The sequence below is a fragment of the Schistocerca gregaria genome, chromosome 1 (assembly GCF_023897955.1).
Source record: "Schistocerca gregaria isolate iqSchGreg1 chromosome 1, iqSchGreg1.2, whole genome shotgun sequence".
NCBI lineage: Eukaryota > Metazoa > Arthropoda > Insecta > Orthoptera > Acrididae > Schistocerca > Schistocerca gregaria.
In genome coordinates this window covers 405,595,584-405,739,762 of record NC_064920.1, presented here as the reverse complement: position 1 = coordinate 405,739,762, position 144,179 = coordinate 405,595,584, and positions in this window count along the sequence as shown.

Below are 144,179 nucleotides of genomic sequence, written 5' to 3'. Positions count from 1 at the left end.
CCACTTGGAGCACTCCCTCTGGCCCACTACCATATGTCCATTTCCCCCAGCTTCCTCTCCATCAACAGTCACATGTACCGTTTACTCTTCCCTCCCCATGGTAACTTCTCCATCCCACATTTTCGTTTCCCTATCTTCCCCTCCTATCCTTTCCCATACCCACCACTGCCCCTGTGAGAACTGCATGGATTAGCTCCCACCATGGCGCTGTCGCTACACCAGCTGCCTCAACATCGTCCACCACCAGCTGTACTCCCTCAGTCCAATGCAAGGGCCTGCCCAGCGGCTTATTCCAGCCTCTCCAGTTCTTCAACCTCCACCACACCTCCATAGTCACCAAAAAAACCAGAAGCATCACAACACAGACACCACAGCCACAACCAAGAAACTTCAAACCAGCCCATACCCCACTGACCAAATGGATACTTCTCCTTCTCCCACACCATCTCCCCCAGCTGTCCACACCTTCATACTATCCTGCGCTACCTTCAATTCCTAAACTGTCGCCATTGAATTTCGAAAGTATCTCCTCCATCTCCTTATCACCTGACTCGTCACCTGCAAAGACTCTGTCCTCATCGAATCAACCAATCCCACATTCTAAATAGACCTTCTCCTAAAACTCCCCTACATCACTTTTAGTCCTCGTGCTTTCGTCACCCCCTTCTACATCAACTCCCCTTACAAACAACTCCAGCCCCCCACACTTTCAACCCATCTCACTGCTGTGATTACAAAACTTGTCACCAAAATCACGGCAGATGAGGGGGCCACCAAACTCAACTCTCTGAAAATCTGAACTGTCTGCAGTATCTTCAGTTACTCTGGATCTACTTTCCTCAAGTGGATATTTACAAGGCATGCTCCCATCATCGATCACCTTCTCACATAGGACACTCATCTACAACTGCTGTCACAAAGTCAAACCTCCAAATCCCCATCCCTCCCCAATCCTTCAGATACCAAAAATGCGTCCTCTCTAATGATTACCTTACTGTAGATTGTAAGAATCCTCCCACCTGCTCCCACTGTAAGCAGTCTCACTTTCTTAAGCAATATCCCAAACTATGTTCCCTACCCACCTGCATCACCTATAACGATGCATGCCCTACGTAGTCTGCCAAGTGCAAGGCTAAACCCCACCTTTCAAGTTTGTATTAAATGTGCCTGTCTGTCCTATTGACCATCCTATCTACATGAACAACTCCTTCTGCCCAACCCTCCCCCCCCCCGCCCCGCCTCTGCTGAGGACATCATCTATTTCCTTACTATTGTACTCCAAAATATTCACACCTTCTAATGCCCACAGCCTTCAGCAAATCTCTCTTGCCACCTGCTCAGTATTCCACTTCAACAACCAAGCCACTTTGTATTCACCTATCTCAACACCCTCATACAAACCTCTCCATCCCTAACCTATGCAACCAGCTACCTACCCTCCCATCATGGCATGACTGCACTGCAGCATCCTGGTTATCCACATCTGTTTGCTCCCCACCAACAAGCCCCTTTTTATGCATACCCTTTCCCAAGGCAACATTGATACTTTCATCCTCAATGAAACATTCCTACAACCACACTGCACTACCTATGCCTCTCCCTATCTCCTCCACAGCACTGATCATCCCCTCCCTCTGGCCTGAGGTGGAGTAGCAGTTGGTCATCACAGGAGTATCCCTGTTCAGCCACAACCTTTACTCAGTTCTCCCACTGAACATTTTATCCTCAGCCTCTTTTTCAAAACTGCAACCATTGTCTGGGCTGCTATCTACATCCAAACTATAAACCCATCCCCTGCAATTTCCTCACCCACATTGATATTATCTTTTACACCTGTATTATTTCCGATGACCTCATCGTTCACACTCAGTCCCCCATAAAGCTCCGTGGCTGGCATCAGTTTATGAATTGCCTTGAAGGTGATGCTGCCCTCTTCCACAGCACTTCCATCCTGAAAGGAACATCATCACCTATGTCATCCTAGCATCTCCCAACCTCCTTGGACATCTCACTGCAGAAGTAATTGACCCAGTTCGAAGTGACCACCTACCTGTCCTCCTCACTATCTTCTACACCCTATCCCACCACCACAGATCCCATTCCAATGTTCAAGACTAGTCTGTGGCTATTCCTGTGCCAACTAGAAAGCCTACCAGGAATCCATATATACCCAGATAGGAAGCCACCAACTAACCTTCCTGCAACTCAATGATGTCTCACACACACACAGCCTTTGTGCAGCAGACCTTGTTAGATGCTGTCTTCACCCATATCTCCAATAAGGTCATGTATCCTCACCACCCCTCTCTCCTACTACAGGTTGTACTGCTTCTCCATGTATAAATTATTTCTACACTCCTTCCTATGGACTCGAGACCAAGACACACAGAAAGAGCCACACATTAGAAATTCACTCAATGCCAAGAAACGCTGGGACTGGCAACAGACATGCACCATCCGAAATGCTATAGTACCTGTTAACTCCTCCAAGTACTATAAAATATTTCACTGACTTACAGACAGCCATCCCATCCCTCACTACCTGATCCTACACAACAATATTAGCTTACCTGATGACCTTAGCAAAGCCAATAACCTTTGCATCCTATCTTTCTGATATCTTCTCCATCCTTAAAAATTCTCACTTTGACTTCTCCCAATTCCCTACAGTTCATGTATGCACAAATAGCACCATTTCACCTCTGGCCCCAGGTTCCAGTTGTTGAAGAGCACATCAGATACAGATTTAAACACCTCAATCACAGCACAGGACATTAAACAAGTGCTTCACATCCCCATATTACCTCAAAGAACGCTCTTTCTCCTTCTTCATCGCCCTTTCCATCCTGTATACCGCTATTCTCTGCACCATCGACTATCCCAACCTGTTGAAAACCTCCTAATTCTTACTTTTCCTCAAACTAAACAAGCTCCCCAACAAATGCCTCACTTATACCTCCTTGTACTACCCCACATACCTCACCTCAGTGTTTAGTGATGTCTTTGAACTCATCCTCTCTCAACACATCCGCTACCATTTGCACCAACACCATCTGCTTCCTAATTCCCAATGTGGCTTCCATCCCCCTTTCTCTGCTGATGACCAACTCCTTCTACATTCGAGAAGTCTGAAAGATTCCTCCAAATCCTTCACAATCATTTTACCTCCTGGTGTAACCAATGGCTCCTCAAGATTAACCCCTCCAAAACCCAGGCAATAGTTACAGCATGCACCACCTTCCCCCTCCATCTCCATGACTTGTACCCCACCATTTAAAACCATCCTATCCAGCTCCCTAACACACTAAAACACCTTGAACTATCCTTCAGCTGGCAATCGTTGTGGAAATCTTACTTAATAACCATCTGACACAAAGCCCACAATAGACTAAAATTACTAAAACTACAAACAGTTCGAACATGGGGACTTCACTTTTCACTATCCTTCATTCACACAAATCTGTGATCCACTCCATACTTTGCTATGCCAGTGTTACCTGGATATCTGCTACACCAAACTTCTATAAGTCCTCCAGATCCCTGAACATGATGTTTTCTGCCTTGCCTTCTGCATCTGCTTACCTAAGCCCACAAGTATCCCTTACCAACTCATCACTTTCCTGCCTCTCCTCACTCACATAGAACACCTCTAGATAATCCACACCACCTGCAAAATCGAGTCCAACAATCCTATTGTGTCTCCTCTCCAATTCTAGGGTGCTGCCTTGCCTCTGCCTACACATCATATCAGTGCTCCCCTTGTGCACCCTACACATTCTGTCCCAAGGAAATTTTAACCATCTGCCTCTCCCAGATCATAAACTCCATCCCAAACTACACCTTCTTACCAACTCTGAATCGACCCCACCCTCTTCACCCACCCTGGGGCTTCCACCTCCTCCTTTCACCCCTGCAACACCTCCTACTGTTCCCTTTCCCAGTCTCTCCCCACTCCCGTTTCCTTTCAAATTCACAGATCACAGTACCAGCTACCCCTATCTCCCTGTTCCCCAACAGTCATCCATAGCTCCTTGTCCTTGCCACCTCCTACTAGTTCTCAGTTCACATCCCCATCACTCTCCTCTCTCACTCTGTAACTACTTTTCCTTTCGCCTACCGCACCAGGGCAGGTCCTTTTGAGTCTTAGTGCAAGTGTGCATTGCTCTATTTTAATGATCAGTATACCTTCTGTGTTGTTCCAGTGTTTTTTCTAGTATGTGTAGTGTTCTGCATGTGTTTTTTTTTTTAACTGTGCTGTCAGAACATATTGTTATAACTGCCTTTAAACTATTCAGTCAGGGGTAAGGGGTGCTGAAATCACAATAAAGAAAAAAATAGCCGCAGTGGGTCACTATTCTAATGCTATTATCCATCCTTATGTTCCTCCCAGTAGCTATTCACTTGTGGATCGGAAGGAGGGCTATTGGCTATTGGCTGGAATGGTTGAAGCAACTCTCTAGTGCTAGACAAATGGTGAAAACATCCTCTCCACATACAGTAGTATTGGAAACTAGCCAGAGCTACTGTCTAGTGCTCAGCCAATGGCAACTACCCCCACCCAGTTGTTTAAATAAAAAGTATTCTGCACTGTGCACAAAACAAAGATTTATGTCCATCCTATCCAGCAGCTCAGCACAGACTGAGGTTGCCTCACAAGTGCAGGAGGAGATGCGAAGTGGAGGAGAGAGGGAGAGTGGTAGAGGAGGAGAGGGGAGTGGGGAGGGTCAATGGCCAACAGTGCCTTCTGGTGGTGGTGTTGTTAACTAGATCTGTTGGCCCCAAACCTCAGGATGAACACACAAAATTTCATATTCTTGCCAATAAATTCGATTTTCCTGGAATTTATACGGATGGTGGGTGGGGGGCAGATAGGGAGGGGTAGCTGGAAGGGGCAGGTGAGGGTTTGGGATTTCCCAGAGGAGTGGTGCAGGTTCCTGGTGGGGAAAACCAATGATATCATCAGGGGCTTGGAGTAATTAATTTATCAATTAAATTAATTTACGTAATTAATTTGCTATCAAAAGTGTCTTTGTTCTCGCTTTATCCCACTACTCTGAAGTTGTGTGAATGGCAGGGTCATGTATTGTACACCTGCCCAATCAGAATCTTCAGAAGGTTAATCTGATGTACAGCAGCATTCGGAATGCATTATCTGAAGCTTCTTACGAGGGGTAGGTACAGGAACACCAGGACCATGTGATATCATAGTTTTTATGTTTTCATTGGCAACATAGCGTTTCTAATATTTTATACTTTAATACTAACATTTTAAAAAACTGTACGTGATCAGACAAAAACAATAGTGTTCTCGATTCAGGCGAACAAAGTCGATGCAAAACAAGTGTCATAATCGAGAAGAATCAATGTTGACCTGTGTAATCTGCCCTGCAAACCTGTGGCCACAAACAACTAACAAGCGATATGAAGCAGTTTTAACGGCTTTGACAAGAAACTGGTCAACTTCCGTGAGAGGTTTACTTTGGGTCCTCAGCATAGAACAAGACTTGAACTGGTAGTTTCTCATATCGGTAGGAACACCACTGGTAGTTTGTCTAGCTCACAACAAATCTCGAGAAAGGAAAAACAGTTATGACCTACGGTTACAAGGTGCTGAAAAAGTCTGGATAAAAAGTCAGTAGTAATAAAGCATAAGGACTTCTCTCCAGGGCTTAGCTCGAGTTTGTACTTGCTTAGTACTGCAAAAGCATTCTGCTGTAACAAGCGCGCTCAACCTTTTCTACTTAACCGCCGCAAGTCATGTGGCAACATCTCTATTACAATGAACGGCCGATAATAGTCGTACCCAATGTTCCGTTGGTACCAAACGTATTTTTCCATTAAGATTTTAATAAACGCACCACGTGACACACTTTCCGAGTGCGGGTTACAGACCGCCGCGTCGCTGTCTCGAGGCTCGTGGCGAAAGACGCTGCAGAACCACATTGGGCAACGAAATACCGACATCAATCCGTAATGGCTCGTGGAAAGAACTCTAGCGCAAAAAGCAGAGCCCTCGTTCTAAGCCGTCCTTGCCGAGCAAGCCTACTTTACTTTAAAAAGGTTCACGTTCATTGCCAGAATTATCTCTGAATCTCCATTAAACACGAATACTTTTTTCTCCCATCATCCCAGTATTGATGTAAAGTTTAGCCACAGACTCTACTTTTGACGATCAACAGCATGGCTTATTAAGACCAATAGCGATTTTAATTCTATACGACAATTGTTGTTGTAAGTCTCCCAAGAACAGCCATATTGCAAAATTTTGTAAATTTGGTCATAACAGGGGTTCACGTATGTATGTATTGTTATAAGCTGTGTTGCGGAAGCAACGAAAAATGGATGCCAGATTTAAATATCGCAAAATTCCAAGACTGGCAGTCTTATTCAACCTCTACAGACTTCAATGCGAGATACTTTTAAACAGTTTCCACAAAAAATTTCTGGTTCGATATCTATCAGGGAAGTCAAAGAGCTTCTGGTCGTACGTGAAGTACACCAGCAGCAAGACACAATCAGTGCCTTCACTGCACGCTAGTAATGGTAATGTTATCGATAATAGCGCCAGAAAAGCACGCGGTTTTGCAAAATTCCTTCATCCTAGAAGACGAACTAAATATTCCAGAATTCGAATCAAGAACAGCTTTCAACGTGAGATATTCTCGGTGTAGCGAAGAAAATTCATTCATTTAACAAAAGCAAGTCTTTCGGTCCAGGCTGTGTACCAATCAGATTTTTTCCAGAGTGAGTCGATGTATTAACTCCTTAATTAACAATCATACAGTCGCTCGCTCGACGAAATGTCTATACCTAAAGACTGGAAAGTTGCATAGGTTACACCAATATTCAAGAAAGGAAATAGGAGTAATTCGCTGAATTACCGACCTATATCAATGACGTCCATTTACAGCAGGTTTTTGAAACATTTATTGTATTCGAACATTACCTCGAAGGTAAAGGTCGATTGACACATAGTCTACCCGGATGCAGAAAATATCGTTCTGTGAAACTCAGCTAGCTGTTTATTCGCACGAAGTAATGAGTGTTATAGATAGGGAATCTCAAATTGATTCCATGTTCCTGATTCCCAGAAGCTTCTGACACCGTTCATCACAAGGGCCTCCCTAAGGAGTATTACCTCAGTTTTGCGACTGGATTCGTAATTCCCTATTAGTAAGGTCACTGTTCATTGTACCTGACGGAAAGCCATCGAGTAAAACAGAAGTGATATCTGGCGATCCCCAAAGGAAGTGTTACAGGCCCGCTGCAGCTCCTAAGCTTTATAAACGATTTAGAAGAACATCTGAGCAGCCATCTTTAATTGCAAATCATGCTGTCATTTACCGTCTAGTAAAGTAATAAGAAGACCAAAACCAGCTCCAAAATGATTTAGGCAAGATATCAACATGGTTCTAGAAAATAATGAAAAGTGTAAGGTCATCCACATCAGTATTACATATTAAATCACAAATCTAAAAGCTGTCAACTCAACTAGCTATCTAGGAATTACAATTACGAATAACTTAAATTGGAACGATCACATACAGGGTGACAATGATTGTACTATATGAAAAATAAACGTAAATTAGTTACAAACAACGGCGTGTACATACTTCATACAACATGTAAATGTCACTACCAATATTCGGATTTAGGTTATGACATGTTCGGTATGCCTACCATCATTGGTAATGATGTGGCACAGACGAATAGCGAAATTCTGCATAACCTGCTGAAGTGTCGGCACATCGATGCTGTCGATGCCCTTCCGAATGGCTGTTTCCAGCTCAGCAATGGTTTTTGTGTTATTGCTGTACAGCTTGTCTTCAATATAGACCCACAACAAGGAGTCACACGTGTTCAGAACCGGAAGCCCATGCCAGTGGCCTCTGGGTACCCCAGAGCCAGAATACAGTCCCCAAAGTGCTCCTCCAGGACATCAAACACTCTCCTGCTTCAATGGAGTCGAGCTCCGTCTTGCATGAACCACATCTTGTCCAAAGCAGTGTCATCTTCCAAAATGTTCACGTACCGTTCGGTAGTCATCATGCCATCAAGGAATATCGCATAGATTATTCCGTGAGTGGATACTGCACACCACACAGTCTTCCGTTGAGAGTGAAGAGACTTCTCGATCCCAAGAAGCGGATCCTCAGTCCCGCAAATACGCCAATTTCACTTATTGACGTACCCGTCCAAATGAAAGTGGCCTTTGTCGCTAAACCAAACCATGCGTGGGCATACTAATTCCCATCACGGCCCTCGGCCAGCCGTGCAGTATGAACTTCCTAAAGCAAACCGTTCACACGTTATGACGATTTTATTTCATACAGGTCAATAACTGTCAGCCTGCGAGTGATTTAGTGGGCAAGGCGTGTTGTTGGCAGAAAATTGACAAGATGCAACAGGCCTACGCTTGTCCGTCCTCTTCTGGAGTACTTCTGCGCGGTATTGGATCCTGACGAAAGACATTGACAAAGTTCAGAGAAGGGCAGCTTGTTTTCTATTATCGCAGAATAGGTGAAAGATTGTCACGGATATGACACGCGAATTGGGGTGGCAATCATTAAAACAAAGGCGTTTCTCGCTGCGGCGAAATATTTTCACGAAGTTTCAATCACCAACGTTTCACTCCAACTAGGAGAATACTTTTTGACGCTCACCTACATAAGTAAAAAATGATCATCGTAATAAAATAAGAGAAATTAGAGCTCGCACGGAAAGATTTAAGTATTCGTTTTTCCCATGCACTGTCAGAGAGTGGAACGATAGACAAATAGCCTGAAGGTGGTTCGATGAACCTCTGACAGACCACTAAGTATGAACTGTAGAGTGTTCACGTAGATATAGATGCGCCCCACTGTCGCAATGACGCCTCTGGTTTGATTACATTTTGCAGTTCTCCATCACGCACTGACGTAAGCTTTGCTCCTCCCATTTTGTTTAGTTAAATGAAGATTTTCGAGAGAGACTCAAGTCTTTAGAATAACAAAAATGGTGAAGAAAAATTAGTATTTCAAAAATTTAATAGAATGACTACGTTAAATAATATTAATAATTTAATGTGTAACATCTGCGGAACTGCAGCGATTGCTTTATATTTATCGTAAAAAATCACAGGCGCGCTCTTTTCTGTTGTGAGAACTTTCGATCACTGGTCGTCAGTAAACAGCTGTTAAAAATGAAAAAGGTCATAAGATACAAATAGCAGCAAAATACAAAAAAGTGAAGTGCTGAGCGTAGGTCTACTGAGGAATTAGCAGGAGTTTGGCAGTTAAATAAACGCTAAGCGGCGCCCCTTTGTCACACCTGGAATGTAATTTAATTTTGTAAGAGAAACATTATATGGGACAAACAGGTTGGAATTTTAATACAAAATTCAAAGGACGTACCTCAAGGACAGCATGTCTTAATTTCACTTTGGCTTTATCCTCCAACAATAACAAACGTTCTGTGGGGAGAAATTTAGTAAAATATACAAATTTTACTTGTGGCTACAAAATGTGTACTACTGAAAAGATTCGAAGAACATACCTAACGGACAGCATGTGCTAAATGTACTTCCTGCTTATACCTCGTAAGTGAACAATCCGTGAGAAATATTGGAGGAAATTTTGAGATTTTAAGTACAGCTCCAAAAAGTGTATTACTAAAAACGCTAGAAGAAATAGAAATCAACAGTCATGATAAGCTTAGTGACTCAATGTGCTAAATGACTAAATCCTCTTCAAGAGAATACGTTTTTATGGTTTATTTTTCTAATTTACTTTCAGGTGAACGTTTTCAGCTTTTGGTAGCTAGCACAATTTGGGCAAGACCTTTTGCTGCCCTTTCTCGACATAGAAAAGGCATTTGATAGCGTCTATAAATGAAAAGTCTGGGAAGCACTAGGAAGGAAAATAGGTTAAAAACCGACAACAAGAGGGGGGGGGGGGGGAAGGAAATGTACTGTGGAAGTCTGTGTACTGCGTACGTGAAAGAGGGGAATTTAAAGACACTTCAAGACTTGACAGTCATCAGTTGCTATTACTTCGGTGGCCATTCACTGCTGCCTCAAAAATTCAAAAATAAGATGTACTGACGATATTTTACACTTTCTATGTATTTTGCCAGTATTATGCCGTTATTTTACGGCTTATGAGTCTTTTTTTGTTATGTTTTACGTTAACTTATGTATTTTATGAAATTATACACTATAAACTGCAGTAAAAATAATTTTGAAAATAAACGATTAAGAATTTGAAGTTCAATGTTAAATTTAGAATCTTAGAATTTTAATGACTGTTAGAGGATATTTGGCTGTGGTATACGTAGACCAGCAGACACATATCCTCTAGCACACTTTAAAATCCTAAGCTAAACACTGAGCTCTGATTCCTAAATTTGCACCTCATTTGCTATACGTGATTATCAACAGCAAGTATTTCTCTGATCTAGTTTATTTCTTACTTTCAGACAAATCACTTCACAAAACATTTGACCTTTTGTTCAGAAAGCATGAGATTTTATATGTTCACTGCCCTGATTATTTTCAAGCACTTTTTTTTTACTTTATTTGCCAATTTCCCAACTTCATTTGACTTCGAAAATTCGGGCGAAAATAGACCTTTCGCTGGTCAGTTTGATACCCTATTTGTCCATTCCCCCCTCTCGGTTTAGGTATGAAAATTCCTACAAAATTATTTAATTTCTAGAGAATATTTTTTTCACTCTGTTCAAGCATTTTACCGAAAAAAACTTTAAACTGTAACTTAATGCATTGGTAATTGGAAATTACTTTTGGATCAGATATAGTATGGTGTTTCCAGGAAAACGAAGCACTATAAAGGTAATTTTAGCAAATATACTCACTAGTCTACGTGATAATACATTTCTATTGGAATCATATACTTTGCCCTGGTAAAATGGAGACAAGCTGTACGGACTCGAGAGTTTGTGCTGGTGCTGTTGGCCGTTAGTTACCTCATATAAACAGTACACACATAGCAGCATGCGCCACGTGATTACGGATGAACGAGAATTACAAAGGTAAGTTTTTGTTGATTTCATCACTACTATGGAGCTTTGCAAATCCTCCAGTGGTCTTTAATGCCAGGCTACATGACCTCGCGGCTCCTTGTTTATGTCGTTTTGGGCTCGGTGTGACAGGTCGCAACTGCATCTCGCCACTTTCGAGTGTTTAACTCACTCGCTGCAGCCTGACAGCTCCCTTAAAGACGGTACCTCCCCTGTCTAAGAATCCTTAATCTTACAAGATGACGATTTCATTTTTACGTTACACTGATTTAATTAAATCCCTTGGCAAGAAGTAGTCACAATACAACACTTAAACGTATTATTCTCAGAGACTGTTTAGCTTATCCATACAACAAATGCAAATACAAACAACATTTACCTTTATAATAATAACAGAAACTAATTTTCACATAAAGTAAGAAAGAAAAATAAAATCACAGGCACTCGTTTGTGTGTGTGTGTGTGTTTGTGTTTGTGTATTTGTAGCACTGTATTGTATGTATTACACACTGTCCACAGTCACATACATAAAAGCATGAAGCTTATGATACAACAATACATCTCGAGAAGTAAAGAAGGCCCGATGAATAAAATCAGAGAAAATTTCTCCAATTTAAGCCTCTAAAATCTTAAGTACCTTCCTAGTCAGCATTAGAGTACAAAAGTAACATTTTATTTACTCCTATTGCTAGAGTTAACCTTTTATCATGTAAAGTTACCTGCAATACTTACGTCAAAATCTTTCTTACCATCAGCCGCTGTCAGAGGGATTCAAGATACTTCAGTCCGGAACCGCTCTGCTGCTACGGTCACAGGTTCGAATCCTGCCTCGGGCTTGGACGTGTGTGATGTCCTTAGGTTAGTTATGTTTAAGTCGTTCTAAGTTTAGGGCACTGATGACCTCAGATGTTAAGTCCCGTAGTGATTAGAGCCATCTGAACCATTAATAAAAATCTCTCTTACCACAGCCACCAATGCTTCTGATCTTTTTGTAATATGTACGTAGGGTACTATGAAAGTCAATTCTTTCACTATTTGCACACGTAATTTCATACATACACCACTCATAAATGTAGCTACAGTTCTTTTTTGGGCTAGCATGACCGGAAACGCTGGGTGATTTCAATAACGTTTGGATTCTGTGGAAGCCTGAATTGCCAGCTGTACATGAAGGGAGGTTAGATATTAACAGCTGGCCATTCTTAGTGATGTGTGACGCACTCAGGAGTGCACAGTGTATTTGTAGAACACAATTTGTTCTCTACTGGAGACGACCATACAAGTTTGAGTGCGTCATTATGCTGGAGATGACAATACTCCCAGCTGTTTATAAAATCTACTTATAAACGGCTGTTTACTTTTCCTCGCAGGAACAGGTCCCTGCGTGCTTTTGTCGCGTGGAGAGAAAGCAAACACAGAGACGGTGCTCTCAGGCCCCGCAGGAAACAGTTACCTCAAGGATCCTCCTGGAGACGCCGCCCGTGACGGGATGCCCACACAGGAGCGGAAGCACAAGCGGCGGCTGGTCGAAACTGCACACATTCTAAGTGACACAGGGAACACAAACATCCTGTTAATATCTAAATGTCGGAATGGGTCATATGATGGCAGAAAACACCTACTGTCGGTTATTGTAAAACAAGGTCATTTACTCATTTAGCGCCTGCCGCTATGATCGAGCGATTCTAGGCTCTTCAGTCCGGAACCACGCAGTTGCTACGATCGCAGGTTCGAATCATGTCTCGGGCATGGATGTGTGTGATGTCCTTAGGCTAGTTAGGTTTAAGTAGTTCTAAGTCTAGGGGACTGATGACCTCAGATGTTAAGTCCCATAGTGCTTAGATCCATTTGAACCATTTTTTACACCTTTAGCCGTCTATATTTCTTATATCTATGCGTGGTGTCTGGTATTCCGCACTGCAGGAGCTCCCAGGTTCGAATCTCGATCCGGCACACATTTTCACTCGTCGCCAGTGAGTCTGCATAAAATCCCGATGTAGCTGACATCAGTAGTTCTTTCCCTTCGCTTTTCTTTCCATTCTCCGCTCTCCACCATCAATTTACATTATGTCTATATTTCTGGTTGTAAGTCACGCTATCCTCTGCCTCACCCCACATAAGGGTTACTTGTAATTTTTTTTTCTGATTGAAATGAATATTTTTATAGTGTACTGTGTATGTCTTCCAGTACCTCTATTTAGACTTACTCCATAATTTACAGTTCGCTATATCACCTAGTCAAACGCCTGCCTACCAGTAGACTTCCCACTTCTTTATAATGATGGTTATGGCTTCTTCCATATGATAAATTAACACATTCTACTTTGTGTGAATTCGTTACTGTGCGTTACAATAACTGCACAGTCTATTTCATTACAATGTTTTTGTTAACTAGATGGCACCATATCAATTTGTGATTGATAGATTGTGTTGTCTTGTTTTATTGGTTTATGTTAGTATGTGATGCATGGTGATACAGGTAGTAAATGTGCGATTGACCTCCAACAAATGTTTTTACATTTTCCTGTTGTATGACAATACATGAATACATATTTTACCTTCAAATTGTACTCATTTTCTCTCTATATAAAAGGCAATGTCCTGACTGACTGTCTGAACATAGCCCAGCCCAAACTGCTAAGGACAGAAACTTGAAATACGGTGAAGGTATGGATTTTATACTCTAGGCATCGTTTAAGAAGAGATTTTTCGTAATCTCAACCCTAATGGGGTGAAAAATGGGACGAAGGGTATTTTTTGGAAAAACGTCGCTCTTAAGGCTATTTTGAAGCTAGACCCAAGAAGAATGGTTTTCGATTTATCGGTCAGAAATTAAAAAATACATGTTTCAGCAGTTTTGGAAATTTAATCTACAGTATAAAATGTCCCATTTGAAAAATTAATTCATTACTGTGCTTAAACTGGCACACAATACTTTTAGCGAAACGCAATCTGACTTTCAAAAATCCGTACAAAAGAATGGCCCTGACTAACATTAACCTATACGTTTCACAAATCACTTACCTCACAAAAATCTTGGTTACTCGAACTACTGCAATACAGCGAGCGCAACTACTGCCAGCTAAATAAAAGATTCAAACTACTGAAGGCACTAACTACTGATAGGCATAGTTAGCAAATGAAAGTATTTAATAGAGAACAAACAATGTATTTACCTTAATAGTCATCAAAAGTGATAGTATATATAGCAGTTCATGACATCCAGTCTTACAAATTTCAAAACTCCGCCATTTCTTTCCCCACATCCAACACTGCTGGCGGCTCACCTCCAACTGCACAATGCTACGCACTGCTCACATCCAGGTGCCCAATACTACAATGGCGAGTATTACAACAATGCCAACCAGCCACAGACTGCACACAGCACAGCCAGTGATTTTCATACAGAGCACTACGTGGCGGCGGCATTACCAATATAAGAACCTAAACAGCCTATTTACAAAGCCCTCATGCTCCCCACAAAAAATTTTACAAATTGTTTTGGGTAGTGGCCAATACAGATTTGAAAAAAAAAATTCATAATTACAATAACAAAGAAACCAAATGCACACACTTATTGATACAATGTTGGTCAAAAACTTAAATTTTCTCACAGTCCATAAAGACAGTCCTGATCATTCATCACAGTAAAATTGCAGTTTTTTTTCCTCAAAGTCTGAGCAGTAAAAGAAAATGCACACAGAAGTAGTAGATTTCCATGCAGTCTTGAAGAAGTAGTGTTGTCCTTCCAATGGAAAGACAGTGCTGACTCTTGACATGCAGACAGGTAATGAGCCACAACAGAGCAAACCTACAGCAGAGTCAGTCGAAGTTTTGAAGAATATTAGTAGGTAGGTCATCACAGAGCAGACCACTATAGTCTTGTTAGAGATTATGGTATTGGTGGGCCACCAGAGGTGCAGACCCACTGCAGTCCTTGTAGAAATAATGGTGTTAGTGAGTCATCAAAGGTGCAGACCCACTGTAGTCCTTGTAGAGATGGCTATCAGCCATCTGTTGTGACAGCGCATGTGCACAATCATCATCAAAGAGTCATGTACTATATAGCAAGTCCATAAACCACCACTTGTGCACTCACAAAGTTTTTTTAACTGTCCTTTGAACCAGCAATGATGTTATCCAGTCCCATACTGAATTATTAACACACATGCAAACACTATCAGTCCCTACTTCTCACATATTGTCCATATACTATGACCAACAGAAATGTGTGCAGTGAAATGTAACTTACAAGCTGCTTAATTTGATGAACTGGTGTCAATTACAATGTGATAACACAAGAATACAGTAACAAAAGTACAAAATACATCATTAAAGAACATAACAATACAGATAACATTTGTAGTAGTACAAGCTTTACAAAAGAATAGAAATAAACAGATACAACAGTGTTATACTAATTATGACATAAGTAAATACATAAAATAATGAGAATAGTTTTCAAAACATTAATTTCACACATAAGCATCAAAACAAAACTAACATTAATAATGTCCAAACATCTTTACAAAGTGAATAACATATTATTAATGCAAATTATATTTGAGGATAACAGTATTCCTCATCATAGGGAATGTACCTTAGTACTAGAAAAATTCTACAACATAAATCATATTAGCTAAACACATAAATACAGGAAGAACACAAATATACAAGAGTACACAAACACATAGCAGAATAACAGAAAGGGAAAGGACAGGGTTTGTTTTACTGCAGTATCTTGCAAACAAAACTTTCTTTACTTCTTGGAGATCTCCCTTCATTCTTCATAATTTCAAAAAGTGCTATCTATACCTGCTTTCTGTACTTTTTTCATAAAACTTCTCAATGGATTTCTTCCAATTCATCGCAACCCATTCTCTTATATAGTCTACCCCTCTTAAGCTAACTTAAATCTACTGAGCTCAGATGCTAAACTAAGGGATGAAGCAATGCAGCAGCACAAAACAATTAATACAAACAATAATGAAAAAATGCAAATTGGCAAAGCAATCAGCATAAATTAGCAAATCAACTGCAATATTACAACTAATATAAGGCAATGCTCAGCAAACAATAAAAATAAATCATTAGTAAAACTGGCTTAACAGAATAATACAAAGTCAAATTCACTAACACTATGCCTGGCAAACAGCAGCAGCAAATGCAATAACTTGTACCTAAACATGACATAGCTCAAGCAGAAATAATATTACATAAAAATGGCCATGTTTAATACCTATGTCACATCTTAACACTAGAGCGATGCATCACTTTGACTTACTCTATCAGACAAGTTACCAAACCATAAAAAATCATTTATGCAATTCCTGTGAAGCTTTGTGTTCTCCTTCGTTTCCTTTAAGTAGATCTTAAAGTTATATTTACTGGGTCTGTAAGCATAAAATATCTATATTAGTACATCTATAAAATTTTATTTTAACCAATGTTGCAGTGCAGCTAGAAACTAGATATTAAACAAAATAAGCAAATATGTACAAAGGAAGGCATGAAACATCATTCATTAGCCATATAGCATTTCATAAGGTAGTAAAAAAATCTCTCAACTAGAAAGACAGTAGTCACAATCAGGTGCATAGACATAAAATATTCCTCATAACTTCATTAGGCATTTAAGTAAATATCATAAATTAAGAGGTCCACAGTGTAATCATATGTTTTCAAGTTTGAGCGTGTCGTATTTGTGATGCTTTCTACAAAGAAATGTCAATAGCGAGGATAATGGCCTCTTTTTTTCTCCACCTAATGGCGTTCTTTTGTCAGACAACTATCTCTCAGCTGGGCGCCCAAAACGCATTACGTCAAGGTCACTTACCTTTCTTACTGAAATATTTACGACAGCAGTTTCCGCTACAGTGACAGTCTCATATAAAATTTCACAGGTCAAGAGTTTGCGTTACACATCTGTAGAAACAAAATCCTATTGATATACCATTGTCCGAAAAATTTTCGTCGGCATTGTGATACATTCACGCATTTACACACATTCCATAACTCTATAGAGTACGATTCTTGGTTTCCATCATCCTTTTTCACAAGTCAGAGTCCCTAACCACTACTCATTATTCCTTACCTTATTACACATATACATATTCATCAACACGTCTTCAATAATTTATCATAATAAATACATAGCATAATTAGATTCCCCATATAGCATCATCTCATTGATCATAAACATACCTCAACAGCATAATACACATCGTCGTCGTAATAATAACATCATAACAGTTCAGTCACATCTCAGAATTGTCGCAGCTTCTTTCAGTAATTTCAAGACCTTCAATAAAGCCATCTGCCTCAAACGTACTTCAAAAATCATGATCCCATACCAAATACGTCATTCAAAGCTCTCATAGTATTACAATGGTTCCAAAAAATATGAACTGTTCACAAAGTACAGACGAAATACAATTTTATAAGTGTGAAGTTATCCAACTGTGTAATTGCGTAAGCATCTGTCACTGACGTAGTAAAAAAAAAATGTTTGTTTCTCTGTTAAATAATCAGGTAGCTGTGTAATTCTGTGTTGGAGAAATATGGTACCGATGTGTAAAGTTGTATAAGCAAATACCATATTAGCTAGGGCTCCTTGTGCTTGCCACACACATGGTACACATGGTACACAAAGTAAAAAATCCCCTGAGGATTAATCTAATAATACCCTCAGGTGTTACAGATTACAGCAATGGAATGAAATGTATCAAGGAAAACCTTTTTATCATTGTACTTCAAATATCCTTAAAAATAAATGTTTTAAGTACAAAATTAATCACTCAAATACGTGTACTGTAGCGCTAAATTGTGCGTCTTGTTGTAAGATATTCTCTGTGTAAGTGTCGTAGTTATCGTCCTCCGAAAGCTAAGTTCCGCAGAAGTCAATGTACTTACCTTATGATAAACAAAAGTGAAATGCTATGCGTATAGATATCGTACCTATTACGTACCTTATGGTGATCAAGAAAGTACTATAATGTAACGTATTGTTGTGCTACAGAAAAGGCTGTCTCATTGTAGCTATACCACAAAAGTTACTACTAAAACATGTTTTACTTTCCAGAATAATTCAGAAAAAGTGTGCAGATATAAAACAGAAACACCGCAAAAGCAACATTGTAAATTGTCACTCATTATTAGCGTCGTGATAAAATCGTGTAACTGTCACATAAACTAACCACTGTGTCATCTGGTATGTCACAGAAAGTACTTTAAATCCAGAAAGTATTTTCAAGTGAACCAAAATGTTGCATTAACATCTCATTAGCAGTACTGGCAAATGTTCTAAGTATGTGAGCCTTATAGTCGCTACGTAATCGTGCAACTAACAAGCAAGAATGTACACACACAATAACACTGTGTCGTCTGTTCACAATAACAATGCATTCGTAATTTCTGTTTAAATAAGTTCTCTTGGTTCTTGACTGGATAATTAACTTCAAACATTGTTGCATGTCAACAGATACTAGGTCTGACAAAGCATACTAGTAACGTAAAGTGAAAAATTATATACCAAAGATTAAGTTAAAAAAAAAAACAGATTGTCTCTCAACAAACGGTTTACCATGAGAAATGTGGTGCAATCATTTAGTCTTCCTAGTACGCAGAGTTTCAGTTTCATCGCAATTATTATGTGGTATAGGTCGGTAAGGAATACTGGAATTTTTCTCAAGGTTAGCTTATGTTATTTTTCTCAATCCCAGCCGCCGCACGTGGCTGCCTGCGGTGCGAGTCGTTGTCTGTCTCTTTGTTGGCGCATGTCGTTATTAGGATTAGGAGACCTAACTCCTACAAATTCACCTTGTCGAGAGGGCCCTGCACTGTTTGAATCCCGCCAGTTCTGATGAAATTCAGGTCTGTCGTTACGATTATATCGTCTGTCGTCATGTCGGTAGTTCCTGTAGTTTCATTCTTGTCTGTTAAGTGATGGAGAATTTCTCCCTGAATTATCACTGCACGGTGGACCGTTGCGTCTGACGTTATTCTGTCTCCCGTGATAATAATAGTTCTGGTTGCCATATTGTCTGTTTCTATGATTGTCTCTGTCATATTCATTACTACGGAAGTGCAATCTTTCTCTGTAACTCTTACTATTCTGCCTACGGTTGTAATATGGGTGGTGTCTGTTTTGGTCACGATTTCTGTTGTGAGAATAGCCTTGTCGTGTCCAGTTATTATTTCTTTCATCGCAGAATTGTAACGGATGTGACCTGTAATTGTTGTGTTCCTGTTTTCGCGTTCCGCAATTGTCAGTGTCACTCTCCAATTCTTGTAACAGTCCCTGAAAAGCTTCAATGTCGTCTTTTTAACGTCCTGCTAAAATAATATGTCGTAAATGTTCAGACAATTTGATTAAGCAAATTCAGATGAGTTCTGAGGGGCTGTATGGGTTTGACAGGTACTGATTCTTGTGCAACATGTCTTCCAAATATTTCATAAGACTGGATAATTCAGATTGTTCGAAATGTTTCATCATTATGATGCTATATTTTACTCGGTCATGTGTAGCTTGAGACCAATATGCTGACAGGAAGGCATGATAAAATTCTACTTCACTGTGACAATCATGAATGAACGACCGCACTCTTTCAGCTGGTTCGTTCTCTAAGTAGCCACACATGAATTCTAATCTGTGCTCTAATGACCAGTTGGGAGGAAAACAATGAGAGAATTGGTGGAGCCACGGTTGTGGATGAATGTCGTTGCCAGAATTCTTAAATGTTTTGAATTTACATGTAGTAATGAACAGCTAATAGTCCAAATTATCGTGTCGGTGAGTAGCATATCGGTCATTGTTACGTCGTGTCGGCGGTTCCAACTCAAAATTCGGTGCACCTTGCCAATTTCTTTCATAATTTCCGAAATGCCCTGTGTTATTATTTTGTGGCTTTTCCGTTTTTCTAAGTTCCTCTTCCCGTGTTGGAGCGCGAGTGTTCTCTGACATATGTTATTTTTGTATTACTTGTGCCAACTGATCATGTACTTCCCGGATTTCTCTTTGGTGTTGCGTATTAATTTGATTCTGATTTTGTTTGAATTTCTTAATTTGTTCATACTCTTCTGTGACAGTGATGCCCACAGGTCTTGTGTCATTCATATCATCATCTACCTTTGCAGATAAGTTAGTGAACTGATCCGAAAGTTCGGCTACTTCCTCCGATAGTGTACTTATTTCCTCAGTGTGTTTTTCTGAACCTAGTTTCAGAGTATCCATTTGTGTTGACATCGTATCTAATGTGTCCTTTAAGTTTTCCTAAGTTTTTGCAAGTCGCGTAACCGAATCGGTAGATGCAACTGAATCAATTTTAGCTTGCAAGGTCTCATGATTTTCATGAACAATAGTTTGCAGTTCTTTTATGATTGCTTCGTGATTCTGTAATGTATTTTCATGCCGCAAAAAAATAGGTTGTAAATGCTCACAAATTTCTGTTTTTACGTCATTACAGACTTTTTGACATTTCGATTCGATTTTATGTAACTCAGTAAAAATCTTCACGTGTTTGTTCAAGCGCGGTGTCTAATTTTTGAAGCTGTTGCTGTGACTGTTTTTGATTTTGTTCCATTGCGTCTAACTGTTGCTGTGTTTGTCTCTGGTGATGTTCCATTGTGCCTAACTTTCGAAGATTTTGTTCCTTTGTGTCTGACTTTAGAAGATTTTATTCCATTGTGTCTAACTTTTGAAGATTTTGTTCCAGTGTGTCTAACTTTTGTAGCTTTGTCCTATTTGTTGCATTAACTGTAATAACAATGCACTGGTGTCTGAAACATGTTCCTCAATGTTTTCGGCAGTGAAGTTGCACCAGCAACATTCACATTTTTACAAGCAGAAAATGTGTCTTGATTTATTTGAGAAAACGGTGAGGACCTAAAACCTGAATCTGCAGTATTTACAAAATTGTGTCCTGTCATTTCCGATTCCTGAGGCGGGCTGTTGCCAACCAATCGATCGATAATGCTTCCCTGTTCACTAATTGATTCTGCACCGTTGTTTGCCGCCCACTCCATTTCCCTATGCAGAATTACCAAATTACTATGTTGAATATTAGTTAATTCATTACACAGTGGCGCTAACACACTGCTTTCGTCTTCACTGTCATTCCTCAGTTTACTTTGGTGTCTAGTATTACGCCCCCATGGGCTCAGCATTCACTTGCTGAGTACGGGCTTGGCGACCCCGGGGTCCTGAGCTGGGGACTGGTCTGCGCCGCCAGTCTCCTGTCACCGTAACCCCCGGTCATGCTTCAGCGACCACCGTACGGCGCGGCGGTGAAATGTTGTGTGCTGCGGGGAATGGTAATCTTGGCTTCACCGCCTGGATTGCTAGGAAGGCCAACATCTATAAAAAAACCCTCAATCTTTCGGTGTGCTCCGCGCCTAGAAGATGCATGGCTGTTGGGGTGGAACAGTCGCAAGCGGGCAACCTCTGGGGCACCTGCCGCACCCCAGTTGTATAAGGCTTACTCAGGCACGCGGGGCTCTGTCTGAGCGGACTTTTAGTTCCCTAGCTGCTCGTGGGACCGCAATGGACCCTTCGACCTCTACATTTCCCCCTACCAGTGGCTTGGGTGGGCCGCTGGTAGGAAAACACATCCCATCGAAAAAGCGGCTACGAGCTGTGAGTCCTCCAGCGCCTGTGATTTAACAGAATGTAGTAACGGAGCACATACTGATAATCAGATTGTGTTTTTGATTATTAAAAGGAAGGAGGGTAGCTTTGAGAGGGTTTCTCCCTTTTACATCCACAAGGGTCTTGAGGGAATTGCAGGAACACTGAAATCTGTAAAGCGACTGCGCAATGGGACTCTGTTAGTTGAAACTTCTAGTTCCCGTCAAGTCGCTGCCCTTCGGAAAGCAAATTTTCTAGGAGAGTACGCTGTCGAGACCGAGCTCCACTCCACTTTGAATTATAGTAAGGGTGTTGTGACGTGTAGGGACTTGGTGTATATCCCCATAGACGTGCTAAAATCTGAGTGGGCTGACAAAGGAATTGTTGACGTGCAGCACATTATAAAACGAGTCAATGGGGACCTCGTCAAATCTGACTCGTTTATTCTCACATTCAGTTGCCCGAGACTCCCAGAGCATGTTAAAGCGGGGTTCTTAAGTTTGCCCGTACGGCCATATTTCCCCAACCCAATGCGCTGTTTTAAATGTCAGCGCTTTGGGCATACTAAGTTGGGGTGCAATGGGATAGCCACTTGTGGTAAATGTGGTCAGCCTGCCCATGACGGAGCCGATTGTTCATCGCCTGTGATGTGCGTGAATTGCTCTGCGAGTCACCCTGTCTGGAGCCGGATCTGCCCCATCTATCTCGAAGAACGGAAGGTACAGGAAATTAAAACATCTAAGCGCATCCCCTATGGTGAGGCCAAGAAGTTCTTTAAGGCCATGCAACCTCCTGTGATTTCAACATCTTTCGCTTCCGCTCTCAAAAAACCGGTACAACTGGCCACTGTTGCTACACAAACGGAGGTTGCTAGTGTTAGCACTAAAACCTGCGCTTGCCAGTGCACTTGTGCTGCTGCGGTTGTTTTGCAATCTGCGGCTCTCCCCGCTACATCGGACAAGGCCGTGGTTGCTGACATTGAGGTACTTCCAGCCTCCCCCCATATGGCGCCTTCTGCCCAGGCGAGTCAACCTCCAACTGTTGACAAGGCTCTGCATTCCAAGCCCCCCAAGACAAAGCCTCAGAAGATGAAGGTTCTGCCACCTGAGGAGACTAGTCAGCGTCGGTCCAATGACGAGGCCATCGTACTGTCTGACATCTCCCGTGGGTCGTCATCAGAGCTTATGGACATTGATGTCGACCGGGGGCGATCTTCTCGCCCCAGGAATAAATCTCCGGCCAGTACGGTCTCTCCTCCAAAGCACAGAGGCAGGGTGAAAGTTCACCCACCGTGATCACTGGCTCCCATATTACAGTGGAACCTGAATGGGTTCAGGACGCATGTGGCCGAATTACAACTCCTTATACGAGAGTGCCACTTGTGCTTATGTCTCCAAGAGACACATTTTCGGGCCACTGATTCTCCTTCTTTACGCGGCTATACCGTATATCGAAAAGATGATCTGACGGGGCAAAGGGCAAAGGGTGGTGTTGCGGTTTTTGTCCGTGACATGCACCCATCATCTGAGCTCCCTCTCGTCACCGACTTGCAAGCAGTTGCAGTTGACATTCTTGTGGGTCGGAGGCTCACAGTCTGTTCTGTTTATTTACCACCTCCGGATGCGATAGACTCTGAGGCTCTCACGGACCTTATTAGCCAACTCCCCCGCCCATTTCTTCTTCTGGGGGACTTCAACGCTCATAATGTCTTATGGGGCTCTCCGACTACTTGCCCCAGGGGTCGCATTCTGGAAAGCGTCATGATGTCTGAAGAACTGTGCCTCCTCAACTCTGGTGCTCCCACTCATTTCTGTACTGCTTCCGGATCGTCGTCGGCTATTGACCTTTCCTTTTGCTCTCCAGCACTCGCGGATTCTGCTCAGTGGGAGGCTGCAGCTGACCTCCATTCTAGTGACCACTTCCCCCTCTGGATTCGCCTCCTGGATGAGGCTGTGGCATTACCAGTGCCGCCCCGGTGGCACCTTTGCAGAGCTGACTGGACACTTTTCAGCCAACTGGCTGTTTTGGAACACCGTGCCAGCGTCCACGAATGGGTAGACCATGTTGCAGCCGTGATCTCACATGCTGCTGCATTGTCAATCCCACGGTCATCCGGTCATCCCAAGAGGCGTCCTGTCCCTTGGTGGACCACTGAGTGCCACTCAGCCATCCGCGCCCGCCGTGCAGCACTGCGCCGCTTCAAGTGCCGTCCCTCAGCTGACAATCTTGCGGCCTTTCGGGTGGCAAGGGCCAGAGCGCGGCGAGTGATTAAAGAGAGCAAACGACGGTCATGGCAATCGTTCTTGAATTCCATCTCTCGCTCCACTAGTTCTACGAAAGTATGGGAAGCCATCAGGAGGATTTCCGGGAAACTCAACCAGCTCCCTGTCACGGCATTGCTGCATCAGGGATGTCTCCTCACGGCGCCGAGAGACATTGCCCAGACACTGGCCATGCATTTTGCGGAATCTACCGCCACTATTAACTGTGATCCAGATTTCTGCCGCTACCGCACTGCCATCGAAAGGGGTCACTTGGACTTCCGGTCTCTAAATTCTGAACCCTATAACTGCCCCTTCACAATGTGGGAACTGGATTCTGCACTGTCTGTGGCTCATGATACTGCGCCTGGTCATGATCAAATCCGGTACAGCATGCTGCGGCACCTGTTGCTGCCATCCAAGGAAGTTCTCCTGAACTGTTTCAATATGATATGGTTATCCGGCACGTACCCTGACTCGTGGAGAGAGGCGATTTTGATTCCCCTCCTCAAACCAGGGAAGGACCCAACGCATCCCAGTAGTTATCGGAGTATTCCTTTGACGAGCTGTGTTGGGAAGACGTTGGAACGCATGGTCAACCGCCGCCTAGTTTGGCTGCTCGAGACCAGGCAGCTCCTTAGCCCCTCTCAGTGTGGCTTTCGGAGATGTCGTTCCACTATAGACAACTTGACCCTTCTTGAGGCCGCCATCCAGCAGACCTTTCTACGTAACCAGCATTGTCTAGGGGTCTTCTTTGACATTAATAAGGCGTATGACACTACTTGGCGCCGCCTTATCCTCAATCAACTCCATGAGTGAGGCTTTCGTGGCCGTCTCCCCATCTTCATTCGGTCCTTTCTTTTCACCGCCTCTTTCAGTATCGGGTTGGTAATGTGCTATCGGATTTGTACGTGCAGGAGAATGGTGTTCCTCAGGGCAGCGTTTTAAGTGTCACACTCTTTGCCTGCCCAATGCTCCTTGTTTGTGGACGATTTTGCTGTTTCTGTTCTTCCTCCAGTCTTGTCACTGCTGGTCGGCAGTTGCAGCTTACGATAAAGCGCTTAGAGGCATGGACTGCAAAGACGGGTTTTACCTTTTCTGCAGACAAATCTGTGTGTGTTCATTTTAATCGTTCTCGACGTCTTTTTACCTCCCCTGAATTGCGTCTGAGGGACACCGTTCTTCCTTTTAGAGACACTGTGAGGTTCCTGGACCTCACTTTTGATTCCAAGTTGTCGTGGTTCCCTCACCTTAAAGACCTCAATGTGCGGGCCCTGAAGGCACTGAATATTTTGAAGTGTCTGAGCCATCGGTCCTGGGGAGCAGATCGGGCGCGTCTGCTGCAGTTTTATAGGGCTTTCGTCCGATCGCGTCTTGACTATGCTTGCACCGTGTATGGGTCAGCAAGACCTTCGTATCTGAAGATCCTTGACGCAGTACACCATGAGGGTATCAGGCTGGCCACTGGTGCCTTCCGTACCAGTCCCATCCCCAGCCTGTGTGCTGAGGCAGGGGAACCGCCGCTCGCCATCCGGCGGAAACTCCTCATGGTGCGACGGGTGTGTCATTTCCTTGCCTGTCCTACCTCCCCTGCGTACCCTACCGTTGCCCGACCGCCTATGGAACGTCTCTTTTCCAGTCGTCCCAGGGCAACAAGACCATTTGGGATTCGTGCCAAGCATTTGCTTGAGTCCCTTGGTGTGGAGCGTGTGGCCCCCCAACGACAAGGTTTTACTCGCCTGCCTCCCTGGTTGCTCCAGAGGCCTAGCATCCTTCTAGACTTGTCGGAGAACCGGAGGAACTGCACTCCGGCGTTTGTTTTTACCTCCTTATTTTACGATATTTCAAACCAGCATCCGGACCATGTACCTGTATTCACAGATGGCTCTAAACAGGGGGGACTCTGTTGGTTGTGCTGTTGTTTTCCCTGATCGAGTCGTCAAGTTACGGCTTCCTGTGGCGTTTACCACCCTCGATGCCGAATTGTTTGCAATCTTGCGGGCATTGGAGCAGATGAGATGTGTTACCAGTCTTAAGTTCCTCATCTTTTCTGACTCCCTGAGTGCCCTTCAGACCATGCAACACTTGTACCCAGCGGATACGGTCGTCCAGAACATCCATGATGCCCTACTCCACCTGCAACGGCAGGGGAAGGAGGTTTCTTTCTGCTGGGTGCCGGGGCACGTGGGTATTAGGGGAAACGAACTGGCGGATGTGGCTGCCAAAGATGCATGTTCCCTCCCTCACGTTGTTGAATGTGCCGTCCCCCTCCATGCTGTAACCTCCCTTTTGCGTTTTCGTGTTATGCATCAATGGGAAGAGGAGTGGTTGGCAGTTTCTGACAATAAGCTGCGTCTGGTAAAGGCCACTATGCGACCATGGCGTACGTCCTACCAGTCATACAGGCGGGATGAGGTTCTCCTCACTCGCCTCCGCATTGGACACAGTCCCTTCACGCTTGGTTTTTTACTCCGGCGGGAGGACTCCCCAATCTGCAGTGCTTGTGGCGTCCAGATTACTGTCCGCCACATTTTACTTGACTGTCTTTTATTCTCTGACCAGAGGGCGGTGGTTTCTTTGCCACCGGATTTGCCCTCTATTTTGCAAGACGACGCAGCGACTGTGGTTAAGGTCTTACGGTTTTGTGTCCTGTCCAATCTGTTGCCTCGGATTTTAGGGAGAAGGTTTTAATGTGCTGCTGGGTGACTGGCTCACCCAGGTTTTAGGTAAGAGGTCCGCCAGTCACGATTACCTCCTTGTTTCCCTTCGGTATCTCTTCTCTTTTCCTTGTGTTTCCTTTCCTTTTTTAGTGTGTTTCTTCTCCTCTTGTTTTGCCTCTGTATGTGCGCATTTGGAACTGCGTCAGGCCTGTGTCTTTTAGCCGTTCTCCTTGTTCGGCGTCCGTCTTCGTCCCTTCACCGCTTGTGTTCCTGTTTGTATGCGTTTGGGCGCTGATGACCACGCTGTTTAGCGCCCGTAAACCTCAAACACACACACACACACCGTCTAGTATTACATTTTTCACACGCCATTATTGTCACAATATTTCACAAGACCACACAGAAAAGCACAATTTGAAGAGAAAAATAAGAAAACACATTAACATAGCATTGAAAATAATATCTCGTTAATTGCAAGTGCAGCTGCGAAATACTTGGTGCAAATCTACATGCATGCCACAACTGTTTTACTGTACAAGAATGAAACCTACAACTACAAAGGAAATTCTCTAAATGATTACGCACTATCAATAAACAATAGCTACACTAATTACACAAACTACAAGAACAAAATCAGAAGCAGTGAGGTATACTGGCAGGGTCGCCATATGAAACGTCCCCTTTGAAAAATTAATTAATTACTGTGCTTAAACTGACACACAATATTTTTAGCGCAATGCAAGCTGACTTTCAAAAATCCGTACAAAAGAATGGCCCTGACTAACATTAATCTATACGTTTCACAAATCACTTACCTCACAAAAATCTTGGTTACTCGAACTACTGCAATACAGAGAGCACCACTACTGCCAGCTAAATAAAAGATTCAAACTACAGGAGACACTAACTACTGATAGGCATAGTTAGCAAATGAAAGATCTTAATAGAGAACAAACAATGTATTTACCTTAATAGTCATCAAAAGTCATAGTATACATAGCAGTTCATGACATCCAGTCTTACAAGTTTCAAAACTACGCCATTTCTCTCCCCACATCCACCACTGCTGGCGGCTCACCTCCAACTGCGCAAAACTACACGTTGTTAACAGCCAACTGCCCAACACTACAATGGCGAGTATTACAACTATGCCAACCAGCCACAGAGTACACAGAGTGCATCCAGTGATTTTCATACAGAGTACTACGTGAAGGCGGCGTTACCAATATAAGAACCTAAACAGCCTACTTACAAACCCTATGGAGGTGAAATAATGGGTGAAATCCTGCTTTTTTAAAATTATGCAACATCATTAGCAAATAACTACTAGAGTATTTTTGAAGCTATAACTATGAACATTTGACTACTACGTTATAAATTTAAAAAGTACGTGTTACAGTGTTTCTGGATATTGAACCACTAATGGGATGAAATAGGGAATGAGTTTATGAAAATATTTTGTTATGAAAATATTTTTAATGAAAATCTATGAAAATTTAAATTTGGCTTCGAAGCTACAAATAAAGAAATATGTGTTTCACTGTTTTTGGAAATTCGGCCCCTAAGGGGGTGAAATAGGTTCCAATTGACTTACTGACTCGTCACCGTCGATTCCAAACCGCTAAAGATAAAAACTTGAAGTTAGTAGAGGGTGTGTATATTATACTGTTCGCATCGTTTGAGAAGGGGTTGCCGAAATTCCACTCCTAACAAGGTGAAAATGGGATGAAAGGCTTTTTGAAAGTATGTCGCTGTGAAGAGAACTTTTAAGCTAGAACTACAAAAACTGGTATTGGAATTCTCGGTCAGAAAATTATAAATACGTATTTCAGCCTTTTTGGAAATTCAACCACTAACAGGATCATATAATGGGTGAAATTTGTTTCAAAATTATTACTAAAGAACTTCCAGCTAGGAAACTCGCTGTCACGTCAAAAGTATATTCGGAAAAACATTGTTTATACGCCCTTAATTAACTTGTAAAGCTTAGCAGGTGTTACAATTTGTGAACAACATAAAAATTCTATTAAATAAAAACAAAAAAAAGTCTATGGCCATATACTCTATGCGAACGAAGCAGTGGGAGCAAAGCTTGTCAGCATTTAACTGTGATAGTTTTGCTTCAGCATTACATCAAAATATATGACAAGGTAGTCATCTATATAACATGTAATTTTGACCTTCGGTTAGTAAGTTCACTTAACTGTTATATGGCATATATATATTTTTATTCCTTAATTTTCATTTACTCTTATCTCACACCCTGTACAGTTCAGTTTTTGTTAAATGAATGCTACATACTACCACTGTATGTAATTAATTTCATAGTTTATATTCCTACAGTGTGCAACTATTCTCTCATTTCATTTCTCAACTTACCTTGGATTTCGATGTCACATTCTATGCAGTTTGGTACTGTCGAAAGGTTACTACATATTACACTTGTATATACAGAGCGCTCCATTGAGCGTGTCTGGACCAAATATCTCGCTAAATAAGCGTCAAAACTACAAAGAACAAAACTTGTCTAGTTTGAAGGGATAAACCAGATGGCGCTATGGTTGGCCCGCTAGATGGCGCGGCCATAGGTCAAACGGATATCAACTGCGTTTTTTTAAAAAACGTTATTCGCCTCTCCCACTGCTCAGCGCTAAAGCCCGTTTTACACGAGAGACTTCCTGGTCAAAATCGACTACTTGAAGTGCGTGCGCCTTTCGTGCCTGCTTGTAAATCAACAACTAACCACGTCGTTGTTTGTCTGTGGCAATTATCTGTAGACTGAGCCGAGTACGGAATTCTAAATTTCTGAGTACACTGTACACTGCGTATGCGCAGAGACAAGGGACTATGGCGGCATCTGCTATCGCTGGGTGTTATAACCTATTCTCACTGAGCTCACTCCTGTTATAGAAATTGATTTTGTGCTTTCGTGTCTTCTTAATCTTTATTATGTTGTATGCTTTCTTTTCGTAGCAACTGAAAAGTTACGCAAGGTCCTGGTATTTTCTTCTAGTCTACAAGAGAGACGAAATATCTGAAAGCAAAAAGCACGTTATACAGAGAAGAAACTTAGGCTGTACATAAATATGTAAACCTGTGTAATGAAAATTATTTCAACGGTTAAAAAATAAAAATTATTAGTCGAGAAGAATAATTTTTGTTGTTATCTGGCAGTTAGCAAGAGAACAAGATCAAAGGATAAGGCAAAAAGGAGGTGTTTACTGCGCTCTACATATTATGTGATGTGTTTGCAAGTACCTATTTTTATAGCATATATATTCTGAAATTTTTCTGAAATGTTTGGATGACACCTTGCCTATTCTTTCAGTTATCGGGAGTGTGAAAAATTTATCACACTACGTTTGACAAGTACCTCCACTATCGATTCTGCTTCGGCCATTAATAAACTCTATAGTCATTGCTTGTTTCTACATTTTGCTACTATACTTAGATTTTTCCGCCGGCCGTGGTGGTCTAGCGTTTCTAGGCGCTCAGTCCGGAACCGCGAGACCGCTGCGGTCGCAGGTTCGAGTTCTGCCTCGGGCATGGATGTGTGTGATGTCCTTAGGTTAGTTAGGTTTAAGTAGTTCTAAGTTCTAGGGGAGTGCTCAGAGCCATTTGAACCATTTAGATTTTTCCGAAAAAAGGATAGCCCCCTCTAACCTCACTTTCACCATTCAGATGCCAAATTTCATAGCAAACAGCTCTCACAACTCACAACACCGCAAATTTTGTCACTGACGTGTAAACGAAAATGACCACACCAAACAGACGAGAGCCAGTACGACAATGGAACGCCAGGAGCGCTTGCAGTAAACGCATTTGTCTCCAATAGTCAGTTGAGACAAGAAAAGTCTATCGTAGGAAGCAAGAAAGACTGAGATTAACGTCCCGTCAACATCGAGGTCATTAGAGACGGAGCACAAGCTCTGATTGTGTAACGGATGGGGAAGGAAATCAGCCATGCCCTTTCAGAGGAACCCTCCTGGCATTTGCCTGCGTGATTTAGGGAAATCATGGAAAACCTAAATCTGAATGGCCGGACGCTGATTTGAACCGTTGTCCTCTCGAATGCGAGTCCAGTGTGCTAACCATTGCGCCACTTGGCTCGGTGAAAGACGATCGTGTAAAAGGGACTTTAGGGTTCGTAGACTCTACCCAAGTTTGTGAGTGCGTCTTCCCCAAAAGCAACAAAAATTCGGCGGTTCGGACGGTAGGAATCTTTTAAACCGATGTTATTTTCACGACATAAATAAATGTATATCAATGTGGTATAGCGCGTGTACACATTGAAAAGGAACCTGAGGCGTCGTAAGGCTTTACGGAGCTCCCAGTACGTGTTGTGCTCGAAAGCAGCGTCGAATGGAGTTACCACTACACCGATGTCGTCTCATCCAGCTGTTCTACTTCTATGGCAACAGAGTCCACTGACTCAGCTGATTAAACCACAATTTAATAGCCTACTTTGTAGCTTTTGCACGCAGTTGTCTCAATACTCAATAAGAAGCATTATTAGTAAATAACAGGTTTGTTGTTAAGACTTGCTGGAAGACAACGTGTTGGCTTTTAAATACTCACTGTCAATAATTTTTTGTAGTGAAGTGTTCCTGCGATCCCCCCCTCTTCCACTTCCCTCCCCCTTTCCTCCAGCAGTGGTGTTATTTCTATGTCAATTGCAGTAAGCGTAGTAGATGTAAAAAACAATAATAAAAACATCGTAAATACGCAGCAGTGAATCGTTGGGTATTAAGGGTAAGTCACATCAGAACTCAGTACCAATCCGATTCAATCTCTAAATGCACTTGGTACAGTTCACTCATCGCATACACCTTGTAAGTTGAAGGCTGGAGACACGTACCAAGCATTATGTATTGTCGGAGATTTTCGTGGCACCAGTCGTGTGAAGAAAGGCATACGTCATATAACTGTTAAGTGCGGAAATACCGTGACGTGGGCATGTGAGTCAGCGAAACGGGTGTACGGTAAGCCCGTCGTGGATCCTGACAAGGACGCTCTCTGTGTTCTTTACAGACCCATCGTCGTCACGCATAATACGTTCAGCGAGACTAAGAGACACGGTTCTGGCAGGAGAGACGTGAGACAATGTGAAAGAGGCTTCTCACAGACTCCTAATTTATTCAGTGGCTAATGACCCAGTCAGTGCACTCGCTTGAAAATTGTGTAATTTATCCTATGGTGCATTTCTATCCTGCAGTCATCTGACCGATTTCGGGAAAAGGAAAGAGCATGTGAGACACTGCTGTAAAGAAGAATCTACGCGTCATCTTCTCGCATACGGGCATTAGGCACCTCTCTTTCAGAATTTATGTTCACTGCTTTTTGTTTTTTTGTTGAAGTTAAGTATTCACTTGCAAATTGTAGTGCAGGATTTTCTCCGTTAGTCAGTTCTATTCGCATACTGTTTCCACCTATATCTTCCCTTCCTCGTCAATGACATGTATATTCAGTTCATTAAAAATGTTTCATTTGTAAGTATATTTCATCTTGTGCCATCTTTAACTCTGCTCTCTACTCCTTGTATTCTTCCGTAATTTTTTTCTTTTTTGAAATCCATATAACTCCCGAATCAACACAATAGTAGCAGTACTAGCAGTAGTAGTAGAGTCGCCAGAAAAAGACATACTTTTCATATTTTTCGGGTCTTTTAGTTAGGTATACTGTTTATTGTTCAACACATTGCTCGAAATTATGCAGCCCTTTCTGTATATCAGAAATAACCATAACTCGTGTTCCAATTCAAATATTTAATATGTGACTCCTGTTTATTTATTCCGCTGTTTGTTATCTTTTTCGGTGGTACTGAGTATTTACCTTTAAACATCATAACTTTCGTCTTATAGAATGAGATTTTGTGAATTTATTCGTTACAGATTTAGTTTATCAAGGCTCACCTTCACTTTCTTGTTCCACCATTGTGCCGCTACAGGGAGTGGTAGGACTGGATTGAGCCGTAAATGATTTTTTTCCCTAGGAAAAAAATTTTTATTTTAATTGAGGAAGCTTTAAAGATTTATTTGCCTTTGCATATAGCAAATTTAAATAAATTTTAAGGCCGTTATACTTGCCAAAAAGACAACTAATTCCCCATTAAATAACAAGTTACTCTGTACCAGATTAACAGAAGAATCTATGAAAATAATCAGATACGAGAGATATTGTTTGAAACGTTTACAATGCACGATAATGAAGTACTAATGCTGCTTCGCTATTAACATCAATTAAAATTAAGTCCACAGTAACAAATAACTCCGTAATTCATTTCCAGCGTGATAAAATTTTTGTAAGATGAAACAAGAGACGCATTTGAATCTGCTCGTGCAAGGAATTTACAAAAGCGTATAAATACAATAGCACAATCTTAACCAAAGACTGAGCGGTTAAACACTCCGTAATAACTTGCTCACAGGTGTGTGAGAAATTTGCATCAGGCACGGAAACGGTTACTCAAGGAGCAAATCTACTCGAAATATTAACATGAAATACACAATAATCTTAAAAGGAAATACGCAGGAATCTAGATAAATAACACCTGCCAACGGAGAAACATACGTGGAACCACAGGAAAAATGCGGAAGTGGTCATAACGGTTAATGACACAGCCACTCCACTACAAAATCTTCCACAAAATTCAGGAAAAGTGTGGTAGCTAAATAAAGGGAGGGTTCGTTACAGAAAACGTGATTGAAAGCTCAGATGACGTCACACTGAAAGGGGGCCAAACGAACTGGCAACTGACAGATTTGGACATTGCACCTGGACGTTCGAGCGAGGACACAAATCAAACAGCGAATGCTGTTCAAAAAAATGTTCAAATCTGTGTGAAATCTTATGGAGCTTAACTGCGGAGGTCACCAGTCCCTAAGCTTACACACTACTTAACCTAAATTATCCTAAGGACATACACACACACACCCATGCCCGAGGGAGGACTCAAACCTCCGTCGGGACCAACCGCACAGTCCATGACTGCACCGCCTGAGACCGTTCAGCTAATTTCGCGCGGCGCGGATGCTGTTAATGCAACGTGTAATGATTAGGCTGACTCAGTACATACAACGACATTTATTCTAACATCAGTAAACAGCCAATCTCATGAATCATACTTCGTGATAGTTTCTTTGCCGTACTCACTGAGCAAGTTGATACACTGATACAACACTAGACTAGTTTTGGAAAGGATTGCTGTACATATCCCCGTCAGATTATCCAGGTCCAGATTTTCCGTTTGTGGCAAATACTGAGATCATCGATTGCCTTCTCAATCTTGCCCCAGTCTAAGATGGGACTTTATCTGCAACGACCTCGTCCTTGACAGGTCTTTAATCCCGAAATTCCTTTTTCCTTTACTGCTCTGATATCTGCGCCCGGTGTAAATGTATGTGTTTGTACTTTGCTTGTTTAGGGATCTCCCTTTTACACTTTCCACTGCGGTTTATTGCTTATTCTACAACTATATAGTTATTATTATTTACTTTAACCAAACTACGAACACACTGACGGATAAAGATCGCAACACTGAAGTAGGTGTACCACAAACGAAAATTGGCAGGCGTATTTCTAGATCAATTTTTTGACGAGGTAGTCTGTGGAGAACAGCGACCTGATGTTATATTTGTGGTGTACCGCCAGACACCACACTTGCTAGGTGGTAGCCTTTAAATCGGTCGCGGTGCGTTAGTATACGTCGGACCCGCGTGTCGCCACTATCAGTGATTGCAGACCGAGCGCCGCCACACGACAGGTCTAGTCTAGAGAGACTCCCTAGCACTCGCCCCAGTTCTACAGCCGACTTTGCTAGCGATGGTTCACTGTCTACATACGCTCTCATTTGCAGAGACGACAGCATAGCCTTCAGCTACGTCATTTGCTACGACCTAGCAAGGAGCCATATTCAGTTTCTATAAGAAATACCTTCAAGAATATATGCCGAACTGATAATATTGTGAATCATGTACCGTCAAGAGCGACGTTCATCATTAATGGATTAAAGTTAAGTATCAAACTAATTACGTCCGCTTTGTGAACTCTTATTCCTTGTCATGTTCCAGACCTCACGTCAGTATACTTCTTCCCTCCTCACGCCAGCCTGCGTGAGCTAAAACGCGTGCATTTCGGCCTCCACTCGTAACACGGTGTTGGCTCTTCTGGAAACACAAAAATATTTCCAGAATGAGATTTTCACTCTGCAGCGGAGTGTGCGCTGATATGAAACTTCCTGGCAGATTAAAACTGTGTGCCCGACCGGTCGGGCACACAGTTTTAATCTGCCAGGAAGTTTCACAAAAATATTTATGTTAAAATGAAAAATCGAGATCGCATTAATAGTGTTTCTACATTTCAGAGATGCTATTTACTAGCGTCACTGTGGGAATGAAAATCAACTTTGCTTTAAACACACGCTGTGAAGGTCGTGAGCGTTAGTTACCTTTGAGATTCGGCGTGTTAATTTGATGTTAGGCAAGCATGCCTTTAAGGCGACAAAGACACCATTATCAACAACTCATTGAGTTTGAACGAGGTTGTGCAATAGGACTATAAGAAACTGAATGTCCCTTCTGTTACACTGCAGAAAGACTTGGCAGAAATATAGCCACAGTACATGACTGCCGGCAGCAGTGATCACGAGAGTTTGGAACCGCGAGACGGCTATGGTTGCAGGTTGCATCGGGTATGGATGTGTGTGATGTCCTTAGGTTAGTTAGGTTTAAGTAGTTCTAAGTTATAGGGGACTGATGACCTTAGATGTTGAGTCCCATAGTGCACAGAGCCGTTTCAACCATTTTGGTCACGAAAATGTACGGTCGCAAGTAACCGGGCTCCGGGTAGCCACGTGGCACTACCGTGAGAGAAGTCCATCGTACTCGGTGTATGGCTCTGGCGCGTCGTATTGCACCTGCAGCAGCCATCTGAGCAGCCGTTGGCACCACAATGGCACGCTGAACTCTTCCAAATAGCTTACTCCAAGGACAGCTCCGAGCCACACGCCCTGTATCGCGCATTCCACTTATCCCAAACCACCTCCATTTGCGAGTTCATAGGTGTCAAGCTAGAGCTCGTTGGAGAGCAGGGTGGAGGTCTCTTGTGTTTTTTCGTGCAAGCTGGTTGTGCCTCGGTGCAAATGAAGGCTGTGTGTTGATTAGGAGACGAGCTGAGGCCGTGCAGCCAACCTCCTGCGCGCTAAACAGACTTGACCTGCACCTGGAGTTATTGTCCGGGGTGCGATTTCGTATGCCAGCAGGAACACTCTTACGATTATCCCACACACCCTGACTACAAATTTGTACAATCTGGTGATGCGACGTGTTGCGTTGCCACTCATGATCAGCATTCCAGGTGTTTTGTTTCCAACAGGATAATGCTCATGCACATACCGCTGTTGTGACCCAACATATTCTGAAGAGTGTAGACATGTTGCTTTGGTCTCCTCGATTGTCGGATCTGTCTGCAATCGAGTTCATGTGGAACATCATCGGACGGCAACTCCAGAGTCATCCACAAACTCCCTGTATTGGCCCAACAAGTGCGTCAGGCATAGAACTCAGTACCACAAACTGACAGGTGCATGCATGTGCGTTTGCATGCTTTCATTCAACAGTCTGGCGGTTACACCGGGTATTAATGTACCAGAATTTCACATTTGCAATGCCTTATCTCACTCTTACATTACCTTGTGATCTTTGAATGTTCATCGCGTATATGCTATGTGAGTCAAATGAAAACCTTAAAAAATTTTTAAAATATTATTTATTGTGCAGAAGTGGTACAAAGCTGTATCACTTTTCAACATAATCTCCCCCACGCTTAATGCAAGTCCTCCAGCGCTTACTAAGTGCATCAGTTCCTTTAGAAAAAAATTCTTTTGGTAGTCCGCGCAACCACTCATGCACCGCGTGGCGTACCTCTTCATCAGAACGGAATTTCTTTCCTCGCATTGCGTCTTTGAGTGGTCCAAACATATGGAAATCACTTGGGGAAAAGTCTGGTGAGTATGGTGGATGAGGAAGACACTCAAAATACTGGTCTGTGATTGTTGCACGGGCAGTGTGGGACCTTGCATTGTCATGATTCAAAAGGACATCTGCTGACAGAAATCCACGTCACTTTTATTTGATTGCAAGCTGCAGATGATTTTGTAAGAGATCCTTGTATGATGCACTGGTAACAGTGGTCCCTCTACGTATGTAATGCTCCAAAATCACGCCTTTTTGTTCCCAAAAGAGAGTCATCATAACCTTCCGTACTGTTGGTTCTGTTCGAAACTTCTTTGGTTTTGGTGATGAGGAATGGCGCAATTCCTTGCTCGCTCTCTTCGTTTCCGGTTGTTGGAAGTGAACTCAGGTTTCATCCCCAGTAACGATTCTTGCAAGGAATCCATCACCTTCTCTTTCAAAGCGCCGAAAAAGTTCTTCACAAGCATCAACACGTCGTTCTCTCATTTCAGGAGTCAGTTGCTGTGGTACCCATCTTGCAGACACTTTGTGAAATTGGAGCACGTCATGCACAGTGTGGTGTGCTGACCCATGACTAATCTGTAAACGTGCTGCAGTGTCATTCAGTGTCACTGGGCGGTTTTCCTTCACTATGTCTTCATCTGCTGCAATGTTCTGTGGAGTCACAACTCGTTGTGCCTGAACTGGACGGGGAGCATCTTCCAATGAAGAACTTCCTACTCCATTCGTAGACTTGTTGTTGTGACAAACATGCATCACCGCACTGAACCTTCATTTGTCGATGAATTTCAATAGGTTTCACACCTTCACTACGCAAAAACCGAATAACAGAACGCTGTTCTTCCTGGTGCAAGTCACAAGTGGGGCGGCCATCTTTATACTGATACTGCGACAGTATGTGTGCATTTGCACTATGCTGCCACCTATAGGCTATTCTGCACGTTGTTTGTAGCACGCTTACCAACTTACAGGATAGATCATTACATTTATTACAAATTTAAGGTTTTCATTTGACTCACTCTCTTACATGATTTAGACAAATGTATTGCCAAAATTGCATTACTCTACATTAATCATTTTCTCTGTTGCGATTTTTTCCGTCAGTGTGTATATTGTGGAGGAAGTATTATGGAAGTATACGAGAGAGTTCTGTTTTCTACTGTTTGTTGAAAAATAGAATACGCTAAAGAGGAGTACCAGATGAGCGCTTTTAGCAGAGTGTGGCATACGCATTATACTCGTTACACAGTTTAAGATCAGTGGTGTATTAGTGCAAATTCGTTTTGTTTTTTATCGAGCAACACCGTGTCTATTTATGCATATTAATGCCAGCGAAAGACAAATATAACGACTTCTACAGCTCGCAGTGTGTCGCGTAAGACTGACTTGTTTGCCGCTCTGTACAGTAAACATGTTACATACAAGTATGTCGTTCTGATGATGGCGTACCAATGCAGTCTGGTGCTGAAAAGTCATTTCTGATTCAGTTCAACAATATAGATCTTCAAAATGCAGTAAAGTATGGTATGGGCGCAGAAATACGTCATAGTTAACAGCTGTTACCGTGAGTCACTTAAGTGCTCCTGGTCCCTCTGCGTTTAAACAGGCAGGCGTCAGAATCTGGGCCACCGTGGAATAACGGCATGTAGGGAATGAATGTGATGCAAAGGAAGTGCCGCTACGAGAATCTCCAAAGAAGTGGGAAATCCAGTGCAGCGTTGAGAATTTCCCAGGAGAGGTAAACGAAAGCGCAGGCCGGCCTGCCCAGCCTGCTGATAATGCGGGAAGCAGCTCTCCGGGCAGCGGCTGTCAATGACAGCTCAAGAGCTCAAGAGCTCGAGCAACAGCAGAATGTGGCTGTTTGTCAGCGGTGGAGCCCCAACAGCAGCTCTGAATGAAACCCGGAAAGGGAAAACCCGCCAGGTCATTTGCAGAGCTGCACGCCGACACAGTACAAGTCGATTCCAAACAACAAATCTGGAAAAAAAGCAGAAATAAAGGGCCCATTTAAAGCAGGTAGATGCATCTTTCTTAGCGGTGTGCGGACATTTGCCACGCCGGATATTCGCCACGCCGGACATTTGTCACTATTTTACCTGCTCCGAAGGGTTGGGTCCTTTGTCTCCCCGTCCTTCTCCTCATCGCTGTAAAGGTACTTACTGAGCCTTTCCGCTGGTTTACGTAACACACGACCAGAATCTCTTTGGATTTTCCGCCACATTTCTAGAGAGACTTTCGTTGTGGAAACTATTAAATGCATCCCGCATTGAAATCCTTACCAAATTTTGAGCCTTAGTAAAACTTCGCCAATCTTGGAGATTTTGCTTTCGTCTAAATTATACGTGCCTTTTTCGGTGCTCCTGCAGCATCTTTCTGTCGTGTTTTGTGTACCATGGGGGATCAGTTCCGTCTTTTATTAATTTATTTCGTATGAATCTCTCGAGCGCTGTTGATACTATTTCTTTGAACTTAAGCCACATGGTCTTCACTTACATAGTTTGGAAGGATTGGAGACTGTCTCTTAGAAAGACGTCAACCAAATTTTTAGCTGCTTTTATAAATAGATATATTTCGCGTTTAGTTTTGGTGAATTTCTTTGTTATGAATAGAGCCTCCCTCGACTGTGTGTTCACTAATCCCTATGTACGTCGTGATGCTCAGGGTTACTTGTGGCTAAGAGGTAAAGTCTGTTTTCGTGACCATTTACAATTTGAATATCCTCGTGAACTAATTGTTCAACATACGGAAGGTAGATTGAAGTTTCAAATGGCTCTGAGCACTATGGGACTTAACACCTGCGGTCATCAGTCCCCTTGAACTAAGAACTACTTAAACCTTAAGAACATCACACACATTCATCACACACATTCAGGCAGGATTCGAACCTGCGACCGTAGCGGTCACGCGGTTCCAGACTGAAGTGCCTAGAACCGCACAGCCACACCGGCCGGCGGTAGACTGAAGTCACTGCCAACTATAATTGTATGAATATCGTACCTATTTGTGATGAGACTCAAGTTTTCTTTGAACTGCTAAGCAACTGTTTCATCTGAGATCGGGGGTCGGTAAAAGGAGCCAGTTATTAATTTATTCCGGTTGTCGAATATAACCTCTACCCATACTAAGTCACAGGAACTATCTGCTTCAATGTCACTTGTGAGCTGAAACACACATTACATTATTTTTCCTTAAGTTGTACTTCTTGTTTATGTTTTAGTGCAGATCATTTCAATTACAGCTTTTCCCTAAGATGCTTTCTCTGTGACCCTGTAAATACCAGTGCTAAACAACGTAGAACAACCACGTACGTTACACGCATAGCATTCTGTATTTCTTCATTTCCTTATTTCTAACATTTTAAAATTGTACACCGACTTTAGATGACATGGCAATCATAGATGTCCTTATCTCTATTTAGTGAACGTATTTTCAGTCATGTTTTGAACATTGTCCCGCTACACTTTATAAACTAATGTTTCGCCGCAAGGGATATCTGATTTTAGAGAGTAAATTAATATGGAGTATGTCGTTCTTCTTCTCGAACATTCACATTCCCATTTCTTCTTTCCTTATTGTTTCTTGGGCATGCAGTTGTAGAATTAAAGTAGGCACAAATGCAGTGACCAAAAAAAAAATGATTAGCGTACATTCGCATTCTCTTTACATCGTTCCTTTCTTGTTGCTCCCCTGCCGATGGACTCTATCGCAATTAGTAAGCGTGAGAGGAAGCTACTGTACAGACAGAGGGATCTATATTATACTTGGCAGAACTAATTACATACCGACATAATCGTCGGTATTGCTTTCGTTTCCCATAAGTTATAAATGTTTCGATTTCGGAGAAGAAGCTCTGTATTTCGCCAAGATGTCGAAGAAGAAGGTCTCTTACGTACTGGTTATATCGAGTAATATGTGGAGATGGCGGTTTGAAAGTGGACAGAAGAAGTACGAGGAAGGACATCCCTTACCTGAGGGATCGCTACTCAAGCTACCTGGCGAAGCGGCAAGTGTGGCAAATGTCCGGAGTGGCATATGTCCAGCATTCTTCATAGCTGGTAACGGTCCTTCAGAACATCGGGCGATGAGACCGGACTGTGGCCAGCCCGCGGAAACAAGCGTTCTCGCGCTGTTTATTTCTACCCAAGAAACGGCGTTCATCCCGGTCCATTCTTCAGTAAACTTTATGAATATTCCACGCATGTAAATCTTTCTTGCATATAGAATGTCAAATTAAGCGCTATTAAGCCTTCAATTTTCAAACATTTTATTGGGCAATCAGTTTCAGCGTCTTACTACGACATCTTGAGGCCCCTGATCGACGTGTAGGAATGATCTACCTTGCTTGTGATCAAAACAGGGGCCACCAATACTGGTATTACTAGATACTTAAAATGGTCACTGCAACAAGTAGATATCTACTAATATCAGTATTGCTGGCCCCTGTGTTGGTCACAAGCGAGGTAGATTATTCCTACACGTCGGTCAGGGACTTGAAAATGGCATAGTAAGAGGCTGATACTGTTTGCCCACGAAATAGGGTTGAAAATTGACTGCTGAAAGGCGTTTAATTTGACATTTCTATCGAACAGCCGAGTCCCGTAACCATCACTAAAAAGATGGACATATGTACTTGAGTAGAAGTTGTAAGACTTTCTCATGTTTATCATGAATACAATTAAATGTGACTTACAGATTTCATTTTTTACTCGTCAGGTTCAGTTAGGCAGTAAAAAGTCCTTAAAACGGATAGAAACTAGCACAGTTAGATCGAAAAGTGGGAGGATTACCGCTAAGATCTTTGACATCTCGTGGTAGCATAGTAAAAAGGGATACTGGAGAATGCTGTACACTTTTCGGTACAAGAGTAAGGGAAGTATGATGCAAATGTTGATTGAATTTCTGTCTAGTATTAATTGAACAAAAGCGGATAAACTCACGTTGTTGTAAACAATCATCATACAAGAAAGTGCATGTTGAGAATATTAGTTCCTTCAGCGTTACTCACGGTGCAGCATGAGAAGGCGATCTGATTCACATCCCAAAAATTAATTTTCTTAATACATTTTCACTTATGGCCTTAAATATATGCACTTCTAGATTCACAATAATTTTTTGTGTGACCCCTGGTCTGGTTTAGTTGAAAACAGGATTTCAAATACTGAAATTAGGAAAATTTTCCAGCTTTGAAATTTGCCACTTTTTGTATCATTACTATAAAGTCTGGACATATCCTTTCCTGTTTCTAGGTTTTCGACGGATTTATTGCGATTGCAGAGTCGTGGTGAATTTGCTTTATCATCTCAAGAAATCTGCAAATGTCTGGACAGCATGAGTAGAACTGGCTCTTATATTTTCTGTGGAAGCTTTCACAAGCATCGGTGGTTCGCTGTTACAGCTTAGATCTGCCCTCATAGATGGAGGAATGTGTGCATTTTCTTCTGCATAAGAATGCACTAAGTAATGACAAGACATCAGTAGTTTTGCCGATGCAGTCATTGCTGACATGAAATCCTCTACAAAACAATCGCTAACCATATTACGATCAAGCATCGTCGAACCAAATACGTGAGACAAAAATCTTCCAGTTCCATTTCCTTCGTGATAGTCAAGTGCGGTTGATAGTGTTTCATTTTTCGCCACTAGCTCTTGAATAATTGCCATATCAGTCCAGGCTCCACTTCCAGCCTTCGTTATGTTGTCTTCGAAACTTGAAAACAAAGTGGATGGTAAAAGTTACAGGCCTAGATCATTACATTTATCACCAACGGTGTGAAAGGTATACTATACGACGAAGTTTTGTTGTCGTTCAATAAAGAAAAAGGCATAGAAATTTAATGTCCATTAACTAGTCCGAGTGTGGTAAACAACTGACAAAAAGCTTTATGCAACCCTTGAACGTTCTAACAACATATATTGTGTCACACTGAATAATTATTTTAATCTTTTCGGCTTCACAAAATATAATTACTTTTTTCTCGGCATTATTTTCTAGGAACAATTTTTTTAGAAATTTTTTAGCCACTAACCTCACAAAAAGAAAAGATACCCAACTAAATATCGCGTTTCTTATGTATTACAGTAAAAGTCAACTCACACACACTGACAACATCAAAAGAAATGGCTTAATACACACACCAAAAAAACGCACTTGAAAATGGTAATTATTCCTCTAAACGCGTCGTGCGAATAGTAAAACAAAGAAAAAATCGTGGCTGGTAGCAGAAGATTTATTTATTTATATACAAACCTATTGTATCTACAGTCGCAGGCTTCCAAAAACCATTTATAATGGATTAAATCAGATAATAAATTAGTTTTGATGGTCTCCCACAAATATTTTATGCTGCTTTTCTCTTCAGTTTACAAATCTTTTTTGCCTCTGTCACGAGGTATTTCCATGTCACTGTGGTCTTCTTGAATCTCCACAACATCCTGTTCCTCGACAGACACAGTTTCTATGAAGCTTCTGTAACCCTTAAAGTTACACGTCCATCGTGCTACACCACATTTCAACAATTTTTTAAATCTGAAGGTGTTAATTTTCAGAATTCATTTTCCCTTCCATTCTACTTAAAGTGATTTCAAGTGCGCCAGTGAACACGTTCACCCTAAAATGGTCTGCCACAGACTGAGACACGAGCCCGCAAACTCCTGGGAGGTCTCGGCTAGTTCTGGAGGCACGAGTCTTCCAATCTGCTAACCTTCCTAGTTTCGGCAAGAGTGGGTCCTGCACCCAAAGTAAAAGGGCTGCCACCTACACACATAATTATACATTCATCCACAAGAAAACCAAAGAAAACCAATCTTATGAACATAAATTTCATTCAGAGGCTTCTATACAGGTTGTAACAAAAATCTATGGCTAAACTTTCAGAAACATTCCTCTCACTAAGACGAAGAAAATATGTTGTGTGGACAAGAGGCAATGTTCGAGCTCGGTTTGTACTTCTTTGCATAATCACATTAACCACAGGAAACACACAGAGACAGAACGTACCATCAGTACATGAAACGCTTTCTTATATGAAATACTTAAAATACTCTCTTGGTGTGATTACAGGGCTAAGTAGGTTGTAATTCTTAATTTCACAGCCAGTGTTTGTTGTTCCAGTAGAATGAAGGTAATGTTGACATGTGACTCACTTCACTGTATTGACGCGTAACTAACCTCATTGCTCCACTAGCATCTAACACGTATTATCAACTGTTTAGTGTTAATCACGGAAATAGTTTCCAGTACTGTGTACTGGAATTGTATTCAAATGCCGAATTGGCAGACGTGCATTTGCTGTACGGATTAGTAAATGGTAATTATCATGGCGCTCAACATTTGAACCGGTAGCTATTCCCATAACGACGGTGGTTCCGCAGGAGGACAGCAACTGGTCATCGTTTTCGGGTGCACGGGACGTTTAATCCCGCTATTCACGACAGACTGGAAGAGGAAGAGGAACCTCTTTGTTAAGCTGACGACAACCCTAGTGTCAGCCTAACATAATTATCTGCAATAAGTAATGTTGACCAAATGACCGTCTGGAGAGTGGCTCATGTGAAACTGTTGTACCCATACCATGTATGAGGGTCGTTTAATAAGTCTGCTACGCTTCCACGAAAGAATGTAACATTTTTGTACATCTTTCATGATTGGTGAGTTTGAGTCCAAGATGCTAATCCAGGCGGGAGATAAATGAAAGTGCGCAACAGAAAATACTGAACGCGAAAATCAAGATTTGGCAATGTCTGACTACCCCCTGAAGCATATCTCAGGATCTCTTGGTTGTGAAATTATTTTCTCCTTCTTGCTCTTTAACATATAAATTACAACCTAAACATAAATGAATGATTAAGGAACCTCGTAACTACTAAATGATAAATGTTGTTTATCCTTTTACATATATTGTAGATTAGAAAACCCCTTTATATTACAAATGTTTATATTTCCTAACTAATATTACTGAGCAATTGCCCAACTCTGCCCCTTTTTATGGCTACGCGATCTAATATTAATAATGCGAGATGACTGACATTATCTATGTACCAAACACTAGAAGACACTACTTTCAAAGATGATCTACAGTGGTGTGCTACCTCAGTGGAAATAAAACTTACGTGATCACAGCTGTTTAGCCTTATAGCCCTAATAAGCCGAAGTATTTAGCAATATCGCCATATGTACTGGGTCCGGTGCGTCAGAGTGATGGTTCTCGTACACATCTGCGACGATGGAAGATCTACGGCCACAAAATAAACTCTTTCAAACACTATGACGGCAGAAGGTGGTCCTCTGACTAACATAATCTAATACTGTCTTCTCCTCTCTGTGTTCTACAGACAAGAAATGCGAACTCCCAACCACAAGGTCGGAATTCAGATAATATCTCTACTTGAGTATAGACACAAGAAGCTGCGTACTCAACGACGACTCCCTACCCGGAGGTATAAGTTCTAAACAGTACAGAGCCTAACCGTTCTGAGAACAAAGACAGCAAGTCCGCTTGTACCAACAAAAGCTGATACTGAGCGACTGTTAAACACGGGCGCTCAAAACGGAAGACCACGTTCTCTGCACCGCTGGCTGCCCAGCAAAGCTCGGCTCCGCTCCCTCGTTACTGCATAAGGCGAATCATATTCTCGAAAAGACGGAATATTCTCCCTCTCTACAGGTTCTTCCGAACGCCGACCAACCATATTTTAGTCCTTTGTCGTTCAGCGCGGAAAGTTTGCAAGGAAATATCTATCCCCGTTAATTAGGAATTCATACAATGGCACGCTTCTCAGAGTAAAAATCCTCTTAAATAACGCAGCCTGCGTGATTTCCGAGGTAATGCGTCCTTGGTCCTCTCTACTGCGTCCAATATTTTCAGAGTTTCCTGTTATCCTTCCGGCCTAGCTACAACACCGGTCAGCTGCCACTCTATTGTGCTTCAGCGCTCAGGTGCCCCGACCGTCCGGCTAGGGATACTTCCTGTGTTAAGCACGACCAACACACCTGTACAGGCTTCTCCATCCAGGGCCTGAGTTTCGACTGCCGTTTCATTTCCACTAGCGTACCTACCTCTACTAGTGTAGGCAATCATTCATTGCACCGTTTTGATAATAAAGACACTCCATCACCTTTCATCCAATAAGCGTTAACAACTATTTAGAAGGTGTACGTGACAATGTCACTCTTCTTTAAATATTCATATATACGTTGTACAACCTATCAAAAGATACCTAATTCCGGTTGTAAACCACGGCAAAGTATGTAGATGACAGGGGCGTGAATTGGTCATGTGTCAGCTGCGATTAAATGAAGAAAACGGTGTTTCATTCGAAGGTTTGGGCTGCCGCACAAATGAAAACAGAAATTGATGAAGTTCACGCGGACTTTGCATCATCATTGAAGACCATTTACTTTAAGGTGAATGAATTCAAACGTGGTCGGAAAATCATCAATGACGAAGCGTGCACTGGACGTGCTTTTTAGGTCACAACAGAGGAAACTATTGACAAAATCCATGGTTATGTAACGCAAGATCGCCGAATAAAAATTGCTTCAACTAAGCGAGTGAATAATACCCTACATGGAAAATTGGGTATGAACAGGCTGTGTGCGAGGTGGGTCCCGCGATTTCTCACAGTCGAACAAAAGAGCATCTGGCACAACATTTCAACACAATGTCTGGCGATGTTTTATCGCAATACGCAAGACTGTGGGCCGATTTGTGGTTGTTGATGAAACCTGGATCCATCATTACACACCAGAGTCAAAACGGCAGTCAAAACAATGGATAAAAGCTGGTGAAACTGCACTGAACAAGGCGAAGACCATTCTGACAGCTAGTAAGTGATGACCACTGTTTTACGGGATTCTCTAGGAATAATTCTCATAATCACGTGGAAAAAGGAAAAACCATAACTGGACCCTAATACGTTTCATTTCTGGATCGTTTTAAACTTGCGTTGGCTGAAGAAATACCAAGGTTCGTTCGCAGAAAAGTGCTCTTTCATCAGGATAAAGCGCCATCCCACATATCACCGATAAAAATGGGGAACGTACGTGAACTTGGCTTTGAATTATCCTCATCCATCCTATTCAGCGGACTTACACCCAAGTGACTCCTTCTTGTTCCATAACTTGAAAATTTTGGCTTAATGCTAAGAAATTTTCATCAAATCAGGCAGAGATAGTTGTGGTCAACGAGTATTTTGCAGAGTTTGACAGAATCTACTTTTCCAATGTGACGAAAAAGCTAGCGGATGGTTGGACCAAGTGTATATCCCTCAAAGAAGGGTATCTCGAGAAGTAAGATGAGATGTTTACAGATCAAACATTTTTTCTTACTTTTCTCCAAACTTATCAAACCACCCACGTGATGCATGTGCAAGCATTACAGTATCAGCAACTGATTTTCCTACAAGGGTACACTTCTGCGAATGTTTCATTCAACAATGTTTCAACCCTCCTTTTTCTGAAAATGTCCTATTCACGGATGAGACTTCGTAAACTTGATTAAATTGTAAATTTTCACAGTCATGATGTAAGGGCTATTGGGCTGTCGAGATTCCTCGCGAAATTATGTACACAAGTTTTTCTGCCAAAGGTTGGGCCGGCATTGTTGCGACGGTTTGTCAGGGTTTCCTGTTCTTCCACCCAGGCTAAGAGAAGAAACTTGCTTTCTTAGAGAATACTCTATCCATTCCACTAGAGTATCATCTTTCCTTAGAGAATGCTCTATCCATTCTGCCAGAAATGCAAAAATTTAGAAGGACTAACAAGCAGGTAGTTCAATCAAATACAATTCAAACATGAGAGCAATGACACTAAAAATTACAATTCCAACAATTAGCTGGCCAAAGGGAATGCTCGACCTTCGTGAATATAGCTTGCAAGAAGTGTAGTAACATAAAATTGCACATTTCTGGCATCTGATGAGTTAAAAACCGTTAAGTACCAACATTTTATGTAACACAAATATTGAATATTCAAATATCCAACACAAATATTCAATATTTGATCAATTAGAGAAGCACCTTGGGCATAATGAAGATGCTGACGCGGAAACATAATAAACAAATTGAGTATTACATCATTATTAAAGCTATTACGTTAAAACCAAACTTCAAACGAGGAGAACATGGAAGGGACAGGCTAAGCCTGTTAGGTCAGAATTTTAAGATGGTTTAGAATAACGGGCATTTCTGGTTAAATTAATGCCCGATTGCTGCGAGATAAAAATCAACCTATGGGGGATGCTGTAGCAAGCCAGTAGGGTGCAACATCTCAGAGGCTACGGTGGGACGTACACAGCCGACGCGGACAGGCTTCGCCCCATGAACCGGTGGTTAACAGGTAACAGCCCGGCTCAGCATCTCTGAACACTACAAACAGTTCGGAATACAGAGAGCAAACAAACATATAATTCATGCACAATAATCATAGAACAAATGAAAATACTCAAACTAAGGCAAGAAACTGAATACAAGCGTGACCCCAAGCTCCAACCAAACCTAACGTGTTACAACAAGAATATTACAAGAAGGATTACTAGGAGGGTTAACTGGTTAACCTTACAATAAAATGTAACAAGTTAATGTAATAACCAAGAAATAGCAAGATATTCGACACATTAACTTAAGTGACTTAAAAGGTAACAGGCAAATCTTGAAGGCTAACACTTAAACAACTACAACAGTAATTACGTTTGGAACAATAAATAATAATTTTTTTGAATGAGCAGAAATTCAACAGAGTAATGGAACCTGATTACTCAAACGATCCAAGATTCACTAGGCGGCTAGAATTCGCTTACCGCGGAGGTAGGACTTTTCATGGTCAGGGGAGCAACAACTTACAATATAAATAACACTCAATTTCGACCTCAGGGATCACTAACACCAGTGGAGACCTAGAACATACGACACAATTAATCTCAGGCTCGAATGACAAGATAACCAGACATTGAACAAGTTACAGTTAAAAGAAATTTTAAGACAAAAAATGGTTCAAATGGCTCTGAGCACAATGGGACTTAACATCTATTTTAAGACACAGCCGGCCGGTGTGGCCGAGTGGTTCTTGGCGCTTCAGTCTGGAACCGCGCGACCGCTACATTCGCAGGTTCGAATCCTGCCTCGGACATGGATGTGTGTGCTGTCCTTAGGTTAGTTAGGTTTAAGTAGTTCTGAGTTCCAGGGGACTGATGACCTCAGATGTTAAGTCCCATAGTGCTCAGAGCCATTTAAGAGACACAAAATATTGCACTCATAATTTCAGAGGGGCCAAACGGTGAATTTAACACTTGTGACAGTGTGATGGAGAACCACAGGCAATCCAGCATACTGGAAGCAACTTCAACACGAGAGCCAATGTGTCAGTCAAGTAATGAGTGCTTTACCCCCCAAAGAGCAGAACAGACGGCACCAGAAAATAAACAGCACACCAAACCAACATCAGCAACTATGCCTTCTTAATCCAGGGTAAACCGTCTGCGCCGAGATTAGGCGTAAGTACTGTCGACCATCACAACTCTACTGACCACCGGCCGCTTAGACAACCGTGCGACCTGAAGCTCCGTGAAGCTCACAGTACGTCACATGTGGCTCTTGTCTCTCCCTCTCGCTGCCTGCGACGGACTGAGTGTCCACGTGGTCGCCCAAAGAACAACAACCAGACCCAGCTAACAGACGACCGAAGCGCCACGCTGCGACTGGACAGAGACGTATCGCGCCAGTAGACAAAGATGTGGAAACGAGCCGACATGGCCAACTTCCTTTCGAATAAATCATCCAATTTCTTTGAAATTGTAATCATTTGTTTGCCTATTCATGTGAATTAGATCTACCTATTTCCGTACCATTGGGAAAATTGCTTCATGGTGGGTCTTTTCTTCTCTCAAAAAATGGTTCAAATGGCTCTTAGCACTATGGGACTTAATTGCTAAGGTCATCAGTCCCCTAGAACTTAGAACTACTTAAACCTAACTAACCTAAGGACAGCACACACACCCATGCCTGAGGCAGGATTCGAACCATAGTGGTCGCGCGGTCTCAAATGTAGCGCCTAGAACCGCTCTGCCACCTCGGACGGCAAGCTAGAGGAGTTTCGTTCTTTGTAGTTTTTACGTTTGATGCTTATTTCGTCAGATATTTGGTACAATCACTGTGTAGGCAATTTCACCTGTGCTTAGTAAGCGAACAGGATAGAAAATCTCTGATATACCTAGGAAGTACCGTCAGCTATTTAGCGTGAAGAATAATGTAGATGTAGCAGGTTTATTAATATGGCTGTGAGCATGTTAAGTTATCCTCATGTGAAAGTGAAATTATTCTCCGCCAAGCGTCGCCAGAGAATTCTGAACATGTAGGCAGAAACTGCGCCGTTCCTCTCGCGTTTACGTAAACAAGGGGAAAAAAAGGGGATTTGGGGGTTACGGCAGGTCACCCAAGCTCAGCAGCGCGAAAGCGTTTTGTTTGCGGCGGGTGCGGTTCCGCTACATACTGTGGAAGTACGGAGCGGAGCTCCCCCCAAAGTGGGCGCTGACTGCGGCGCCGCGGGATTAGCATGACAAGGGCGCGCCAGTTTTGTACCGCGCGCTGTTATTGTTGAGCGCCGTTTGTTGTCGCAGCTCAGCCGGCCGCGTGGCGGGGCACGCGCCGCCACAACGCAGCCGCTGCTGCCTCTGCCAGCGGCTGTCTGCCGCACGGGCATCTGCTGTCAGCCCAGGCAGCTCACCGCGCCACCGATACCGTGGCACGATCGGTATAAGTAAACTGTATCCAAGGATGATGTGGAGTCACAATTATTCCTAGTAAAAACTCCAAGTACAAATCCCTCAAAATATGTTAACCAAAGTGTTATTCTGTCCCAGTTCTACACTCATGCTCATAAATTAAGGATATTTGCAGAGTGTGGTGCTACAAAACGTGGCACTACACAAAACTGGCGCTAATAGCATAGGCACATAGGAAACACACACGACAGATCTGTAAGTCCCCGGTATTGGTGATAAGTTGAGAATACCGTCCCGAAACACATCTGCTACAATCCACTGTTTTCTGCGCATGTACCCCTACATCAATATGGGATATGATCACCATGCACACGTACAGAGGTCGCACAACCGCTTGGCATACTCTGGATCAGGTGGTCGAACAGCTGTTGGGGTATAGCTTCCCATTCTTGCACTAGTGCCTGTCGGAGTTCCTGAAGTGTCGTAGGGATTTGAAGACGTGCAGCGATACGTCTACCGACCAGACGTGCTCGATGGGGTTTAGGTCTGGAGAACAGGCAGACCACTCCATTCGCCTGATATCTTCTGTTTCAAGATACTCCTGCACGATGGCAGCTCGGTGGGGCCTTGCGTTATCATCCGTCAGGAGGAGGGTGGGACTCACTGCACCCCTGAAAAGGCGGACATACTGGTGCAAAATGACGTCCCGAGACACCTGACCTGTTACAGTTCCTCTGTCAAACAGATGCAGGGGTGTACATGCACCAGTCATAATCCAACCCCACACCATCAGACCACGACCTCCATACAGGTCCCTTTCAATGACATTAAGGGGTTGGTATCTGGTCCCTGGTTCAGATGAAAACCCGGCGAGAATCACTGATCAGACTATACATGGACTCGCCCGTGAACGTAACGTGGGACCACTACTCCAGTGACCATGTACTGTGTTCTTGACACGAGGCTTTACGGGTTCTCCTGTGACCATGGGTCAGTGGAATGCACCTTGCAGGTCTCTGGGCGAATAAACCATGCCAGTTCAGTCGTCTGTAGACTGTTTGTTTGGACACGACTGTTCCAGTGGCTGCGGTAAGGTCCCGAGCAAGGCTACCGGCATCCGTGGCTGTCTGCTGGCACTGATGGTGAGATATCGGTCTTCTTGTGGTGTTGTATACTGTGCACGTCCCGTACTGTAGCGCCTGGATACGTTTCCTGTCTGCTGGAACCGTTGCCATAATCTTGAGATCTCACTTTGTTGCACACGGATGGCCTGTACTATGACCTGCTGTGTTTGACCAGCCTCCATTCGCCATAGTATTCTACCCATCATATCATCATCAATATGTGTTCTTTGAACCATATTCAACACACTGTCACCATCAGCACGTCTGAAAACGTCTGCACACTTACTCGCTGCACCGTGAACATGCACCAACACATCTCTGCGTATGTGGACTGCTGCCAGTGCCACCGTGCGACGACTGCAGTTCAAATGCACCGCATGGTCATATCCCGAGATTATTTAAACCTGCAAACCACCCACCAGAGCGTTGTTTCACCATGTATCAGCAGTATTCTTAATTTATGAGCAAGAGTGTATGAAGTTATTCGAAATTGATATGATTGATATGCAGTCTCGCTTGATAGGTCATAGTTGCAGTTCACTTGAAGTTCCAGTTAGAAGTAGGCTGTGAATCCTTCCTTACATTCCCTGGGCTCAATTCGTGATCGCAATGCCGACCGGACCATCCCGGGAGATTCGGACACAATGCGCGCTCGGAAAGACTATCGGAACCGCTCTGGTACGAAGCAAACCTCGCTTTCCCAGTTTACCAGTTTACTGTGAGGAAAAGCCCAAGCTGGAAGACTGGCGCCTCTTGAGAGAGCAGACTACCCCCAGAACATAGCATTCTTCCATTTACAGCCACGTGAAAAGGGAACTTTTTCCACTTGAAATGCAGGTGTCCCGTTCCTTGACAGCAACGCACTGTCGAGTAAAGAGCAATGGAGATAGCCGCAGGGAGATGAAAAATAGTCGTAACCGAGAGGACTGGTGGAACGGAGGAAAGTAAATGTCAAAACTTGAAACGAAGCCCACCATTGGCTGAAGACGGCGAAGAGGGAGTCGAGAGAACATTTACATTTTCTGTAAAACTAATGGTTAACCACAATAAACTAAAGCGCAGAAGGGAGAACTTTATAACAGTAACAACAATTCCGATTCGTTTAAGTCCACCCCTCCTATATGAGTGGCAGCTCCGCTTATAAAACGAACCGAAGAAGTAAATGTCGTAGTTTCAGAAAGGACATTTTAGTACTGCAGTCGAGTAAGATTTGTTGCTGACCTCTTCCGGGAAGCACCGCTCTGAACCAGCTGTCTACCACTTTGATCCAGTGCACTCTCTAGAGATTGTGAAGTTCACATCTGGCGGGGCAATACTACACGACTTGCAGACATCTTACGCTTCGGCGTCTCAACACATAACGAAGTGAGACCGAACCAGCAGCTGTTAGGGCCTAGGGAATTTCACTGGACAAGTAAAGCAGAATAAGTTTCAATTATGTCCTCGGAGTCTTTCGCGACGACATACATTAATAAAACGTTCTCGGTTTTCCAGCCGCGTCAGTTCGAATAAAATCCTAGAGCTTTCGATGGCCATCACCGGCATCGTCGGAACTCCTGACGACGATGGTGGAGATGGCCATCGAAAGCTCGAGGATTTTATTCGAGTCGACGAGGCTGGAAAACCGAGAACGTTTTATTAAGTTTCAATTATTCCAGTTTAGAATCCAGGTTCAGGCTTGCATTTGCTAATGATCTGATTTCAATTAGTTTTCGTTCGACCCACTTTTATCTCTGAGCTGCGCATTAGATTCGCTTAGTTGCTTCCCACTGTTTTCACTCTCAATCATAGGTGCCCACCTAACTTTAGAGTCAGATGACGTTTATGAGAGTGTGCACTTTGAGAATCTCTAACCTTTCAATGGTGGATCGCTTATCAGGAGTCATTAATACTAATTTATGGTCAAACTGCGTATTAGGTCCCCCAACAATTACATGAATATTTTGATAGTAAGATTGTGGGCAATTATGAACTTGAATTCAATTAAAGAATAACTTATCAGTTTAAAACCATTCTACATTTACATCTACATCTATGTGATTACTCTGCTATTCACTATAAAGTGCCTGGCAGAAGGTTCAATGAACCACCTTCTCATCACACATTTACCAACAAACCACACCTACAATTAACATTCTACATGAAAGAATAACAATATTCTCTAATGATAATGTGCGCACTGATGTCGGCAATATTGTAGACTTTGCAAGTAACAGGCTGGGCCGATCCGGGTATCCAATGTCGTATCTGTAGAGCCGTGCTACCTCGAAAAAAATAACACCCAACAGAAGACAAGATGTACAACTGGTAAAAAAATCTAATTGTCTAGTAATTGACAAACTGCCTATTGGCTTCTGTCTCGGAGGCAATGGAGGGTGAAGCTTTGACAATGCCAGCCACTCGTACTGGCGAAACGTCAGAAAAATCATTAGATGAACGTCGGCCGAAGAACCCGAGACAGAAGCCAATAGGCAGTTTGTCAACAAGTGGCCACGAAAGCCTTAACAATTTTGTCTAGCAATTATTTAAATTACACTAACAATAAATAAAAGTAAAATACAAGAGATAAGAGGCATTACATGGGATAGATGATGCAGAAACAAATTAAAAGCTAAAGTCTATGTCAGTGGTATGAAGAATTTCTCTTACGTGGTGGGTCTTCAGCGCACGGCGGTACGGATGATTACCCATCCAAGTGCCAATACTGCACGGCGGTGCTTACCTTGGGTGATCCAACGGGAATAATGTGTAGATAATAAAACAACACAACCTGTGGAGTACATACATAATCACAAAAATAAATACGTCTAAATTCCACATGAACAGACCTTAGAAGGCCCAACGGTACCGACCGACTGTCTTGCGATCCTCAGCCGACTAGTGCCATCGGAAGCGGGTACGAAGGGGTGTGTAGTCAGCACATGCACTCCCAACCACTGTCAGATTTCGTGACCTGGAGCCGCTATTACTCCGTCAGGTAGCTCCTTAATGGGCATCTCGAGGGTGGCAATACCCTGGCTGCTAGGTCACCAGCTCGAGGCAGCACGGATAGTCACCCATCCACTTTGGTGATCTAACGGGAATCGGTGTGTCTACCGTGACACAGGCGTTGCAAATTGCACATAGATTCAACGTAAGATTCTGACGATATACGGACCAAATGCTGTATTATGTGTCAACAACTTTACCAAGGCTACACAGACGTGGGTGTTGTTCATCGGAAAGGGGGTCCATCGACATCGACCACAGAAGAAAATGTCTAGGCAGTCGAGAAACAATAACGGAGGGGGGGGGGGGAGAATGTCATTTTCCAACGACGAGGACGTTCGCATTAGGATTCTAGAATGCTCAGTGACCAAGGAGCGGCTTTCCATCGTCGGAAATGTAACGAGTAAGTAGATTCCAAATCATCTCCAGAAAAATACTAAAAGCCTCTTTGAAAGAATAATAACTTAAATTGTATAAAGCTATGCCATTTTCAACGTTATTGCATGGCTCTGAATCGGACGATTATGAGAGCTGACGAGAACAAAATGCAGGCAGCAGAACTGATATTTGTAGAGACTGTCAGATTACTGCGTCCCTTAGGTTGCATAATGTCATGAAGAAAGATCTAAATCTGGAACCAGAGCTATATCGAATGTCAGTAAATGACACACATTGTCGACATTATTCACTGAGTAACAACAAAATGCAATTTGGTATGAATTTACTCCAAACACTTATTTATTTAACAATCGGTAGCCCCACACTCCCTGATTCTTTAAAGAATCACACCCATGTACAAAAGAGCTCCACAATTACTTTTGAAATGATTTGATGTGTTCAATATACACTTAGGTGACAAAAGTAATGAGGGAGCGATGTACACATTTACACATGGCGCTAGTGTCACACACACAAGATATGAAACGAAGTAGGTTGTCGGAGCTGTCATTTGTGCTCACGTGCACGTGAAAAGGTTCCTGACGTGATTGTGGCCACACGAAGGCAATGAACAGACTTTGAACGCGGAATGATAGTTGGAGTTAGACGAACGGGATATTCCATTTCGGAAATCGTTAGCGAATTCAATATGCCGAGATCCACAGGGTCACGAGTGTACCGAAAATACCAAATTTCGGGCAGTACCTCTCACCATGGGCAGCGCAGCGGTCGAAGGTTTCCAGTTACCGACCGTGAGCAACGGCGATTCCGTAGAATTGTCAGTGCTACCAGAAAAGCAATACTGCGTGAAATAACCATCGCGATTAATGTGAGACGTACGACGAACATGTCCGTTAGGACAGTGAGGCGAAATTTGGCGTTAAGGGGCTCTAGAAGCAGACGACCAAAACGTGTGCCTTTGCCAACAGCACGACACCGCCTGCAGCGTACCTCTACTGGGCTCGTGACATTATCAGTTGGACCATAAACGACTGGAAAACCATGGCCTGGCTAGATGATTCCCGCTTTGAAGTGCTAAGAGCTGATGGTAGGGTTCGAGTGTGGTGCAAACCCCATGAAGCCATAAACCCAAGTTGTCAATAAGGCACTGTACAAACTGATGGTGGCTCCATAATGGTGTGGGGTCTGCTTACATGGAATGGACTCGGCCCTCTCCGGCTGAGCTAATCAATTACATTCGGCTGCATGGAGACCCTTTGCACCCATTCGTAGAAGATGGAATTTTTATGGATGACAATGCATCATGTCTGCGGGCCACAGTTGTTCGCGATTGGCTTGAAGAACAAAAAAAAATGGTTCAAATGGCTCTAAGCACTATGGGACTTAACATCTGAGGTCATCAGTCCCCTAGACTTAGAACTACTTAAACCAAACTAAACTAAGGACATCACACACAACCATGCCCGAGGCAGGATTAGAACCTGCTACCGTAGCAGCAGCGCGGTTCAGGACTGAAGCGCCTAGAACTGCTCGGCCACAGCGGCCGGCGCTTGAAGAACATTCTGGACAGTTCGAGCTAATGATCAGGTTACCCAGATCGCACGACAAGTATCCTATTGATCGCTTAAAGGACAAAATCGAGAGGTCACTTCGTACACAAAATCCTGCACCGCCAACACTTAGGGATAGATATAGAGGCAGATTGGCTCTATGTTTCTGCAGGGGACTTCAGACGACTTGCTTGCCATACCGAGTTGCTGCACGAAAATTTAATAATCATGGGAGACTGGAATTTGGTAGTAGGAAAAGGGAAAGAAGGAAATGTAGTAGGTGAATATGGATAGGGCCTAAGAAATGAAAGAAGAAGCCACCTGATAGAATTTTGCACAGAGCTCAACTTAATCATTGCTAAGACTTGGTTCAAGAATCATAAAAGATGGTTTATACATGGAAGAAGCATGGAGATACTGACAGGTTTCAGATAGATTATATAATGGTAAGACAGAGACTAAGGAATCAGGTTTTAAATTGTAAGAATTTCCAGGGGCAGATGTGGACTCTGACCACAACCTACTGGTTATGAACTGTAGATTAAAACAGAAGAAACTACGAAAAGATGAGAATTAGTTAGATGGGACCTGGATAAACTGAAAGAACCAGAGGTTGCACAGAGTTTCAGGGAGAGCATAAGGAAACAATTGACAGGGATGGGGGAAAGAAATACAGTAGAAGAAGAATGGGTAGCTTTGAAAGATGGTGAAGGCAGCAGAGGATCTAGTAGGTAAAAAGACTAGGGCTAGTAGAAATCCTTGGGTAAGAGAAGAAATATTGAATTTAATTGATGAAAGGAGAAAATATAAAAATGCAGTAAATGAAGCAGGCAAAAAGGAATACAAACGTCTCAAAATGAGAGCGACAGGAAGTGCAAAATGGCTAAGCAGGGATGGGTGGAGGACAAATGTAAGGATGTAGAGGCTTATCTCACTAGGCGTAAGATAGATACTGCCTACAGTAAAATTGAAGAGACCTTTGGAGAAAAGAGAACGACTTGTGTGTACATCAAGAGCTCAGAGGGAAACCCAGTACTAAGCAAAGAAGGGAAAGCTGAAAGGTGGAAGGAATATACAAGGTGTTACAAAAAGGTACGGCCAAACTTTCAGGAAACATTCCTCACACACAAATAAAGAAAAGATGTTATGTGGACATGTGTCCGGAAACGCTTAATTTCCATGTTAGAGCTCATTTCAGTTTCGTCAGTATGTACTGTACTTCCTGGATTCACCGCCAGTTGGCCCAATTGAAGTAACGTAATGTTGACTTCGGTTCTTGTGTTGACATGCGACTCATTGCTCTACAGTACTACAATCAAGAACATCAGTACGTAGCATCAACAGGTTTAGTGTTCATCACCAACGTGGTTTTGCAGTCAGTGCAATGTTTACAAATGCGGAGTTGGCAGATGCCCATTTGATGTATGCATTAGCACGGGGCAATAGCCGTGGCGCGGTACGTTTGTATCGAGACAGACTACCAGAACGAAGGTGTCCCGACAGGAAGACATTCGAAGCAATTGATCGGCGTCTTAGGGACCACCAGCTTTCTCTTTCGATCGCAAAAATCTTTTGTTGGTGACTATTTGCGTAGGGAGAAGTGATCATCATGATAAAATAAGAGAAATCAGAGCTTGCACAGAAAGATTTAAGTGCTTGTTTTTCTCGCGCCCTGTTCGAGAGAGAAACTGTAGTCCCCTTGGAAAAATTTATGAATGTCTGTGGTGATAAACCTCTTACATTATTTGATTTTCAAACAGCTGAGCAAAACTGAACGTACTCAGACATTTCGCTCTTTACTTATTCTGATAAACACTAAACTGACACACAATATTTTTAGCGCAACGCAATCTGACTTTCAATAAGCTCTACAAAAGAATGGCCCTGACTGACAATAACCTATACCTTTCATGAATCACTTAGCTCACAAAAATCTTCGTTACTCGAACTACTGCAATACAGCGAGCGCCAATACTGCCAGCTAAATAAAAGATTCTAACTACTGAAGGCACTAACTACTGATAGGCATAGTTAGCAAATGAAAGATTCTGATAGAGAACAAACAATGTATTTACCTTAATAGTGTTCAAAAGTCATCATATTAATGCATCAGTTCATTATATCCAGTATTACAAATTTACTCTTTCTGATGGACACACGTCCAGATCGGCCGCTCTCAAAACTCCGTCATCTCTCTCCCCACATCCACCACTACTGGCGGCTCACCTCCAACTGTGCAACGCTACGCAGTACGCGCTGTTCACATCCAACTGCCCAACACTACAATAGCGAATATTCCAACAATGCCAACCAGCCACAGACTGCACACAGCAGAGCCAGTGATTTTCATACAGAGCGCTACGTGACGTTACCAACATAAAAACCTAAACAGCCTACTTACAGAGAAATAGCTTGAAGTTGGTTCATGAACACACTGTCGGGTTCTTAACTGCGAGTTGGAGAGTAATCATGTAGATGCAGGTGTTGTGTTCCAGGACGACGTGTCCCCTAAAAATGTAAATGTCGTGTGACTAGAGCCTCCCATCGGGTAGACAATTCGCCGGGTGCAAGTCTATCGATTTGACGCCACTTCGGCGACTTGCGCGTCGATAAGGATAAAATGATGACGATTAGGGCAACACAACACCCAGTCGCTGAGCGGAGAAAATCTCCTACCCTGCCTGGATTCGAAGCCGGGCCCTCAGGATTGACATTCTGTCAATTTTTTTTTTTTTTTTTTTTTTTCATATTTCCATGTAGTTCATTGCGTTTGGTCTGGGCGGACATCACAAGACATCCGTTCAAGTTGGTTGTTGATTCCTTGTCTCTTCTTTTTTTTATTACAGAGAGAAAGCAGCCTTCTGACCGAACACGCTGAGCTACCGTGTCGGCAACTACTCAGCTACTGGGAGCCGACGATGGGCCCCCTGTTCACACAGCTCGCGTCGTTCAGGACTTGTTTTGTGAGTACGAGAATGAACTGTCGCATCTCTCCTGACGACCAAAGCCAACAGATACCAATAGTATTGAGCCTTTGTTGTGTGCTTTTAGAGAAAAGGGTTCGTGATCACTGTCAGCCTCTATCATCGTTACCTGAATTGCTACTATTTTGCAGAAAGAGTGGTGTAAGATTCCCTCAACAGCCATACAGGAATACAGTTTGTCCTTTCCTAGACGACTGGAATCTGTTTCTTATACTGTGTTTGATGTGGCAGTGTATTATTTTTGTGGTTCTTCCATATTTTTGTCCTATGTTCGAAACCTATATCTCGTATTCCTTACTGGGGTCGCTTATGATGTGACAATTGTATTACAATTACACGGCAGCATCAGATGTTGAATTTATAACGATTTTTTTAAACTGCTGATAGCAGTTCAATTTTTGAAACATTTCGTGTGTTTCTGAATGACGTTTGTGACAGTAGACATTACGGCCACTGCCTTTAAATCAAGGTAAGTGTCTTTTAGTTCTTTTGTGAACGACAGCTTCAATAACACAATGTTGGTCAAGAGTATAGTTAAAAAACGGTTCAACATTGATTCTCCGATGCAAGTAGATAATAACATGCACTGGAATTAAATAAGAAGTATCATTGTCTTCTTGATGAAACAGACCCTAAACAAGGGGAACGGAACGGATAAGTGCTCTTCCATGTTGTGACAAAAGAGGTTGTCGGCAAACAGCGAAAGAGAAGTTTTCGTCTTCTTGGAAATGGCAGTATAATGTAGAGACCAGTTTTTCAACGCAAAATTCTGCCCGGAGAGTAGATCCTTTTACAGCCGTGTCGCAGTTACAGCCCATAATGTGACAACTTGGCCGATGAGGAGGAGTAACTGCTTTCCGCACAACACAGACAGCGTTTGAGTGGACGGTTTATTTCGCTTCTCTGCTACCTTCTCCTGCGACGAGAAAACAGATAAAGCTAACATTTCAGAGGACGTAAAGCAAAGTTTTCCAGCGGATATTCCCAAGTATCCGTATAGCGCCGAACTAAACATTAACCTTCGAGCACTAAACAAAGGTCAACTGATGGGTTGGCTCATTAGAGAGGCATAGCAATCCACAAACGTTCCTAAAATTATCCGAACTCGCCGGGGCATCAGGAGAGAGAGGGGTCGTTCTCCGGTAGCTTTCGGGTGCCCAGTAAGCAAAGCGTAATAAAATTTCTCTCGGTTTCCCAGCAGGGCGGCCGCGCCAGTTCGGTCCGCGAGCCGCTTTTACGGCGGCAGTAAAGTGGGAAGGCTCCCCCAGGAGGTCCCATAATGTCCCGGAGGCCCGATCGCTGGAGCGGCAACCCGTCGCAGCCAAGCGCTGCCGCTCCTGCAGCACACGCGGCAAGCGGCGCCGGTACCAGCATAACGACCACGGGGGCTTTCTGTCTTCAGCTCCCCACACAGTCTTCCTCCCAGCGGAAATGACGCCGCAGACGGCGGCTTCAAGAGAAACATTTCGTAATAGACCTCCTCCAGCCCCTGTCAGCTGTTGCTAAAATCAGAACTCGCCTTATACAGCTTTCATTCCTGACCGTCATTAGGCTATGGCTTGCTCTCGTACTTGCAGGTGTACTTAACTTTGGCCTCTAGCTCAATCACTATGATTATGTGTAAACTGAAAGTGGAGGCGGAGGGGGTGAGAAAGGGAAAGGAAAGGTCGGTTGGTTGTGTTGGAGAGAAGAGGACCAAACTACGGGGCCTTAGGTCCCTTTTTCCACGTTCAAGCAGCTCGTTTAGTAAAACCATTCTCCAAAAGAGTCAAGGAAGTAAAAAAGTCGAACACGAACAGGGAACTACACTGAAAGACAACACAAAAGAGGCAAGACAAACTGGGAAAAAGTCCACCAAAAAGGAAGAAAGCGATAGAAGGTACTAAAATAATACAGCAGATGGCCGGGACTGGCTGATCGCACGAGGAAACAAGGATGAGCCACCCACCCAGCAACTACTAAAATTTTCAGCTCACAAGACAAAACTGGAGGAACACATATAGGGAAACGTCGAACGCCAATGTGAACTAACAGCAAAAAAAGAGTAAGGGAGAGTGAAAATGGAAATTGTGTGATAAAAACCCAATAGATCGTAAAACTGAATAAGCCGTTGAGGCCTTGTCGCCCGAGAACGTAGGCAGGGTGCACTGCAATGTCACCCACAAACAGAATTAATCGCCTATATAATAGTCCCCCATTCGGATCTCCAGGCGGGGACTACAGAGGAGGACGTCGTTATCAGGAGAAAGAAAACTAGCGGTCTACGGATCGGAGCGTGGAATGTCAGATCCCTTAATCGGGCAGGTAGGTTAGAAAATATAAAAAGGGAAATGGATAGGTTAAAGTTGGATATAGTAGGAATTAGTGAATATCAGTGGCAGGAGGAACAAGACTTTTGGTCAGGTGAATACAGGGTTACAAATACAAAATCAAATCGGGATAACGCAGGATTAGGTTTAATAATGACTAAAACAATAGGAATGCGGGTAAGCTACTACAAACAGCACAGCGAAGGCATTGTTGTGGCCTAGATAGACTCGAAGCTCACGCCTACGCCAGTAGTACAAGTCTATATGCCAACTAGCTCTGCAGATGACGAAGAAATTGAAGAAATTTATAATGAAATAAAAGAAATCATTCAGATAGTGAAAGAGGACGAAAATTTAATAGTCATGGGTGACTGGAATTCGGTAGTAGGAAAAGGGAGAGGAGGAAACGTAGTAGGTGAATATGGATTGGGGGTAAGAAATGAAAGAGGAAGCTGCCTGGTGGAATTTTGCTCAGAGCATAACTTAATCATAGCTAACACTTGGTTCAAGAATCATGAAAGAAGCTTCTATACAGGGAAGAAGCCTGGAGATACTAAAAGGTATCAGATAGATTATATAATGGTAAGACAGAGATTTATTAACCAGGTTATAAATTGTAAGACATTGCCAGGGGCAGATGTGGACTCTGAATACAATCTATTGGTTATGAACTGTAGATTAAAATTGAGGAAGAGAGCATAAGGGAATAATTGACAAGAATTCTGGAAACAAATATAGTAGAAGAAGAATGGGTAGCTTTGAAGGATGAAGTAGTGAAGGCAGCAGAGGATCAAGTAGGTAAAAAGACTAGGGCCAGTAGAAGTCCTTGGGTGACAGAAGAAATATTGAATTTAATTGATGAAAGGAGAAAATATAAAAATGCAGTAAATGAAGCAGGCAAAAAGGAATACAGACGTCTCAAAAATGAGATCGACAGGAAGTGCAAAATGGCTAAGTAGGGATGGGTAGAGGACAAATGTAAGGATGTAGAGGCTTATCTCACTAGGGGTAAGATAGATACTGCCTACAGGAAATTTAAAGAGACCTTTGGAGGAAAGAGAACAACGTGTATGTATATCAAGAGCTCAGATGGAAACTCAGTTATAAGCAAAGAAGGGAAAGCAGAAAGGTGGAAGGAGTATATAGACGCGATGTACTTGAGGACAATATTATGAAAATGGAAGAGGATGTAGATGAAGATGAAATGGGAGATACGATACTGCGTGAAGAGTTTGACAGAGCACTGAAAGACCTGAGTCGAAACAAGGCCCCCGGAGTAGACAACATTCCATTGGAACTACTGACGACCTTGGGAGAGCCAGTCCTGACAAAACTCTACCATCTGGTGAGAAAGATGTATGAAACAGGCGAAATACCCTCAGATTTCAAGAAGAATATAATACACTCCTGGAAATTGAAATAAGAACACCGTGAATTCATTGTCCCAGGAAGGGGAATCTTTATTGACACATTCTTGGGGTCAGATACATCACATGATCACACTGACAGAACCACAGACACATAGACACAGGCAACAGAGCATGCACAATGTCGGCACTAGTACAGTGTATATCCACCTTTCGCAGCAATGCAGGCTGCTATTCTCCCATGGAGACGATCGTAGAGATGCTGGATGTAGTCCTGTGGAACGGCTTGCCATGCCATTTCCACCTGGCGCCTCAGTTGGACCAGCGTTCGTGCTGGACGTGCAGACCGCGTGAGACGACGCTTCATCCAGTCCCAAACATGCTCAATGGGGACAGATCCGGAGATCTTGCTGGCCAGGGTAGTTGACTTACACCTTCTAGAGCACGTTGGGTGGCACTGGATACATGCGGACGTGCATTGTCCTGTTGGAACAGCAAGTTCCCTTGCCGGTCTAGGAATGGCAGAACGCTGGGTTCGATGACGGTTTGGATGTAGCGTGCAGTATTCAGTGTCCCCTCGACGGTCACCAGAGGTGTACGGCCAGTGTAGGAGATCGCTCCCCACACCATGATGCCGGGTGTTGGCCCTGTGTGCCTCGGTCGTATGCAGTCCTGATTGTGGCGCTCACCTGCACGGCGCCAAACACGCATACGACCATCATTGGCACCAAGGCAGAAGCGACTCTCATCGCTGAAGACGACACGTCTCCATTCGTCCCTCCATTCACGCCTGTCGCGACATGACTGGAGGCGGGCTGCACGATGTTGGGGCGTGAGCGGAAGACGGCCTAACGGTGTGCGGGACCGTAGCCCAGCTTCATGGTGACGGTTGCCGATACCCCAGGAGCAACAGTGTCCCTAATTTGCTGGGAAGTGGCGGTGCGGTCCCCTACGGCACTGCGTAGGATCCTACGGTCTTGGCGTGCATCCGAGCGTCGCTGCGGCCCGGTCCCAGGTCGACGGGCACGTGCACCTTCCGCCGACCACTGGCGACAACATCGATGTACTGTGGAGACCTCACGCCCCACGTGTTGAGCAATTCGGCGGTACGTCCAACCGGCCTCCCGCATGCCCACTATACGCCCTCACTCAAAGTCCGTCAACTGCACATACGGTTCACGTCCACGCTGTCGCGGCATGCTACCAGTGTTAAAGACTGCGATGGAGCTCCGTATGCCACGGCAAACTGGCTGACACTGACGGCGACGGTGCACAAATGCTGCGCAGCTAGCGCCATTCGACGGCCAACACCGCGGTTCCTGGTGTGTCCGCTGTGCCGTGCGTGTGGTCATTGTTTGCACAGCCCTCTCACAGTGTCCGGAGCAAGTATGGTGGGTCTGACACACAGGTGTCAATGTGTTCTTTTTTCCATTTCCAGGAGTGTAATTCCAATCCCAAAGAAAGCAGGCGTTGACAGATGTGAAAATTACCGAACTATCAGTTTAATAATTCACGGCTGCAAAATACTAACGCGAATTCTTTACAGACGAATGGAAAAACTAGTAGAAACCGACCTTGGGGAAGACCAGTTTAGATTCCGTAGAGATATGGGAACACGTGAGGCAATACTGACCCTATGACTTATCTTAGAAGCAAGATTAAGGAAAGGCAAACCTACGTTTCTAGCATTTGTAGACTTAGAGAAACTTTTTGACAATGTTGACTGAAATACTCTCTTTCAAATTCTGAAGGTGGCAGGGGTAAAATACAGGGAGTGAAAGGCTATTTACAATTTGTACAGAAACCAGATAGCAGTTATAAGAGTCGAGTGACATAAGAGGGAAGCAATGGATGGGAAGGGAGTGAGACAGGGCTGTAGCCTCTCCCCGATGTTATTCAAACTGTATATTGAGCAAGCAGTAAAGGAAACAAAAGAAAAATTCGGAGTAGGTATTAAAATGCATGGAGAAGAAATAAAAACTTCGAGGTTCGCCGAAGGCATTGTAATTCTGTCAGAGACAGCAAAGGACTTGGAAGAGCAGTTGAACGAAATGAACAGTGTCTTGAAGGGAGGGTATAAGATGAACATCAACAAAAGCAATGCGATAATAATTGAATGTAATCGAATTAAGTCGGGCGATGCTGAGGGAATTAGATTAGGAAATGAGACACTTAAACTAGTAAAGGGGTTTTGATATTTGGGGAGCAAAATAACTGATGATGGTCGATGTAGAGAGGATATAAAATGTAGACTGGCAGCGGCAAGAAAAGCGTTTCTGAAGAAGAGAAATTTATTAACACCGAGTATAGATTTAAGTGTCAGGAAGACGTTTCTGAAAGTATATGTATAGAGTGTAGCCATGTATGGAAGTGAAACATGGACGATAACTAGTTTGGACAGGAAGAGAATAGAAGCTTTCCAAATGTCGTGCTACAGAAGAATGCTGAAGGTTAGATGGGTATATCACCTAACTAATGAGGAGGTACTGAATAGGATTGGGGAGAAGTGAGTTTGTGGCACAACTTGACTAGATGAAGGGACCGGTTGGTAGGACATGTTCTGAAGCATCAAGGGATCACCAATTTAGTATTGGAGGGGAGCGTGGAGGCTAAAAATCGTAGAGGGAGACCAAGAGATGAATACACTAAGCAGATTCCGAGGGATGTAGGCTGCAGTACGTACTGGGAAGTGAAGAACCTTGCACAGGATAGAGTAGCGTGGAGAGCTGTACCAAACCAGTCTCAGGACTGACGACCACTACATCAACAACACTGATCGACCAAGTTCATCACAAAGTTACACCTGGCACCTGTACAACACCGTCTCTCTGGCCGTCACACTGATAAATTAATATACCAGTATTTCACATTTGCAATGGCTTATGTCGCGCTTATGTTAACCTGTGATATTAAAATGTTAATCACTTATATCGGTTACCTAGACAGATCTATTCCCGAAATTTCATTATTCTATCTTAATCATTTCTTGGTGTTGCTATTTTTTGCGTCGGTGTATCTGATATCATTTTCTACTGTATTTATCATGTCTTAGCCGCACTTTCATCACCGCTAAAACTGATAGGTAAATTTGCATACTCATTAATTACTGAAGCTTCCGAAATAACTTGAGCTTCAAGCAATTCATATTCTTTAATTTAAGTAGCACAACAGTGATCTACCTGAAGGTTGTTTTGCTAGGCATGTTTGTCTTGGAGGTAGTGTGCCGTTGCCTCCCTCCATCCCAACTCACCCAGTCAGTTGCAGGGCATCTACAGTTTAACGTAGTTTCCGAACCACGGTGCAAGTCAGCAATTTTGACATGAACAGACATTGCCGGAGGGGGTGGAAGTGGTATGAGACTCTTACTGCCAATGCTTGACAGTCACTGTCACTGTAACCGTAGCGTCGGTGATACACTGTGAGAGGTATTGGAAGAACATGAAATCCAGCAGCATTAGCAAATACTTTGAGTAGTTACTAATACAACGATTATTGATAATTTAATTACAGAGCTTTTTCTCATTTTTTCCTACACAGATGCGTTTATTGCTGGAAGGTGCTTACATTCTATCGTACCTCCACTTCTACTGACTATTGATGGTGGAGACTTGCCATAAAAACGTACAATTGATAATTTGTGCAATGTATATTTTAATGCTACTGAAGTCGCCCTAACACTTTTACGTCCCCCAGTTCTCATTAATTATGTAAATTGTCATGTGATAATCTACCCGTTCCCTAATCTTATCCTGTGGATTCGATAAAATATCAGGGTAAGCCGACAAAATCCAGTCCCCTTTTTAATGAGTAACTTATAAAATGTACACAAGAGACAAGATTAAGTAGCACAGAAAAATACTGTGTAGTAAAGGGTAAATGCCGTGATTTTAATACATTTATTCATCATAAAAATAATTTAAAGAAAAAAAGCAAGGATTACAAATCTCAGGTTTTCCCTGTATTAACACTGGCCCTTAAACAGTCTTGCTCTGCCCTATAATGTACTCGCAATCTGTGATTAGGCGCGCAGTAACTGACATCATCCATGTACTAAATAGCAAGAAGGAACTGCTATCTCAATTAACAGTGTGAAACTTCAGTGCAGAACGGAGAACACGTGATTCACCAATGTAAATTCACTTTCCCACACGCCGGTGCATTAACAACATCACCGTAATAATCAGAAGCTATGACCGCATGACTTCTCACCTCAGCGAGATAATAGCAGAATTGTACTTCACCCAAATTACAGCCGAAGACGTCCGTCGACTGCTGTGGACTTCCAAGACGACTCTCCTGCTCCACTACCCCGCAACCACTCCGCTTTTTTTTTTCTCCTCTTTTTCGTACTCAAAGTCTTTTCTCCTCCTTAAATTTGGGTGGTGAATCGTCTTTCCGGACGGCGCTCGTTTCTGAACGCCGACCAGTCGCAGTTTAGAATCCAAATCGAAGTTTCTGGAAGTTCCCTCTATGTCCGTAGGAAAGTACTCTACCTGCTGCCATGTGTTTTTGGCCTACCACACCACCTTCTCACGCCTTCCCGCCGGACACGCGCTCCCGTTTTGCAGGTGGTCCAGCTCGCGGGCGGGTCCCGGGATTAGCGCCGGAAGCGGCTGTGCCGTCCTGCTGTCCGGAGGAATGAGTCAGCTTCCTGTGTCCTTCCGTTCTACCACGAGTTTCACAGCTCTGCTTATTCTCCAGTTACCCAAAATGCAGACATTACACAATAAATTAAGTGTACTAGACGATGTCACATACATGTTTTTAATGAACGAGCACAAACCTGTCTTTTCTGTCATTGAAGAGGCTTGTTTGTGTCGTATTGGATGCAAGCGCGGTTTGTAAGTTGTAGAATAACGCCACCTTACAACATATCTGGCGACCCACTAGTATCCCGGATAATAAAGCACAGATTATTCAGAATGTGGCGTCATCTAGTCTTACAAACGCCAATTCGTTTCCTAGAGTGATTTCCTCCGGCGACAACTATCAGTACGTTTCTCTCAGTCCGCAATTTTTCCTGTAGGACTGCTTTGCTTCACAGTGCTGGGCAAGTTGCTTTTCTGTAGGCTTTATCCACTCCCTCCTGGTTGCTTCTGTAGCTACCGGAAAGCTATTTAGCATGTGGTCTGGTGCCTAAGGCATTCATATTCACGAAAGAGGACAGCCAAATGGCACTCTGTCTGTAGCTGTTTTAGAGTACCTTTTTATTTTTTGAATGGATGTTTTATGATTACCTGAGATCGTTGGCGAAGCAGGAGGCGATCTCCTATATTTGAGACTCTAGTAATCTTTTAGAACACTTTACTGCCTAGATCGCAAGAAAATCAGTTTCAGCCAGTTCAATGGTTATCTTAAGACCTATAAAGGTTTACAACGAAATATAGATCACTACATCTTATCGAAACCACAATGCTATAACACAATGAAGTAGGGTATACAACGTATACGGTAATATAAAAACTGTGAAGAAGCTAATCGTATGTTTGTGTACAACTTGTACAAGAAAAATGTATAATAATTTACGGAACTGATTCGAAGGCATCATTAACATCACACCATTTTACTGTATTGCAAATTATCTACTCATAATCACAGAGCTTACAGTGTGTTACATTGTACAGACTACAAGTGCAGTCATTTAGTACAGAAAAAATGGGCAGAGTCCCATGTGTTCCATCACGTTGCAGTGTCTTAAATAAAAACGATAACCAATATAACATGCCATCCTACATGTCATGGAAACCAGTTGAAGTTCTCCCGCTCACGGAAACAGGCAAACTAACTACCGCAGATCATTGAGACCTAAAGTCATAGCTGTTGTCAACTGATGTCTATACAGTACGATACATGTAACAAGTGACGTTACACCACTGTATATTCCTTTATAAATTTAAAAGTCCACCGGGTACCTAAAACCTATTAGTAGCCATTAGGTATAACACTGTACAATAGAACATAATGAAACTTATTATATGCCTTTAAATACTTCACATATAAGCTACACGGATATTTAAGGTACAAGACTCAACCTCGTTCATCACAATTTGTTATATGACAACACCGTGGAACAGAATACTAGCAGTGTAAAAGATGTATATAAACAAGCTGACACCCAATAAAAGATATATAAGCAGCACAGATCTTTAAGATATTAGATTCAAGCTCGTTTTATCAATTTTGTTTCACTAAAAAGCCGCGAGACAGAGCATACCAGTGCTGTAAGTTCATATAAATAACCTGACATCCAGGAACTTTTGACAACTACTACATTCTGGATCATGAGCAGAACAGCATCACCCCTATTACGAATCGAAAAATGTGATTCTAAAACAACAGAGCTGGAATGCGCCAAAGACTTTAAATATCCTCAGTTCCACACACAAAAAAGGTTCAACAGGTTCAGGAAGAGGGATCTGGCAGGCTATGATATTCGCGAGCTACGACCGATACACTTGTTGTAGAAATGCTGTTTACCCATACTTACAGATCCGCAATGATGATAAAGTCAAACAAGGGTAGTTTTTCGCTTCGTAATTTATGCGTCATTTGCGGTGTTTCGAAGTAAACATTAACAGTGTTGTACTATTGGCATGATTACATCTGTGCATTCGTTGTATAGGAAAACCAATGGTTTCTGTACCTATGTTTATTAGGATTATTCGCTTGTTTCATTCTCGTGTACTGCTGTTTTCTTTTGTACCTATGGTAGTAAAAAATTCTGTAGGTTCTTTCTGTATTACTAAATAACTTCTTTACAAAACGGTATTGTACAGTAGAAATAAAGTGCATGGTACACCACTGTTTTAAACAGACTGGCTTTGTACTCAGGAGGGAGGAGGCTCCAGTCTTCATCCGACCTTCCTGATTTATATTTTATGTATTTTCCTAAATTATTTCGTGCAAATGCCCGAATGGTTCTCAAATGCCAGTTGCTCCTACTACAGCCTACCAGCTGTCTCGTCCTTGTCAGACTACACCTCAGTTTATGTAAATACCTGTAGATACAAAGTATGTAGTGCTTTAATTGTAATACCATGACGTGTGCATAATCTTTGTGTGATCCAAGGATGAACAAAACTACTACTACTACTACTACTACTACTACTGCTTATAGGGTACAGCACATAACAAATACACTGACGAGAGATACACTGAGGTGATAAAATTCGTGAGGTACCTCTTAATATCGTGTAGGACCTCTTTTTGCCCGGTGTTGTGCAGAAACTCGACGTGGCATGGGCTTAAAAGTCGCTGGATGTTCTCAGCATAAATATTCAGCCATTTTTCCTTTATAGTCTCAGTAATTGCGTAAATGTTCCAAGAATGAGATTTTCATTATGCAGCGGAGTGTGCGCTGATATGATACTTCCTGGCAGATTAAAACTGTGTGCCAGACCGAGACTCGAACTCTGGACCTTTGCCTTTCGCGGGCAAGTGCTATACCATCTGAGCTCCCCAAGCCGACTCACTACCCGTCCACACAGGTTCTGGCGCACAGTTTTAATCTGTCAGGAAGTCTCATATCAGCGCATACATCCCCTAGGCTGTGGGTGGTCCGCAGCTCGTTGTCGTGCGGTAGTGTTCTCGCTTCCCGCGCCCGGGTTCCCGGGTTCGATTCCCGGCGGGGTCAGGGATTTTCTCTACTTCTTGATGACTGGATGTTGTGTGATGTCCTTAGGTTAGTTAGGTTTAAGTAGTTCTAAGTTCTAGGGGACTGATGACCATAGATGTTAAGTCCCATAGTGCTCAGAGCCATTTGAACCCTAGGCTGTGGCTAAGCCATATCTCTGCAATATCCTTTCTTCCAGGAGTGCTAGTTCTGCAAGGTTCGCAGAAGAGCTTCTGTGAATTTTGGAAGGTAGGAGACGAGGTTCTGGCAGAATTGAAGCTGTGTGTACGGGCCGTGAGTCGTGCGTGGGTGGCTCAGATGGTAGAGCACTTGCTCGTGAAAGGCAAAGGTCCCAATTCGAGTCTCGGTCTGCGTAAATATTGCCTGTGCAGGATATTGTGCACTAACTGACCTCTAGAATATGTCCCATAAATGTTCGATAGAATTCGTAATGGGTGTTCTGGGTGGCCAAGTCACTCTCTAGAACTGTCCAGAATGTCCTTCAAACATTATGGTCCAGTGACATGACGCATTGTTATCCATAAAAATTCCATTGTTGTTTGGGAACATGAAGTCGATGAATGGCTGCAAATCGTCTCCAAGTAGAACTATGGGACCCAGTCCATTCCATGTAAAAACATCCTATACCATTATGGAGTTACCAGTAGCTACCAGTAGCTTGCATAATGCCTTTTTAACAATTTGATCCGTGCCTTCGTAGGGTCTGCGCCACGCTCAAACTCTACCATCAGCTGTTACTAACTGAAATCGGTACTCATCTGAGCAGGACACGGTTTTCTAGCCATGTAGGATCGAACAGATACGGTCACGAGCGCGGCATAGGCGCTCTAGGCAATTTCGTGCTGTTAGCAAAGACACTCGCGTCGGTCATCTGCTGCCATAGCCCACGAATGCTAAATTTCGTCTCACTGTCCTACCGGATACGTTCGTCGTACGAACCGCATTGATTTCTGCGGTTATTTCACGCAGTGTTGCTTGTCGATTAGCTCTGGCAGCTGTACGCAAACGCCGCTGCTCTCGGTCGTTATGCGAAGGCCGTCGGCCAGTGCGTTGTCCGCTGTGAGAGGTAATGTCGAAATTTGATATTTTCCGTACACTCTTGACACTATGGATCTCGGCTTACTGAATTCCCTAACAATTTCCGAAATGAAAGTCCCATGCGTCTTACTCCAACTGCCATTCCGCGTTCAAAGTCTGTCATTTCCCGTAGTGCAGACGTAAAAACGTCGGAAACCTTTTTACTGAATGACCTGAGTACAAATGACAGCTCCGCCACTGTACTGCCCTCTTATACCTAGTGTACCCGATACTAGCGCTAGTTTTATACGTGCATTTCGCTTTCCCATGACTCTTGTCACCTTAGTGTACAATCGCTGTGCCTAATAGTATGACACAGCGATCGAACCCCTCGGCACTAGTGGTAAAAATCCTATTACGTCCAGTAGTAAACAGTTGCGTTTGAAGAGAGTACAGGAAGGTAGGTTTTCGAATAGTGCACCAGCCTCTGTAAGGAAGCATAACTCGGTTGGAAATAACGCGGGATCGCCCCAAACAGACGACTGGCACTCAGTCAGGAGTTACCGGCTAATGTGCTGCCTTCCAATCACGACTTCCCGCCGAAAGCCTTTGAGCAAATTGCACCCACTTACCTGCCCCTCCGTTTTCTGCACAGAAGAGCCAATAATAGTGCCTCCACCTCCACCCCTTCTCCTTTTTGGAGACGGCATTTCCAGAGTTGGTGGTGCGAAGGAGGACTCGGAGTCGCTCGTTAGGCTACGACGGGGATCCGAATTTCCCAAAAACACACGGTGAAGGTTGAGGGGTGTGGCGGGGTGGGTGGAGGGGTGGTGGGTGGGAAGGTTGTGGGTGGGCTACCCTCTACCCTCTAACGCGACTGAGCTGCGCCCTGGAAGCCGGCACTTCATTACAGGGGCACAAAGGCGGCGCGCTGGCTGCCTGCTGGCTGCAAGGTAAACACGCCAGGGAAGTGACTGCGGCCGGCCGCCTCGGCTCGCAGCCTGCCAGCCGCAGCTGCGAGGGGGAAAAAATAATAAAGCCGCGAGGCCCCAACCAGCGCCGGCCCGAGCTGGCGTTTTAGCGCCGTCTATTTGAGCTGCCGATGGACCGTTTACGAAGCTCGCCAACCTCCTGGCGCGCAGGCATTCTGCCGCAACGCCGCCCGAGGCTCACTCCAAAAACCCTGCTTTCTTGCCGTGTAGCGCCGCACGTATGCTCTTATGCGCGTGAGTGCGTTTCACTGCGGGCGCTGGCGCTCGCAAAGGATAAAAATTTTACCGCACCCTGCCACAGAACACGCCCCCACATTCATGCACACACACACACACACACACACACACACACACACAGACCCACGCACGCAAACTCACACACACACGGAACACCCATCCACGCAGGCACGCACACACACACACGAAGCGAAACTTGGTGGTTCTCATTTTAAAAACCCAAAGTGCGATTATCTGGCGCAGTGTGGCGTACAGATGTGAAGTGCTCTACTTACCGCGCTGTTGAAAAATTTTTAACAGCCTGGCGTACCTCGGCGCACAGTGTTAATCCAGTAGTACAAAGAACTAAGGGAAGAGAAGAGCATAATGGCATAATGGCTCTTTCACGTTTGAGTCTTTCGCGCTTGCTGATAGTAGTACACTGCACGAGTACTTCAATGAACAACTTTATAAGAGATTAGAAGCAAATTGGTGAAGGACAAAATAGCTTTCTTTAATGACAGAAGTTCGCTGATAAGTACGTGCGATTTCGCAATGAGAAGGAAGCTTTCCGAACTGTGCATTCATCGTATGAAATGATAGTTATACTTTAACATACCGTCGATGCCGACGCTATTACAGATCGGATCTAAGCTCAGACTGGATGAGAACTGACGCCGCAATCGTCTGTAGTTAGGGAACAATTTGAAAAAGTTTATTTCAAAATGCTACCATGGGCATTATAGCTCGATTATCATCTGTACGAGTCCAGTGCAGCTCATTCCCTGGTCTACTGGAAATTTTGACAGTGTAGAAAGTGTAAGATAATTTGAAGTATTGGAACTGACATATTACAAATGGATTTTAATGTTAATTAGACAAACAGCGAGCGTAGTAAAGACATCATGATGTACCAAATTAAAGCAACAGATAGCTATTCGCAGTGGCCGTGGGGTTCTGGCACTGCAGTCCGGAACCACGGGACTGCTACGGTCGCAGGTTCGAATCCTGCCTCGGGCATGGGTGTGTGTGATGTCCTTAGGTTAGTTAGGTTTAAGTAGTTCTAAGTTGTAGTGGACTTATGACCTAAGATGTTGAGTCCCATAGTGCTCAGATCCATTTAAACCATTTTTGATCGCTATTTCCCCGTCCTGTATCTAATTCGTAATATAATCTTACAAAATGTTAATCAAATGTCTGTACCATCGTGTTGTGCACGGAAGATGGCATTCCGGTCTATGAACAACCATGCCGACGATGACGTCAGGGCACCTATGAATCGAGGTAGTGTTTGCCGGGTAGCCCCACATCCACAATCGCTGTGCACACAGTCACATACCAAGCTGTATGGCACAGAGAACGTGCTACCAGACTCTCAGCGGTGGAGGGCCATAGAAAGAAAGCAATCAGGACAGTCGCAAACTGATTTGGGTCAACGGCTTAATGTGAATCGTCCTCTTGTTTCTCGGATGATTATAGAGACCGAAAATGTATGCCGAAGACCAGGGCAGCGCCGACGACGTGTGGCTTCAGAAGAGAGCACCGTTATTTGGCTGTGAGGACAGTGCCGCCTTAGTACTGCACGGCAGCTGCCATGTGAACCTGCAGTACCCGCTGTATGTGTTGTATCGAGGCAAACTGATTAGAGAAGGCTTCAGCTGAGTGGCCTTTATTGTCGGATGTGTGCAGGGATTATGTTTACCACTCGAATCCCTCTACACGAATTTGTACAGGTGAATCGACAAGGTTTAACTGCTGTCAAGTATTGTGACGATATCTTCGGACCTCTGGTGCGGTTGTTGCGAGTTGCTGTAGCCCCCCCCCCCCCCCCCCAACTTCATACTGATGGACGATATTCCTCGACCTCATAGAGTACAGGTGGTTGCGTTTTCTTGGAAACGGAAGATATTGCACGCAAGGCGTGCCCTGCTTGTTTTGAATTCCGTGGAGCAAATTTGGGATGCACTGTGGAGACGGTTTGTTCCACCACTCACCACAACTGCGAGAAGGTCTGCAGGAAGAATGGGCGTTATTGCCTCAATATATGACTGATGACTTCACAGCATGCCCCGTCGTTCTCAGATCTGTAACGCTGCCAGAGGTGAGCACATCCCATACTGAGCACATTAACGACTTGTCGGAATGTGTATGCAAATCCGTTAAGCTGTAAAAACGGAATAACATTTTTGTCAACCGTTATGCGTGTTGCAGTTGTTTACGTTCTGTATTCTTTATATTGTTTCTCCTATACTATCACCTGGTGTTCTGTGGCAAAATAAACGCAACCTTGCAAAATTTCCGTTAGCTGCTTTAATTTTGGATACCAATGTAAATTTCACTGACCATGAGTACCAGCATCTGGTGAGCTAACGGGTCCCCATATGTCGAAAAAGTGCTCAAAACCGCCAGTGTACGATAATCTACGGCACTATGTAAAATTAATGTAACTAAATTGCTGCGGAACTTGTTCTGCTGTAATTTACAACTGAAACGGTCTTATTATTTTAAAAAATGTATCTCAGATTATTGACGATTTCTGTTGCATTTGGTTTACTGTTATGAAATAATAGGCACCAGACACGAAAATACTGCGGATAACTAAAAATCGAACACTAGGAACTACGTTGAAAAAAATAATAATGGTGCCTGGGGACTCTCGCTGTGCTAATCGACAGACATTAAGAAGACTGACATTAAAAAGAATTGAAACTTCCTGGCAGATTAAAACTGTGTGCCGGACCGAGACTCGAACTCGGGACCTTTGCCTTTCGCGGGCAAGAGCTCTAACAACTTTTTTTTTTTTTAGCGCCTAGAACCGCTCGGCCACTCTTTTTTTTTCTTTTAAATTTCTAATAAGACGCTACCCTTTTTTTTTCTTTTTTTTTTATCTGGACAGGAAAGGAAAAACTACAAAAAAAGTCTATTTGCCACCGCCACTTGTATTCTAACAAAAAAATAAAATTAAATGCACCTCTTCAGGCGTTGGCATCTATCTACACCTATTCCAAAACAACTAACCTATTACTGCAAAGGTGTAGGAAAGGAAGAAAGTAGGGGGGAAGAAACATAGAGAGTAGCGATAAAAAAATGAAATTTGTTGTGAACAGGAACTTTTTTTTTTAGTTTATTGTATTGCATTTTTGTTTTCTTTATTTTTCTTTGTTCTTTTTTTTTGTATGTATGTTTTTATTTATTCATTTTTTTTTTTTTGTATTATGGCAGTCGTTGCACCAGAATTCTAGGAGTCGCTTGCGCCGTCTGATTGGCGGAACATCCAAACGTGTCTTCTCGAAATTTTAGTGGGGATTCCGTGTGTAGTACGTTCAGAACATCATATCGGCAAAAAAGCATCAGCATCTCATGGCTTGGACGTTCCAGCTGGAAGGCGGGTCATGAAAGGCGCTCCGTAGAAAATTGGAAAAGAACTGCTTGTATCTGGGGTTGCGAACAAGTGCACAATGTCGATCGTTAAGGTACGTCCAATAACCTAGTTCTGATTTCTCATCGGGCCCAAAAAGGTAGCGGACTGTATGACCGCGTATCCAATTCACGGCATTAGTTTTTGTTGTGGGGTAATGAATCACATCCGGGAATAGAAGCGTCAGGAAAATAATCTGAGCAGGCGGCTGTCGGGTGAGGAAAGCCAGGATACGCTGCGCGAGCCTCCAGACGTCAGCAGACGGACCACATGAGAACCGATGAGCGTCTGTGTCCTCTACACCACAGTGAACACAGAGTGGTGTGTCAGCAAGGCGGATGCGGTGCAAACGAGACTGGTTGACCTGTTTGCCATTGACGGTGATATACCAGGTGGACTGAACGCTGGTGTCGAGGTAACCAGCATGCACTGCTTTCCACACACGGCGCCATATGATCTGGGGAAACTTGTGTTCAATGGGGTTGGGGGTTTGACACTTTTGTAAGGTGTCGTATACAGTCTTTGTCTGGAGTATACGGAGAAGGGGTAAGGAGTGCAGAATGTAACTGATTTCAAAGAAGAAGTACCGAAAGTGATAAAAGGGGGGTGGAATGTCGGATAACATGACCGGGGCTGACATGGAGACTGGTGTGTATTCACGCAAAAGCAGTCCGGTCAGGCTCGTCGGGCAGCGACGCCAGACTTTCAGTTGGGAGCTAACAAAAAGTGCGGTAACTCTGTCTGGCACATGGAATAAGCCCACTCCACCACGCTCCCGCGGGAGGGCAAGGGAGGAATATTGAACTTTAAATAACATCCCGGCACAGACAAAGGATCCCATCGCCATCAACATACGACGTGCGAGGGTAATCGGAACCGGGAACACTTGTGCCACATGGGGGATGCGTGAGGCGTGATAAACATTCACGTATTGCGCGCGCTGTATAATGTCGAGGGATCGAAGCCGGTGGTCCACAAGGCCAGCCCTGATCGTTTGTAGGAGACGTCGACCGTTGGTTGCCGCTGAGCGACGGAGGTCATTCATAAAATCAATGCCCAAACAGCGGACGCTGGTGGCCACACTTAGAGGAGCGACAGATCTTTCTGGTAGATCCTCACCAATGAGCAGAACCTTCGATTTGGAAATGTTAAGAGAACTGCCCGATGCCTCCCCGTAAGTCGTCACCCAAGTCAGAGCAGCGCGAACATCGTCTTCATTGCGGAGGTAGAGGACTAGATCGTCAGCATAGGCTGTACAACAGAAGCGGTACCCATGCAATGTCAGGCCCACCAGGCGTTGGCGAAGCCCCTGTAGGAGGGGCTCTAATGCCAAAGCATACAGTATCGTGGAAAGTGGGCATCCCTGTCGGACAGAGCGCTCGATCGCTAGAGGCGCGGTGAGGCGACCATTACAGAGTATTCTTGAAGTTGCGCCGCTCAAGAGCCGCATTACCACGGTGATTGTACGAACCGGAAAACCCATGTGTTGGAGGACCGATTTCAGAAAAGTATGGTCGACACGGTCGAAAGCTTGACGGAAGTCAAGCGATGCCAATGCGCCAGGTAAATGTCGCGAGCGCGCGAGCGCAATCATGTCCCTATAACGGCAAAGGGCCGTATGGATGTTGTTGTCACCGCCCAACGAAGTCTGATCAAGGGAGGTGACGGATCTTGCTGCCTTCTTGAGGCGTGAGGCCAACAAACGGGTGAAAATTTTCATGTCACTGTTGAGTAGAGTGATGGGCCGGTAATCACAGATCCGTGATCGCCCATGTGGCTTAGGGATCAGGATGATGACCCCATCAAGGAAGGTGGCTGGGATCATCGTTGTGGGTGACATCAATTCACGACAGATGGACGTCCAAGCAGGTAACAAAAGGTAGCTAAAATACTTGTAAAAGTCGAGGGGGAGGCCGTCAGGTCCAGGGGACTTGTTGGCAGCCCCCGCCTTGATTGCATCTAGGACTTCATCAGAGGTCACTTGTTCCTGAAGTTCTTGAGCCACATCCTCTGGCATGGTGTTGACAGTCATTGCTGCCACCTCCTCAATTAAGGTCGGGGGATGAGGGACGGCAGCGAACAGTTGACGGAAATGAGAATAGAAAGCGTGACCAATGTCGCATTGCGTAGTGTGTCGTCGTCCTTCCGCATCTGTGAGATCGTGGATGAGGGTTCGACGACGACGTCGGCGTTCCCTGAGAAGGTGGTACATCGATGGCGTTTCATGAGGCATATGGTCACGGGTGCAGGATCTGACAAGAGTCCCTTCTAAGCGCCGTCGCGTGAGGGAAGTCATCTGCGCTTTAGCACTATGCACCATCATCTGACGATCAGGAGAGAAGGCCATCGAAGTGCAGTCACGAAGGACTGCATAATAAAAGTCCATGGTGCTCGCTTGCCAGGCTTTGAAGTCTTTGCCATATCCTATCAGCGCCCTGCGCAGAGCTGGTTTCGCGCATGATACCCACCACGATAAGGTGGATGCGTAGGCGGGGCGACGACGATGACAGAGGGCCCACGCATCCTCAACGATTCGTCGGCAGTCAGGGACAGTCAGGTGGGAAACGTTGAATTTCCACAAGCCGCGGCTGTGCCACACTTGTTGGCGGGCGAGGACGACATCGCAGATGTAGGCGTCATGGTCAGAGAAAGCCAGAGGCCATACTTCGGCATGTCGAGTGTCGGCAGCAAGGGAACGTGTGAGGTATATACGATCGAGACGACTAGATGAATGCGCCGTATAATATGTGAAACCTGCACGGGTGCCATGCACCTTTGTCCATGTGTCAACAAGCTGGAGTCTGTCGATGATGACGGAGAGGGCCGCACAAGGGGAATGATGCGGTAATTGATCTTCAGGCCATTGCGTGGAGTTGAAATCGCCACCGAGGACCATATCATCTAGGGGACCCTCAAACAGCGGCGTTACCTCGTCAGCAAAGAAAGTGTGTCGATCACGACGTCGACTGGAGCCGGACGGCGCATATACATTGAGGATACGGACGCCGAACAGCGTGAGAGCCATACCCCTAGCATTAGCGAGGTACACTACATCTTCAGCAGGGAGTCCAGAACGGAGGAGGATGGCAACTCCACTACCGTTGTCAGAAGCATGGGAGATGTGTGCCACGTAGCCAGTGGGGGCATGGAAATCGGCGACAAACACTTCTTGGAGGAGGGCAATGTCGACATCAGCAGCATAAATGGTCTCACGGAACATTGCCAGTTTATGGGGGGCCCGAATGGTGGCCAGATTCATCGTCGCTATGCGGTAATGTTGGGGGCGTGCTCCCACCATTGGCACAGATGTTCCGGCAGAGATGTCTGGCTGGCGTGTAACATCTGACGTAGTCACCGTTGTTGTAATCACTGGCTGGAAGGTGGGTCAGGCACCTCCATGGGGCACTGCCTGATGGGAGGACCACCATCTCGAACTGCTCCTTCGTCGATATCATCAGCCCAGGAGACTGGAACAGACGGTGAGCGACTGTCACACTCCTCGAGGGCGAGTTGTAGCGACGCTGCTGTAGTGGGGTCCAGGGAGGCACCCTCCTTGGAATCCGTCATATTCGTGTGAGATCGTTCTTCAGATGGGACATCAGGAGCAGCCTCTCCTGTCGTCAGAACGCTCGAAGGGAGATCACTGTCGTGTATCAGCTCTACTGCCTGTGATGCCACATGAAGAAGTGTGTCGTCAGATGGCGTTTGACTCCTCTTCTTCCGTTTTCTGGGCGACCGTTGCTTTCGGAGGTGCTGTTCTGAATCAGAATGTGGATGTTCGATGTCCGAGGTCGCGCCAGTCTGAAGAAAGGCAGAGGTAGGCACCGCATTCGCGTCGATGTCCATCGAGCTCTGGAGAGTTGGTGGTGTCGTAGCCGTCAGAGGAGATGGTGCCGGTGAGGCCATGGCAGCACCGTCATTTCCAGTGGGGAGTGCCGGGTGGAGAAGAGGTGCTTCCTGAAGTGACGCATCGGGGCTGCGTACGGCTGTGGCGTAGCTATCTGGTAAAGAAGCGGCCGTCACTTTGGGAGCTGAGTCACTGGTCGGGACCTGGAGCAAACGTCGGCGGAGACATTCTGACCGAACATGGCCCTCCTGTCCGCAACCGGCACACGTCCGCGGCTGGCCATCATACATAACGATGGCTCGCACGCCACCTATCAGCAGATAGGATGGTACATGTTTGGAGAGTTCGATTTTGATTTGGCGGACACCATTCAACACGTTGTATGTCGTGAATGTCTGCCATTTCTCCGCGATGTGCCCCACAACATTGCCATAGGGTCGGAAAGCTTCGACGACCACATCTTGCGGCACTTCGAAAGGGAGCTCAAAAACCCGGATTGTTCGAAGTCCGAAACCAGCGTGATCGACCGTCACCTCTCCAATATGCCCGTCAGAATGTTTGAACTTGAGTCCGCGTGCGTGTTGTCGAACTACGTTAGCACACGCTTCCTCCGTCGTCATCTTAATATAGACGATGCTGCTAGTGATAGAGAAATGAATACCTATCACTTCCTGAGGGTCCAGACGTAGCTCTTCGCGAATGAATTGCTCAATTTCAAAAGCGCGTGGTCTAGCATGTTCGGCTTGGAATGTTACTTTAACTGTCGCTCGGCGGTAACAGTGCGCCATGAGGTGCAATAGAAATGGACGCTACACAACACGAAATACCGCGACGCGGAAGTAAACAAACTACGGTGCGCTGTCCGGCGCGCGGAGCCGGTCCGCACGCGACCACGGCCGAAAGCCGACTTGAACAACTGAGCTACCCAAGCACTACTCACGCCCCGTCCTCACAGCTTTACTTCTGCCAGTACCTCGTCTCCTACCTTCCAAACTTTACAGAAGCTCTCCTGCGAACCTTGGCAGAAGTAAAGCTGTGAGGACGGGGCTTGAGTCGTGCTTGGGTATCTCAGTTGGTAGAGCACACGCCCACGAAAGACAAACGTCCCGAGTTAGCAGTCGGCTCTCAGCCGTAATACCGTGCCGGCGGGCTCAGCGCACCGGGCAGTGCTCCGCCGGTGTTGTTTACCCGCTAGCGCGCGGTTGCGTCCTTGTATTGCCTTATAGTACCTGTACCGACCCGCCATGGCGTTCTCGTATCGAAAAGCTACATTCAGACTAACGTTCAACGCATCGTACACGAGACCGAAGGCCCACGAAATTGAACGGTTTCTACGAGACATCATGCACATAGAACCACAAGAACTGATAGGAATTCATCTGTCTATTGTAACCAGCACAGTGTACCTCAAACTGATTGACGAAGCGGCCTGCGACAGATTACTCCAACGATCTGCGAACGGCTTTCGCTTCTGTCACGCAGACGTAATGTGAGCGTGGTAGGAGTTGACCATGCTGGTCTGTGGGTGCGTACCGCGCGCGTCTTCGAACTACCGTTCGAAGTTCCTGCCAACCCAGTCGTTGATGCGCTGCGGCCATACGGCACAGTTCTGAGTCACACAGAGGAGAAATGGAACACATTCGAAACGTACCCTGTCCTTAACGGGGTACGACAAGTGCGCATAGAACTTAAGAAGCACGTTCCATCATTGGTTTTCGTTGGTGGCTGCCGCGCAATTGTTATATATGATGGACAACCGAGGACCTGCTCGGGCTGCGGCCAGGAGGGCCATGTTAGAACTGAGTGTCTGCAGCGACGCCTCGTTCAGGTGCCCCGCAATGAACTTCCCCAACGATCCACTATGACCTCTCTCCCGCTAACGTATGTGGAGGCGGCATGACATGATGTGATGGATGATCAACACATGCTACCTCCTCAAGCCGCTGCCAGCTCCGTTGGAGAGTCAACGCCGTCGACGACGACGCACCCCAATGGTGTAGAGGTTCCTACACCCTCTGCCCACCGCAGCGTCGTGGGCGCCCAACCACCGTCAATGTCGAGATCGGACACAGGGGTTCCTAGCGACCGAGACTGTGTCGAGCCCCGCCCTCCAGTGGATGTCGAATCTCGGACCTGAAAGCAAAAATCACCCAAGCGACACAAGAAGAGGCGATTGTCACCTGAAGAACAGGACAGGGATGTGCAGCCGGCGGAAGACATCGACTTCGTTGACTCGCCCACAATTGCAACGGATTCCAGTGGCATCATTCACCAGAAGGTGCCTGAAGACAAGGAACACACTCCTAAATCTGGTGGCCCAGAAAACGAGCCGCATTGCGTCGACTCCCAAAATGTGGGCTCCTGTGAAAGCGACCAGCCCCCAATGACATCACAATCGTCTCTTGGTGATTGGGCAGACGATATGGAGGCAGATGATGCACAGCACACATCGATATCTCCACCAGAGCCCATGGCTGACATTGAGCCCGGAGAGCTCTGCCAGTCAGGGACTCATACGGCACAGTAATGCACAAAGTGCTGATGGATGGCTGTGTGGTGTGTGAGATCACTATGGGCTTGCACCGGCACACTGCCTCCGCCACTTGATATGTCTCAGTCATACCGTGTGGGAACAGTCAATGTAAATGGTGTCCACTCCACTGTCAAGACCCGCATGTTACACGACATGATCAGAGCGGCAGACTTGGACATTGCCCTTCTCCAGGAGGTCCGTCCCGAGCTGCGTTTAGACCTATATGGCTACACCACATACAGCCTACCCGTAGGCGATGGCGCAGGAGGAACGGCCATCCTTCTCCGAGACGGCATAGACACGACGGACGTGACGTACTTGCCGAACGGGCGAGGCATCGCACTCACACTTGGCGCAGTCCGCCTCATTAACGTCTACGCTCCCTCCGGTAATTCGCACCGAGGTGACAGGCATGTCTTCTATTCGGAGGAGGTAGCCCCACTTTTGCAAGGAAATATGGACCATTACATAGTGGGCGGCGATTTTAACAGTGTTCTGCGGCCCGAGGACCAGATACCGCATTACGTCCCATGCCCGGCTCTACAAGCATTGATACGTGACCTCGCGCTCCACGACACATGGATTTTACATCATGGGACCCAGAGTGGATATACGCACTTTACCAGCCATTCTGCCAGTCGTCTGGACCGGATATACGTCTCGCGTGCTCTGCGCACAGCAACCCGTGATGCAGAACTCTGGCGGACGGCCTTCACGGACCATCTCACGTACATCTGCACTGTCACCTTGCCCCGACAACTCACAAGACGCAGCAAGGGCCCGTGGACGCTGAACGTCTCCCTCCTTCGCGAGGAAGCGTGTCGGCGAGCAGTCACTGACACGTGGCGTCGATGTATCAGGCGCCTGCCCATGTATGCTTCCACGTTGCTGTGGTGCTTGGGATGTGTCAAACCTGCACTCCGAAAGACCTTGATGGCCTACGGGCGTGACAGATCGAACTGGCAAAGGGACACATCGGAATTTTACTATAATGCGTTACGTGAGCTGGCGACGCAACCGCCGTTCCCCTGAAGGTCAGATGTCCGTACAACGCATCAAAGCTCGTCCACTCCGCATCAGGACAGAGCAGCTAGAAGGTGTCCGCTTCCGCGCGCGAGTGCAAGACTGTATCCCCAACGAAACAGCGTCAATGTATCACATGTGCACGAGAGGCGCCACCGCAAACGTCAGCTCATTACGGCGGTAAACACGGAGGAGGGCGGCCGCGAAATGAAACAAACGGACATCGCGCACACGTTTGCCAGACACTATGGGACCTTGTACATGGAAGATCCGCGAAATGTACGTGATTATGACGAGTTGTTGCACGATCTTCCCACCCCTCGGGACGTGGCACCCGATGATAGTCTGCAGTTGCCCATTACACCCGACGAGCTGACATCGGCCTTGGCGCGTGGAGCACCGAACAGTCGCCTGGACCGGACGGTTTACCCCTAGAATTCTACCGCACTTTTTACGACCTTATGAGAGACAAGTTGCTCCAAATGTTTCAAGACCTGATCTGACCTGATTTCACTGTCCCCACAGAATTCACAGAAGGCATCTTGATCCCAGTACCGAAACCGAATGGTGGTTGTAGGTAGCAGGACTTCCGCCCACTCACACTCCTCAACAACGACTACAAGATCTTCGCCCGTATCCTCCGCGCGCGTCTCCACACCGCTATCGGGAAAGTAATCCACACCGAACAGACATGTTTAGGTGGTGTGAGCAACATTCAAACGGCGTTAGCAGCACACCGCGACGTAATTGCTTTGACGGCGGCCTGCAAAATACGAGGCGCCCTAGTCGCCATAGATTTTGACCACACATTCGACCGCGTCGACCACGGCTTCTTACGCGCAGTTTTGCAACACATGGGCCTCTCTCCGGAGTCTGCACAGGTGGTCCTTCGACTAGTCCATGGAGCGCGCCCCCACATGATGGTCAACGGTTATCAGTCTGGTCACATTGTTGTTGGACGGTCAGTGCGACAAAGGTGCCCCCTGTCGGGTATATTATTTGCTCCAGCGCTTGAACCAGCTTTACATGGTCTGCGGCAGCGATTAACTGGTATCTCCTTGCGGGACGTGACCTTTCGTTGTGGTGCATTCGCCGATGACGTGGTGTTCCTGGTCAGATGAGAGGATGAAATGCATATGGCGCTTCAGTGGTTACGCCAATACGGGGCGGTCGCTGGGAGCGTCATCAACGTGAAGAAGACAAAATACACTCCTGGACATGGAAAAAAGAACACATTGACACCGGTGTGTCAGACCCACCATACTTGCTCCGGACACTGCGAGAGGGCTGTACAAGCAATGATCACACCCACGGCACAGCGGACACACCAGGAACCGCGGTGTTGGCCGTCGAATGGCGCTAGCTGCGCAGCATTTGTGCACCGCCGCCGTCAGTGTCAGCCAGTTTGCCGTGGCATACGGAGCTCCATCGCAGACTTTAACACTGGTAGCATGCCGCGACAGCGTGGACGTGAACCGTATGTGTAGTTGACGGACTTTGAGCAAGGGCGTATAGTGGGCATGCGGGAGGCCGGGTGGACGTACCGCCGAATTGCTCAACACGTGGGGCGTGAGGTCTCCACAGTACATCGATGTTGTCGCCAGTGGTCGGTGGAAGATGCACGTGCCCGTCGACGTGGGACCGGACCGCAGCGACGCACGGATGCACGCCAAGACCGTAGGATCCTACGCAGTGCCGTAGGGGACCGCACCGCCACTTCCCAGCAAATTAGGGACACTGTTGCTCCTGGGGTATCGGCGAGGACCATTCGAAACCGTCTCCATGAAGCTGGGCTACGGTCCCGCACACCGTTAGGCCGTCTTCCGCTCAAGCCCCAACATCGTGCAGCCCGCCTCCAGTGGTGTCGCAACAGGCGTGAATGGAGGGACGAATGGAGACGTGTCGTCTTCAGCGATGGGGGTCGCTTCTGCCTTGGTGCCAATGATGGTCGTATACGTGTTTGGCGCCGTGCACGTGAGCGCCACAATCAGGACTGCATACGACCGAGGCACACAGGGCCAACACCCGGCATCATGGTGTGGGGAGCGATCTCCTACACTGGCCGTACACCTCTGGTGATCGTCGAGGGGACACTGAATAGTGCACGGTACATCCAAACCGTCATCGAACCCATCGTTCTACCATTCCTAGACCGGCAAGGGAACTTGCTGTTCCAACAGGACAATGCACGTCCACATGTATCCCGTGCCACCCAACGTGCTCTAGAAGGTGTAAGTCAACTACCCTGGCCAGCAAGATCTCCGGATGTGTCCCCCATTGAGCATGTTTGGGACTGGATGAAGCGTCGTCTCACGCGGTCTGCACGTCCAGCACGAACGCTGGTCCAACTGAGGCGCCAGGTGGAAATGGCATGGCAAGCCGTTCCACAGGACTACATCCAGCATCTCTACGATCGTCTCCATGGGAGAATAGCAGCCTGCACTGCTGCGAAAGGTGGATATACACTGTACTAGTGCCGACATTGTGCATGCTCTGTTGCCTGTGTCTATGTGCCTGTGGTTCTGTCAGTGTGATCATGTGGTGTATCTTACCCAGGAATGTGTCAATAAAGTTTCCCCTTCCTGGGACAATGAATTCACGGTGTTCTTATTTCAATTTCCAGGAGTGTACATGGATGTCGGAGGGGGCTTTCCCACTCAACGGCGGTGCCCTTTGTCAATGTGCCCGTACTCACGTATTTAGGAGTGCAATTCTATAGCAATGTCCGCCGCACGGCGGCGGCTACGTACCGCCGGCTCCTACACCAGACACGTGCTCTGCTGCAGGACAACAAACTGCGTCGCTTGGATATGCTCCTCAGAACACGTTACGTCAACACCTATCTTGTCTCAAAACTGAACTATTTTGCGCACATCCTCCCCTTGACGGCTACGATGGCCGACAGTTTTCAAGCAGCATATGGACATTTCGTAAGCATCGGTCTGGTTTTTAAAGTTCGATACGCCACCCTGACACTGCCGCAGTGGGCGGGCGGTATCGGTTTAATTCATGTATATAACCGTGCGCGATCGCTTTATCTCAACACTATGCGTCGCACATGGACCTCTGCCCACGCCACATTGACGGGCACCCTGATAGCGGAAGTGGCATCACACTCTCTGCATCCTCCGGTTTCTGTAGGACACATTTCACCGGCACTCGCCCACATCAGAGAGTTCTTCATTGACTTCAGCTACTTACGGTCAGAACTTCCGACGACACGGAAGCCCAGCACAAAAGACTATTATAGCCTCTATCAACAGCGGCAATCTGTAAATACGGTCGCCCACAGACGTCCTGAAGTTGCCTGGAACACCGTGTGGCGAGCGGTACACACGCCTTTTCTATCTACGACGGTGCGTTCATTGTGGTACGTGGTTGTGAATGGGAAGTTCGCTACTCGTCAGAGGCTACATTCCGTACATCTGACGGACGACCCCTTGTGTTTAACATGCTCAGTCGTTGACTCGGATGCACACCGTCTGACTTGCTGGCTACTGACGCAGCGCATGCTGGCGTTGCTCTTGCGGCGATTGCCGGAGTCTATCTCCCCTGATGACGTATTGCGCCCCGACGGCGTATAGTTTCCATCAACCAGAACGAACACCTTTAACTGGCCAAAAAGGCGTGGCCGTTTACTACATATTTTGCGATGCTCCCAAAGGCACATTCGACTTTTGGTCCCTATTGATGACAACACCTGCAGCTTTCAGCCGCCACCCGAAGTACAGAACTCGTTTCCCAAATTATTTAGGTTCATTATTTGCGGATCCTCCTGCTCACTGGGGCGTTCCGGGTATGAGACGCTGAAAATGAAGAATCCTGGAGCATATTGATCCTCTACGCACAGAATAGGGGGGAACCCCTCCCAACAGACGGATTCTCGGCTACGGCAGTTGTAGGATCTTTCTTTGTAATGATACAAAAATAAATCTATAAATACAATACAAAACGAAAATTAAAAAAAATTAAAAATGTTCTAAAAATTAAAGAAAGAAATAAATAAAACAGCATCGACAAACACACTACATCCTCTTCCTGATCCTTCGATCCTCGAACTCGAACACGTTGCATGGGCGTGGCGGTGGGATGGCCAGGCTTCGGGTGTCGACCCCTGCCGTACCCCTCGTCCTGCTCCTGCAGCGGTTCATTAAAAAAAAAAAAAATAAATAAAAAGGTGGTAGAGCACTTGCCCGTGAAAGGCAAAGGTCCCGAGTTCAAGTCTCGGTCCGGCACACAGTTTTAATCTGCCAGGAAGTTTCATATCAGCGCACACTCCGCTGCAGAGTGAAAATCTCATTCTGGAAACATCCCCCAGGCTGTGGCTAAGCCATGTCTCCGCAATATCCTTTCTTTCAGGAGTGCTAGTTCTGCAAGTTTCGCAGGAGAGCTTCTGTAAAGTTTGGAAGGTAGGAGACGAGGTACTGGCAGAAGTAAAGCTGTGAGGACGGAGCGTGAGTCGTGCTTAGGTAGATCAGTTTGTACAGCACTTGCCCGCGAAAGGCAATTTTTAAAGAATCTGGTACTGGCAAAGTCTGCTTCAGGCTCTCTTTCAACTTTCATCTCGACAACTATCCAAATCATAAGGAATCGGCATGTTGTCACACACAACGTAAAGTTCAGAATATGATCTTAAAACTGTAGTGTGTGGATCCTTCCGGAAAATTACAAAATACGGCTACTTTTTACATGTAATTAAGAGTGATTTGTAAAAGACATGGAATACGTATGTTAGAAATGTTTTTGACAATGACGCTTAGTCGAAATTAGCCAATCGCACGGTTAAACAAACATCCCATTACAGCCTACTACGGACCGGATTCACATTAATTAAATATATGGTGGCTGTAGATCCCCACAAATTCAAAATTTCAAAAATGTCGCTTACAATTACTGTTTCTATAACAGTAATTTCTATACTCTTAATCAGTTTTCAGATTACAAAGTGTATTTCTAAGCTTTTACATAAACAAAAAGTTACCATGTCTGCTGCTGTCAAATAAAACTTTGCCTGTTAGTTTGAAACGTCCCCTTAGAACAATTATACATGACTGTGCTTAAACTGACACACAATAGTTTTTAGCGCAACGCAATCTGACTTTCAAAAATCCCTACGAAAGAATGGCCCTGACTAACATTAACCTATATGTTTCACAAATCACTTACCTCACAAAAATCTTCGTTACTCGAACTACTGCAATACAGCGAGCGCCACTACTGCCAGCTAACTAAAAGATTCAAACTACGGAAGTCTCTAACTACTGATAGGCACAGTTAGCAAATGAAAGATTTTAATAGAGAACAAACAATGTATTTACCTCACTAGTCATAATATATATAGCAGTTCATGACACCAATTTTTACAAATTTCAAAACTCCGCCATCTCTCTCCCCACGTCCACCACTGCTAGCGGCTCACCTCCAACTGCGCAACGCTACGCGCTGTTAGCATCCAGCTGCCGCAGCTCAACACTACAATGGCAGACAACAATGCAAACTAAACACAGACTGCGCACAGCACAGCCAGTGATTTTCATACAGAGCGCTACGTGGCGGCGGCGTTACCAATAAAAAATCCTAAACATCCTACTTACAAGTTCATGTACTAAATACTATTCGTCTTAACAGTCACGTGCTTATATTTTAAATGTTAAGTAGCCTACTTATATTTACGGGTACAAGATGGCACTCTTGGTATAATGTTCACCTGCCCGCAGTTGCTAAGGCGAGGCCTCAGTCTGTTCCTACGTTTGGCTTTATATGTATGAGCAGCCCATAGTGACTCGCCTTCCATGTACTTTTTACAAAAAAATGTGTGACTAAACCCTTAGCGCTTGATATGTATCTTAAACGTGACATGTAAGTATTGTTTCTTTCTTTTACTGTTAGTAAGTACCTACACTTTTACATAAAAAAATATTTCCCATAATTTTGTATTTCTGTTATAGGCCAATTTGAATATTTAATTTCTGATGAAGGCACTCATAGAAGTGCCGAAACCCGGTCAAAAGACTTAAATTTCCTGACCGAGGGCTGTAATTGCTTTAACTTCAAGCACGTCTATGCCCACTACACCTACAACCTATGAAAAACCTGTAGGATGAACCGGATAGTAGACTGAAACGAACGCTGGTTCACGAAGACCTAAAAAGAACATTAGTGTCGTAGTGATTTTCATTTGCTTCTGAAAAATATGCTCTAATGATTACCGGAAACATACAGAATCGCTAAAAGTTCAACAGCGACAAATTGCTCAAGTGAAAGGTAGCTTGTATGACGGAAAAATTACAACGCCCCGTTCTGTTGAGAACTAAAAGACTCTTCTGTCAGATTTTTCTCAGGAATGATCTCCATAGTTATCGTGACATGCACGACAGGAAGGTAAATAGTATACCAGGAAGGTGGCGTCGTATTTGATTCGATGACCGCTGTATGCCACCTGGGAAATAGTAGAGGTAGTGATAATGGTTTCAGTGTCGTTTGCAAACGAACAGCGTAGTGGCATAATACCAGAACGCCAGATGTGTCTATCCTTTAATAGGGAACGCTCACAGCCAGAAGGCTCAATGTGATCCAAACGTATTACCTCGAATAAAACGGTCTATTGACACTCAGTCAACGTGGCTTTAGAAAACATCGTTCTTGTGAAACACAACTAGCTCTTAATTCACATGAAACGCTGAGTGCTATTGACAAGGGATTTCAGATCGATTCCGTATTTCTGGATTTCCGGAAGGCTTTTGACACTGTACCACACAAGCGGCTCGTAGTGAAATTGCTTACTTATGGAATATCGTCTCAGTTATGTGACTGGATTTATGATTTCCTGTCAGAGAGATCACAGTTCATAACAATCAACGGAAAGTCATCGAGTAAAACAGAAGTGATTTCTGGCGTTCCCCAAAGTAGTGTTATAGGCCCTTTGGTGTTCCTTATCTATATAACGGATTTGGGAGACAATTTGAGCAGTCGTTATCGGTTGTTTGCACATGACGCTGTCGATTATCGACTAATAAAGTCATCAGAAGATCAAAACAAACTGGAAAACGATTTGGAAGAAATATCGGAATGGTGCGAAAAGTGGCAGTTGACCTTAAATAACGAAAAGTGTGAGGTCATCCACGTGAGCGCTAAAAGACACTCGTTAAACTTCGGTTACACGATAAATCAGTCTAATCTAAGAGCCGTAAATTCAACTAAATACCTAGGTATTGCAATTACGAACAACTTAAATTGGAAGAAACACATAGAAAATGTTATGGGGAAGGGTAACCAAAGACTGCGTTTTATAGGCAGGACACTTAGAAAATGTAACAGACCTACTAAGGAGACTGCCTACACTATGCTTGTCCTTCCTCTTTTAGAAATTGCTGCGCGGTGTGGGATCCTTACCAGATATAACTGACGGAGTACATGGAAACAGTTCAAAGGAAGGCAGCACGTTTTGTATTATGGCGAAATATGGGAGAGAGTGTCACAGAAATAATACAGGATTTGGGGTGGACGTCATCAAAAGAAAGGCGTTTTCCGTTGCGACGGAATCTTCTCACGAAATTCCAGTCACCAAATTTCTCCTCCGAATGCGAAAATATTTTGTTGTCACCGGCATACATAGGGAAGAACGATCACCAAGATAAAATAAGGCAAATCAGAGCTCGTACGGAAAGATATAGGTGTTCATTCTTTCCGCTCGCTATACGAGATTGGAATAATAGAGAATTGTGAAGGTGGTTCGATGAACCCTCTGCCAGGCACTTAAATGTGATTTGCAGAGTATTCATGCAGATGTAGATGTAGAAGCCACCATGCCCCAGAGTCGCACTCGTGCTTCCTATAGCCAACTGATCGAATGTGGAAGAGCCGAAAATCTGACCTTCCGAGTGGCGGGATGGTCCTTTCGGGGAATTGCCACACAGGTCGGACGTGCTGCGTCAGTTGGGCAACGATGTTGGTACCAGTGGTCACGTGGAGATTCCCACACTCGTAAACGAGGCTTTGGACGTGCACAGAGCACAGAAGCGCGCCAGGACTGTCGTGCTGTAAGAGCAGCAGTGGGCGATCGTACAGCTACAACAGCACAGAAAAGTGGTCTTGTGAACACAGACGTGTCAATATGAACAGTTTCGAAACTACAAAATTGTTAAGCCTTTCGTGGCTACTTTTTGACCAACTGCCTATTGGCTTCTGTCTCGGGGTTTTCGGCCGACGTTCGCCTGATGATTTAACTGACCTTTCGCCAGCACGAGTGGCTGGCATCGTCTAAGCTTCACGCTTCATTGCTGGTGGTGAACTGGAGAAGAGGTCGCGGCCGCAGGCTATATCTACTTGGCGCGCCAACGTCCGGGTGCTTCTCCGCTGTCATTTCCGGTTCGGTTCTCCTCTTGCTACCTGCGACTGTCGTTCGCTGTAGCACCGGATGCCAGGATCCGTTTACCTTAAGGCTTTCTTCTTTCCTGTTGAAGCTCTTTCCGTGTTTTTGTATTTTTATAGCCTCTCTGAACAAGCGTGCTTCTCTACAGCCAGAACTTCCGTGTCGGCGAATTTTATACGTGGTCGGTCTCACACAGTGCGTGTTCTGTCACGGCCCATTTCTCCACCTGGCCCTACCTACAATGTCGTTTATGTTCTGTGATCCTGGTGTTGATCGATCGTCCAGTCATTCCAACGTAAACTTTTGTGCATGTGCTTGGGCGGTGATGAATAGGCGCTTACATTTCAAGAACTTCGGTGTAGCACCTTCATACCGGCACCCCAACAGAAAGGTGAGAGAAGACATCAATCGCGCTTTCTTCTTTCGTCGTTGGTGAAGGCGTCGGTACAACCTGCAAACCTTCTCCCCATAGAGGCGTCATACAAAATTGTTAAGCCTTTCGTGGCCACTTGTTGACAAAATGCCTATTGGCTTCTGTCTCGGGTTCTTCGGCCGACGTTCGTCTGATGATTTTACTGACGTTTCGCCAGCAGATGTAGAGAAGCACTATCACAGACGCTTGTTCAGAGAGGCTATAGAAATACAAAACACTGGAATGGCGTCAACAAGGAAGAAGAATGCCTTAAGGTCAACGGATCCTGCCTACCAGTGCTGCAGCGAACGACCGTCGCGAGTGAAAGTATACTACCATGGGTCTTGTACAAGGGTCGTTCAATAAATAATGCCCCAATTTTTTCTCAGGACATATTTATTGTTAAGAGTCAGAATTTGGTGACAATAAACATCAACATGTCTTGGACACGTTCTATTTTTTTACGTAGTTTCCATCACGTTCTATGGCCTTACGCCAACGTTGTGGAAGAGCATGTATTCCCTGCTCGTAAGAGCTCTTGTCCTGTACGTATAGCCACGTTTTCACCGCACGACTGACAGTCTCGTCATCTTCAAAGTGTGTTCCCAGTAGAAAATCGAGTTGCGATGCGCTGGTCGCCACGAATAATGGCATCCACACGATTCAGCTTGTCTGGAGCAGTTGCTGTGACAGGGCGTCCCGAGCGTGGCTGATCATGGAGCTCTGTTTCTGCATATCCTGAAATTGTAACTTTCTTTACCCATCGCCTAACTGTACTCTTATCAACTGCAGCATCGCCATACACTGCACACAAACGTTTACGGATGTTTACCACATTTTCTTTTTTGGAACACATGAGTTCAATAACAACACGCTACTTATGCCGTGAGTCGTATATAGACTCCATCTTCACGCTGTACTAGGGCTCTGCCATCTTCCAGAACAGTTCGAATCTTCACCGGTGCACAGAACAAACATCAAATGTGAAGCACCAACAAAGACGTTTGTCTCTGTATATTAATGGCTTTTTAAAGAGATATGGGGCATGATTTATTGAACGTCTCTCGTACAATGTCCTGCTTGAACTGTTTTTTTGAAGATTTCTCACGTCCATACAAATATCACGCTCATCCCCTCTTCGCCTTCACAAGCAAAAGACGAAAACACACAACGAGGTCTATACGTTTCCCATACAGCCCACACTACTTTGCCTTCCACCCTGTGTTAAAATGATGATGTAACCACGGCAATGACATTGGTCACGCCATCAGGTCTGCAACAATTCGATACAAACCAACAGTATTTTGTTTGCAATAAATAGGAGTAGGCAAGTCGTACAATTAGTAATTCCCTACTTTTTATAGTTGATAATATATGCAGGAAAATGTTCTAGTTGGTTCAGATTTGATGTTTCTTCTGCACGCGTGCGAAGTTTAGAACAATTCGGAGCGATTGCAGAGTCGTAGTGAACTATCAAAATAGTGTCTACCAAAACAGTTGCAAACAAGGTACTGTAACTGGATTCTTGAGTGTGGAAAAAGAAACCGTTTTCGACATCCATGAACGATTGTGTGCAGTTTATGGCACTGTAGCAGTCGATAGTACTGTTTGGAGATGGGTGAAAAGAGCTAAAATATGAGGAGATGCACTGTCGGCCACATTGGGAACCCTCTGTCCCAGCCACGGTGACACGGCGAATTGCGCGTTTGTCACTACTCGTGCGGACTTACGGATTCTCTACGAGGATATTCTTTGAATATGATGAGAATGTAATTCATTCGCTGCATACGAGCAGGAACGATGTTGTTACATAGAACATGATAGACTTTATGTAGAGAAATAGAACATATGAAAGAAATTCAAATGGTTCAAACGGCTCTGGGGACTATGGGACTTAACATCTGAGGTCATCAGTCTTCTAGAACTGAGAACTACTTAAACATAAGTAACCTATGGACATCACAAACATCCATGCCTGAGGCAGGATACGGACGTGCGAGCGTACAGGTCGCGCGGTTCCTGACTGAAGCGCCTAGAACCACTCGACCACAGCGACCGGCATGAAAGAAATGTCTGTTGGTATTTTCACCAAGTTCTGACTCTTAGGAATAGATATAACCTGAGAAAAGAAAATTTACTGAACGAGACTCGTACATAATCCTTATGTGCAGGGGGACAAAAATAAAGCTGCCCCAGAAACTGTGCCTGAAACATCAGTCCTCATATTATGAAATAGGTGTTCAACGTTCTGATAAGGATTTTCTGATCCTGTGATTTTACTTATCTGGACAACTTGAATGTAGATAGCCTCATCTGATGACACAAGAAAATGGTGGTCCTTATGTCAGGTTTCACTCATATACACCAGAAAATACGGTGCCGAAAAGAAATAGTATACCTTTTAGAGCTTCCCAATTCTGTTAAGATTACTATCGCGACAGTGAATATGGAGTACCTAAAAAGATGACATTTTCAGATCAATATCATAAGCTGTTCTAAGGTGCCATGCTATAACATCCATATTAGTACGAAATGTAGCCTTATGTACGGCAATGCAGGTGCTGACTCTGGCATCCAGTCTATCGTACAGATCATCCTGATACGTTATACCACGCCTGCTTGACCTGTTCATGTAGTTCTGTAAGAGTTGCTGGTTGATAGGTCGCATCATGTCCCATACATGTCAGATTGAAGACAAGTCGGGAAATTGTCCTGGCCAGGGAAACTGTTGCACGGCTTGCGGAGCACGTTGAGTTTGACAGGAAATGTATCAGTGAGCAAGATCCTCTTGGAACAAAACGTCGCCTCCCTGTTGCAACTACGGCAAAAGAATGGGTGTAACAACAATCTGCACCTACCGAGCGCTGGCTAAAGTTCGCAGACACACCAAAGGTGAATGCGAAGTGTAGCTTATCGCTCCCCAGACCATAATGCCTGGGATGGGGCTGGTGTGCCTCGGACGAATGCATTTTACGAGCCAGCGCTCACAGGTCTAGCAGTCCATTAACGAGGTGCTATTTGCTTGCAAAAAATCTTGTATGAGATTTAATTTTTTACCTTATGCATATACTTAAGGGTGTGATGAATCGAAGTTCTCGACCTCCAAAACCCTGGGGACGACTATTTATGGCCAAAAAACCAAGAAATTTTGGCGCTCTTTTCAGGTTTTCGTCTATTATTCCGAAACTATGCATGCTACTGAAAATTTTACCATTACCAAAATGAAGGGGCATTAAATTTTGTGTCGAGTGACCTACTTAAATGTCAAAATTTGTGCACTCGTTTTGCCGCAGTCAGTTGTCAAATTTCGGTCATTTTTACCAATTCGTCAAAACAGTCGGCTCCAACGTATATAACTCAAAAATGGCTTCTTCAAATGAAAGCTGTTACGTTAGCATAGTTGTAGAGCATGACATTTCGTGTTACAAAAGCATCTAGTTTTTCAGTTTAAGCACTATTAAACTTTTACACACTTCAAAGCTGAAGTAATTCAACTTTTCTTGTTTTTGTTTGTCAAAGTTATTCAATGAAATAAAGTTCCAGTAGGAAGACGGCTGTCTAATGAGTACATATGCGTTTTCTTGTACATCTTTTTAATTTTCTTCATTCATGTGTATATTTGTCCACGCCTTTATTGGTAAGAGTGGTTGTTAAAATGAGAACCAAGTACACAGTAATGGCCAATATGTATATTTGCTCATTGGTACAAATTTTTATGTTACTCATACATAAATATGTACGAATAACATAAAAATCTGTGCAAATGACATAAATATATTTTTATGTTATATATATATATATCTTCTATTCTTCCTCATGTCTGTCAAGCTCAGTTTCTGGGCGTCATAGCATTATAGTGTTAGCACATCTATGAGCAGTTCAGTTCATATTTGCGACATCCACATACTGCTGTGCATCATGTTTTGCATCCGCAGGAAGCCATCTTAAGTAGCGTGTGTGGTTCCGCATATTTCGTCATCGTTATGGGAAAAAAGCTTGATATAATTATTCTTCCAGCCACACTGGCAAGGATCAGTTTTCTTCCCGAGCCAAGATTGAACTTGAAGTTTCACAGATTTTCTCTGGTTTCACAGACTTTCTAGGACAGACATTACAAAAAACTCGTACCCGACATCGTGAAAAAGTTACGCATACAGTGTTGTCATCGGTTACTCTCCTGCCTGTGCTGTTACGTCTTGAGGGACCGAGGGTTTATCAAATTCAGCAGCTTGCACTTTGAAGTGTGGCAGAAGTGTGGCAGTTGCTCCATAACGTTTAGTAATTTCCCTTTTCCTTGCCCAGAAGGAGAAGATATGGTATCGCCTCCTGTGATGGCATGGTTGAAAAGGACAAATGCGTGATTTAAAGTGAAAGAATTACTGGAGCACCACACTCCTGCTGATTTCCGTACAAGTTGTTGTGGCTGTTGTTTCCTCGACCCGTTACGTGAACAACCACGTCAAAGTGCATGCTCACGATTGCCACACTGTCAGACTCAGCAACTTGGGAAATGGCTGTTCCCGCAATTACTGAATCCGCATCTTCTTCTGCATGTGGCACTTAAATACTTCCACCCTCAAATTATCGCATGAGCATCAAAATCAGGTAGTTCTCATTTGCGAGAAACTTTTCCTATGCGACTCCTGCATTTGAATCTTCATCGAAAATGGTATCTGATGAAGAACCTGGTGTCTTTGAAAGACGAGGTCTTTCAGATGGCTTTGGTCCCCTTGGCGAAGCACCATTTGGGTACATATCGAATAAAACTGTGATTTCCGATACGTAGTGCTTTCTGAAACAGATTTCTTATTTCATACAGATAGCTTCAAACTTTTTTTGATGTGCCAAGCAACCTCATGCAGCTTAACTGATTTTTATTTTCTGTTATTTGGCGGCCTAATTTCAAATGGGCAGCCGTTGATATCTGTTTTAGACTATCTTATCAAAAGTGACCAGACACCTCTATGTAATACGGACCTAAGCACTCGTGTCACGAGGGGTGGACCCGCCGGTGGAAAGGAGGCGCGGAGTACTTTAAGGAGAGAAGCAGTAACAAACAGCAGAATGGGTCGGTCAGGAGTCGTCAGCGACTAGCCATTGGATGACACCTGAGTAGTTAATTAATCAAGGACATTTCAACTTTTCTAAAGCTACCCAAGCCGGCTTTTGGTGACACCTCACTGAACGTAATAAAGGCGAAGGATGGACACAGTGTCCGCTAATAAGCGACAACATACTTTTGATCGAATGGTGTACGTTTTATTGTTGAACTTTCGAGAGCGTGTATTCCAAGAACAGTCGGCAACATACACAGCTTAGCAGTTGCTAAGGAACAGAGGCTTTGTTGGACAGGAATAATCACAGACATTCATGGACGACATGAAACACAGTATATACCTAATAGAGGTGGAGTGGTATATTTATAACGAAAAATATTACATGTTTCACCACATGGGAAAGCAGGATGACAGATATAAATAACTTTCATGTTCGATATACGTCAGACTGCCACATAATGGTCGACATTGGACTCTCAGTAAGGACTATGCCCTCCTCAGCAGTAATGCACATTATCCATTTGTTATTCAAGCTAGCTATAAAACTGTTCAGAGGTCCTTGGGGGATAACGTCCCACGCCTCTCTCAAGACGGTTTTCAGTTGTTGCACAGGTCAGGGAAGAGGTGTTCCCTGTCAAACACGTCAGTCAAGAGCATCCGAGGCATGCTCTATACAGTTTAGGTCCAGGGAGTATAGCAGTGCATTCCATACAAATACGGGGCCTGCCGCACACTTAAACAGACGAACACGAGTAGTGGAACAAAGCTGAAGTCAGCGCTGCCTACTTTGTTGCCGAATTTATTCAAGATGGTGGCTCTTCTTTGGTAGTCCCCCCCCCCACCTCTTCTGCCTGGTGGGTGATGTGGCAATGTCACATGACATCACCGCCACCACCCAAATCCTCCCCTCTCCCCTGCTTCCCCTCCCTTCCCATACTTTCCCCTTCCAGTCTACTACTTCCACTCCCCTACCCCACTTGAAAATTGGTGGGAAAAAGACTGAGTCTCTGCTGAGCTGCTGGAGAGTAAGGACATTAGAAATGTCTTTTTCTGTTTATTTATTATTGAGGGTGCTGGATTGTCCTTCATTCTCCATTGTCCCGTGTCCCACTTTTTGCCGTACCACGTCCCCTCTTTTTCTAACTGTGTGTGTATACCTTCACTTTGCTGTGTGTGTGTGTGTGTGTGTGTGTGTGTGTGTGTGTGTGTGTGTGTGTCCTAGTAGACAGTACCACTCGAAATTGGCAGGACGTTGCTAAAACGATAGCTGAAACAATCCTATAAACTGGTCAACACTTCAAAAAAACTTCATAGAAATTATAGAGTGCTGAAAACGAGAACCGCAGCAGAGGTTAAAATCGGACTACATATAAAAATCCTCATACCGCTTCCCCCCTCATAAGTTGTCATATCTTTAAAAGACACTACTGATAGTAGCACTATTCCAAAAAAAAAACCTGGTGTTCTAATTACTACATTGTGCTAAAACAACTGCATATCGAAAACTATGCATGTAAACACTTCATCAGTAAATTACGGCTTTACACACATAGAAGTAAAACACTTACTATGGAGGTTATCAGATGTAAAAACATCACGAAAAAACTTGGTAAATTACGAGTTATTACCGCACCGGAGGTTAAAACTGCTGCTGCTAATGCAATACATTCAACCACCTGTAAATCTGATCATATATCTAAAGAAAAATAACTCATGGAGTCCCATCTGCCGTCAGCTGTGTGACGTGAACATGGCCCAGTAGCAACTGCCGCCTTGCCTTTGTCACCAGAGCTGGCCACTGTCTGATCTAACAATCTGGACCATTTTATTATGTTCCCTTACAGTCTGGTTCAAAAATGGCTCTAAGCACTATGGGACTTAACATCTACAGTGATCAGTCCCCTAGAACTTAGAACTACTTAAACCTAATTAACCTAAGGACGTCACACTACACCCAGTCATCACGAGGCAGAGAAAATCCCTGACCCCGCCGGGAATCGAATCCGGGAACCCGGGCGCGGGAAGCAAGAACGCTACCTCACAGCCACGAGCTGCGGACCCTTACAGTCTGCCATCCACTCTGATTTTGTCTGCTGCAGCATCTTGATACCTGCTCACTGCTCTCATTATCTCCCAGACCATACACATCTTTGCTGCAGACAACCACTGCTGCCCCAGATATATTTCCAAGAAACTGTAGCTCTGCCTCACGCTACAGCACACACAGGAACATGGCAGGATGCTGGAGGAGCACCAGCTCTCTAAACCCCAATCCCTCAGACCAGTTCGGATGCACGAAATGTGTGCTTGGTCAGGGATATTGCAAACCCCAGTCCCCTCCAATGCCTGACTGGGTGGAGTATGCCCCAGATGACACAGACATCTGAGATGAGATACCGTCTTGAGGGGAATGGGAATTAGGTAATTATTATTATTATTATTTTCGATTATTCCCATTTAAGAGAGCGTTTGAACTTGAATTCCGTTATGATGATTGTTTACGTTTCTTCTGAGCCCAAATTTTCTTCGTGTGTTCACTGTGTTGTTTCTTTCGCTCCGCTGTCCATTTACATCCTGGTCTCTTCTGTGTTGTGATGTCAAATTTATGTTTTTTGATGATGTTCCTGAATTCAGTTCTATTTTCTGCATCGTTTACAGTTATGTGTGTTTGTCTGAGGTCCTCTTCAACTTCTTTTATCCATTTTGTTTTCCCCTGCCTGAGTTGATAACTTTAAGAATTCGCTTTGAAATTCTGTTTTCATTCATCCTGTGGATATGTCCGTAGAACTGCATTCTTCTTTTCCTTATTGTATCCGTAATCTTGTCTGTGTATTTATATAATTCTGATGTTGGTCTCTTCTTCCAGATTCCTTGTTCTTGTATCGGGCCAAAAATTTTCCTGAGAATTTTCCTTTCTTGTTTCTCTATTTCTTTGATTTTGGTTTGCCCAACTATTTGAGTCGTTTCAGATGCATACAGTGCCTCCGGAAGTACGACAGTGTTGTAGTGCCTCAATTTTGCGTTAATGGATATGGACTTTTTGTTATAATAGTTCCACGTGAATTTATATCCATTCTGTAGTTTTTTTATTCTTTCCTCATTGGCCTTTAGGTTGATCCCTGATGGCTGGATGATTTCTCCCAGGTACTTTAAATGTGGTACTTGTACGATTTTCCCATGGGTTGTCACAATAGGCAATTTGTCTTGCGGCACTCTTTCTACGTACTGGGTTTTCTCATATGAGAGTTGCAGGCCAGTTCTTTGTGCAATTTCGTGTAACCTCTCTATGGCGTTAGTGGCTTGTTTTCTATTATTTGTGAGGATTGCAAGGTCATCCGCAAAAGCTAAACACTTCACATTGAATCTATTATCTTTTCTAATGCCAATTTGGATTCCTTTGACTTATTTTTCCCATTTCCTGTTAATTTTTTCAAGAATTATATTAAAGACTAATGGTGAAAGTCCGTCACCCTGTCGCACTCCAGTTTGGATTTCAAATGGTTCCGAGATATCCCCCATAAATTTAACCTTGGAGACTGTGTCAGTTAATGTTTCCCGAATGATTTCTCTTGTCTTTCTGTCAGTGCTGAACTTTTCCAGCGTCTTTCAGAATGCTAATCTGTCTATTGAGTCGTAGGTATTTTTAAAATCTACAAAAGTAACCACTGTGTTTTGGGTGTTTCTCATCTGGAGAATCATTTTCAGATTCCAGATCTGCTCTATGCATGATCGTCCCTTGCGAAAATCAGCCTGGTATTCTCCTATTTGTGGGTCAGCTTGTTCTTCTAATCTATTCATGAGAACTTTTGATAGGATTTTATATGTGACCGGTACGAGTGAGATACCCCTATAATTATTTGGTTCAGTTTTGTCCCCTTTTTTGTGGAGTGGATGGATGAGAGCGCATTTCCATTCAGAAGGGATCTGTTCTGTTTCCCAAATGTTTAATATGATTTTGTGAATTTTTCCTGTTAATCTTTCATCATTTACTTTCCATGGTTCTGCAATAATTCCATCTTCTCCTGGGGCTCTATTGTTTTTGAATGTCTTGATAATTTCTACTATTTCGTTGATGGTTGGCGGTTTATCGTCAGGATTTGTGTAGACGTCTCGTAGTGAATATCCTCTGTAGGTCTTTCGCAGTTGAGAAGTTTGGTGAAATAGCCTGCGAGGATTTGGCAGTTATTCTTCGTGTTAGTTTCTAGTGAACCATCCGGTTTCTTGAAACAAAGATTGGGTGGCAGGTATCCTGAAATATGTTTTTTAAACGTCTTATAAAAATTCCTGGTGTTGTTCTTAAAGTCTTGTTCTATCTCATCTAGTCGCCGTTTGTCATAATTTCTTTTTTGCCTCCGAATAGTTTTCGATGTTTGTTATTATTATTATTATTATTATTTGTAATTGGTGTTCTTTCTTATTTTCTTGTCTGTATCATGAGCAGCAGTACTAGCATGTGAGTACACTTATTACTCTCCCTCTCTCTCTCACACACACGCTTTCTCTGTCTCTCTCTTTCTCTCTTCACAGCTACACCATCACAGTATGCTGTGGCGTGGGGATAAAAGCAGGCGGTAACACAGTCGCAACACAGTTTCATCCGACATACCTCGCCCTGCAGAACATAGCCTGCAGCTGCACGGCTATCTGCCTCTGCCGCCACTGCATTCCCTGTAGCCCCCGCCTCCTCCACTGTCCTACCACCGTCGCCGCCCCTGCTGCCCCCACCGTCCTTGCTGTCCCACTCTGGCATCCATTGAGGATATCATCACAGCCATCTGGGACAGGAGTAGCCAATGCTGGTGCATCCCATCGGCCTGCATCCCTCCAGCCCGTCTGCTCACATTGGAATGAGAACTCAGCGCCAACTGGACCAGGCACTGCTGGTGCAACTTGCTGTCCACTTTACCTCAGCCTGGGTGCTCGTGCTGGGGCAATGAAGATTCGGAGGAGGCAACAACATCATAGTGTTTCTGTGGTTGACAGCAGTATCCTTCTCTGTCCTAATAGTGATAAGCAACAGGTTAGTAACGTTATGCCATAGTTAAACTATCTGGTGACAGGACATTTTTGATGAGCGAATGTTATTTTCACGAACTGAGAACCCAACGGAGGAGTACAAAGACCCAGTAGAGTTTCTCTCGCCTTACTGATACTCCACGGTACCCCTCCATTAAGTGCAGTGCAATGTTGTGCTGTGAGCTCACGTATACCCCCGAACAGAGGGGTACTGTAGACGAGACAAACATTGTCTATGTTTGGGGGAGAAATGGAGAGGTATCGAGGAGCACCCCAATCGTTACTTGGTTTGAAGATTTCACCTTGAGTGTTACACGAGAGAATATTTCTGAGATGAAAGTTAGAGGCTCAGGTGAGGCACTCAGCCGAGTAATACCCCTCTACATCGATACTCATGTTCATGATACGCTCAGTGGAGGATCCAGCTATATCAAGCTTCCTGATGACACAGCAGGCAATTAGGCATTTCCAAAATGGAAATCAGTATTGTTTTACATGGTCAATCCTTGCTTGCAAAATAAATTACAAGAAAGATCCGCAGCTTACATCGCGATACAATGGGGGCATTGACATTAATGAGGTTCATAGCTTTGGCAGTATCGAGTTCCTCATTAAACACCAGGACATACACAAATTTGAGGCACAGAATACTGACATATCAGTTCATGTTTATACCACCGATGAGTGCAAGTCAGACGATGTTAAAGTTTCGGACAGAGTCGTTGGACCCTCCCATTTCTCGGAATCTGCCGGTCAGTGTAATATGCATGTGATCACACTGTTATTCTCAGATGAGGAAAATAAGAAGCGAGGCAATTAACAGTACTGCTGGATCAGGGATATGTCCCACAGCCTCTCCTCGCAGTTGAGTAAATGTAGTCATAAACGGCATTTTGCTTAAGGTGTCTCAATGCCTTTTCCACAGTCGAGATTTTATTAAGGCATCAAGTTGATTGATCTACCAGAAAACCAGTACGTGTTATAATACCTACCGAGGAAAGCAAATTCTTAAAGTTTAAGAACATTCACTACCAGGAGCGACGCCTCTTTGTAGTTTACACTGATTTCGAATGCCACCTCGCTCCTGTGACACGCTGTGATGGCGACCCAACAGACTCACAAACTATATTCACAGAAAAACATGTACCATAAGCGGCAGTGTGCCCATTTGCATCGTTCTATGATTCAAGTCTTTGCCATCAAAAATCATATGGTGGCGATAACCCTGCGATTTGGTTGCTCACTGAGCTCGAGAACTTACATGCGAGATTGATAAGCTTTACAGCACCGACATTCCTATGACTAGATCAAGGGAGAATGACGATTTGTACACGTAGGCTGAAGTTAGATTTGAAAGCGGAAACTCCTCAGAGGAACCACTGTCATCTTATGGGGAAGTTGCATGGTGCTGTGTATAACAAATGCAACTTGAAATATCAATTATCAAGACACATACTCGTCTTTTCTCACTTTCTAAGTGGGTATTATGCCCACTTCATCACTAAGCATTTGGCTAAATTCTGTTTGAAAAATGATCAGGTCAGTATATTACCTGAGTGTGTCAAGAAATGTATCTCATTTGCCGAACAAACGATACCTAGAATTATGCTCCGCTTCCTAGACTCGCTATGCTTAATGCAGGCACCATTTCAGGAACTTGAGAAACTCTGCTGCAAGAGGATATGCACATCACCCCAATGACACAAGTTTCAGCTTGTGACAGGGAAGGGGATATTCCCATACGAATATCTGCATTTTATGGGGAAACTTAATGAAACCAGGCTACCCGATGTAGCTGCATTGTCCATTCTGTAATCCTCGTGGTGATTTGTTTCATTGTCTTTGTTTCATTGTCTTATTATTTTCTGGTTTGTACCTGCCCCTTAGAGTTTTACTCTGTCAGCTCTTTGGTCGTAAATATGGGTAGTACTATTGTGCTAAAACACTTGTTTTCGTTTGAAAATTTGTCCTGCTATTATATGGCCTTTCCTTTCTAGTTTGCACCCGATCATTAATGTTCTAATTAATCATCTCCTGGTCGTAAATACAGCCGGAACAATTGAACTAAGGCACCGGTTGCCGCTAAAGAAAACAGGGACCTTGTGATTAGGTTTAGCTGTTAACCGGTTGAATTCTTTGATTTTAATTGCATTCCTCAGTCATTAGTTATAATATATCCAACCTGTTATATTAAGCTGTTCGTTTCCGCATTTGAAAGACCCGTTCATTATTGGTGTATTTTAGCTGTATCTTGTTGTTCCGCCGAGTAAGTTCTCTTGTAACAAGCGTTCACAAGTGATGTTTCAAGACGTTAAAAAAAATGGTTCAAATGGCTCTGAGCACTATGGGGCTTAACATCTGAGGTCATCAGTCCCCTAGAACTTAGAACTACTTAAACCTAACTAACCTAAGGACATCACACACATCCATGCCCGAGGCAGGATTCGAACCTGCGACCGTAGCGGTCGTGCGGTTCCAGACTGTAGCGCCTAGAACCGCTCGGCCACTCCGGCCGCCCTTTAAGACGTTCCTTCAGGGCGGTCATAGTAACTGAGAATCAGTTCAACCTTGAAAATATTAACGGCCAACTGTCACCACGGCTTTAGTCAGTTGTCAGAAGGGACGGGCTGGGATTCCGTCGCACCTTGGTTGCCGATTGAAATTAAGAGGTTGGTTGCTTTGAAGTAAGCCTTATCTTTGTCTTATTGTTTCCTAATCTGTTTAACCATTAAGCACAGGTGCTCATCTTAACCCCGAACCTTTCGACATACAGCTTTCAAATTAAGTTTTGAGTAAGTGAATCACTCTTGTCGTCAATGGTGCTTAGACAGTTTTCATGTGTTGCAGGAGGACGTTTAATAAGACAGACTGTGTCCAGCGCGGCAGTAAACACCGCTGTTTCACCCGATAATGGGCGGGCTGCAGATCCGGCCGTCTTGTAATCATTGTCATATTTTGCAATACAACACTTCAGATTTCTTTTGCAAAGATTAAAAGCTTATTCAACTTAAGGTTTAAGGTCAAAAGAATTTTGCAAATTTGTTCATTTTGTTAAAGAAAATTTTATGGTTAAATGCTTCGATTATCTGCAAAACACAGTTCAACCTGTTTATTTAACATAAATAGGTAGTGTGAAAAGAGAGTTATATTGGTGGGTCCTCCCTTCCACGTTTTCCTTAATTCCAGTAAGTACCACGTATCCGACACTATTTGTATTTTTATTAACATACGCCATCCAATGTTTTCCTGATCTCGCAACAGTATCTAAATTCACAGTTCCACTTTCTCCAGATTTACATATAGTCTTTGGTAATGTATCCCGCATAAACACACCATAGAATCTTGAAAAGCTGAATTTTTTCTAACAGACTTGAGCAGATCTGTATTTGTAAGCGGTCTGTCTGGTAGAATAGCTAATGGGCTTTTGTTTTTAATTTTTGAAGAGACCTAGTACTTTCTTGTAAGGTTTCTGGTATAGTCACTTTCCGATAGCTGCTGCTTCCATCATGCTGTTATGACTTCTTGCTCCCTCTAGCTGTTCCTGGGAGTTGTGTGCGTTCTTGACTGTCCTGGCAATAACCGCAGCACCACCAGCCAGCCAGAGACTTAAGAGGGCAGGAATGAGGGAAGGGATAGTCCAGCCTGATGTCCTGGTTATCTTGCTTTAAGCGGTCCTTTATGCTTCAGGGCCCTTTCACCTGCATACATCACTGTCAGGATACAGTATTTTAATCACCCCTGCCCTGGCTTCTCTTCATCATTGTGTTTTTCTTCTTCAGTGCACGTCATGTGGCATTCATAATTTGCTTGAAATTCACACCGAAGCCCCACTTCATTTTATTGCGCATACTTTAATCAAACACAAATGCTGGAACGTACTGGCCTGTACCAAGATCGTTTCTTGCACGTACTTGCTTAGCTTCATCATCTAAAATTCGATCTGCAGCATGACGTCCTGAGTGATCTTTATGTTTTGTGTTTGCAGTGTTGTGTTCCAAACACTCCTCGTCATGCAGATTCATCCCCTTATCATCTCGAGCCAAATGTTTGTGAAGCTTTGTAGCAGATCTGCAGCAGTTATATACCAGAATGAGCTATTCAGCTGGAAGTGTGTCAAGAATACTACCACCTCCTACAATGTGTCTGCTATCGTGTATGTTATGCTACTGAGCTGGATGTGCTCTGTGCATTCCATCATATAGCAAATCATCAGCGTCAGTTCAGTGTAGGGAAACTAGTGCTCTATTCTGTCAACGTCTTATGACACAATCTGTGAGAAACGCGAGTGGCTGTAAGCTCTTCTGCATTTCCTTTGTGTAAAAGCAATCTGAAACTTCAGTGCCCCTGCTGCCCTTTAAGGAATAACTTCTGCGATTTGTACTCTGCACTCTGGAGACTGCGAATATCTCACTTGACCACTTTGTGAGATATGACTTCTTCTGTTTTGGGATACACAACAAATTACAACATTAAATTTCTCTTTAAAGTCAGCACCGTCATTAGACGTCTTTTTTTTATTTGCAGTGTTACATTTAAACGATCATGATTTTGGATTCGAAGAGCCGTCGTCAAGTGTTTTAATGTTATACAGTGTCTATGATGGCATACTGTCGCATTTAAAATACACTATCAGACACATTGTTTAAGGGTCAATATTTCTGGTAAAAGCCTATTGCTTTGTTTTATCACTGAGTATACCATCTTAGGCACTGTAATGAAGCCAAAATCATGATCTTGTAAATGTAACACTGCAAATAAAAAGAAAGCAGTGTAATGGCGGCACTGATTTTAAACAAATATATTATGACTGTGGCCCCACATTATGAAAAAATTATAAAATTTCTGTTTTCATGGATCCAACACTTTAATACGATAGTATACTGTATCCATGAGTCTGTTATGATGAACATCGACTGGTCTCATTTTTATTGTGCTATATTTGGTTTGATTATGCTGTGCAATTATTTCTGTAGGGATATCCATCCATTTGTACGAGCTGAGAAGATTGAAATACATCCACATTTGAGCTTTTGTTGTTTTGTTCAGACATTCGATGACACTCGCCTTCAGGTGAGTGAATGTCGAGTAATGACGTATTCCTTACCGCTGCATGGTCCTGATATACCTATTGTAAAACTCTCCACTGAATTCGGTTCGCAGATCGTCCATGCACTGATTTGTCCCTGCCTCAACAAATGATCAAACACCTATTAGCATCTCTCCCAATTTTTGTTTAACAGGTGATCCCAAAGCAAATTTGGAGTAAGTGTCAATGACCATTAAAATATATTTGAATCCATTATTTGCTTGTCAATATTCCCTCATATCTTCAAACTCCGCCTACCATATCTTATCCAAACCTTTAATCATAACATGCCTACATGGGTATGTTTTTGGTACTGATTTGTGGAGTTTTCAGACTGCTGTTTCCATATTTATTTGCACATACATGTCTCTCTCTAAGTTCGGAGATTATTGAAACAACCTTACTCAGGTGAACAGTATTACCAGCAGCAGCTGATGCAGTGAGGAATCGCAGTTGATCTATTAGCTCATAGGAATCATCGTAGTATATATTACACTGTGGGTGTTAGCTGCTCTTTTATGCTAGATGTCAATACATCACCGATGCTATGCTGAGCATCTACTATAGGTTTCAAATAATAAAGTATTTTGCACTGTGCCGGTTTCCCACTTTCCTATGTAAACCGGTCAATTGCAGTATTTCACCATACATCACCACACCTATCGGTGAATAATTTACAGGTTTGTGGGATTTAAGAAAATGAGATTCATTAGGTCAGTTGTTCTATCTGCATTGTTTCTTCTTTTAAACTTCTATGCTGTGTGCCAAGCATATATAGCTTTTCACTGACACCATATTTTCCATCTACATATAGATGTACTAGGGTAATCCCAAAAGTAAGGTCTCCTATTTTTTATAAGTACATAGACCTGTTTATTTCTACAATGGTTTACATCAGTTTACAGCTTGAACATTTAGCTATTTTTCTACATTATCACCATTTCTGTCGATGCATTTTTGTAGATGCTGTGGCAGTTTTTGTAGGCCCATGTCATACCACCCCGCCGCTATGCTGTTCCGAAAGTTATGAACTGGCGTGATCGTTGCTTGGTCTCAGGTGTAAAGTGGTATGCCAAGGTTTCGTCACCCGTGACAATTGAGTCCAGGAAGTTGTCTTGTTCGGCTGCAAGGCGGTGAAGAAATACGGTCCTCAGTCAGCATGTGTGGCACCCATCTTGCGCACACCTTCCGGTAATTCAATATTTCCGTTAAAATGCTGTGAGTGGTGCTTCGGGAAACCTCAGGAGCCAACGAACAGAGATCACCCAGGGTGGTCCGCCGATCGTCACGCATGCTTTGCTCAACCTTCGACACTGTCTCCTCTGAAATTAACGGTCTCCCGCTCCTTTGTTAGTCGTGAATTTCGGTCCGACCAGCTCCAAACTCTCTACACCACTTATGAACATTTTTGACATCCATGCACGACTCTACACTTCCGTCAATTGGCGATGGATTTCAATCGGCGCACTGCCCTTTGCGTTCAAAAATCTAATAACTGCGCACAACTCGCACTTGGCGGTAACATCCAACGGGAGCTCCATTCTCAACGGCTGCCAAGCCAAGACTGAGCGCCTCGGCGCGGCGTGCGCATGTTAACACAGCCTGTGAAGCACTCTTCATAAAGGGGTGACCAACTGCCGCACAGAGTACTGTACTTATAAAAAAAAAAAAAAAAAAAAAAAAACAAAAAAAAACAGCTGACCTTACTTTTGAGATTACCCTCGTATTCTCTGTATATGCACACCCATCTTTTTGAGCTGAGTGCCTGACACGTGCGAAGTTGTCCATTGTGCTATATAATCTAACGTACTTATCATTTCTTCCATAATTATAGATACAGAAACTCCTGGAAGTTCCGTCTATACCTAATATCATTCAGTTTTCGTGATTTATTAATAACGATAAATCTGTACTGTGTGTGATTCTAACAATCTGCACAAATCTTCGCAAAATCGTTTAATGCCATGGTTCCTACACACACCTTGTAAATGTGTTTTAAATTCAAATTGTCTTGCTTGAAAGCTATAATGAGGTTTGCATTATCCCGCACCAACTGCTTCGGGATTCTGCAATGTGTTTGACTCAAATCAAATATAACGACCAATACAGAAATATCGTCAAATTTGATCCTGTTTTTCCACAGAAACACCATCAAATATGAACACAGTGTTTGGCTTTAATTTTTCTGGTGGAGAGATTTCGCTACTTTGACTGAATATCGTCAGAGCACCTTGAAGTATGTTTTCGAGCAATTGGTAACTGGGCTGAACAACGTTTTTGAAAATATACATACATGCTCGAAGCGGACTCCATATGGGTGTGTTAGCAATGCCATGAGAACATCTTTCTTGCCACAGTTACAGATTGTACGGTATATTACCAGAAAGGAGTGTCCCATTTTTTTCATCTTCTGTTTCTGGTCTCCTTCCGCATCATCACAAGACCAAGCGTTTACAACAAAGTCATTGTGTTGAGCACACTTCTCCCACCCCGCCATTATACCGACTACATCAAGTATTGGTGTCTAGTGGTGTTCTATAGAAAATATGCATGTCACCACCTAAGCTGCAATGCTCACACGGTATATAAACACATGAAAATTTTGTCCATCATTCAGTTTAACAATTACTGTAGACTTTGACTGTAGTGACAACGTGATTCAGACAGCTTAGTGCTGCTGTGGTATTCTAGACATTGCAGTGAAAATACAGGTGGCAGTAACATTATTACGAAAGGTATGAACAAAATAAAAACACCGATTTGCATTAATATACATGTTTTTACACAACAGCCACACATTGGGTGCACTATAACAAAAAATCAACTGGTTTTTTTCTTCATCTTCATGTGGGTACAGAAATAGCATATAAAGTTTTCTTAAATGCACAGACCTCAGCGTGTGTTTCTTTCAAACTGGTGGGTGTTCCTCTGGCTTCTTCTTTTGACGCCGTATTGATGCAGCGCCCCAAATCGTCTGCAAGCACACTACACGTATGGGCATAGTTCACAATGTCTCTATACACAGTTTGAACCCATAGCAGCCCAGGTTCAGTCTTTCCAACACAAGAAATAGCACCTTCCATACGCCGAACAAATTTGTAGTAGGGGAGTGTTGCAAATAAATGTATGGGCCTCCAGGTCTTATCATGAGTGCCGCACCATTGTACAATGATTATATACACAATGTCAGACGACAGTAAATGTCAGGGGGCGGATGAGTTGGACAACAGTTGGAGGTCACATGATGACTGATATAGGGTTATGTACAGCACAATTCATCCTATTCCAACTCTGTAAATCGTACTTTAACTGTTCACGATACATTTGAAATCTTTACGCAGCCTGCCAGTCACTGTCCATTGATGGTTTTATACCAATATGTAACTGCTTTCAATTGCTAGCTGTTAAATTATGAAAAGCGGAAGAGCACCAGGTGGAATTAGCAAATTCTCATCCACCATGTCAACACTCTCTCCTTGCATTAACCTGGAATGTTCTGGGTGGGGCATATTCGTACTGATCTGCATCATGTGGTGTAGGACCTCTAACAGGATGGATAACAGAATCCCACAGTGATGTTGCCAGTCCCAGCAGGCTGTAGGCCATTGGAAGTTCTGATGAGCTGGCAGTGGCTGCAGTTGGTTTGGACATGCCAAAGGTCGCAGCAGGTCCAGACACACTGGAGGTTGCTGCCGATCTGAACATTCCAGATGCTGAATGAAGAAGGAGAAACAATAAGCATCCACAGATAAAGATACGTTCACCAACGTTGCTACACTTTCAACCACCTTCTGGTGGCGGAATTGTCAACTAGACCAATCGGTCTGGGGCTGCTAACAGATCACTGCAAATGCGTCTGTTTGGCATACAGGGCAAACTGTTGTTAGTTGAGCATATTACTAGTATGGGTAAGCTGCTCACCACAAAAATGTAGCACATACGAAAAATAAAATCAGTTACCTGCTGGAGCGGTGGCATCTCTTGCACAGTGGAAGAAACAAGTAAGTCATTTCAAAGGAGGAAGTTGGCAGTCCGAGCACCAGCAACCATCTTATAAGCCGCAAAATGCAACTTCGCCCATTCCACTGCATCGCTATTATTTGGCGAAAAGTATAGTTTTTGTGCTGCTCCATTATCTCATCTTTCTACCTATTAAGAACTCAGCAACAGTGTGTTTACATGTAATGTGGTTATTAAACTCTTCTCTGCCCTAGGCACACAGCTTGTCAATTGTCTTTCGAATATCTCAATGGGGACTAAGCTGCAGCCAGTTTTTCATAAGTGTGAGAGGGGAGGCAGCTGTAGGACAATCCACATATAAGTAAATAAAAACAGTACCTTTATCTCTAGCAGCTCCATGCAGAATTCGCGTGCCAGTTCAGAAGTGGAGGAGTGGAGGAAAAGAAAGGACTGAAGGAAGTGGGGGTGGGGAGGAGGAGGAATGGGGATGGTGCCCTCATGTAATATTGCCACATCTACTTCTGGAGAGAGGAGATGGGGAGACCACCCAAGAACAGACGCCATCTTGAATAAATTTGGCAACAATGCAGGCAGCACTGACTTTGGCTTTGTTTCGTTATCAACATGTTCCAGAATAATCTCCCTGCAATACCACTGTGCTGTAACAGTATCTCTCGCAAGGATATGCAGTGCATTGCGCATAATGCCTACCTGCTCCATAATGCCTAGATCATACTGATGGCGTTCATGAACATTCTGTGGTCTTTAACATGTTTCGCTCCCTCTCCACTGAAACAAGTGGCCTGGATCACGTGCCACTGTGATGCAGGATCCCTTGGAGAACGTCACTCTGGATCACTGTTACTGACCCCAATAAACAAGCTGCACCATCGAACGTTTTCTCGACTATAGGGTGGTTGAAGTGCGATGCATTCACCAGCCTACCAAGTATACAAACCAGCCTGGTTTAATCACTATTCGGCCATTGCGCATAACGCCTACCTGCACCACAACGCCTGAGCCATACCGATGACGTTCATGAACATTTTGTGGCCTTTAACATGTTTCCCCCCCCCCTCTCCACACTAACAGGTGGCCTGAATCACTTTCCACAGTGAAGCAGGATCCCTTGGAGAACGTCCCACTGGATCAATGTTACTGACCCCAATAAACAAGCTGCACCATACAAATGGCTCTGAGCACTATGGGACTTAACTTCAGAGGTCATCAGTCCCCTAGAACTTAGAACTACTTAAACCTAACTAACCTAAGGACATTACACACATTCATGCCCGAGGCAGGATTCGAACCTGCGACCGTAGCAGTCACGCGGTTCCGGACTGAGCGCCTAGAACCGCTAGACCACCGCGGCCGGCAGCTGCACCATCGAACGTTTTCCCGACTATAGGGTGGTTGAAGTGCGATGCATTCACCAGCCTACCGAGTATACAAACCAGCCTGGTTTAATCACTAATAAATGATTCTGGCAGAGATACATGTACTGATTACGATTGCAAAGTCTACAGCGGTCTGTGCAGGGAGTGAGATATCTTTTCCTTTTCCTCACTACCGCTATGTATAGAGCCTCTTGCGGTGTGATAATCTGTTTATGACCAACGGCATGCTTTCACATAGCATTTCCACCTTCAGCGGCCTTTTCTAAGAGCGAGATGACACCTTGGGGCATACCCATTACTGTGTACACAGTAGTCACCCACTGACGAGCTTTGAGCCGTCCAACTGTTCGTCCACGATCGTAAGCACTCAAATGAAGTCCTGCAGACATGGCTGCCGTACGACGCGGCATGTCGCACTAAACGGTTCCAGAGCAACCTTCTAACTCCATGAACTGTCGAACACATACAGAGAGTTCGTGTACAGGCTTGGCTGCAGTTAACTGTCAGTTGTTCCTTAGCAATTGGCAGTTCCTCCTTAGCAAGTGTCAGTTGTTCCTCACCAATTGGCAAGCAGCGTATTATTTCCTTCTGCATCGTGTCGTGAGTAATCACAACGAGGAAATCGGAGAAATTAAACTCATATGGAGCTTTGCAGACAACTTTTATTTTCCTGTTGCTACACGTGAATGGAACAGGGAAGGGGATAAAGATTGTGTTCTCAGAAGTATCGTCCACCACACTTCATTGCGTAACTTGCAAAATATGCATATAGATACCGATATTATTAACATTACTCTGAAGGGATTTCTTCATTTGTGGTTTTAGTTATGGACAAATTGCTTGCAGAAAACGAATATGTGTCGTTTACATGGGTTTTCATTTAGATTCTTCAAATGAAGAAAAATGGATTTAAATATTAATTTTAAAGGAAGTTCGCAAATAGTTCGTATGGTTATATCCTTGGGCGCTTAAAACAGTAAGGACTGTACCAGCAAAAATAGGAATCAATGGCAAAATGACAAGAACGAGACATGGAACATTAATTTGGTTGGACAAAGTTGCGAATAGGAGGCTGCCATGGTACGGAAGAGGGCTGGAGGTCTAAGTCTGCACCTTAATGGCCTGGGAACGTCTTTGTCTCATGTTCTAACTTCGAGACGCATAGACGGTACGTGAACCTCGCTCGTTCCATGTACATCTACATCTACATCCATACTCCGCAAGCCACCTGACATTGTGTAGCGGAGGATACTTCGAGTACCTCTATCGGTTCTCCCTTCTATTGCAGTCCCGTATTCTTCGGGGAAAGAAAGATTGTCGGTATGCCTCTGTGTGGGCTGTAATCTCTCTAATTTTATCCTCATGGTCTCTTCTCGAGATATACGTAGAAGGGATACTGCTTGACTCCTCGGTGAAGATATGTTCTCGAAACTTCAACGAAAGCCTGTACCGAGCTACTGAGCGTCTCTCTTGCACAGTCTTCCACTGGAGTTTATCTATCATGTCCGTAACGCTTTCGCGATTACTAAATGATCCTGTAACAAAGCGCGCTGCTCTCCGTTGGGTCTTCTGCCTCTCTTCTATCAACCCTATCTGGTACGGACCCCACACTGCTAAGCAGTATTCAGGCGGTAGGTGAACAAGTTTACTATAGCCTACTTCCTTTGTTTTTGGATTGCATTTCCTTAGGATTCTTCCAATGAATCTCAGTCTGGCATATGCTTTACTGACAATTAATTTAATATGGTCATTCCATTTTAAATCACTCCTACTACCTATTCCCAGATAATTTATGGAATTAACTGCTTCCAGCTGCTGACCTGCTATATTGTAGCTAAATGATAAATGATCTTTCTTCCTATGTATTCGCAGCACATTACACTTGTCTACATTGAGATTCAATTACCATTCTCTTCACCATGCATCAATACGTTGTAAATCCTTCTGCAATTCAGTACAATTTTACATTGTTACAACCTCTCGATATACTACAACATCAGCCGCAAAAATCCTCAGTGAACTTCCGATGTTATCCACAAGGTCATTTATAAATCACTTCGGAAGACTTCTCTCCATTGAGAATAACATGCTGCGTTCTGTTATCTAGGAACTCTTCAAGCCAGTCACACAACTGGTCTGATAATCCATATGCTCTTACTTTGTTCATTAAACGACTGTGGGGAACTGTTCCAAATGCCTTGCGGAAGTCAAGAAACACGGCATCTACCTGTGAACCCGTGTCTATGGCCCTCTGAGTCTCGTGGACGAATAGCGCGAGCTGGGTTTCACACGACCGTCTTTTTCGAAACCCATGCTGACTCCTACAGAGTAGATTTCTAGTCTCCAGAAAAGTCATTATATTCGAACATAATACATGTTCCAAAAATCTACAACTGATCGACGTTAGAGATATAGGTCTATAGTTCTGCACATCTGTTCGACTTCCCTTCTTGAAAACTGGGATGACCTGTGCTCTTTTCCAATCTTTTGGAACGCTACGCTCTTCTAGAGACCTACGGTACACCGCTGCAAGAAAGGGGGCAAGTTCCTTCGTGTACTCTGTGTAAAATCGAACTGGTATCCCATCAGTTCCAGCAGCCTTTCCTGTTTTGAGCAATTTTAATTTTTTTCCATCCCTCTGTCATCTATTTCGATATACCATTTTGTCATCTGTGCGACAATCTAGAGAAGGAACTACAGTGCAGTCTTCCTCTGTGAAACAGCTTCGGAAAAAGACATTTAGCATTTCGGCCTTTAGTTCGTCATCCTCTGTTTCTGTACCATTTTGGTCACAGAGTGTCTGGACATAAGAACCAAATTTCTTAGGGTTTTCTGTCAAGTCAGTACATAGAAGTTTACTTTCGAATTCGTTTAACGCCTCTCGCATAGCCCTTCTCACACTACAGTTCGCTTCGCTTAATTTTTGTTCGTCTGCAAGGCTTTGGCTATGGTTGTGATTGCTGTGAAGTTCCCTTTGCTTCCGTAGTAGTTTTCTAACTCGGTTGTTGTACCACGGTGGCTCTTTTCCATCTCTTACGATCTTACTTGGCACATACTACGGCTGCAGAACCTGACTCCACCCTCAGAATTGAATGGAAACATGCGGTCTAGTTTCGCACGCGATACGTACTTGTGTGGTCGCAGGTGCGGGCAGTTTCAACAGAGGCGGCCGCAGCGCTAACAGCGCGGTGCTAACTGTGTAACAGTACGCGGCCATCAGCTAAACACCTCAAACGGACGCCGCCGCAGACGCGCGGAACTGAAGTGACCCATGAGCTGGACGCCGCTCTCGCACCGTTACCGGAATACAGTGCACCTACTCTGCATCTCGGTCGCCAGCTTCTTCCGGCTCACACGAAGAGTTCCTCCCAACCGTTTACCAAACAGTTCTGAGATTCGCAAAGTATTATAATTACTGTTGTAATTATAATAAGCAGCTAACTTTAAAATAAAACTAATAATAATTATTATTATTACTCACTGGGGTCCAGTGTGGGCTGTCCTTGAAACTCAGTAGATATGCTAAAGCGTTAATGCGGAACCGATGTAAGCTAGACAAAAATAGTTCTAATTGTGGCTACCAGGTGCAAAGCTGGCACTGAACACTGTTTGTATGACGGTATGATATCCATGCTGTCAATTTGCAAGCCATAAAATGAGTGAACAGTATGCCCAACGAGAAAAGAGACCTGCGGCGTTAGCCAATTGTTTTATGTGAACGGTAGCAGTTATTGAGCTACACCGAGAGAGTATCGCCGACTGAAAGGTCTAAGGAGGGGCACGATGTCATTAACTGCTTGTTGTGACACCTGGAAGAGGAAGGCATCCTGTCCTGCTGGAAGTTGCTGTCGAGGTTGCTTTTGCTGCAACTGACCATGCACCACGTGTACAGAATAGTCCTATTCCTCCTGCAGTGTCACGAGAATTGTCCATCCCATGGTCAACAGTAGGGAAAGTTTTGTGGTCTGTTCTACACTGGCAGCCATCGAGATCCAGACAAGGTAGCAACTGGAACCTCATGATCCGTAGCAACATTCTGAATTGCTGTTCTGTTGCTGTCACGAATGGAATTGGAATGACGAGGCACATTTTGCACAACAAGGTGCAGTGAGTACACAGAAGTGACGAATTTGGGGTTCTGTTGAACCGAGTGTTGTGCACGAAGAGCAACTGCACTCGGCGTATGTGACTGTGTGGTGTGGGTTTCCAAGGACATCATTCTCGGTCTGTTCTTCTTTGAAGAGAATACACCTAAAAGGCCTGTCAGATGTACCTAGACGTCTCAACGCTATTTAGACCTCGTTATAAAGCAGGTTATTCCTGTTTTCACGCAATGTGGGGTAACACCTCTTCTCGGTGGAGCAGTGGTTAGCACACTGGACTCGTATTCGGGAGGACGACGGTTCAATCCCGTCTCCAGACATCCTGATTTAGGTTTTCCGTGTTTTCCCTCAATCGTTTCAGGCAAATGCCGGGATGGTTCCTTTGAAAGGGCACGGCCGATTTCCTTCCCAATCCTTCCCTACCCCCAGCTTTCGCTCCGTCTCTAATGACCTCGTTGTCGACGGGACGTTAAACACTAACCACCACCACACCTCATCTCGCTCCTCCAATGAAAGATCTGCTTAATGTTGCCTTCCATAAGAGTAGGGGTTTCCCAGATGCGTGGCCTGCAAGATTTTAATCCATGTGACTTTTGGCTCTGGCGATATCTAAAAGAACGTGTTTACTAGGGACATCTTCAGTCTCTGCCTGTTCTGAAATCCAGTGTATAGGAACACGTAATTCCACCGGAGCTGCTGCGAGCAACTGTTGATCACGTCGTTTTACGGATGTAGCACCTCGTCGACGTCTCTGGTGCTCACACTGAACAAAGTGTGAAAGCGGTGTTTAATAGTCGTTTTACACAGAGTACGAGAAGGAACTTGCCCTCTTCTTGCAGTGGTGTAACGTAGGTCTCTAGAAGAGCGTAGCGTTCCAAAGGATTGGAAAAGGGCACAGGTCATTCCCGTTTCCAAGAAGGGACGTCGAACAGATGTGCAGAACTAGATACCTATATCTCTAACGTCGATCAGTTGTAGAATTTTGGAACACGTATTATGTTCGAATATAATGACTTTTCTGGAGACTAGAAATCTACTCTGTAGGAATCAGCATGGGTTCCGATAAAGACGGTCGTCTGAAACCCAGCTCGCGCTGTTCATCCACGAGACTCAGAGGGCCATAGACACGGGTTCACAGGTAGACGCCGTGTTTCTTGACTTCCGCAAGGCGTTCGATACAGTTCCCCACAGTCGTTTAATGAACAAAGTAAGAGCATATGGACTATCAGACCAATTGTGTGACTGGATTGAAGAGTTCCTAGATAACAGATCGCAGCATGTCATTCTCAATGGAGAAAAGTCTTCGGAAGTAAGAGTGATTTCAGGTGTGCCGCAGGGGAGTGTCATAGGAACGTTGTTATTCACAATATACATAGATGACCTTGTGGATGACATCGGAAGTTCACTGAGGCTTTTTGCAGATGATGCTGTGGTGTATCGAGAGGTTGTAACAATGTAAAATTGTACTGAAATGCAGGAGGATCTGCAGCGAATAGACGCATGGTGCAGGGAATGGCAATTGAATCTCAATGTAGACAAGTGTAATGTGATGCGAATACGTAGAAAGATAGTTCCCTTATCATTTAACTACAAAATAGCAGGTCAGCAACTGGAAGCAGTTAATTCCATAAATTATCTGGGAGTACGCATTAGGAGTGATTTAAAATGGAATAATCATATAAAGCTGATCGTCGGTGAAGCAGATGCCAGACTGAGATTCATTGGAAGAATCCTAAGAAAATGCAATCCGAAAACAAAGGAAGTAGGTTACAGTACGCTTGTTCGCCCACTGCTTGAATACTACTCAACAGTGTGGGATCCGTACCAGATAGGGTTGATAGAAGAGGTAGAGAAGCTCCAACGTACAGCAGCGCGCTTCGTTACAGGATCATTTAATAATCGCGAAAGCGTTACGGAGATGATAGATAAACTTCAGTGGAAGACTCTGCAGGAGAGACGCTCAGTAGCTCGGTACGGGCTTTTGTTAAAGTTTCGAGAACATACCTTCACCAAAGAGTCAAGCAGTACATTGCTCCCTCCTACGTACATCTCGCGAAGAGACCATGAGGATAAAATCAGAGAGATTATAGCCCACACAGAGGCATACCGACAATCCTTCTTTCCACAAACAATACGAGACTGGAATACAAGGGAGAAGCGATAGAGGTACTCAGGGTACCCTCCGCCACACACCTTCATGTGGCTTGCAGAGTATGGATGTAGATGTAGATAGTAAAATCAACGTTATATCTTTCTCATTTGTTTGATCTTTTCTGCCCACGTACCGTTCCTAATCAACTACAAATGGAAACATTTCTCTTTCTAGCATTCACAGCACCAGATTTGCACCAGGAGTGCAAAATTGAAACAATTTTTTTCCATCTTAAATAGGTTTCGCATTAACGCAGTTGCATATCTATCAAGTTTCGCAGCCGTACGGCCATTAAAGCCCACTCTGGACCTCTGAGGGTAGCTGCACTTTAATTATGACCATAGAGCACAACAATGGAAAAGGAATGTTTAGTTGAAATGCAGGCAGCTGGGAGAAGATAAATACTAGTGTACCGTCTCGTATCTGAACAGAAAGGCAGAGTCTCCTGACAGTATTACGATGTGAACAAGCAAAAGTTAAGCGACTTCCTTTAGGTCTCACCGGCCATGAGACATGAGCTTTTACTACAAGTCACGTGATTTCTCAGGCTGGATCTCTTTCTGAAAGTTCACTCTTCAGACATCGGATCAGTCTTGCTATGCGCAGATCGCCAAAAGAAATTGAAATAAATCTGGAGAAACATTTAGGAGAACTGATCTCCGAACATGAGCTGAGAAAAAAAAAATCAAAATTCATTACACATATAATAAATGCACCAAAATACGTAGAAACACATAGCAGTATCTTTGACATTCGTATTTTTTGTAAGAACTTTCTATCTGTTTTCAAATGCTGTAAAACGCGTGGTGGCCATTGGTAATTTGCGAGGCCCAAAGGAAGTGTGCTGGAAAAATCGGAAACAAACAAGAAAGAAGAGGAACTGTTGCGGTTAAGTGATCGTAGTTATACAATGTGATGATAAAATAGAATAACGTAAAACTAAATAGGGAATGGAATGCTCTAAAGGTAGGAATCCATCCAGCGGAAACCGTCACCCCGATTGTTAAGGTCTTCCAGCAGTCGAATGAACATCGAGTTTTTAATGATTGAGTCAAAAGACTATTAGGAATGTAATGTTCTTAAATAGCGAATTGGCTGTCATGAAACAAGCGGCTATGGACTGGGAGCTCCACAGCGCATCCCTGAACTCTCGTCCGCAATACACTCCTCAGTTAGTCAAGTCCATTGGAGACAAATTGCTGTAATACTCCTGATTTTGTGAGTGGGATGAATTCACTGACCCTCCCGTGTTAAAAACATATTTCGTCCTCAATGTAAAACCTCCGAGCTTTTCTGCTCAGTCAGTCGAGTTAGGGGCTTGCAGTATTCCGTACGATTTTGGGCAAGTCTTACACAGCGCAAACATCACTCGTGTTGCAGAGTATGTTCAGGCGAATTACCGCTAGACCAGGTCATCCGCTGTAGCATTTAATTTCTACGGGTCATTCTATTGAATATTGTAACACATTGCAACTACTTTAACTAAGACATTGTTGGAAATCAGACTTTAGGAAGACCACGTAAATCAGTAAGTACGGTTTCCAGTGATATAGCACATGGTGTCTTGTCTACATGCTCACTAGGCGTTAGTCCAAAGAACAAGAATTATCTATCTCATAAGAAGGCCTTGGTACTAGTAATGAGAGAGGAGAAAGAATAATTAAATTCTGCAGTCAATTCAGATGTTAACGGCGCGTACTCTGTTCAAAAATCACAAGGAGGAGGTATACGGGTAAAGGCCGGGAGATATGGGAGGATTTCAGACAGATTAAATTATGGTCGGACAAGGATTCCGATATTCGATTGTAAGGAGATATAGACCCAGATAACAATTTAGCTGTGATGAAGAGTAGGCTAAAGAGACTAGTCATGAAGAATCTGTGCACAAGCAAGTAGGAAAGGGAGCTACTAAGGAATGAGGAGATACGTTTGAACTTCTCAGAAACTATGCATAATGTGATAAGGAACAGCTCAGTAGACAGGTCAATTGAAGAGGAATTGATATCTCTAAACAGACCAGTCACAGCTATTGGAAAGAAAAACATAGGACCAAAGACGGTAAATGTGAGGAACCCTAAGTAACAGAAGAAATACTTCATTTGATCGATGAAAGAACGAAGAACAAAAATATCCAGAGAAACGCAGAAACACAGAAATACACGTCAATAAGGATTTAAATAAACAGGAAGCATAGTGGAGCTAAGACGAAATGCCTACATGAAAAACTTGAAGAAATCGATAAGTAAACGATTGTCCGAAGAACTGCCTTAGCATATAGAAAAGTCAAAACAACCTTCGGTGAAATTAAAAGCAAGGGTGGTAACATTAAGAATGCACTAGGAATCCCACTGTTAAATTCAGAGGAAAGACCGGATAGGTGAAAAGTTTAGATTAAAGGCCTCTATGAGGGGGAAGATTTGTCTGATGTCACAGAAGAAGAAGGATTAGTCGATGTGGAAGAGACATGTGATCCAGTACTAGAATTAGAATTTAAGAGAACTTTGTATCAAATAACGGAGAGGGGATAGATAACATCATTTCATCAGAATTTCTAAAATCACTTGGAGAAGTGGCAACAAAACGATTATTCACGTGCCTTGTATGATATACAATGACGATGAGCTGGGCTTTAGGAAAGGTACAGGCACCAGAGTGGCAGTTCTGACGTCGAGGTTGATATTGGAAACAAGACTAAAGAAAAACCAAGTCACGTTCACAGAATTTCTCGATCTGAAAAAAACGTTCATCAGTGTAAAATGTTCGAAATTCTGAGTAAATAGGGGTAAGCGACTGGGAAAGACGGGTAATAAACAGTATGTACAGGAGCCAAGAGGGAACTGTATAGTGGAAGACCAAGAACGAAGTGCTCGGATTAAAAAGAGTGTAAGACAAGGAAGCAGTCTTTCGCCCCTATTATTCAGGCCACACATCGAAGAAGCAGTGATGGAAATAAAAGAAACGTTAAGGAATGAAATTAAAATTCAAGGTGAAAGGACATCAATGATACGATTCGCTGGTAACATTGCTATCCTCAATGAAAGTCAAGAACAATTACAGGATCTGGTGAATGGAACGAACAGCCTAATGAGTACAGAATATAGATTGAGAGTAAATCGAAGAAAGACGAAAATAATGCGAAGCAGCAGAAATGAAGACAGCGAGTAACTTCACAACAGGGCTAATAGTCACGAACTACACTCCTGGAAATGGAAAAAAGAACACATTGACACCGGTGTGTCAGACCCACCATACTTACTCCGGACACTGCGAGAGGGCTGTACAAGCAATGATCACACGCACGGCCCAGCGGACACACCAGGAGCCGCGGTGTTGGCCGTCGAATGGCGCTAGCTGCGCAGCATTTGTGCACCGCCGCCGTCAGTGTCAGCCAGTTTGCCGTGGCATACGGAGCTCCATCGCAGACTTTAACACTGGTAGCATGCCGCGACAGCGTGGACGTGAACCATATGTGTAGTTGACGGACTTTGAGTGAGGGCGTATAGTGGGCATGCGGGAGGCCGGGTGGACGTACCGCCGAATTGCTCAACACGTGGGGCGTGAGGTCTCCACAGTACATCGATGTTGTCGCCAGTGGTCGGCGGAAGGTGCACGTGCCCGTCGACCTGGGACTGGACCGCAGCGACGCACGGATGCACGCCAAGACCGTAGGATCCTACGCAGTGCCGTAGGGGACCACACCGCCACTTCCCAGCAAATTAGGGACACTGTTGCTCCTGGGGTATCGGCGAGGACCATTCGCAACCGTCTCCATGAAGCTGGGCTACTGTCCCGCACACCGTTAGGCCGTCTTCCGCTCACGCCCCAACATCGTGCAGGCCGCCTCCAGTGGTGTCGCGACAGGCGTGAATGGAGGGACGAATGGAGACGTGTCGTCTTCAGCGATGAGAGTCGCTTCTGCCCTGGTGCCAATGATGGTCGTATGCGTGTTTGGCGCCGTGCAGGTGAGCGCCACAATCAGGACTGCATACACCCGGCATCATGGTGTGGGGAGCGACCTCCTACACTGGCCGTACACCTCTGGTGATCGTCGAGGGAACACTGAATAGTGCACGGTACATCCAAACCGTCATCGAACCCATCGTTCTACCATTCCTAGACCGGCAAGGGAACTTGCTGTTCCAACAGGACAATGCACGTCCGCATGTATCCCGTGCCACCCAACGTGCTCTAGAAGGTGTAAGTCAACTACCCTGGCCAGCAAGATCTCCGGATCTGTCTCCCATTGAGCATGTTTGGGACTGGATGAAGCGTCGTCTCACGCGGTCTGCACGTCCAGCACGAACGCTGGTCCAACTGAGGCGCCAGGTGGAAATGGCATGGCAAGCCGTTCCACAGGACTACATCCAGCATCTCTACGATCGTCTCCATGGGAGAATAGGAGCCTGCATTGCTGCGAAAGGTGGATATACACTGTACTAGAGCCGACATTGTGCATGCTCTGTTGCCTGTGTCTATGTGCCTGTGGTTCTGTCAGTGTGATCATGTGATGTATCTGACCCCAGGAATGTGTCAATGAAGTTTCCCCTTCCTGGGACAATGAATTCACGGTGTTCTTATTTCAATTTCCAGGAGTGTAGATTAAGTCGAGGAATTCTGCTACCTAGGTAGCAAAATATCCCATGATGGACGGAGCAAGGATGACATCAAAAGCAGACTAACAGTGGCAAAAAGGACATTCCTGGCTAAAAGAAGTCTACTAGTACCAAACATAAGCCTTAAATTAAGGAAAACATTCCTGAGGATATACGTTTGGAGAACAGCACTGTATGGTATTGAAACATGGACCATGGGCAAACGGAGCAGAAGAGGATCGAAGCGTTTGAGATGTGATGCTCCGGACGAATGTTGGAAGTTAGATGGACTGATACAGTAATGAATGATGAGGTTCAGTGCAGAATCGTAGAGGAAAGGAAAATGTGGAAAACACTTACAAGAAGAAGGGAGAGGATGATAGGACGTTTGTTAAGACATCGGGGATTAACTTCCACGGTACTCGGGGGAACTGTAGAGAGTATGAACGGTGGAGGAAGGCAGAGATCGGAATACATGCAGCAAATAATTGAGGACGTAGGTCGCAAGTGCTGCTCGGAGATGAATATGGAACAGGAGAGGATTTCTTGACGGGTGGCATCGAACTAATCTGAAAAAACAGGTGTTAATCTCATTTACTAGCTGCGTTTAAGTGCTCGTCCTATCGTCAGTATGGGCATGAGGACCTAACATTATTATTTTTTTACTACTGAAATGGGCTTTAGTCTAGACATGCTGGTCCTTTCTTCACACAGCCCTTCTAAATGGTTTGACGTTTCGGTCTACAGTGCTAGTTTAAGGGCTGGCAGCATTCCCATGGCGGCATTAGTTCTTCGGCACGCACTGGGCAGAAACTTCTGAGAGCGCAGGCAGCAGGAAGCAGCACTTCCGAGATCATTGCTACTAGTGGTAGTGGGAAATGACCAACTAATACGCTTGCATTTGGCTCCTGAAGGTAATTCAGATAGGCCAAAATGTTAAAGTAATATCATTGAGCTGATTTGCTGCTTGCGAAATCAAGAATTGAAGAAGCAAGCGGTGGACCAGTGGGGCAGACACAGTGTATTACGTGTTTCGTGTACGAATTCGAGAGTGAGCGATCCTCAGTGATCAATAAAGTCGTTCTGCCAGTACGGAAAGACTTCAAAGAATTCGCAAGCTCGGTACCGTGAGCGATCGAATTCTGACTGATTCGTTTCCGATCATATAGGCAAGTGTGCCATAAAGGCCTAGTAGTCAACTGAAGGTGGTGTTCATTCAATGAAGCAGAACTGACGACGTTTAATTTAAGCCAATAAATTACACCTGTTTCTGTGAAAATTTGTTTGTAATGATTCTGATGTTTTTTGCCCATTGCTTTTGAACTCTGTGTTTGTTTGCCGTTCTGGAGATTTTGGATGGAAGTTGATAATAGCCTGTGTTCGGAGTCTTCCTTATGAATTACCTCGAAGAAATCTATTTATTGAGAAATGTCCAAAGCGGATTCAGAAAATATCATTCTTGGGAAACACAATTAGACCTTTACCCTCACGAAATAACGAGTGCTATCCACAGGTGACATCGAATTGGTTCCATATTTTAGATTTCCAAAAAGCTTTTGACCCCGTTCCTCAAAAGCGACTTATAATCCAATTGCTTGCCGATGGAGCATCGCCTCAGTTGTGTTACTGGAAGAGTGATTTGCTGCCAGAAAAGTCACTGAGCGTAAGTCATCGAGTAAAACAGAAGTAATATCTGGCGTTTCCCAAAGAAATGTTACTGCATAGGCTCTCTGTTGCTCCTGATCTACGTAACTGATTTCGGTGACAATCTGAGCAGCTCTCTGAGATTTTTTGCAGATCATGACGTCATTTACCTTCTTGTAAAGTCATCAGATGATCAAAACGAATTGAAAAATTATTTAGACAATATATCCCGTATGGTACAAAATGTGGAAATTATGAAAAGTGAATAATGAAAAGTGTGAAGACAGCCGCATGAGTACTAAAGGGAATCCGCTAAATTTCGTCTAGATGATAAATCACACAAATCTAAACGCTGTAAATTCAACGAAGTACTTAGTGATTACAATTACGAATACCTTAAGCTCAAGCTATCACACAGATAGTGTTGTGGGGGGAGCAACCCAAACTCTGCGATTTAACGGAAGGACCATTATAAAATTTAACAGGTCTAGTAAAAAGACCATTTACGTACGCATATTCGCCCTCTTCAGAAGTATTGCTGTGTAGTGTGGGATCCGTATCAGACACGATTGACGAACAGATCGAAAAATTTCAAAGAAGGGAAACTTGTTTTGTATTATGACGAAACAGGGGAAAGAGTGCCACGAATATGATACACGAATTGGGGTAGCAGTCAAAACAAAAGCACTGTCCTCAGAGAGTGAAAATATTTTGTTGATGGGGAAATGACAATTGTAATAAAGTACAGGAGATCAGAGGTCGTACATAAAGATATAAGTGGTCGTTTTTTCCGCGCACTGTTCGAGAATGGAACGGTAGAGAAATAGCTTGGAGATGGTTCTATGAACCCTCTGCCAGGCACTTAATTGTGAATTGCAGAGTATTCATGTAGCTGCAAGGCTTTAGTTATTAGCTTTGCACCATTGTTAAATTTAACCCTGTCAACAGGTCAACATGACAGTGGCGTTGCGCCACGTATCTGGTTGCAAAGTCTGTTACTCCACATGAGCAATTACACGAAGAGCCTGCAGTATATAGAGAATGAAAATTATTTTTAAAAAAAATTGATGCAGTGAATCCACCAGTAAACGCTTTAGAATAAATCTGCGCAGCAATACGTCGAAGAGACAACGCACGGCTGACAGTTTGCTACCACGTTTGTCATTACGTCTCTTAAACCTTCGTTTACTGCTCGAGCTGGTATTTTGCATTTGGAATTAACTGTGGTTATCGGCCTAAGGGAGGCGTTGTTGACGGGCACTCCTGCAACTCGTATGTCGATGAAGGTAATATGAAATGATCAGGACAATTCAAATACCTAGCCCCTCAGCGAAGGAAATATCCTCCCCGAGCAAAGGAAAGTTCCTACTCATTCGGGAATCGAACTTGGTTATACAAGCATATGCTGGATGCTGGTGATCTACTGTGATAATCGATGTATAAAGGGTGTTTCACAATTTCTATTACAGGCTACTAGGAACTGTAGAGGAAACTTGGTAGAGAAACATTCGATAAGGATTCCCTGTTCAGAAATGTACCCTATACGTGTAAAATACACTACTGGCCACTAAAATCGCTACTACTCGAAGATGACGTGCTACAGACGCGAAATTTTACCGACAGGAAGAAGATGCTCTGATATGCAAATGATTAGCTTCCCAGAGCATTCACACAAGGTTGGAGCCCGTGGCGACACCTACAATGTGCTAACATGAGGAAAGTTTCCAACCGATTTCTCATACACAAACAGCAGTTGACCGGCGTTGCCTGGTGAAACATTGTTGTGATGCCTCGTGTAAGGAGGAGAAATGAGTATCATCATGTTTCCGACTTTGATAAAGGTCGGATTGTAGCCTATCGCGATTACAGTTTATCATATCGCGACATTGCTGCTCGCGTTGGTCGAGATCCAATGACTGTTAGCAGAATATCGAATCGGTGGCTTCAGGAGAGTAATACGGAACGCCGTGCTGGATCCTAACAGCCTCGTAATCACTAGCAGTCGAGAAGACAGGCATCTTATCCGCATGGCTGTAACGGATCGTGCAGCCACTTCTCGATTCCTGACTCAACAGATGGGGACATTTGCAAGACAACAACCATCTGCACGAACAGTTCGACGACGTTTGCAGCAGCATGGACTATCAGCTCGGAGACCATGGCTGCTGTTACCCTTGACGCTGCATCACAGACAGGAGCGCCTGCGATGGTGTACTCAACGACGAACCTGGGTGCACGAATTTTTTCGGATGAATCCAGGTTCTGTTTACAGCATCTTAATCGTCGTATCCGTGTTTGGCGACATCGCGGTGAACGCACATTGGAAGCGTGTATTCGTCATCGCCATACTGGCGTATCACCAGGCGTGATGGTATGGGGTGCTAATGGTTTCACGTCTCGGTCACCTCGCCGGCCGCGGTGGTCTCGCGGTTCTAGGCGCACAGTCCGGAACCGTGCGACTGCTACGGTCGCAGGTTCGAATCCTGCCTCGGGCATGGATGTGTGTGATGTCTTTAGGTTAGTTAGGTTTAAGTAGTTCTAAGTTCTAGGGGACTAATGATCACAGCAGTTGAGTCCCATAGTGCTCAGAGCCATTTGAACCATTTTTTACGGTCACCTCTTGTTCGCATTGACGGCACTTTGAACAGTGGACATTACGTTTCAGATGTGTCACGACCCGTGGCTCTCCCCTTCATTCGATCCCTGAGAAACCCTACATTTCAGCAGAATAATGCACGATCGGCCATTCTGGATTCAGAAAATATTCGACTGCTGCCCTGGCTAGCACATTCTCCAGATCTCTCACCAATTGAAAACGTCTGGTCAATGGTGGCCGAGCAACTGGCTCGTCACAATACGCCAGTGACTACTGTTGATAAACTGCAGTATCGTGTTGAAGCTGCATGTGCAGCTGTACCTGTACACACCATCCAAGCTCTGTTTGACTCAATGCCCAGGCGTATCAAGGCCGTTATTACGGACAGAGGTGGTTGTTTTGGGTACTCATTTTTCAGGATCTATGCACCCAAATTGCGTGAAAATGTAATCACATGTCATTTCTAGTATAATACATTTGTCCAATGAATTCCCGTTTATCATCTGCATTTCTTCTTGGTGTAGCAGTTTTAAGGACCAGTAGTGTAAGTTTGATGATCGGACCACTTTCTAATCTCTCTCTTCTGGGTACGCATGCAGAGAATGAACTTTGATAACCTCTGTGGTTTGAAGAAACCTACAGCATGGGCAATGTTTCGTGTACTCGTCTTCGAGTCCTCTTCTACGTGACGGAGGACGTCCTCTTCAGAGTCGAAAGCGCAGCGCGTCCGTGGAGCACCACGTCTAACCCTCCCTGTAGCGAAGCACCCATCTCTCGGAGCCGTAGCGGTTATCGGATGTAATTGGTACCGTACGTGATGTCATGATTGCAACAGGGACTGGCGATAGCACCCACTCCTCAGTTTGCGTGCGTACCGTGAAGTGGGGGATTTGAAAGTGATTCGATCTTCAATCGTATATTATATCCAAACGGTATAGTTTCGGACATGGGTCCCTTACCAAAGCATCAGCTACTAAGTCCCGTCTACAATCCCTAGAAATCTGTAGTGGAACAGTGTAACACTCTCTGTATTTACATCCATAGTGAAAATTGTAGGCTCTCTGGCGAATCGGCTATGGCATTAGAAGCTACTAGATGGATATCTATTACAAACAGTCCCATACTGTCGTAAGCTAGTAACCAGCATCGCGGTATGAAAATAAACATGTCCTCCATGTGAAGATGAACCTAAAAAGGTTGGAAAACTAGTTAACGGAATGAAAGAATATTTCAAACAATTGACTGCCTGCAGTTTTCTAATTTTATTTAGGATACAAAGTCACGTTTCTAATACATCCGTAAGCGATAAACTTAATAAATGGATTCCTTGCGGGTATATTTCATTCGAGAAAATCAAAATCTCTTGCGTAATTGCGACGTGACAGCACCATTTATCACCTTCAGGGATTTCTCGTTCCCTGGAAGCTTATCAAAACTGTCTCGAACAGATATTGTGGACTGTCAAGAATTTGAATTGCATTCGAGTCACTGTCTCTGGCAACGGATGTAATTAATTTCCGTTGCAACTGTCGCAACAGTCGATCATCTTCATCATAGACAGATCCACCATAAACCTGCTGACTGCTTTTCATTTTATTGTTTCATGCTGTTAGCTACAATTGTATATTTATACTGTGCTGGCGCCTGAAGACCGAATGATTCTGAACAAAAATAAATAAAATGGGAATGAATGACTCACCTACGCGGTGAGTCGCCGTTTATTATGAAATGCGCACGAAGTAGTGCTCAGTTGCGGCAGAAATTCTGTTCCGCATAGAGCGTTTCTTAACCTTGTTTTTATCCTGTTCTTTTGATTTTTACCTATGTCCTTAAGGAACATTCCAGCGTCTCCAGTTTGTTTCGCTCCGGTCTCCTACAAGGAGCAGTCGAATGAAAACGAAACACACGGAAAAGGTAAGCAAACTGTTTATTATTTCAAAAGTAATCGCTATAACTGTCAATCAATTACCCCACAGAGAGACAAGACGGTCACTGCCTACATGAAAAAGTGTTTGCTGTTGCCTTCGGAACCATAGTTGTACCGAGGCGTGCACATCTTCGTCCGAAACAAATCGGCAGCCAAGCCTCGAAATTCTGCCTTGAGGGTTCCAAAAATATGGATGTCGCATGGGGATGGATCGTGATTGTATGAGATAAACTTCTGCAGCGTAGTCGAACAACCTAGCCAACATGTTATTGCAAAGTCTCTCCTAAACGTTGACAATATCTTCAACTGCCCCATCGGGTAAGGACGGGAAGTTTGACAAAGATAGGTGCACTGAATTGAGTCTATTCTATAATTACTGAATTTTGTAGGCTGTTTGCATATTAGAAGCGTCACCCTCTCTTAACAGGAAATTAGGAAATTTGAGTTCGTACCGTTTGTTTCCTGTCAGCAGTTTTCATCATTTCCCCATACGAAACTACTGTTGTTTTATCACATACGGAGTTATTATTTTTTGGGTCGCTTTTCTAAAGAAATGTGAGAATGAGAGGTATCTCACCGAGGAAACTAAGGAAGTAAGGTGACCCAGCCAAGTCAGTAGGTTCAAATTTGATAAGATCTTCCTTCAAATCGCCATCCTTCCATTCTTTTTAGGTTATACGTTGTTTCTATAAGTCAATAGAAGCGAGTACTGAGCTTGCGTTATGACCGCAAACGCCTCTTGCTCCTATTCTTATCGAAAGTTAGCTGTTGCTCCGGCTGTGACGACAGAGATGGCGGCGAAAGCCGAAATGCTGACATTTCCATTTTCATTACCATTGTCTTCCTGCAGATAACAGTTTCGTCACAGAAAACTTTTTGGCTGCATTGAATTTTTACTTGACGGTTCTCAGGAAGCTGTCAAGGTGATTGCCAGTGTATAAAATATAAAGAAATAACGGACCACTCGCATAGTAAAGTTTACGGAGGATGATTTAGAGCAGAAATGGACAACTAAAAATATAAGGAGTAAGATATCCGAGTGTTAAGTAGCTTACTTCTGCTTCATTGAAGCGACAGATTTGGTGTTCCAGAGTTAGAGGTTTCATGTGGAACAAAATACACTACTGGAAATTGAAATAAGAACACCGTGAATTCATTGTCCCAGGAAGGGGAAACTTCATTGACACATTCCTGGGGTCAGATACATCACATGATCACACTGACAGAACCACAGGCACATAGACACAGGCAACAGAGCATGCACAATGTCGGCTCTAGTACAGTGTATATCCACCTTTCGCAGCAATGCAGGCTCCTATTCTCCCATGGAGACGATCGTAGAGATGCTGGATGTAGTCCTGTGGAACGGCTTGCCATGCCATTTCCACCTGGCGCCTCAGTTGGACCAGCGTTCGTGCTGGACGTGCAGACCGCGTGAGACGACGCTTCATCCAGTCCCAAACATGCTCAATGGGAGACAGATCCGGAGATCTTGCTGGCCAGGGTAGTTGACTTACACCTTCTAGAGCACGTTGGGTGGCACGGGATACATGCGGACGTGCATTGTCCTGTTGGAACAGCAAGTTCCCTTGCCGATCTAGGAATGGTAGAACGATGGGTTCGATGACGGTTTGGATGTACCGTGCACTATTCAGTGTTCCCTCGACGATCACCAGAGGTGTACGGCCAGTGTAGGAGGTCGCTCCCCACACCATGATGCCGGGTGTTGGCCCTGTGTGCCTCGGTCGTATGCAGTCCTGATTGTGGCGCTCACCTGCACGGCGCCAAACACGCATACGACCATCATTGGCACCAGGGCAGAAGCGACTCTCATCGCTGAAGACGACACGTCTCCATTCGTCCCTCCATTCACGCCTGTCGCGACACCACTGGGGGCGGGCTGCACGATGTTGGGGCGTGAGCGGAAGACGGCCTAACGGTGTGCGGGACCGTAGCCCAGCTTCATGGAGACGGTTGCGAATGGTCCTCGCCGATACCCCAGGAGCAACAGTGTCCCTAATTTGCTGGGAAGTGGCGGTGCGGTCCCCTACGGCACTGCATAGGATCCTACGGTCTTGGCGTGCATCCGTGCGTCGCTGCGGTCCGGTCCCAGGTCGACGGGCACGTGCACCTTCCGCCGACCACTGGCGACAACATCGATGTACTGTGGAGACCTCACGCCCCACGTGTTGAGCAATTCGGCGGTACGTCCACCCGGCCTCCCGCATGCCCACTATACGCCCTCGCTCAAAGTCCGTCAACTGCACATACGGTTCACGTCCACGCTGTCGGGGCATGCTACCAGTGTTAAAGACTGCGATGGAGCTCCGTATGCCACGGCAAACTGGCTGACACTGACGGCGGCGGTGCATAAATGCTGCGTAGCTAGCGCCATTCGACGGCCAACACCGCGGTTCCTGGTGTGTCCGCTGTGCTGTGCGTGTGATCATTTCTTGTACAGCGCTCTCGCAGTGTCCGGAGCAAGTATGGTGGGTCTGACACACCGGTGTCAATGTGTTGTTTTTTCCATTTCCAGGAGTGTAGTTGACCACACGAATACATTCTAACATACCGTAAACCAGAAAAGTGGCTTTGTTCGCATCTGTTAAGTGAACTGTGGAGGACATGTAGAAATGATGTTTCCGAGATCTGCCTGCGATGCGCCGGGATGAGATGCACTATAATGGTAAACTGATAGTGAAAGCAATCAGTTTGTGAAGCATGATCAGCATCTTGAGGGGCTGCGAGATATTTAGAAGATAAGTTGTATACACGGTGGTCCAATGATCGTGACCGGGCCAAATATCGCACGAAATAAGCGTCAAACGAAAAAGCCACAAAGAACGAAACTTGTATACCTTGAAGAAGGAAACCAGATGGCGCTAAGGTTGGCTCGCTAGATGCCACAGGTCTAGTGGATATCAACTGCGTTTTTTAAATAGGAACTCCCATTTTTATTGCATACTCGTGTAGTACGTAAAGAAATATGAATGTATTAGTTGGACCACTTTTTTCGCTTTGTGGTAGATGGAGCTGTAATAGTCACAAACATAAAAGTACGTGGTATCACGTAACATTCGGCCAGTGCAGACGGTATTTGCTTCGTGATACATTACCTGTGTTAAAATGGACCGTTTACCAATTGCGGAAAAGGTCGATATCGTGTTGCTGCATGGCTATTGTGATCAAAATGCCCAACGGGCGTGTGCTATGTCAAGTGTCCATACTGTTCCCGGATATTATTATTTATTTATTACTTATTATTTATTTAAGGACACAGGAAGTGTTCAGCCACATGTGAAATGTCAACTACGACCAGCCACAAATGATGATGCTCAAGTAGGTGTCTTAGCTGCTGTCGCGGCTAATCCGCACATCGGTAGCTGATAAATTGCGCGAGAATCGGGAATCTCAAAAACGTCGGTGTTGAGAATGCTACATCAACATTGATAGCGCCCGTACCATATTTCTATGCACCAGGAATTGCATGGCGACGACTTTGAACGTCGTGTACAGTTCTGTCACTGGGCACAAGAGAAATTACGGGACGATGACAGATTTTTTGCACGCGTTCTATTTAGCCACGAAGCGAGATAAACCAACAGTGGTAAGGTAAACTGGCATAATATGCAGTATTGGTCAACGAAAAATCCACGACGGCTGCGACAAGTGGAACATCAGCAACCTTGGCAGGTTAATGTATGGTGCGCATTATGGGGGGAAGGATAATTGGCCCCCATTTTATGAATGGCAATCTAAATGGTGCAATGCATGCTGATTTCCTACGTAATGTTCTAACGATGATGGTACAAGATGTTTCACTGCATGACAGAATGACGATGTACTTCCAACACGATGGATGTCCGGCACATAGCTCGCCTGCGATTGAAGCGGTACTGAATAGCATATTTCATGACAGGTGGATTCGTCGTCGAAGCACATTCGCCGGATCTAATGTCCCCGGATTTTTTCTGTGTGGAAAGTTGAAGGATATTTGCTATCGTGATCCACCGACAACGCCTGACAACATGCGTCAGCTCATTGTCAATGTATGTGCGAACATTACGGAAGGCGATCTACTCGCTGTTGAGAGGAATGTCTACTGCCAAATGCACTGAGGTGCATTTATTGCATTAATGTGGTATTTACAGGTAATCACGCTGTACAGCATGCGTTCTCAGAAATGTTAAGTTCACAAAGGTACATGTATCACATTGGAACAACCGAAATAAAATGTTCAAACGTACCAACGTTCAGTATTTTTATTTAAAAACCTACCTGTTACCAACTGTTGGTCTGAAATTGTGAGCCATATATGCTTGTGACTATTACAGCGCCATCTATCACAAAGCGAAAAAAGTGGTCCAACTAAAACATTCATATTTCTTTACGTACTACACGAATATGCAATAAAAATGTGGGTTCCTATTTAAAAAGACGCAGTTGATATCGGTTTGACCTATGGCAGCGCCATCTAGCGGGCCAACCATAGCGCCATTTGGTTTTCCCCTTTAAGCTAGACGAGTTCCGTTCTTTGTAGTTTTTTCGTTTGATGCTTATTTCGTTAAATATTTGGTCCGGTCACGATCAATGGACCTCCCTGTATATATAGTGTACTGCGAATAACTTAGCGTACATTTTTGGATGGTACGTATTGTAGGTTCAGGGAACCAAGTCAACGATGAGGACAAATGAGATAGGGCATTTCATGGAATGAAGGGGGCGCGAAAGGTCTTTTAGATCTCGACCAGACTCCTTCAGCAGCGTTTGGCTAACAACATCGTCATCGCCTTAGACTAGTAGGCAGCATAATATTTTTTAAGGTGAGCTACGACTGGAAGCAATGAATGTGAGCGGCAGACAAGTGAATCGTCCACATTTGCCTGATAAAATAGGAATTTCAAGAACATCGCTCACCGCCTGATTTGCTTTATTGTGAACTCAGGGTGCAAAACAGCCAGTGGGCGCCTACCAGGTGTAGGGAGGAGGCGCTAAGCGGGTCGTCGGCCTCCCTCTTTGTTGCTCTATCTGCGCTCCGCCTGACGCTTGGAATGTGTCCCGGGGGACCAGCAGCACGTGCTGTCGCCCGCCGGACGACGTCCGACCCTCTGCGACCACCCAGTGGCCGTTTCCGGGCAGGGTCGGCCCCCTGGCCCCTCTCCCGTTTCCGTAGCCATCGGCACAGAGACCCTGCTTTCGAACGTCAACCCTGAGCGTCGCGATTTAAGCGTGCTGCTAAACGCTCAGAAACGATACGACTTCATGTGAAATACAATACTCAAAACAAGAAACAGCAATATATCTTACAGCGAGTACTGCAAGCTGTCTTGCAGATTAAGCCAATCAGTATGTTGAAAAATCAACTCTGATAAAATTCAATCATGTCAATGTACGAGGTGCATTCATGTTCTAAGGCCTCCGATTTTTTTTTCTCCGTACTGGAAAGAGATAGAAACATGCGCATTGTTTTAAAATGAGGCCGCGTTCATTTACAATACGTCTGAGAGATGGCAGCACCGTACGGCAGATGGAATTTTACCGCCAGCGGCGAGAATGAGAACTGTTTTAAATACTTAAAATGGTGACGTTTTCCTTACTTGAACAGCGTGCAATCATTCGTTTTCTGAATTTGCGTGGTGTGAAACCAATCGAAATTCATCGACAGTTGAAGGAGACATGTGGTGATGGAGTTATGGATGTGTCGAAAGTGCGTTCGTGGGTGCGACAGTTTAATGAAGGCAGAACATCGTGTGACAACAAACCGAAACAACCTCGGGCTCGCACAAGCCGGTCTGACGACATGATCGAGAAAGTGGAGAGAATTGTTTTGGGGGATCGCCGAATGACTGTTGAACATATCGCCTCCAGAGTTGGCATTTCTGTGGGTTCTGTGCACACAATCCTGCATGACGACCTGAAAATGCGAAAAGTGTCATCCAGGTGGGTGCCACGAATGCTGACGGACGACCACATGGCTGCCCGTGTGGCACGTTGCCAAGCAATGTTGACGCGCAACGACAGCATGAATGGGACATTCTTTTCGTCGGTTGTGACAATGGATGAGACGTGGATGCCATTTTTCAATCCACAAACAAAGTGCCAGTCAGCTCAACGGAAGCACACAGATTCACCGCCACCAAAAAAATTTCGGGTAACCGCCAGTGCTGAAAAAATGATGGTGTCCATGTTCTGGGACAGCGAGAGCGTAATCCTTACCCATTGCGTTCCAAAGGGCACTACGGTAACAGGTGCATCCTACGAAAATGTTTTGAAGAACAAATTCCTTCCTGCACTGCAACAAAAACTTCCCGGAAGGGCTGCACGTGTGCTGTTTCACCAAGACAACGCACCCGCACATCGAGCTAACGTTACGCAACAGTTTCTTCGTGATAACAACTTTGAAGTGATTCCTCATGCTCCCTACTCACCAGACCTGGCTCCTAGCGACGTTTGGCTTTTTCCAACAATGAAAGACACTCTCCGTGGCCGCACATTCACCAGCCGTGCTGCTATTGCCTCAGCGATTTTCCAATGGTCAAAACAGGCTCCTAAAGAAGCCTTCGCCGCTGCCATGGAATCATGGCGTCAGAGTTGTGAAAAATGTGTACCTCTGCAGGGCGATTACGTCGAGAAGTAACGCCAGTTTCATCGATTTCGGGTAAGTAGTTAATTAGAAAAAAAATCGGAGGCCTGAGAACTTGTATGCACCTCGTATCACCAGTTTCTCCTTCTGAAATAAACACAGTTATATATGCTCTCTAAAACAGAAGCTCATCTGAATTTGATGGTGTTTCTATGACAGTACTAAAGATTTGTTTTCATATAATAAGCCCACACTTCTCTTAAATATGCAATGCTTCGCTAACTAAAGGCATTTTGCCAGACAGATTGAAATATAAGAGAGGCGGCAAGAGATGGGTCAATAAATAAAGTCGTTTTTCACCACTGAATTAATTTTCCACAATTTGTGAGGTGGTGATGTATACTAGAAGAGTAACCCAGCTGAGTAACTATAATATCGTTAGTAAATCAAAGTTTGGACTTCAAAAGACTTTCTCTATTGAGAATGCCTCGCCAAATTTTACAAGCATTAAATAACAAAACAGCACCGGTTGGTAATTTTTGTGAGCGGCTTAAGGCATTTCACTGAGTGAATCGCAATACTCTTCCAGATATGGTTCAAATGGCTCTAAGCACTATGGGACTTAACATCTCAGGTCATCAGTCCCCTAGACTTAGAACTACTTAACCCTAACTAACCTAAGGACATCACACACATCCACGCCCGAGACAGGATTCGAACCTGCGACCGTAGTAGCAGCGCGGTTCAGGACTGTAGCGCCTAGAACCGCTCGGCCACGAAGGCCGGCTCTTGAAGAACATTCTGGACAGTTCGAGCTAAGGATCTGGTTAACCAGATCGCCCAACAAGCATCCCATTGATCTCTTATGGGACGTAATCGAGAGGTCAATTCTTGCACAAAATACTGCATCGCTAACACTAAGGAATGGCTATAGAGGCATATTGGGTCAATGTTTCTGCAGGGGACTTCAGACTACTTGCTTGCCATGCCGAGTTGCTGCACAGAGGCCCGACACGATAATAGGAAGTAGCCCATGACTTTTGTCATGTAGAAATCTTTCTGTTAGAAGATGCAAAACCCGAATGATATTGGTTTTACCATTCTCTGATTATTCTTGCAGATAAACTGAGTTTTTGTGGAACTGAAGTTATTAAACCAATGGGTAGTCTCATGTCCAAAAGAATGCAGAAATTTATACTTAAGAATTCAGCCAATGCAATCAGGGATGATCCTTCTGACTGGGGAGAAATCAAGTACGGGTTCCCCTAGGCTCAATCTTAGCTCCACCATTATTCCTCAAGTGCATAAATGACCTTCCAACTAATATACGACAGAATCAGTCCTTGTTTCAGATGATACTGCTATTGTAATCAATTCAAGCCTAGGTGCAGCAACAGATGAAACGGTAAACAAACTTCTTAAATGTGTCATTGACTGGTGTTCCACTAATGGTCTCGCCGGCACCTTTAGAAACAAACAACATATTCAGTTCTCCACGATGACAATTTAAACCGAAAAAGCACAATATTGGCACTTCTAAAACAACTTAGTTCAGCCAGATTTGCACATAGAATCATTACAAGTCTTGGGGAGAGATAATTCAATAAGTTGAAGTATTTTTGATAGTTTCATTCAATAATGTTCTGGGGTCAGTGGCTGTTACGAAATAAAGTCTTCATTACGCAGAAACGAACATCTCTTAGACTCAGATTTAAAGCGTTGAGTATTTTGACTATTGCTTCACTGTAAATTTATTCTCTCACTATGTTTGTTGTGAATAATCCACTGCAGTTTAAAAGAAACAATGATGTACATAATTACGAAACCAGAAGGAAAACTGACATTCATTGCTCCACATTACAGTTGTCTTTAGCACAAAAAGTGGTGCACATTGCAGCAACTAAAATTTTTGATCAATTACCTACTGCTACAAAACATCTGACAGACATGAAATTAAAATTTGAAAACGAAGTGAAAATGTTTCTCCTCGACAACTCCTTCTGTTCGGCTGAAGAATTACTATTTTCGCAAAGTGTAAAAGATGTTCAGCTCACATACCTAATGTGATTGGCTTCATTAATCTCCCGAGAACGTACAGCGTGTTTTACGTACGTTTCAGGTAAGCACTGTGTCCGGCGTTTCGCAGAAACCTGTAGTGGGGAGGCAGGCTCCGGTCGCCGCGTACACTGCAGCCAATTCCTCGGATTCCGACAGCAGTCGTATCCGTTTTAGCTGAGATCGGAGCGGAGCGTCCTTGGACAGATATCTGTGAAAAATCGTTGTGTCTGTTATTACCCTTGAGCCTGGTGTGTATGCAACAGCTTCCCACAGAGCTGCGCACAAACTCAAACTGAAAGCTTACGAGGCAACGGCAGCGAGTCGACTGGCTAATTTATACCACTGCGCGACTTCAGTTACTTGTGCCTGCTGCAGTTTGTGCATGAAGGAGAGATTCGTCCTGAAATGCTCTTCTTTTTCCTTATCGAGCATGGCTACATCTACTGGAGTATGTGAACTAGCGGAACAATCGACGATGGAATTCAGATCATCACTTCAGTCCTTACATCAAGTGCCTCCATACAATGTGAAAACACTAATATGGTACGCAATTGACGCAAACCACCAAACTACAACACCTGATAGGTTTGTAAACAATACAAGGCTACCTTTTTCCGAAGGAAACAGTACAAATTATACTCCGTCAATAGGTCTACAGCAGCATTACGAGATATCTTCGATAATAGGGGCTTTGTTATTTCAATGTCAGCCTCTCCATCGTAGGCAGGCTGCAATAGCCAGTTCCGTACCGACAATGACCAGCACTAGAGGAATTGGTCAGTCGATACACTGCCGTTACTTTGTAAGATGTCTTCCTGAGTTCGTGCACAGTTCCGTGAGCTTAAAATGAGAACAGGGCAACTATTTTCTAGGTGATCTTTCTCCTAAGTTTTCCAGTTCGGCTAAAACTAAGATGCCACTTGCCACTGTCGGAGGAATAGGTCGCAGCGAATGCGACACTTGGAACGAGCATCGCCACTACTGGTTCCCGCGCAACACCAAATACAGTGTATTAGTAGTATTTCCGGTATCCGTGACGTATGAGAAAAGTAATGAGACTCTTTCTATCTTTATTTTTTCAAAGTATTCCCTTCGGCAGCTATATACGGCTGAATCGTCGTTCCTAGTCTTGGTGGCAGCGCTGAAAGGCTTCAGCTCGTAGTGCCTTTTAACATGTTGGTCATATTCATTTGAATGTTTTCCAGAGTGAGGAAACGATGTCCTTCTAAGACATTTTTCAATTTCGGGAAAAGAAAAAAAAGGAGGAGGAGATAAGTGTTTAATTCCCGTCGACAATGAGGTCATTAGAGACGGAGCACAAGCTCGGATTAGGGGAAGATTGGGAAGGAAACTGACCGTGCCCTTTCTATGTAACCATCCCGGCATTTGCCTGAAGCGATATAGGAAAATCACGGAGAACCTAATTCAGGATGGGCGGACGCGGGTTTGAACCGTCGTCCTCCCGAATGCGAGTCCAATGTGCTGACCACTGCACCACCTCGCTCGGTAAAATCCACGAGGTCTCAGATCAGAAGAACAGGGGGAGGGGGGTGGCATGGAACAACAGGAATGACTTTCTAAATAAAAAAATGGCTTGATGGACGTGGCCATGAGACACAGGGCGTTGTCATCATGCAGCATCCACTTGTCTGCAGTGTCCGGTCTCACTCGAATCACCCTTTTCCTGAGCGTTTCAAGGACAACTTCGTAAATCACTTGGTTGATAGTTTCTCCTGCAGGAGCAAATGATTTATGCACCATACTCTTACCATCAAAAAAGCAAATCAGCATTGTTTTGATCTTTGATTAGCTCATTCGAGCTGTTTTCGGTCGAGGCGATGTCTCGGTGTACCAGTCCCCATTTTGTCTCAGGATGGTACTCAAAAATGCAAGATTCATCAGCTGTGATCACACACGACTTAACTATTCGTGGTCATTGGCAATCCTCTCAAGAAAATCAACACACAGAGATTCCGACTGTCCTTCGGCTCAGTTGTAAGTTTTTCGGCGTCATTTTGGCACAAACCTCCACGTGCAAAATGTTCGGTGAAAGTGTTTTAAGTTGAACAGGTCACCCATCAGCCTTGTTTTTCAACGTCGGTCTGATCTCACAAGATCACACGCTAGTTCGACGTTTTCGTCGTTTTTTTTAAGTTGAAGATCTTTGGGCAAAGTTCATTTTCAGTATGTTCTCAGCCTTCCAAAAATGATTTGTGCCAGCGAAAAACTTGTGCTCTTGATAAGGAATGTAGTGCATACGGCTGTTTCAACTTTTTAAAGTCACGCTTGCGGATTTCCCAAGTTTAACACAAAACTTGATGGTATAACGTTACTCTAAATTCTCCTGTTCCACCTTCGTAAAACACAACAAAAACATTTTGTCGCTGATGGCGTTCTCAAAAAGTCGAGTGATTTCTATACGTAACTGACACTCAGACTAAGCATCTGGAAGGGATGAACACTCAGGTTTACAAAAGTAGAACAAGACAGCGTTGCCAGATCACTCGCAGTGTTGCCAGTCTCATTACTTTTCTCACATACCTTGTATAATGATGAGCTTGAAAGTGTTTTGTGGACAAGAATCCATATACCACGTAGTAACTGCATAACAAGACAACATTAACGACGTTATTTTCATACACCATTTGTCCAAAAACTTCCAAGGTTCATTTTATTCCTGGCGCATAAGCGACGTCAGTGCAGTAACTACGGTGCCAGCTTGGACTAACAACTGTAACAACAGATGTGCATTCCAGCAGTCAGTTGTTAGCAGGCTGTGTTAAGTAGTGAACGTTCAGCGGTAGTGTGTCAACGGTGTTGTGTTCCAAACTGCAGTGGAACAACATATCTAAATCCAGTGCTCGTAACATCCTCCAGAATGCTTTGAAGAAGAGGAAATTGTATACAAAATTTATCCCTTATACGTTAGCTCACGAACAACGAGATGTGGGTGCCTACCGCAACTTGACTGAAATGCAAAACGCGGCTAATGCCTTTCTGAAAAAGAATTACCGAGGCTGATGAGACTTCATGCTATCAATACGAACTTATGACAAAATGACAAAGTGCAGAAATTCATACGAAGGTTCAACGCTTTGAAGACATAGCCGACATTTAAATCAAGGCGACCCAGGAGTTGAGCATTCCAAAGAAGTTTCACGTGAATTGTATGAATTTTCGGTCCGTTTCACTCAAGTGGGGAAAGAACATACGGAACACTTGAAAAATTACAACCACATCTTAATTTCTCTCCTTTTTTTTATTAATTCTGTCTCGAAACTTCTGTACTGCATGATACATTATTCGACCAAGCATTTGGAGGAGAAATTCTCATAATCATATACTATAATGTGTTATACATTGAAATGTTTGCAGCTATGGAGACAAAGTGCAAACAACTTCTATTACAAAATTCGAGGAAGAGATAGACTAGGTCAGAACTGTAGTGTGCAATAAAGTGTATCAAAACTGATCCATTTTTCCACGTAGCAACTTAAGTTAAGGTCCCTCAGCAACACATTTCCAGTTCGCAATACCTAAACTCCTATCATTCAGAGGAATAATTTTTAACGAGTTACAACAAACAAAAAGTTTTGTTTTAGTACAACTCTGTATTCTTACAGTACTTACTCGATAATGGCCAGTGTATTTAATTTTCCTACCAATGGGCAACACAAAACTCCAGTATCACAGCCTTCTCTTTTCGTAAAACCTATACATCCTTCGAAAATGTCCGGATAGCATGAATGTTTTTTTATACTGATGGCTTGAGGACATAAATGGCCAATTATAAATTAATGGCGAAATATTTAATTTGTGCAGAAGTAGTTCAAATTATAGAGAACTTCAGTTCTGTTGCTGCTGTTGATGACTGAATATGTTGTGCCGAATTAGGTGTGTTTGAGTCTGTGAATGGGAGAACATAAAATAATATTACGATCTCGAATCCCAAACTACGAGAAAACAAAACCGCTTTGCAAGATTCATAAAAGGTGAGACATCTTGAACGGCAGATAAAGTTCTTGTGATTCTAAAACTGATTTGGGTTTCGGTGCTGTAAATTTCATAGCCTGCAGGAAATATGTAGAGAGACTGCGTTGTGCTTCTAGAATGTCAAGTTCTACCTTCATCGTGTCAGCGGAGCATATATAGTTTTATTGGAGTAACAAAGAATCTAAAATAGGCATTCACCTTTTATCTTAGTACAGCAAGGACAGGACCTGAAATACAAAGAGAACACGTTGACCCTACGCAGGCTGCCTATGTCATCGCGACTGAATAAACAGTGACAGACTATCATCTTCACTGAGCTGATTCCAGAGAACAGTAATGCCTTGACTGCACAAGACTGGCATAACAGACATATCCGTGTGTATATGCGAGGTAAATGACTAAATTCAGAATACAGAGATACATGCTTTTTAGTTAAGATTACAATCAGAAGTCGTGTTTCACATTAGAGATGACATAACAGAATTTCTCTCATTTTTTTTTTTTTAAAGTGGTTCAAATGGCTCTAAGCACTATGGAACTTAACACCTGAGGTCATCAGTCCCCTAGACATAGAACTAGTTAAACCTAACTAACCTAAGGACATCACACACATCCATGCCCGAGACAGGATTCGAACCTGCGACCACAGCAGCAGCGCAGTTCCGGACTGAATCACCTAGAACCCCTCGGCCACAGCGGCCGGCTCTCGCAGTTTTCTCACAGATGAAATTTTAGCAGTACTCAGAACAACAAACAATTGAAAGAAGTTGTAAGTAGGCTGCTTAGGTTTCCTTATTGGTAACGCCGCTTAGCGCTCGGTATGAAAAATCACTGGCTGTGCTGTGCGCAGTCTGTGTTTAGTTTGCAGTGTTGTCTGCCATTGTAGTGTTGAGCAGCGGCAGCCGGATGCTAACAGCGCGTAGCGTTGCTCAGTTGGAGGTGAGCCGCCAGCAGTGGTGGACGTGGGGAGAGAGATGGCGGAGTTTTGAAATTTGTAAGAATTGGTGTCATGAACCACCATATATATTTTGACTATTAAGATCTATTAAATAATTATTTCATGATCCACATTCTTCGAAAAAGGAGCTCTTGGAATGGAAAGAGCAATAAGAAGCGACTAATAACAGTAACTGTATATATAATTTTCTTTTCAAGTACTTGGTAATTTGTTGTAGCATTAGTTTTTGTGGTGCACCACTTTAATTATATAGACATTAAAAAGTGAATCGACATCTCCCTTTTCTGCATTGTTGTCTTTACTGTAATATTTTTTCTGCTTGAGCTTTGTCATGTTTAGTTATAAGCTGTTGCATTTGCTTCTACTGTGTGCCAGGCATAGTCCTACTGAATTTCACTTTGTATTACTCTGTTAAGCCAGTTTTACTACGGATTTATTTTTCTTGTTTGCTGTGCATTGCCTTATATTAGTTTTAATATTGCTGCTTCTTTGACAACTTCCATTTTATTTCATTGTTGTTTGTATATTTTTTTTGCGCTGCTGCATTGCCTCGTCCCTTAGTTAAGCATCTGAGCTCAGTAGATTTAAGTTAGCTTAAGAGGGGGTAGCCTATATAAGAGAATGAGT